Consider the following 144,179-nt stretch of genomic DNA (forward strand, 5'->3'; position numbering starts at 1 on the left):
CCAGGTATTGTTTTTACGTACTGTATGTGTATAGTTCTTCAAGTTCATCCGTCATTTTTGCATATTGTTCATTTGAAATAAAGCAGAAATTCAATTTTGTTATATGTATATCTGACTGTTTAACTGCCCAGTCATACAGTTCTCGAGGAATTGTGATTGTGTTTCCATAATCTCGAGCAAGACTTGCTCGTTTTGCCATTCGCTTGAGAGTACCTCCAACAGCGTCACATGGACCTTTGCCATGTGAAGTTGCGAAGAAGTGCCATTCTGCTTCCAATCCATAATTGGACCGAAAACTGCACAAACTGGCAAATTTTTTTTTTGTTCTTATAATGAGCTGCTGCTCCATCTGACATGAAAGTAATTTTTGAGAAATCAATCGAATGTTTAATGAAATCCAGCAGTTTTGATATAAATAACTGAACTGCTGTTGTATCGTGTGTAAGTACTTCAGATATTATTATAAAGCTCAAGTTTTCCAACTTATTTTCTTTTCTGTAGTACACTTCAAAGGGGTGAATGGTACCCGAGCAGAAGGGCATACCTTACAAATACCATGTGAAGACCAAGATGTGCTCTAATACCGAAAATTGTTATTGCTGCGTTATTCTACGAAATGTTATGAGAACATCACAATAACTCTTGGAGATATTTGAGCAGAGTCTGGTATTGATGTGGTATTTGTTGGTTTAGCAGTGAAAATAATCGAAGAACAAGATTTGCTATTACATCATGAAGTCATCGAACAAATGAAACATTTAATAACAAGAAATGTTATTAGTTTGTTATTCAATAGCTTTGGGATAACAAATACAGCGCTTGAAATTTCAGGTATGCATTTTTTATTGAAATAATAAAACTTGTTATTTTCTAGGTACTATTTATACTAAATTTTGGTATTCGTTTTTGTTATTTTGCCTCTTATTACCACCTAATGAAGGGCATATCAAGGTGTGGTAGTATTTAAGATAAATACCTTGATATGTTATTCACTTGTTATTTTCTTCTGCTCGGGTAGCTTGAAAATTATTCCAATGGTAACCTTGAGCTGAATTTTGAATGATAAATGAATAATTTTCTGAAAAGTCACAAATTGTTAATACTTCATCCTGTTTAAGAGATTCTTTTTTATCCCGCAAAAATGAGGATTGTTCTTTATAAATGAAATCATGAGTTATAAGCTTATCAACTTTTTCTACAAAATACGGAACAAACTCGTCTATAGTCTTAGTAATAGTTTCCAAATTGCATCGATCAGTGGTTAGCCATTGTTGAAATAAAACCGATTCTTTATCATTCGCTTCTCATAATGATGTTAGTTCACTGGTTCTAGGCACACAATAATACAATTTCAGCAAACAGAATGCTGTTTTAAGCATTCAGATATCAAAACAAGCAGAGAAACAGGTTCTATTCCAGTTGGGATGTAACGCCAAGAAAAAGAAGATACCCAATCAAACAAAGTTGTAATGCCCATTGAGTGTTATTAAATGGGTATAAGGATTCTTGATACATCCTGTACGAATTAATGCGCAACACGCTAAAAAAATAACATGAAAAAGTTTTTGTTAGAAAAACTTTTTTTCCTTAAAAGTGCCCATATTGTAATGTATGGAGGAAAGTTAGGCAACAATATTGACTTTCTTGGAAAAAAATTTCAAAACATAAAAAAGTGGGCATTTTCTGTAAATTGACTTTTAATTTTAAAAATATATTTTTTAGCGTGTAAAAATATATTTAGAATTTTTAAAATATTTTTTTCATGAAAGCTTGGACAATTCTCTAAAAGTCCCCCATACAATACTTTTCTATAGGTCTTGTCATTTTTGAGCTACATCGAATTTAAATTTTTTTTCGAAAATAATTTAGGCCCTCTTCAAATGTTACTCTTGAAAATTTTCGAGAAAATTTAAGTATGCAAAGTTGCTTATAAAAACCTAGTCTTTATGCCCACCAAGTTTCATTCGATTCTGAGACGGTGTTGCCAACCACTGCACAGTGGGAAAAATCGACCCAAAAAACGGATCCTTTAACGCCGCTAGTTTCGGTACATGAAGTTGACCATTTCTGACGTAAAAAAATACGAGAAATCGATTGGTGCTAAATTCATTCACCGCACGGTACGGGAAGTGGTCCGTTTTGCCCCATTTTGCCCTTTTTTCATACAATAAGAGAATCAAAATGTACTTTCAAACAACAAGCACGACTGTAGATCATTGAAAATAGCTGCAGGTGTAATTAGAGGTTCATAGCAATCATTAAAATACATGGAAGATCCTTTAAATTGCTTATTTTGCCCCATATGCCCCAACAACTGCCGAAAATTCACACTTTGACCTAATTATGAATGGATTTTTAATGTTACTGATTTGAAATTGATTTTTTTGACATAAACAAAATGCACTGAATCTATTATTACCAGAATTATCTTCGGGAGTTGTCCAATTTGCCCCATTTTGCCCTATTTTCAAAGAAAATAGAGATTTAAAATGCACTTATAAGAAACAGATACTGCTAAGGAACGTTGAAATTAGTTTTAGGTCCAATTGGAAGCTAACAGCTATCACGCGCATATTTGAAAGATATTTTCCCTATTTTACCCTACATGCCCCTAAAACTGCAGGATGATCACATTTTTTGTATTGTTTTGTAACATCACCCTACATCATGGTTGCAGCATGAAGTCATTGATCATTTTTGATACATACAAATACAGTTTATCGATTAGCTTTAGAATCATTCACGAGAAGGTACAAACAGATGTCCATTTTACCCCAATTTGTTCTGATTTTTTGTCGTCTCATGAATAAATTGATTTCTCGTGTTTGCTTATGTCCGAATTAATCGACTTCTGGTACTGAAACCAATGTAATCAAAAGGACAGGTAACATATTTTACTTTTTTCTAATTCTTGGTTTTGGTGGAAAATTGAGGGCATAATAAGCATTAATCTTAATCTTAATATGTGACAAAAATGCACAAAACTGATTAAATGTAGCATCTTTAATATATACATACATATTGGTACTTTAAGACGGCATATTTAATCAGTTTTGTTCATATTTGACACATTTTATCAAATGCTTATTTTACCTTTAATTCCCCATGAAAAGCTGAAGTTATACTAAAAGTCATATATGTATATGACTGTATTTTCGATTACATTGGTTTCAGCACCAATGAAAATAAGGGATAATAATTTATTTAATTATAAATTCATTACATAACAAAAGAAATCAGAACAAATTGGGTTAAAATGGACAGCTGTTTGTACCATTAACGGAATGATTTTAGTATTAAACGATAAACCGCATTTGTATATATAAAAAATTATCTCATTCATGTTTTGCAACCAGTGACATAACAAAACCATACAAAATATGTTATTGTTCAGCAGGTTTTGGGGCATGTAGGGTAAAATGGGGAAAAGATCTTTTATATACGCGCATAATTACTCTTAGCTGCCAATTGTTCCTTAACCTAATTTCAACATTCTCAACAATATCTGTTTTTATAAATACATTTTAAATATCCTTTTTATATTAAAATAGGGCAAAATGGGGCAAATTGGACAACTCCCAAAGATGATTCTGGTGATAATAGATTTAGCGCTTTTTGTTTATGCCCAAAAATCAACTTCAAATCAGTAACATTAAAAATCCATTCATAAATAGGTTAAAGTGTGAATTTTCGGCAGTTGTTGGGGTATATGGGGCAAAATAAGCAATTTAAAGGATCTTCCATGTATTTTAATGATTGCTATGAACCTCTAATTACACCTGCAGCTATTTTCAACGATCTACAGTCGTGCTTGTTGTTTGAAAGTACATTTTGATTCTCTTATTGTATGAAAAAAGGCCAAAATGGGGCAAAATGGACCACTTCCCGTGCCGTGCGGTGAATAAATTTAGCACCAATCGATTTCTCGTATTTTTTTACGTCAGAAATGGTCAACTTCATGTACCGAAACCAGCGGCGTTGAAAGATCCGTTTTTTGGGTCGATTTTTCCGAGTTGGCGCGAAATTCGTCAGTTGCTATGGGGTCAAATATATTCATCATGGGAGAAAAAAGTTATCTGACATTTTTTGAGGCGGATTATAGTTGTTTTTGTTGTAATTATTTGCATTATTTTTCACAGGCAATCAATCTCAAATAAACCAAATGTCTCATCAGTCAATGTTATACTCAATAATAAGTCATTCTTTTACAAAAAAGAAGATAATAATGATTCCAGGGACAGGCCAGCGCATAGAAAAAGTTGGGGTCTCTGCAAGTTTTTAGGAAAAAGTGGAGGGGCACGTAGTGTATTAATCTAGATATTAATATTATTATAGTGAAATGGGTATAACCATAGGTATTATACTTGAGAACCCTTCCCTTGAGCAAGTGCTTGTGCAATGTACAAATTATAATGTTGAAACACAGTGAAACATTAACATATAAGGGAAGTATGAAAAAAGTCGCTTTGATTAGAGTTAAGCTTTATCCGACCACCCAGGTTGTCACAAGAGTTGTGAGGCAAGAATGTACTGTCACCACTACTGTTCCTTATCGTGTAATCAACGAGATATTTGTGGTGGCATATGACCGTGCATCGAATTGTAGGATACATTAGCAGCCCATCACTATGGAGCATCTGAACGACTTCGATTTGGCTAATGATGTAGCCCTACTAGACCAATGGTGCTTTGTCAAGCAGAGTAAGCTCAATGACCTAGCCGAACGTTTCTTTGCGACAGGTCTTACTATCAATATCAGCAAGACCAAACCATTAGATGTCAACACGGACTACCCCTCCAACTTAACAGTAGCTGGAAAAGCAGTAGAGAAGGTCAAGAACTTTTAGTATCTTGGATATCTTAGAATCACGGAATAAATGATCGAAGTGGTGAAGAAGGTGCTCCATCGTTAACGAAGCCTGTGGTGGGGTACCTATGCACCCCTCACAGTAGTTTGTCGCTCACGCGTTAATGCATGGCGTGTAGACGTTTTCCACTGCTACTGAGAACAACAATAGGGGAACTGGGGGTAAGACGCCCACGTTAAGGAAGAGTCCAATTTTAATCATGAAACACTTTATAATACACATTTTTTTGGCACTAACATGATGCACCAACATGTTTCCTTCCAAATGGAAGAAACCATAAACCACTTTTATGTTTTACTACTGAAAAATTCAAATTTGAAAAAAAGTTTGATTTTCAGAATTTTAGTTTTAATGCGGGGTAAAACGCGCCACTAGCCACAGCTAACGCCAGGATGCCAAATTGTGTACATATACTTGCGCGCCTGGTTTATTGTCAACAGTTATTGCTCGTGAAGGGTATACAGTCATTACATAATTATGGATCACCTGTAATTATGGGTCAATTCCATGTAAACGTCATAGTGAGCTGTTTTATCAATAATTACTACAAAATGACGCATGGCTGCATGATTAGTGTACTTATTAATAGTAAAAATGCACTGTTGCTTGGTTCCAACTTGTGTTCTACATAATTTATGCCAAAATTTGGATATAAATGGCTATTTTAATGTAAATAACTAGGGGTGGGCATTTTACCCCACACATACCTCAGAAGTTTGGACCCTTGTAAAAATGTTGTAAGGGTCAAATTTGATAATTTTTCCGCTTGGTACACAAACAATGGGAGTGTACAAAACAGTTTGTGGGGATAGCGAGAAAAAAAAATCTTTTAAATGATGTAAAAAAGTGCAAACATTTGACAGGCTAAAATTACATCAAAAGTAACCAAAATCTTTATTCTAAGTTTTTGTACAATTTTTTTAGTAAAAATATGTAAACTCAAAAGTAAAAAAGCATTTTTATTCTTAGTTTAGCGATTGCAATTGAAAAAAGTACTGAAAATAACGTGGTTTGCCTAAAACAAGGGTGGCGCAACTTGCCCCCCTATGGGCGTTATGGCCGCAGTTCCCCACCAAAAATCAGTTAGTGGCGGTAGTGGCGAGTCCCAGACAACCAATTTGCACGTATAATTAAGTTTATGACCATGTTATAGCACTTTTATGCAGTTAAGTTACATCGTATACCATGCAACAATCAATCTTTTTCAAGGGTTCTATAATAGAATTAAACTTAGTTACATTAACGAAGATACACACAATTACATTGACTCACAAAAAAGTTTTGTTCTTCGTCTGGTGGTTTGTTTTTGTTAACTTTTGTCAAGCTTTTGGTTTTCATCAATTTCATAAAAAATAGTTTTCAAACATCTCACAATATACAAAATATAACATTCACTGACTCTTTTACTGGACAAAACGGAAAAACTAGGCAACGGTTCACTACTCAGTCTTGATACTAGCTATTCTGTGTCTTTCAATCGCTATTTTGTAGAATTATTCTATAGAAGTCGGTCTAATGTTGTATGCAAATCTTGTGGGTTAAAGGTCTATTGGGTGCCATTGTCGTTGTCAGTATTGTTCGTCTGATTATTACTTGTCTGTCTATCTACATGATTTGTTTTGATTTTGAAAATATGTTAAATCTTTCCCTATTTCCCATTTATCTATATTCATTATTTTACTTTAATTGAGATCTAGAGATTAAAAATTGATGGAGATAGTGCCCATTTTGCCGATGGGGTTTGGACATTCAGCAAGACCCTGCTAAGGGGGCATCAATTTAGTACGTCAAGCTAAATTTGACTCTAATGAAGGCTCGACTGTATCGTTTCAACTATCATTAAAAACAGCTACGCAGTCTTAAAATTAGCAAACTATGTTTATTACGTCTTCGATTTCAAATCGGCGTATGATACAATCGATCGAGAACAGCTATGGCAGATTATGCACGAATACGGATTCCCGGATAAACTGATACGGTTGATCAAGACGACGATGGATCGAGTGATGTGCGTAGTTCGAGTATCAGGGACACTCTCGAGTCCCTACGAATCTCAGAGGGTTACGGCAAGGTGATGGTCTTTCGTGCTTGCTGTTCAACATTGCTTTAGAGGGTGTAATTAGGAGAGCGGGGATAAACACGAGTGGAACGATTTTCACGAAGTTCGTTCAGCTGCTTGGTTTCGCTGATGATATTGATATTATTGCTCGTAAATTTGAGACAATGGCGGAAACGTACATCCGACTAAAGAGTGGAGCCAGACGAATCGGATTAGTGTGTCGAAGACAAAGTGAATGGGTGACAAAACGTCGAATGCCAAAACGTCGAATACCAGAACGTCGAATGCCAAAACGTCAAAAGGACAAAACGTCGAAGGGACAAAACGTCGAAAGGACAAAATGTCGAAAAGTGTGTATGTGTTCACAGTTCAGCGTGGATTTTTTTTTTGAAATTTTGTGTGAATTTAAATCGTTCCTGTTGGTAGCCTGAGAGGGGTGGTGATACGGTAGATCCACCAAGATGGCAGGATGACGAACTGATTAACGGGGACACACGAACATTGTCTCGTTATCCGGGGTCACTGTCCGAACGCTGAAGGCAGTGACTCATTTTGCACCCTATAATGCTTCATCTGAAACCACTAGCTGAGTAAAGATTATTGCGAGGATACTTAGCATTGTTGTACTAGTACTATATTCTGTGAATACCGGATGAATTGCGGAGAAGGACAGCTAGTCAAAATCCCGCTATTTCAAGTAGAACTCCGGTTCTGAATGAGGAAGACATTCCTTCCCACCCCTTACGGTGGGATGGAAAGTACCGGCAAGTCGTTCCGTAAACCAAACCAGACGCCCTTGAAGGAACAATGCAACCGATGATCGCCATCACAACCCTAAAGGTGCCAGAGATCCGGCAGACGATAGCTAGAGGCTACCATCGAAGCTACCCTGAAGGAAGCTTTGACGTAATGCTGAAAATTTGTGGAAGGAAATTTGTGACAGTGTGCCACTCGCAGTGTTGCATTTGAGCGCGATTAATTTGCGTTGAAGGTCAAAACCGGCACGCTGCGATCAAACATATTTGAACGTTGTTTAATTCAAAATTTGATCAAGAACTGCACCCGCAAAAACATGGCACCCTGGTACCTGGTAAACTTAAACGGTCATGTGTCTGCCATTTTTTCACAAATTTTAACAATCTTGGGTTGATTCGATTCAGAAAGTCACCCTCTAGTGAGAGGGGGAACCAGTTCGGTCACCGTGGATAACCGGAAAATCCGGATTTCGGTGCAGATTCTTAATGCCCGATGCCAAAATGTCCCATTTCATTGTGGCGTATATATTCGCGCAACAACGCATGTATGCAGATGCGTCACAAAGTCACGTCCTTGGACGTGATGTGAGTTTTTTTATATACGATAGTGCGAATATTCCCTACTCACGAAGAACTGGTCAAGGAACATGCCGACCCTAAGGTGTTGTTTCAGGGAGCCTCAGGAAGGCTTCCCTCTGAACTAGTTGGCAGATACAAGTGAAAGAATAAGTATCCTTTAAAAGAATAAAGAACTCACTATTTGCTGAGATTACTCGTTTTCGACGTTTTGTCCTTTCGACGTTTTGTCCCTTTCGACGTTTTGGCATTCGACCTTTTGGCATTCGACGTTTTGTCCCTAAGCCAGACAAAGTACATGGCTCCAGGGAGGAATCAGCGCGCCCGCCACCCCGAATTTATATCGACGGTGATGAAATCGAGGCGGTTGAAGAATTCGTGTACTTGGGCTCACTGGAGACCGCCGACAACGGCACCAGCAGAGAAATTCAGAGCCACATTGTGGCAGGAAATCGTGCTTACTTTGTACTCCGCAGAACTCTACGATCGAATAAAGTTCGCCGTAATACGAAGTAAACCATCTTCAAAACGCTGATTAGACCGGTCGTCCTCTATGGACACGAAACATGGACCCTACGTGCAGAGGACCAACGCGCCCTCGGAGTTTTCGAACGGAATGTGTTGCGTACCATCTACGGCGGAGTGCAGATGGAAGACGGGACTTGGAGAAGGCGAATGAACCACGAGCTGCATCAGCTGCTAAGAGAACCAACCATCGTCCATACCGCGAAAATCGGGAGGCTACGGTGGGCGGGTCACGTCATCAGGATGTCGGATAGCAACCCGAACCATTTTAGTCGAGAGCCATCCGACCGGTACAAGAAGACGTGGAGCGCAGCGAGCTAGGTGGGTCGACCAAATGGAGGACGATCTGCGGACCCTACGCAGAGTGCGGAACTGGAGACAAACTGCCATGGACCGAGTGGAATGAAGGCGGCTACTATGTACAGCAGAGGCCACCCCGGCCTTAGCCTGATCGGTAAGGTAAGTAATGTTTATTACGTTACGAGACGGGGTTAGTGACTTATTTGGTCGTTTTTGGTCTTGTGTTTCGTCTAACTGTAACTGTCCTGTCATTAGTTTGGTGATACGTGGCTTTTTATAACTTTCAATGGACTATTGGCAAGTTATGACTAAGCTATGTATCACCAAACTAATGCCCTGACAGTTGCAGTTAGACGAAACGCAAGACCAAAAACGACCAAATTAGTTCCCCCTGAAGAAGATACTAACCCCGTGTCGAAACGTTGGGCAAGTAATAAACATCGTTTGCTAATTTCAAGACTGCGTAGCCGTTTTTAATGATAGCTTAACGATTCTAGACCTCCCCTCTTCTCTACATACGGGGTTTCCTATAGTTAATACATTGCTTGTCACATTTTCGAGAACCCACTCCCCCTGTAAGCGTGACGTACTTCATGGATGCCCCATAAGTATGACGGATTAGATTCCCGATCGGTCCAAGAATTTTTTGTAATGGAAATTTCCTTAAATTCCTTGGGTATAGAGTTTCTTCGTGCCTGCCATACGATATACACGGGCAAAATGACTGAGGATGCTCTCTGTTAATAACTGTGAAAGTGCTTAAGTTGAGAAGCCTCTTTCTCGCTTTGTCCCAGTTGGGACGTTACGTCAAAGAGAAGTAAAGGGGATGGCTTCGATTGACCCCATACTTTTGATCTGGAGCGTTTATTGAAACTAAGTACATATTTCTTTTCCAGCTCTGACATATATGTTTCAAGTTTCCAAAATCGGATGCCCCATATTGACATGAACACTTGAAAATCATTACTCCCTACGCTTTTCCCAGCTTCGTCAATCTCTAAACGGTGGCCTAGCATAGCATTTCTCACTGCGGTACACACAGGTAGGTGGTGTCTGTACATTTTTAACGGCTCTAATTAGCATGTCGATTGCGCCACACCAAGTGTGATGCTAGATACTTTTGGTGCTAACAACAATATTGAAATACTCATTATCCAGCCGAAAAACTGCGGCATCACTGCCAACTACAGTGTGCGATAGAAATATGTGAAATATGTATGCTTGAACTTCATGCTAGTCCATGAAGGAAGCCAATGACAAATCAGAATTATTATGAATTATTGCAAACAAAAATAATGCATTTGGCTTTTCAATGAATAGAGCAAATGCATACAACAATTAAGAGCAACAAATCAAATTGTTTGAGCAACAAATTGTTTGGCTCCTAAATAGAAGCTGCAGTGAAAAATAAACTTAATAGGTTAATAGCAAAAACAAGGTCAAAAAATGATAGTTTAAAGGGGTCTAAGGCAACATGGTAAGAAGTCTTGTTGATCTTTTTTCTTAGTCTGCTCTACCCTAAACATCATTTTTGTAAACAAAATTGTTTTCAATTAATTTTTTAAATGGATACGTATGATATTTTAAAAATGAATCTCATTTTACCGCAATCTGTAAACCAACTGCTGGTACTTGTCGCTCTTCAAGGAGGCAACCGATGCTCGGGCTGGCAAGGCTTCGTTTCTGCACAGGTTAATATATAACTGATTCTCAAACTGCCAATTTCTTTTAGTTCAGATTTGATCGCGGTCCGGGTGTCCGGCAAAATGTTGGCACATAAGATCCTTGATTTCGCAGTGTTATTCGCGATAGTGATGACGGTGGCCAGCATCGTTGAAGGTGCAAGGATACTGGCGATATTTCCTTCACCTGCCAAAAGTCATCAGATTGTGTTTCAGGCGTTGATCAAAGGACTGCTCGAAAGGGGTCACTCCATGGTTGTGATGACGCCAGATCCTTTCGAAACGGATAATCCAAATATTACGCAAATCAACTGGAACTACGCGCACAAGATTATGGAAGAAAACTTTGATGTGGCAAAACTAAGGCAACAAAATTGTAATTCTTTGGACATTGCTACGGGGCTTTTGAAAGTGTCAGAACAGTTTATCAAGGCGGAAATAGCTCATCCGGAAGTGCAAGCGTTGATCCGGAATGCAAACGAGGAACATTTTGATGTGCTGATAGTGGAATATTTCCAGATGACACCGTTCTTCGCATTTGCCGAGTTGTTCGATGTGCCCATGATTGGGGTCACGTCAATTGATTCGATTTCAATGGCCCATCAAGTGATCGGAAACGTTATGAATGTGGTGGCCCATCAAGAGATGTATCACAAGTTTTCAACAAATCCTGACTTTTTCCAACGGATAGAGGCAGTTGTGGCAAATTTGATCCTAGACTACTACCTGATGCCTCGGGAGTTTGTGAAGTATGATAGAATCATTGAGCAAAATTTCGGAAGCAACATGTCCAAATCAATGGATCTGATGCATCGAATAGACTTCTTAATGACCAACGTGGACCCAACAATGGGATTTATTCGTCCGATCGTACCACAGGCAATACAGCTGGGATTCCTGCACGTCAAACCACCGAAACCACTACCTCAGGAGCTGCAGCAGTACTTGGATGCATCCCGACATGGCGTGATTTACTTCAGTCTTGGCACTCTGATACGCAGTGATTCAATAAATCAGAAGAATTTGAAGATTTTCGTAGATACATTCAAGTCACTCAAATACGACATTTTGTGGAAGTGCGACAGTGAAGTTAATCTCAACGATACGCGTAACATAAAAATTTCGAAGTGGTTTCCGCAACAGGATGTACTCGGTAAGATAGTTTGCTCGTTTTCCTAATAGAGTGCTGGGATCTTACTGAACTGCGATTTCTTGAATGAATGTAGATACAAGTGATTTACACCACACGCTAGAAAAGACAAACAGTAATTAGCACCTGTGCGAGTCAGAATGAAAATAGTATGACTTGGTGGGGAAGTCACAGCTCGTAGAAGGAGAGAATGTGTGAACAATTGATGTTTGTACTTTGTGATAACGGCGTAGTTTCCAATTGCAAGAAGTTTATGGAAATTCGACGGATGTGCCAGTTTGACGAAGTGTGTACATATTGCGCGTTTGCTATTTCCATTCTAACAAGAAAACTAAATATTATTTTGTGTTTGTGCCTACAGTCTGGTGAAAAAATGACTATGCACGCGCCAGTTTCCATTCAAAATTGCCAAATTTCATATTTTTTGCGCATGGATTTATTTTATAACTACATAGTGTGGATTCTACGCATCGTTAACATATTGCCTTTGGTTCAGTTTTTAACAACTTCAGTAAAGCTTAGACGAACATTGAAAATTTTTTATGGTTGCATTCATAGAGATACAGGGGATAGACAAAATGACCGGGACAGGCAAAATTTTCACTTTTTGCAAAATGGTAAAATAGCGGTAAATTTTGAGCGTTCATGGCTTATATAATAGGCTATCAAAAACTTTTACATAACCTAAAATTGTTAACACGGAAGAAAATTAGAGCGTTTAGATTGTTTGTCTGATATAACACAAAATTATCGAAATTTTTAACATCGCTTCAAAATTCGAGATGGTAGTTATAATTTATTTGAATTCCTTCTAATTGACTTCCATATGAATATGTTTTGACAGAAAGTAACAAAATAATCGGCAATAAATTGAAAAAGTAATGGGAAGCATATTAAAATTAGACTAATTTACTAAAAACTCATAAAATATATTAAATCGCTGTTACTTATTTTCTTATTAATAATTTCAAGTTAAGTCAATTTTTTTCAAAGCTCATTATATGAGTCATGAACGCTCAAAATTCCATTGCATTCGGTTCATTGAATCCAGAGATACAACAGTTCAAAGTTGGCTATCGGTTAATTTTGACTTTTTCTAGGATCCTTCTAACTTCATGTAGAATAGTCCAATCTTTCCCAAATTTTGACCATAGATACACAACTAGTTGATTCACTGAGCGACAGTAAAAATTGTAGATTTTTTGATGCACTTTTCAAAATAAAAAATACAGCTGTCTTACCATATTTTGAAAAGTGAATTTTTTGCCTGTCCCGATCGTTTTGTCTATCCCCTGTATTTCCCCTGCAATTGCTGGAAAAATAAAGGACTGAGCTGTTATCGGTACTCTTGTGGAATGTTTTGATGGATAATTTACCACTCACATTTCAGAAAAAACTTCTGACGAAAGTTTAAGAATGCTCCGAAGCAATCGGTAACTGCAAGAGATATTATAGTTACTGCAAGAATAACTGTAATACAGTCGACTCTCCAGGTCTCGATATTGAAGGGACCATCGAAATAGGGAGAGATCGAATTGAAGAAACAATTATTAATGCACACTAGATTGAAAAGAAAGCTCCGTAACTAGGAAAAAAACGACAACAAATAAATATCATTTCGCCTTCCCAGAAGGTTTTGCACCTAGGAAACGAGGTCTAGTAACCTATGAAAATGAGCATATCGGCATATAGAGAGAAAATCTAGAACAAAAACGAACGAGATCGCATCGAGATAGATACCCAAGAAACAGGAATAGCTGAACAACAGTTTCTTAAGCTGAAGTTTGCTTAAGAGTGGTTTGTTCCACTCTTATTCTACAAAAATGTGGGCTTCGTGGCGGTCCGGCTAGAGGCGTCAGTCATCTAGGCGTTTCGAAAGCCCTGGAGTGTGGGTTCGATTCCCGCTCCAGTCAGGGAAAACTTTTCGTTAAACGGAAAATTCTCCAGTGGGCCACAACACTTAGTCCGTTGTAATATGTTAGTGCTTGTTCAGTCTGTACAACCTCTGGTTGAAGACGGTGTAGTGTCGTTTAAATGTTTGTTGGGTAGATATCGAGATAAGAAGATATCGATATGTAGAGAGGAAAAATGTATGAAGACTGAAGGGACCGATCAAACCATCGAGATAGGGAGACATATCGAGATGTAGAACACGAGACATGGAGAGTCGACTGAATCTTAAAAAAAATCAACAGGAAGTAAAAAATGATGAAATTATAAGAGTTATATGGTGAAGTTTGAATGGTATTGTTCGGACACGGAATAAACGTACTAATTTTTGGAGCAGCGCGGGTTCAGTAATCAGCTCAAACTAGAAGAAAAATGTATTTCAGTGGGGTTTCATGGTACATAGTAATTCAATCTTACAGATTTAGTATCTTCCCGTATTTGCTGCTTGTGAAGTACAACTGGGGATCTCGCAACCTAGCCTAGAAATCTATTAATTTTGCCGGTTAATATTGCTAATAAGGCACTTATAATCGTCATTCTAGCTTACGTAGGAGTAACTATTTGCGATAGGAGTAAGAATTCGTCATACATAGGACGTTCTGAAGCGGACAAATGATAATATAACCTAAAATGTTCACCGTATTATGCAATTATGGCAATCAGTTTTAATTTACGTCACTCTTCATGTAATTCATTTACCATACAGCTCAATAAATATCACGAAGCGATCACTGTAGTTTACAGGCATTTAAAGGCGCACAAATTCAATAAATAATCGCCTAACATTTTTCCCGAAACCACGTTTGCGATATCGACCAGCTGCTATCATGGATTCTTTGATTCTGCTCACAATAGTAGCCTTATAATAGATGTAAAAAAAGACTCAACGTAGCCTACACCGCAGGTACGCGTGCATCGACGATCGATGGTAGTGGTTGTAACAGGTATTGTGTAAAATATTTTAAAATGCAAGATTTATAAAAACGAGGGAGCTTCAATGATAATTCCAGGATCCTGAGATTAGAATAATTAGCCACAGAAGTTAAATGTCGCGACTGTTCGTGTTATCTAGTTTGACGCTGTAAGTAGCGGTACTAGAAGTGTCAAATATATTTTGTTTACCAAAACAAAAGATCCTCTTCCAGGTGGACACTTAAAACAATTAATTATTACAAATAAAGTATCAAATCAAATTAAATAGGAAAAATGACTACAGCGCCATTGAAGTTCTACTGTATTTATATTATCCTGAGGCACTCAAAAAATCGTTGATGAAGTTAAGGCGAAACTATAAAAAAGTAGAAGACTAATGGACACTCTGGAAAAGGTTTTGGAATATTCCCATTAGACCTCAGAGATGAATCCCTAGAAAAAGCTTCATAAATCCCAAAAAAAAATCTTCGGAGAAATTCTTGGTGAGATTCCAGATGAAATATTTTGAAGACTCCCTGGCAAAAAACGTAAATAAATTGCGCAAGGAATTACATGGCGAAACCATACAGGAACTCTTGAAATATCCCAAATCCGAAGTAGAAATCTCTACAGTGGTTCGCGGATAAATTTTGTTTAGGAATCTCTATTGAAATCTTTGTAAGTATTTTTTAATCAATAATATCGAGATTTTTAGCCCTAGGCTAGTTTATCTCGGGACCCACGCTTTACTTCCCTTGTGAAGGATCGAGATTGAGATTCGATTCCAGGTCTTTGGTGTGATAGTCACGCGCTTCAACCAGGTCAGAGTTACGCAATATCAGCCTTGTCAAGTGACTACTGATATCAAACTGAAACTCAAACTTTTTTATAAAGAATATGCAAAACTTGGTACCACAGATAAAATATCATCTTGGTAAATCTTCATTTAGATTTTTAAACGAATTTTAAATATGGCCTATCAGTGATATCCCTGCACCATCACAGTCAGACCAGTTCTGATGATGGGGCTAAAAAAGTGACGATGACTCAATAGAGTGCACGCTGACTTGGATCGCAGTCGGCCTATCACAATCAGCGTGACAGTGACAGAGTGCAACTCTGAACCAGGTTCGATCCACATGTCAGGTTTCCAAATGAAATACCCAGAGAAATCCACAGACAAATTACTGAAAAAATCTTGGAGAATTTCTGGGGCAGTTCCTAGAGGAGTTCCTGGGGAAATGGCTAAAACAATCTAGCATGAATTCCAGAGAAAATCCCAGAAATTCTAGAAGTATCTGTGCCTAGATCTGTGCAGGATTTCGAAAAGAAATCACATGAGATTTAATCAATACAAAAACCACCAATCCTTCATTACACCAACACAGCAAGCCCTGAAAATGTTTGGTTTTAGTCAAGAGAATATTAAAATTACAAATCCTCTCCTTCTTGACGTAACGCCTCGACTAGAATAAAGCCCATTTCTGAGAAAGAATAATGATCTATGATCACTTCCACAGTTATTGACTGAGAGCTTTCTTTACCAATGACCATTCTGAAATCTATGTTGCGGGCAAAAAGAGCAAATCCGAGAAAATGTTCATCACAAAAAGTTCATTGACTGACCAGAATGAAACCAGTCACCCTCAGCACTTCTTCTTCTTTTATGGCTCGACGTCCTCACTGGGACTTGGCCTGCCTCGCTTCAACTTAGTGTTCTTTGAGCACTTCCACAGTTATTAATTGAAGGGCTTTCTTTGCCTGCCATTGCATGAATTTGTATGTATATTGTGAGGCAAGTACAATGATACACTATGCCCAGGGAATCGAGAAAATTTTCCCGACCGGAACGGGAATCGAACCCGCCGTCTCCGGATTGGCGATCCATAGCCTTAACCACTAGACTAACTGGAGACCCCTAGTCACCCTCAGCACGGTGTTTCTGAATTCCCGTGTGCTTACCGTTTTGGCTATATGAGTCACACAATTACACAAAATGTTAATGGTGCCCTGTGATTTTTGGCATTGTAGTTCCTGGAGGAATCGTAGCAATAATTTTCAGAGAAATCCCATCACGAATTACTAAATTCGGAGAGAAATCCCGAAAAAATATGGTGGAATCTCTGCAAGAATCTAGTCAACAACTTCTGAAGCAATCCCAGCAGAAAATCTCCAGCATAAATCTTAGCATTGCTGCAGCAATCCTAGCAAGGGACCGTTCATGAACCACTTAGACTAAATTTTGGTCATCTCTGACCCCATTTCTGATTCGTTTACTTTCGTTAATACACAAATTTGAAAATTTGATAAGAACGAAGACTTTGACCATGTTGTCCATCTTATTTCCCCAAAAATCTACGTGGTTTATAAATGGCCCTCAAATATTCTTGAACGAATCTCTGAAGGCATCTCTGGAAAAAAGAAGACATTTTGTTACATGTCCATATCGGAACGAGATTCAGGTGAACATACAGGGGATGGCCAAAATGTTTGGGATAGGCAACTTTTTTTCTCCCACAAAAAAATTCAACATGCTGTAACTTTTCATAGAGTGCATCAAAAAATCTCAAATTTAGACTGTTTGTCACCCTATTATATGTGCATCATTGGTACAAATTTGGGCTCGATTGATTAATTTTTCGCGAAGTTAGAACCGTTCGGGTAAAACACTATTTTTTAGACAACTAGTTTTTGAACTGTCATATCTCGGAAACCACTGAACCAAATTGAATGATTTTTTAAACGTTTATCAACAATATATTGATTCTTAATACGACGTTATAAAATGTAATATTTTTTCACGACGAATTAAGTCATACCGGGTTGAAATTTTTACCCATATAGAGGAAAATAAGTCAAATTTACAATACCACACAAAAATTATTAAATGTGTTCTTCCTTCAATCTAAATAGGCTCTAATATATCTGATTAGAGATAATTTGAGAACAGAAGTGGAAAATCTTTGGATATCCACACGAAAATTTATTGACATTGATGTAAAAAACCCAGATTAATCCACCTAGTGGTGATAGTGCCTTTCTCGTCGAATATGTACTCATAAACTTTTCTTAGACGTTAGACAAAAAGTTCCTGAATCCTGAAAACACTTTACATTAGCAACAATTTTAACAAAGTTATCATCGATTTTCGAAACTTATTGATGATACATATTCCGATGTTATGTTCAACAACAAAACAGAGCAGAAAAAGATCAGACCTGTCAGTTGACTGCTTGACCACCTTAACCCTAGTCGTGTATTGGGGTCACTGTGACCCCATTCCATCCACTACGGCAGCGGGGTGAGCGTCAGCTAATGCTTGAAGAAGGTTAATTTTATTCACAATCACAGATCACTTTGTGATCTTCGCCAATGTTTATTTCAGCACACTTTAGGCTATATTTTATTATCATTGGTAACACGATTCATGTAAAATTTGACCTTCCTACGAGGAAAATGCAGAAAATGTAGATTTTCCATTCAAATTTCAATCGCAATGAGAAGAGTGAGGGCTCAACCAGCCGCACATAAATTGTGAGCAGTAATTTTAGAAGCATAAGGAGATTGGAGATTGGAAAACTATATAAGATTGACGCGATTAAATTATATTTTCATATAAAACAGTGATCCATCCTACCATACATTTACACCGCAGGAATCTGAAATGGTGTGATTTGAAGAGATCGCTTTGGTCACGATTTCGTTCTCTCGCATATATGAAGACTTTGATCATTTCTTCATTTATAATCTTACCCAACGTTTACATCGGTGGTTCCCAAAGTGGGCGAAATCGCCCCCCAGGGGGCGAAAATCAGGCCGAAGGGAGCGAAAATTTGGAAAACCAAATTTAGGGGGCGAAAATACTAAAAAGGGGGGCGATTTTTCAAATGATTGAGAAATATCAAAAGTATTGAAATGTATTGTATTGAATGTCAACTGAATCATTACAACTCCCTGGCATTTCAAGATTTTTTTGTTTCTAGGATTATTGAAAATGTCTGTTTCGAGATAGACTAAATGTTACAGAATTTCTTATGTTTACGTGAATTTAATGGCAAAATTCCAAGAATAAAAACTGCTATATGTACTAATTTCCGAGAGAATTCTCAGTGATTCTGGAAATCTCTTTAATAAGAAACTTCTATGGCGAAAATTCATGATTGATTTTTTTCTAAATTATGAAAGGAACAGGGTTTTTTGCTTGATACGAAAGTTTTGTTTTTAATTTACATGCGGTTTGTTTTTCATGGAAATTTCAATCATAAACATGAAGTTTAAAATGAATCTAAGAACACTTTTCGGATGAAATTCATCAGACATTGTTTGAAAATATTTCAGAGAGGCTTTCTGGAGGAAATTCAAACGTTGCTTATTACTAGGGGCTATTTTGAAATTTTTCCACAAATTCAGCGTTGAATTCCCTTGAAACCGAGTAATGATTGGCGCATGTCTTCTTATTTGACAATATAAAGTTTTCCAATTCATAGAAACTTATCAATTCACAATACTGGCTTTTTAAATTTTCAATTAATGAGCAAAACTGACTTCATTTGGCAATACATCAATACATTCCATAGTTGTATTTTTGCATAAAAGATATTTTTGTAATTGTTTTTCAATTTCTTATTTGAGTACTTTTGGTGACCAAACATCTCGGGTGTTGAAGAACACTGGTAAAACATGTGGTTGAGAAAGACGAGTGATCGTAAATGTTCACTGTCCTATCTGTTTTGCTCGATTTTGTTCAAGAATATGTATAGCACAAACATATTGGTATTGGTATTGGTATTGGTTTTACATGCAATAATGCAGTTTTTTTTTAATGCAAACAATCAGTGCATTTGCAAAAAAAAACTCAACAAAAATAAGAGCGGTTCTAATTTAGATACACTAAATACCAGGTTTGCCATAGTAGTGTTGAATAGTGAGCTTTTAAAGACTACTAAGTAAATTTTCAGGAAAAATTAAATTTCACTTGACAATTCATTCACTTCACAATTTTTGAAAATGCCGTGATTTTATGTATCGCATGCATGGTTTTGGTTCACTTCTATCAAATCACACCCGCAACCGATTCCGAACTACTGTGGCCTGAGACTATTTTCTTGTTGACCGTTCATCAGATTATCAAAAATGCCGCTATGGTTTAGTTCCTTTCTATATTTTACCACTTCCGACGCGTTACTCGTCTTGTTACCAGTTCTGGAACACTACCGGTTCTCCAAAATATGGTCTGAGATTATTTGTTGGTTAACCGTTTATCTTGTTACTGAATAAGTCATCGATATGTCGCATGTATTGGTTCTCTTTTACATTTGATCATTTCTGGCGGGACACCCGTAATCAGTTCCGTAACACACTGATAGGGCTTGTGTCTATTTTCTTGCAACTGTTCATCATGTTACCTAAAAAGCCGTGATTTGAGGTATCGCATGCATGGGTTTGGTGTCACTTCCGGCCCGGAACCGGTTGCGAAACACTACCGATAGTCTCTTAAATAGTCTGAGCCTATTTGCTTGCTAAAGTTTATTAGGTAATCAAAAAAGCCATGGGTTTGGTTCAATTTTATATTTAGCCGCTTTCGGAGGGAACTAGTTTCGGCACTGACAGTCCATAATGTGGTCTAAGCCTACTTCCTCAATAACCGGTCATCAAGTGGTCGAAAAAGCCGTGATTTGATTTGCCGCATGCAAAAGTTTTGTCAACTTTTATATACGGCCACTTCCGGCGGAAAACCCGGAACCGGTTCTGAAACACTACCGGTTCATACAAGGTCTGACACTGTTTTCTTGCTAACTGCTCATCAGGTTATCGAAAATGCCGTAGTTTGATGTGCCGCATGCATGGGTTTGGATCACTTTTATATATGACCACTTCCAGCGGGACATCCGGAACCGGTTCCGATACACTGCCGGTTCATATATGGTCTGAGACTGTTTTCTTGCTAACTGCTCATCAGGTTATCAAAAAAGTCACGCTTTGATATATCGCAAGCATTGATTTGGTTCACTTTTATATTTGGTCACTTCCTGCGGGACTCCCGGAACCGGTTCCGGAACACTACCGGTTCATATATGGTCTGAGACTGTTTTCTTGCTAACTGCTCATCAGGTTATCCAAAATGCCGCAATTTGATGTGTCGCATGCATGGATTTGGTTCACTTCTATATTTGGCCACTTCCGGCGGGACTCCCGGAACCGGTTCCGGAACACTACCGGTTCAGATATGGTCTGAGACTGTTTTCTTGCTGACTGTTCATCAGGTTATCCAAAATGCCGCAATTTGATGTGTCGCATGCATGGATTTGGTTCACTTTTATATTTGGCCACTTCCGGCGGAACTCCCGGAACCGGTTCCGGAACACTACCGGTTCAGATATGGTCTGAGACTGTTTTCTTGCTGACTGTTCATCAGGTTATCCAAAATGCCGCAGTTTGATGTGTCGCATGTATGTGTTTGTTACATTTTTATGTATGTCCCCTTCCAAGGGTACTGGTCCGGAACACGTAAATGGCCATAACTCCGGAACGGCTGGACCGATCCGAACCATTTTCAATAGGAAACAATGGGACCAGATTCCGCGTCGAATGAACCGTCGGTCATTAAAATCGGTTGAGGTTTACTGCCAAAAAGTGATGTGAGTTTATTTGTACACACACATACACACACACACACATACACACACACACACATACACACACACAGACATCACCTCAATTCGTCGAGCTGAGTTGATTGGTATATGTGACTTGACCCTCCGAGCCTTCTATCAAAAAGTCGTTTTTGGAGTGAACATATAGCCTTTCCAGTACACTTAGTGTACGAGAAAGGCAAAAATTACATTTTTTCGAGAAAAATCCAAAAAGTATCAATCCATGATAACTTTGTTCAACGTTTGAAAAGTATCTATGTTTTAATAGTTTGTGAAGCATTTACATATTGTTAGTGTACGTTCAAAATTTCATTCAATTTGGTTCACTGGTTTCCGAGATATGACAGCTCGAAAATGAGTTGTCTAAAAAATAGTGTTTTACCCGAACGGTTCTAACTTTACGAAATATTGATCAATCAAGCCCAAATTTGTACCAATGATGCACATATAGTAGGTTGACAAACAGTCAAAATTTGAGATTTTTTGATGCGCTCTATAAAAAGTTATTGCATGTTGAACTTCTTTGTGAGAGAAAAAAAAGTTGCCTATCCTAAACATTTTGACCATCCCCTGTATAACGAAGCCACGTCTTGAATTTCCAGGAGTATAAATTTAACCTTTCAGGACACGCGCCATCGAGTAACCGAAACTGCACCGCGCTCGCGCTGCATACGACGAGCGAGGTTTTTTGGTAGTGTTGCAAATTGAAGGAACGGCTATAGGAAACCCCCTATCACCAATACTTGCTGATCTAGTCATGGGAATCCTACTAGATACCCAAGTAACACAACTTGTTATAATAATGTAAATATTACATGCTTCATACAAACGTCTATGTTTAGTTCTTAATATAGAAAACTTATTTTCGTACACTTATATCACCGAAAAAGCGCAAAAAATGGCGGCTTATAAAACATCTTTGATGTTACAAAAGGTGTTTTTCAATACATTATTATAACATAACATTAAGTATCGAATATGTTGTCAGCAACATCGTACATACATATTTCTTGAAAGCAGAAGCATCATGATTTATCAAACGAACACTGCAAATAAATGTGACTTCTTTCATGTGCTGGTTGATAATGGCTGAAAATAATGTTCAAGCCTAACATTTTATTTGAAATTAAACATCTCGATGTTTGGTCACTATGACTTAATTTCATGTGCCATTCAAAATTTATGGTGCAATAAACATATTCACTCATTATGAATTCATTGGCTTTCCATCAGATTGATGACAAGAAGGAAAGTTTTTGTCATTTCTCTAATTTTTGTGAGATTTTTGAACAAATTTCAAGACGTGCAACATGGTGGCTTCTTGACACAGTGCCGTCTGGAAGTTTTGGAATGCTATTTTTATTTAATGAACATAAGATGTGATTTTAGACTACAGAATTTGTATTCATTACAAAAAAGAAAATTAAGTTATTTCATTGAATTTCTTGACTACCCCAGGAAAATAATTATTCGGATAGAAATCTGTTAATGAACAAACGGCTAAACAGTTATTAGTGTAAACCTTTATAGCAGGCACTGTAATCTCCCTCACCTGAAAGGGAGGAATCCAGGATATTAGAATTACGTTTGAATAACATCGGTTGTACATCGCAATAACATGTTTGCCGAATAATACTTGAATCGATTGATATGCATTGAAATAACATCATAATAACGTATTTACAACATCCTTTTCAAAGTAGCATACAACTATGTGATTGATGTTTTTGATACCTGTTTTGAACATAAGTAAAACAATAACAAAATTGGAGTGCAGTTTCTGATTCCAATCTAAATAAGTTGATTTCTAATGTTTCGTAGAATTAAAAGTAGTGTTTCTAAGTCAGATTTAGCCCTCACGTAAGTATCCAAAGTGATTTTAGATGGCATTTATGGCCTGCCTGGTGTATTTCTTCTGTTGACCAATTAGGTCCAAAGTGACTACCACAATCGCAAGCATTATAATATTCATCCCGTTAAACAAATTCGGAGCCTAGACGACAACAAAATATTACATCTTGACCATAAACAATCGCAAAGCATGACATATTAGTGTTGGATTAGTTAGAAAGTTTTAAGAGTAAATGATATTTAATAGATAAAGTTCAAGTGAGTGAGAAGAGACAGCGAATTGATAAACATTTATACAAACGTGTTTAATACGTTAACTTAACGTATTCGTAACATACTTGAGCCCAACGGTTTTAACTATGTGCTGCTGATGTTTTTTATACCATCTCGAATGGGAGGAAGATAATGATACACAATTCTAGTGCAATCAACGTTAAATTTACGTTACTGTAACTTGTGGTGAGGTTGATAAGATTTTTCAGTGACTTGTTATTACCAAACATAGCTAAAACAGGATTCTAACATAAGATGTATTCAGATACGATTATAGCACTGTACAACAACATCTTTTTCGAAGTTAATGTTCAAAGATGTTTTCTGTGTTACTTGGGTACAGTTACAAGCAAAACTGATATCGTATTCACAGTATTGCGTAAATTTGTGGACGACTTGATACTTGTTATTCCAGCTGATAAGGTACAACAGGTCTTGGAGTTGTTCAACTCACACCACCCATACATTCAGTTCACATGTGAGATGGAAATAGATGGAAAACTCCCATACCTCGACATGGTCTTAGTCCGGCAGGCAGACGGCACGATCCGTACAGAATGGTACATGAAAACCATAGTGTCGGGTAGCATGCTGTATTTCTTTTCAATTCACCCACTAAACCAGAAGATCAACACTATAAGGAACATCATCGACCGAGTCAACAAACTCTCAACCAACTGGACAGAGAACGAGAAGAGAGAGACCATCACCCGTATTTTGCAGATTAACGACTATCCCCGAAACTTGATCAATCGATTCCTCAACCAAACAGACTGTACGCACACGTACAATGACGAACCCGAAGACTCCACGACCAACCCATCTCAGGAGCCCCAGGAGAAGATATATAGATCTCTTCCCTACATCCCATCACTTACACCAAAAATAATTCAACTCTTACGGCAGAATTATCCCACGCTGACTGTATGTACTCGGAGTGTCAGCACAGTGAGAGACCTCTACACACGCATCAAAGACCCGGTACCCATGGATCACCAACACAACGTAGTGTACCGAATACAATGCGGAAACTGTGAGAAATTCTACATTGGTTCATGTAGGCTGGTCATCAATCTTCTCACGAAGAGATTGTCTAGTCATCGCAGCAATCTAAATCAACTTGAGAACCTCTTAGGCTCGAGATTCACATACATCGATGAGCCAGTGAGAGCACTGAGAGAAAAAAACTGCTCTTCCAGCAATCTTCTCACGAAAAGATTGTCTGGTCATCGCAGCAATCTAAATCAACTTGAGAACCTCTTAGGCTCGGGATTCACATACATCGATGAGCCAGTGAGAGCACTGAGAGAAAAAAAACTGCTCTCCTGGCGCACTGTATCGATCACGGGCATAGGTTTAAATATGACTCCACGCGAATAGTTGACCAGACATACAAGAAGAATGTTTTACCGATACTTGAAATGATACACATTAGTAATGACAACAACACCATAAACAAACGCACAGATACGGATAGATTGAATGCCACCCTCTCTGGACTAATACACAAAATACACACGATTAGGACTAGGGATAGAAGTAGATACATCAACACAAACACAACCAGATTGTCCACCCCAGATTAGTCACTCTTAAAGAAAACTACACATCTATATCTATCTATATATATAAAAATGAGTTTGAAGCCTCTTTGAGGCAACAAAACTCACGAACCGGTGAACCAATCAGGATGACTTATGTAGGGTTTGATTCGTATTCATGGTGGCTGTGTTTATATGTAAAAAAAAGTTAGAAAAATGCAAGAAAATAGACAAAATGCTGATTTTTTATGACCTGGGAAGAAAATCAGCACGATGGAATTGAAACCAATCTAGAGTGCGGTGCGATTTTGAGCTCAACAGTTGTCAAACCACCACAAGACGGCAAGACAAAGTTTGCCGGGACAGCTAGTTAGTGCACCGAAGTAGTGCACCCTAATTTCAAACCATCAGTATGACAATTTATGAGATTCGTATTATTTATTACCTTTTATTTTGTTTTGTTTATATAGGGTCTTGTACCATTTGGGCAGGTGTACCTATTTTGGGCACTTGCTGCTATAACTAAGTCAATTTCAAACCGATTGATTTGAAATTTTGTACAGAGTTAGGCAAGTACAGTATCTAACTCTGTACAAAAATTCAAATCAATCGGTTTGAAATTGACTTAGTTATAGCGACAAGTGCCCAAAATAGGTACACCTGCCCAAATGGTACAATACCCTATGTTCTCTTGATCGTTGTCATAACAGTGATGCGTAAACAAAAAGTACGACAATTTAAAATTAGATCAAACTACCCCATGACAAAAAACAGAATTCTAGTAAGTAAATAACAAGCAACAGATATAACAAACAATTAATGTAACAAATTAAACATTTTAGTGATCCCAAGAAGAAGGCAAAATACATTGCGCCAAAACGTCGGAAAAATATAAAAACCAAAAATATTTCAATGCTTAATGGCTTGCTATAAAAAAACCCAAAAGCACATATTTTGCCCTATAAATTGAGATATAGTCCAAAATTGTGACGTGCTGGAGCAAATCTGAGCCCAGATTCGGATTGAGCGGCCCAAAATCTGTTGGAGACACATAAATTTGCTCTTGAGACAGATCAATAGTTAGTTTTTTGTTTCGCAGTAAAATCGGTTTCGAAACATCAATGTTGAGTGTTGAGTCGAAAAATCTGCTTTATATGCGCCGCGTTTTTGGACTTGGAATTTAATTCTACACTGAAAATTACCATCAACTCATCGAGTATCAATCGTGTAAAATGGTGTAGTAAATAAGAACCATGTGCAACATGAGAAACTTATTTTCGATCCGTAAATCAATTGTTAGGCTTTTTCCATCTTATGAAACTCCTACGGATCTATGGGAACGATTTACCTCTTGGCTTAAAATCAACGCCGCACTTGCGTACACTGTCCCCCGTTTGACTACTGTCGACTATTTGGCTAGGGATTTCTTGGTAGCGTGACTAAGAATATCTCCAATTAGACAAAATTTGCTAGACTACGACACCATCTACCAGGTCAAGGCTCCGTCGTCGGTGGATTGTGTTAGATCAGTTCAGTTGGCGTGCAACCCGTTGTTGTTGTATCAAACGCGAAGTTGACCGTTTATGGGTTCTTTATGGAGGCTGTTTCGCGTGCGCTCGATTTATTGCAAAGAGCATTAAGTTATAAATTTCTGTTTTGGGAATGTGAAAAATTTAACAAAACTTCGTGAAATGCACACATCTCGCCTTTGGAGAAGATCAAATCAATGATGTTCTTTTTACGAACTTGATCCTATTATGGCTGAGATATGCACGAAAATCAAGATTTGGTCTATGAATCAGTAACTTCACACTTGCGCACGCGAGGATGCAGTAGCAAAAGCAGTTGTTTATTAAACAGTAAGGGTATGTGTTAGTTCAACTGATTTCGTAAACTACGTCTCCAAATGAAATTCCTCGAAACTTTACAGAAATTAAATAGACGGCAGGCTGTTCAGAATGAACGAAACTTATCACATTTGCATAATATTAATAATATTCTGCGAAACGCTATTCCACGAAATGACTTGGACTCCATCAGAAAAACCTATCAATTTGGCACTCCCACTCGTGACGAGTCGATGGCATTTCGCACCACCGCCTCAGCATGATTTGGCGGTACTTTTGGTCTAGCAAACGTTTCCCACACTTGACCGCATCTCGCTTCTTGAGCACTGACTGCTGGCCTGAGAGCGATGTGAGAGATTTTCGGTGTTTATTTGTGGACATCAACTGAAATGTAAGCTACCCACCGAATGACATGACGATGGACGATTGTAGCAATGTCGCCGACCAGATAGATACATTGACACTTAACACTTGGAGGCGAAACAGTCGATGCGCTCGCTGACTGACGGACGAGGCTCGGTATTTCGCTACAACTGCAATATATAACTTAATCTCGACCCGCACGCATCTTTTAGTTTAGAGCTGGTCGCGGTCCGCGTGCTGCAAAATGTTGACCAAAAGGGTGCTCGGTTCCGTTGTGCTGTTCGTACTAGTGACGGTGGCCAGTGTCAGTGATGGGGCAAGGATATTGGCGATTTTTCCCGCGCCGGCGAAAAGTCATCAAATAGTGTTCCAATCGTTGATGAGGGGGTTGCTTGAGCGGGGTCATTCCATCGTCATGATGACGCCAGATCCTTTCGTAACGGATAATCCAAATATTACGCAAATCAATTGGAACTACGCGCACAAAATAGTGGAAGAAAACTTTGATGTGGCAAAGTTAAGACAACAAAATTGTAATTCTTTGGACATTGCTATGGGTCTTTTAAAAGTGACAGAACGGTTTATCAGAGCAGAACTAGCTCATCCGGAAGTGCAGGCATTGATTCGAAATGCCAACGACGAACACTTTGATGTTTTGATCGTGGAATATTTCCAAATGACACCGTTCTTCGCATTCGCCGAGTTGTTCAATGTGCCCATGATTGGAGTCACGTCGATCGATTCCATTTCGATGGCCCACCAAGTGATCGGAAACGTTATGAATGTGGTTGCCCACCAGGAAATGAATCACAAATTTTCATCAAATCCAAACTTTTTTCAAAGAATTGAAGCGGTTGTGACGAAAATATTCATCGATTACTATCTAATTCCTCGCGAGTTTGTGAAATATGATCGAATTATTGAGCAAAACTTTGGTGGAAACATGTCTAAATCCGTAGAGCTGATGCATCGGATAGACTTCTTGATGACCAACGTGGACCCAACAATGGGATTCATTCGTCCGATCGTGCCTCAAGCGATACAGTTGGGATTCCTACATGTCAAACCTCCGAAGCCGTTACCACAGGAGCTGCAGCAGTACATCGATGGATCCCGACATGGAGTGATTTACTTCAGTCTGGGCACTCTGATACGCAGTGATTCAATAAATCAGAAGAATTTGAAAATTTTCGTTGACACATTCAAATCACTCAAATACGACATTTTGTGGAAGTGCGACAGTGAAGTTGATCTCAACGGTACGAGTAACATTAGGATTTCGAAGTGGTTCCCACAACAGGATGTGCTCGGTAGGTCAAAACCCACATTGGAATTGGATGTTTTCTCAACAATCAGTTTCAACCGGTTCAAGAGGACCTACTTATTGAGAATATGAATTCACACGGGTCTGACAAAATTCAAGCAATTAACGCCTAAGCGGTTCATTTGGCCGAAAAAAAATGTAGAAATTTCAACGCGCGTGTATTTTTTTGTGAATGCGCGGTGCCCGGAGAAATTTACGCGATCATCCGGGAGCGACAAGAATGACTAACTGGTAACTGGTAATTTATTCATAAACTGATGAGCATAATGATGTGATTTGTTTTTCGCCAGTTCATCAAATGCAAAATGATTAGCGATCAAAAATAATGGGCAATGGATCCTCGAAGCAAAATACAGTTTTTAACAATCAAACTGCCAAGCTTCTCCCAAACAGTGGGAACGCTCATTTCAACTTGCTATAGTTCGGCCATTTTTCATCCGATTTGCAAATTATTTTGAACCGATTAATTTTCCCGTCCTAGAAAGTTAACTAAATATGAATATACCATGTTTAAAATAATGATTGGACTAAAATTTTACTTTCAAGTAGGGTATTGGTTCCCTTATTAAGCATGTGGCTCCCATTTTCATCCTACGAAAAATAAAGGATTGAAGCGCTGTTTGTTTTGTTTCTTATTTTTGTATTTTTTGTTAGAAGTGAGCACCCATGAAAACAAAAAGAACGGAGTCAATCGGTGCCGTAATCGCTTATTTTTGAATAGGATAAAAATGGGAGCATGAGATTACTGATGGCACACATACCCTACCTACTCAAAAACATGGCGCAAATAATTTGGATTTTTTGGAGTTACTTCATATGTTGAGTAGTTTTCGCAGAGGCTGGCGGCCGTAATGAATGGATGGAGAAGACTGACGATTGAAGATCTGCTGAGGCCTGCTTTGACGGGCATGAACAGATTTAGACGAACAAATATTTTGAAAATTTTTGTGAAATACGTCACCTTTGTTAACGAGTGTAACGGAAGAATCGATGTAGATGCTCTTAATTTTCATTTAAACCTAAATTTTAAATACTATTTGTAAAACACCCTGAATAGACAAATGAATGAAACCAAATTTTAAACCAAAAAAAAAAAAAATGTTGAATTGCTTATGTTGATCAAGCAAAAATATTTGCAATGAAATAACTGGAGATACTCAATCTTATGACTATGAAACTCACACAAATTATGTGTAACACAGGAAATTTCTAATTTAACGTTGAACTTCACGTTCATCGCGACAATCACTGTGTGTGCATTAGAATAATAGTGAGAAGTTTGAAAACTTGGAAGTATATAATCTTCACAAAAGTACGAATAATACGTGTATTTTCAGTTCAAATTATCAATAATCAAAAGTAAATAATCGTCGGGCCCAGTCAACCAGTGCTCGTATAATATGTAGCATAAATTGTTAAAGTGGAGGCGATATGCGTACATTTTACATGTGGAGATTTTTTTTAATTACCGTACGGGTTTGGGCCGAAAGGTCTCAGATTTTCATGAAACTTTTTCCACAGGCAGGGCACATGGATATATGAACAAGAAAAAAAAATTGAGGAAAATTCAGGGTCGCCTATTTTCCCGGAAAACTCAGGTGGAATTTTTTGTTTTCCTCTGACACTACTTACTTTGAACATAACTCAAGAACGAAGCATAGTAGAAACAAAGTTTTTTTTTTTACAAAATAAAAGCAAATTTTCTCAGAAATCCAAAAAAAAAATATGAACTGGAAAAAGTTTCCCACAAAAATTTCCACAGTTTCTCAAAAAATATTTTTAAGAAGGTAATTTCATAAGCTTTGATCGTTGAAATTTTTGGAACGCACTTAATTTCGTTGCTGAGTTATGGCAAATTTTGTGAAAAATGACCATACATGGTCATTTTCACATAATTGACCATAACTCAGTAACGAGAAAAAAGTACATTCCAAAAATTTCAGCGATCAAAGCTTATGAAATTACCTACATTACCAAAAATATTTTTTTGAAAATTTTTCACGAGTTTGGACATAGTTTTTCCGGTTTCTCTTCATGAATTTTCTCAACAATGGAAAATTTTGTGGAAATTTTTTTCAAGTTCATATTTTTTTTTTGGATTCCTGAGAAAATTTGCTTTCATTTTCATCAAAAAACTTTGTTTCTACGATGCTTCGTTCTTAAGTTATGATTTTTCATAGAAAAGGCTTTTATGGCACATTTGGACATTTTTCAACAAAATTGGCCATAACTCAAAAACGAAAAAAAAGTGCATTCCAAAAATGTCAGCGATTAAAGCTTATGAAATAACCTTCTCAAAAATATTGTTTCGAAAATTTTTCACGAGTTCGGGCATAGTTTTTCGGGCTTTTCTTTACGAATTTTCAAAACTTTGGAAAATTTTGTGGGAAACTTTTTCCAGTTCATATTTTTTTGGATTTCTGAGAAAATATGCTTTCATTTTCTAAAAAAAACTTTATTTCTACGATGCTTCGTTCTTGAGTTATGATTTTTCAAAGTAAGTAGTGCAATGCTTCGTTCTTGAGTTATGATTTTTCAAAGTAAGTAGTGTCAGGGGAAAACAAAAAAATTCCACCTGAGTTTTCTGGAAAAAATGGCGACCGTGAATTTACCTCAATTTTTATTTGTTCATATATCCATGAGCCCTGCTTGTGGAAAAAGTTTCATGAGAATCTTAAACCCTTCGTCCCAATTTGTACGATAATAAAAAAAATGCCTATGTGCCTAAATGGGGGTACAAAGCATAAGTGTGGTGCTGGTGACGGTGGTCAACCGTACAAGTACCGGAAGGAAAGGATAAGAATGCTTTTCCAGAACGATTGTGAGAAGGTTGACAAATTAGAACTACAAAATCGTCACAACACTGTGTACAGGAAATCTGTACCTATTTTTGGTGGGGACCCGATGTTCGTTTCGGCATCCTCTTTGTTTAAATATTTTGAATCAATCAAGAGAGTAAACTTCTACAGCAATGCATTTGAAATTTGTTTCTTTGAGAATTTTTGAAAATTCTTTGAAACTCCTTTGTCAGTTCTTTGGAAATTTCAAGTGTATTTGCATCGGCGATTTCTTTGAAAATTCTTTTGACATAGATATGGGAATTTCCTTGGTAGTTTCCCGAGCAGACGAAAATATCTAAATCATATCTCAAATCGAACAATTTTTACTGTCATCCCGAGTAGAAGTAAAAATCAGAACAATATCATCATTTGATATTCCTCAGTGAAGTACTCAAGATCATAATTAGTAGGCCTGTCCAGCTTTTCAAAAATGCTCTCTGATTCTCAAGTCCACCCCCATATTTTGATTGGCATCCTAAAAGAAGTAACTGGTCAAAATTTCAGCCAAATCCATTGAAATTAAGAGGTGCATCAAATCAATTTTGTGTTTTTCGACTATTTTTGAACTTCAAAAAATCATAACTACACTAAAACATGTCAAAACTTAATTCTTTCGGCAGAAATTGAAAGCTATACTTGTTTGCTACAACTTCTCCGAACAACGTGTGCCAATACAATTGAAGGAAACATGTGTAATTATTACTTCTGTAATCAGAAAACCCTTAAAAAGATGATTTTTTAATAGATTTTGTTCTGGAACACCCTAATATACGTAATAAGTTGGATTTTTCAAAACGGCATCATATTCTCCGATGTTTTTTGGTTATTTGCTTCTTTGGCACCAATGCTGTAGGAGTTGAGCAAAAATTACTAAAATTCGTGAAAGCCAAATGTGGCCTAAAAACTAGCTTTTCGGGTGCAATCACGCTTTGGCGCGCAAAAAGTGGCATCGCGTCAGCACTGATATGATAGCCAACACCTGTCATCGCGCTTGTTTGTTATCACCCGTGGTAGGGGGTAGCCAAGGCAAACTACAAGGAAGCAAAGCTACTACGTTCAGTACGATTTCGCGCCACAACGTGATTGCCTCCAAAAAGCTAGTTTTTAGGCCACATTTGGCTTTCATGAATTTTAGTAATTTTTGCTCAACTCCCACAGCATTGGTGTCAAAGAAGCAAATAACCAAAAAACATCGGAGAATATGATGCCGTTTTAAAAAATCCAACTAATTAAGTATATTAGGGTGTTCCAGAACGAAATCTATCAAAAATTCAACTTTTCAAGGTTTTTCCGATTACAAAAGTGATAATTACAAATGTTTCCTTCAATTTTATTGGCACACGTTGTTCGGAGAAGTTGTAGCAAACAAGTATAGCTTTCAATTTCTGCCGAAAGAATGAAGTTTTGACATGTTTTAGTGTAGTTATGATTTTTTGAAGTTCAAAAATAGTCGAAAAACACAAAATTGATTTGATGCACCTCTTAATTTCAATGGATTTGGCTGAAATTTTGACCAGATACTTCTTTTAGGATGCCAATCAAAATATGGGGGTGGACATGAGAATCAGAGAACATTTTTGAAAAGCTGGACAGGCCTAATAATTAGCTATTGGTTTGTTTGACATAAGAGATAAAAGATCAAAAATAAGATCAAAAATCAGTATGGGGAAGAACATAATAATATCTCATTTTGATGTTATAAGATCAGTCTAATATCTGGGGAGATCTGGGCTGTAGCACATCTAACCAATATCATAAAATGATCTGACAGATGGATTAGAGTAAAAGAAAAAAGAAAAATGGCCGCGACCAGAATCGAACTTGTGACCTTGTGATTTATGAGCAGTGACATTACCACTGCACTACGACTCATATCTGAAAATAGCACGTAACAAGAGCATCAAGTTCTACGTTTTCCAAGGTGTTTGCGAGTCATGGTAGTTGTGTTGGTTTGGTCCCGCCATGTTGTAGATGAATGTGTGAAAGAACTAATTATGATCTTGAATAGTAATTTTCAGATCTTTCGAATTCTGGATGTTTCAGATGGAAAAGTGAAGAGCTAATTTTGATCTTGAGCGGTATTTTTCAGATTTCTCAATGATAAATGTTCTATTGCAGAATATTAATACAATTTTCACCCAAAATTTGTAAACTGACGTAATGTTATGGAAAATAAAATTGAATTAAGGCTATTTTGCGTATTTTCCTAAACTAAGAGAGCACTTTTCTCTAGTCTAGATGGTTTCACATTTCTTGCTATTTCTCTGAATTGTTAACAAAGCTAGTGATCCAAACTTTAAAAACGACATGCGTAGAAACACGTTTGGTTTATTTTGCGCCTAAAACAGGACGAATTTCCACCAATAGGACGCAATCAGTGAAGTACTAGATTGTAGTAATGAGCTGATTTTTTGTATGGTGAAAAGGTAAATCTAGTATGTACTTCACTGAACGTGCTCTATTGTGAACTGTCGCCCAGAAAAGCTTTGGAAACATTTAGAAGAACGTAGTCGTCTGTTCGTATACCCCATGCAGAATCGCTACGCAATTCGTTGGTTGAAACTCAAAAAGCTTGTCGTCTGCTGCGGTATGTTTTGTTGAATCTAGAATCAAACGGTCCGTTTTTCGAAACGGGCGTATTTTGCTTAGCGGGCCGATAATGTTCCCAAAATGTCCGGTGATTCATTTATTGGATTCGTACCACAAATGCAAGCTCGACATCGAGGTCCAGCTCATGTTGTTATCGGACTAAATTGGAAAGCCTCTACTGGTTTACTCACAGTGAAATAAAATTATTATAATCTGGGATTAAGAAATCTATCAGATAGAATCAGTATATATTTGTATGCCTTTTTTAAAGGAAAGCAAATATCGATTATATGCAGAGTAATCGGCGCATACAATGTTTTTCTTCGTTCAATTGCCGCATCCATAAACCCGCTTATTGAAAATGAAGACCACTTCTACTTCCTTTTTGTCCCAGTGCTCGTTTGTAAAATTTGTGGTGTACATAAGGGAACATCTATTTATTATGTAACGCTAAATTCGATATTTTTGAACTCGTTGGTTGGTTCATTAGGATCTGGCGGAATCCATAATGTGCTTTTGTATGATAACTCCTACTGTTTTGTATGGGTCGTAACGCTAGGCTGTATTCCCTATTCCCCTGGAGCGCTACGGAATTTATTGAACCCCTATCTCCTGAAGCGTTACGTTATTTGGGGACGGCGCATAATGAAAGTTGAAAACTTAAAATAATTTTTATGCGCAATGTAGGGAAATTTCGACATTTATACAGCGGGTTGCACTAGGCTTTCCAAAGATCAAATTAAGTACTCATTTTGAAATCATATCACGATGAGATATGTAGCAGATATTTGGCAACTTTTTGAATATCTCATCAATATCATATTAAGATATGACATCAAAATTTGATCGTTTTATGATGTGATTATGATATTCACGTCTACCCGGGATAGCTCGATGTGATTTTGATGTGTTATTAAAAAAAATTCAAAAATATCGCACGAATAGCTCAAAGTGATATGATATCAGTTTTTGTTATAGTGTGAAGAATTAGCAATAAGTTGAAATTCACAAATACAAAGAAATTAAAAAAAAAAAAAAGTTTTTGTTATAATCGAAATATCAGAAAATTTCTACAAGAGAACAAATCTAAAGGGCGAACATGATGAAATTGTCACACAGAAAATATTGTATCACTTTTGATTGCGTTCGCCAAAATAGCTAATTTTTTTAACATGAATAGTATATTATGTGTAGCTAATACCATAAAATTTTCATTAAAATCGGTTGAGTATTGGCGGAGATATCGTTGAAACAAGGAAATTGCCACTTGAGAATCTTGTGCAAACAAACATTTTGGAAAATATCACTTTTTTGCCGTTTCAACGCTGGCGCCAAAAATACTGAACCGATTTCAATGAAAATTTTTATGTACTTTAAGTATGTATGTAGGAGTAGTTTGTCAAAATTTCATTCAATTTGATCATACCGTTAAAAAGTTATAGCCATATATGTCGCACTAAGTCACAATAAGCAGATGTGGTTTTTGGTATAGTGAAATTCAAACTGTTCTTACTTTGAAAGTACCGTCGTTCGGGGTGACATTGGGCCTAGAGGGTCACATTGGTCCATCGATCCCACGGACTCAATTTAAGTAAGATAATCCTGCGGTGGATACAAAGTATCTTAGAATTATGTATTCTACTAGTTTAGCACACAATATACATTCCCGTCGTACCCTAAACGTGCGGAATAGTGGCCCAATGTCACCCCGCTTTGGCCCAATGACACCCCGCACGACGGTACTCAACAAAAATGGCTGAAATTTTTACTGTAAACAGTTTTACACAACAATTTTACACTGTCAAGGTATTATAAAAATCGGCACAGTGTTACCAGTTCTACAGTCAAAATAGTGCACGCAGAACGAAAAATGGTCAAAAAGTACCTAAAATTTACCTTGAAGCGATTTGAGCTTTGGATATTTACTAGAAAAAGTACTGAACCGATTTCGATCAAATTTTTACCACTTAATTGATACTTTGTTAAGAATATCGTGTGAAATTTTCAAACGTTTTGATGAGGTAATAAAAAAGTTATAGCCTAAGTAATTTTTTGAAATGGGTGCACAAATTTTCTGAAATCTCATTTTATGATATCGACAATATATGCGCCAATACTGATATTCACAGCAATGAGCCACAGTTGAGTGGTGAACATCGCCGCCTGTGAATCCTAAGGTCGTAGGTTCGATGCCGGATGTTGGCATTTTTTTTTTCAAGAAAATGGTCGACAAATCTTGTCTGCTATTGTTTAAATCTTGTAATATCTTAACGAGCTATTATTGAGTAATTCATCATACTAGATTTTACCTATTATATCAATCAAACCAATAACAGTTTTTGTTCTACAGTAATTCACTCAGTAATAACTGAATATGCTATTAATCACCTGCTCCGGTTAATTGGAATTTGTTCCGCGTTTGCTTTGGGAATTTATTCCTTTGGATGTTTCTGTATGAAATATAAATTGAATAAATTCACAAAAAAAAACATGGAATTTTCAACTGCATTTTCTTTGATAACATTTTCAGCCATTCCATTGCAAAATCATGCGAAGCTTGTTTGGGAATTACTTTAACAACGCTATTGAGAATTCCTTTGACAATTTTATTCAAGCTCCTTTTGTAGTACCTTTATATTATATTATATCTATATGTATTCCTCCGAAAACTTATTCGGCAATTTTTTCAGGGATTTCTTTAGCAATTTTTTTTTGGAAATTTCTTCAACAATGTGTTTGCGAATTGCTTCAATAATTCTTATAACAATTACAGCCCTTGGGCAACTCATTTATAAATTCATAACTTTTTTTAAGAAAATTGTTCTGTAACTCCTTAAGACAACATTTTTTTTTTGAAATTTTTCAGGCAGCATCCACGGCAATGTAACTAGAAATTCTATCCGTCAACTATTATTATATTTTGCGCGTGTCTCTGTCATAACCCAGTTTATTTTAAAACTTATAAAAAAAAACAAAGTATTTCGGCTTAGTTATGCCCATGTGGCGCCCGAGCCTTCCAAATAAACGAATAAGTAAAAAAAAATGTTAAAAATAGACGGACTTATAACCAAAAATCGTTGCGATTAAAAAAAATGGGACGTTCTATTTTGGGAGTTTTCCACAATTGTTTTGCCATATTCTTTTGATATTTTTTTTTTTTTTTTTTTTTTTTTTTTTTTTTTTTTTTTTTTTTTCTTCAATAGGCATAAAACCCATTTGCTTTATTTTTTTTTCATACAAATTTACAATATTTTAACATTTTCCAGTGAGTTATACTCTTTTAAGGAATTTGTTAATTAACGCTATACATTATTTACATACAATATCAAACTTAACATTTAACATCTTGTATTCAATTATAACTTAAACAAACACTTATTTTGGACGTGTTGATGATGGAGCGACGAGTCGAGCGGCAACAGATGGATGGCGGTGCGTGGCAGGCGGTGGAATGCGGCGGTTTGATGGTGGGTGGCGTATGGTGGCGGGTGGTGGCGGGTGGTGTTGGTGGGTGGCAGGGCGGGTGGCAGGGCGGTTGGCAGGGCGGGTGGGCGGTCTAGCGGCGGTAGAAAGCAGAAAAAAGGAGGCGAGTGAATGACAAGCAAATTCAAACTAAATAGCGGAGGACATTCTGCTTTATGGACGTCCTTAACGAACGTTTGAAGCATTTCGTGTTTCCCGTTGTTTTAAGGGTTGGCGGTAAAGCATTGTAGAGTTTACTGGCAGCATACGTAAACTTTTTCTTTCCCATCTCAGTTCGGGGTCGGATTAGAAACAGGTTACCGGGTTGCCTGGACGAACGATTGTTGGCTACCCATCTTAATGGGATGTTGTGATGAATGTTGGATGTATTTGACACTATTTGGTTCATAAAAACCATAAGTTGCATCTCATACATTGCTCTTATAGGCAATATAGAGTTGTTAGGATCATTGTAAAGGGCAGCGGTTGGAAACAGATGAGGCTTTCTAAACACCACTTTCAGGCACCTATTTTGCGAAACTTGTAGCTCCTTCAACCGAGATTTACCAGCAGCACCCCAAACAGCTACCAGATATTGCAGTCGTGAATGAATTAGTGCAAAATACAGCTTTAATAGCCAGTTGCTGGGTATAAAAGATGAAATCCTTCTCAGCAAGCCGCACAATGAACTGATTTTTCCTTTTAGGTGGTTGATATGCGGAGACCAATTCATTTTTGAGTCAATGATCAGTCCCAAAAAGGGATACTCGAACACTTCTTCAATTGCATGACCATGTACTTCAAGAGGAACACGGGGTGGAAGTCTACGGTTAGGGGAATGCAGGAGCATGTACTTTGTCTTTCCCAAATTCAGCGACAGCAAATTCACGTTGAAATAATCTTCCAGCAGCAGAATGTCGTGTTTGATTTGATCTTGGACAACTTCTATGCTTACACCTTGGTATAACACGGACGTATCATCAGCGAAGAGCCGCAACTTTCCCTTCAGCGGTAGCATACATATATCGTTGATGAAGAGTAGGAATAGAATCGGCCCCAAATTGCTACCTTGTGGTACTCCAGTGATGATGGAACTAAGCCCGCTTTTGTGCTCTCCTATGGTGACGTATTGCCGGCGATTACTAAGATAGCTTTCAATAATAGTTTTTGAAATTCCTCGGATGCCAAGTAATTCTAACTTTTCCAGCAGTATGCTATGGTCGATAGTGTCGAAGGCTTTTTTTAAATCGATGAACAGCGCTCCAGCAATTTGTTTGTTGTCCAAGGAATCGTATATATCCTCCACAAGATCACATGCAGCACTGAGTGTGCTAGAGCCCTCGCGAAAGCCATATTGATGGGTATATAGCAGCTTAAAATGACTAACGTAATCGTTGATCCGTTGTACCAACAGCTTCTCAATTATCTTGTTCAACATCGACAAGCATGAGATTGGACGATAGTTGGCCAAAACCTTCGGGTCCCCGGACTTGAAGATCGGAACTACTCGAGCAACTTTCAGGCAATTTGGGTAATGTCCAGTTCGTATGATTTCATTAAATACATCGGTTAATAACAGTGCGAAGAACTGGTGATGATTCTTTAAAAACGAAGGGGCGATTTGATCCGGTCCACATGACTTTTTTGTATCCAGGTTGTTGATCAGAAGGATGGTTTCATTCACTGTTGCGGGGCGCATATACATGGAGGTCGGCTGGGCAGTTGCGGTTCCTAGTCGGTGGATGTTTCGATCGCCAGGAATCGATGAGGCTAGGTTGCGGCCAATGTGGCAAAAATGGTCGTTGAAAGCAGTACAGATTTCGTCCATGTCTGTTAGCGTCCGATCTCCATTATGGATGGTTATATTTGGATTTCTGCCGTGTTTTTCTCCCCGAATATTGTTGACAATTTTCCATGCATCTCTCTGACTGCTTCTAGCAAGGATATTTTGGTAGTAATCATGCTTTGCTTGCTTTTTCTTCCTGCACAATAAATTCGATACGTGTTCTAATAACGCTCTGGAGTTATTATCCCCGGGATTCTGTTTGCATTTTTTTATCTGTTTGTTTTTGATACGAATGAGCTTCCATACGTCCAAAGTCATCCAGGGGCAAAATCCTTTTACCTTGGCTTGCACGCTTACAGTTCTTGTGCACTGCGCAAGAATTGTTCTGTACAAATCTACCACGTGGAGCAATTTGTCACTAGCGGTCATGCTAACTGGCAACTCATTAACTGCAATCGAAAATCGTTCATTAAGACTTCTGTAATCAACAATAGTCTTATTCAAACTTCTTGTTTCAATTGAGCAACTTAGTTTGAATGTTGAAACGATTAGACAATGGTCACTAATATCGGTCTCAATTGTCTCATTCACAACAGTAGTTGCTAGATGTTCTGTGCATACAACATGATCTAGAATGTTGTTGCTAGTGGGTCTCGTTACATTAGTATTAGTGACAAACATATTGTAAGCTGCAAGTATTTGAAGGTATTCTGCAGCTATTGGATTCGATGGAGAGTTTACTGGAATGTTCATATCTCCTACAACTATACAATCATTCCCATTTCGAACATTTGAATACAGTTGATCTAACTGCCCAAGAAATCTTCTACAGTCAAAAGCCGGAGGTCTGTAGATCGCATGGAATTCTAACCATCTGCCTAGTAATTGAAGCCGCAGATGAATGTGGTGAAATCCGTCCATTTCGATTACCTTTTGAACATTCATTTTCAAATCATCACGAACAAAAACAGCCAAGCCTCCATGCGATTCGTTCCTACACGAGAACACGCCGCTATAACCATCAAGTGTGAACAATCCCTTTCGGTTAACTTTCACCCAAGTTTCGCACAACACAACTACATCGACCCGCATTCTCGACATGTATAGTGTCTCCCCAATCCAGTCAAATTTCGATACATCATTCATCCCTCTTATATTCAGTTGAATAACTTTGAGTGATTTTGAGTTCCCAACGGTATATTTATTTTCCAACCATTCTCCTACAGAATCATACATATAATTAGAGTACATGGACATTACGAATTATAGAACTAGATGACAATCTTAGTGTTGTTCTTATTGCCTACGCTTCAAGGAAGGTTCGCCGGTTGGTGATGATGAATCCGAGCCGCTTCTACTCGAACTATTCAATAACCTTTTTGAGCTAAGCTTCCCAAGCCTTTCGATATCCTTACGGCTGCGAATCACGTCGACTTTCGAACCTTCAGTTTTCTTGATGAGAATGGCGCCATTCCGGCCCGGCCAGACGAATTTGATGTCCGTAAGGTCCTTGAATTCTCGTACTTCCTTCAACAGCTCCATTCCGTATGGTGTGAGCTCATCACGCAAAACTATTTTTGCCGTAGATGAGTTGAAGGCAGAATCAACCGCAGATGCTAATAGAGGTCCATGGTTCTTCTTCTTGCTGAACAATTCTTCTTTGTACCGCTCCTCCGAAAAACAGACTTTAACTGGTGGCACTTTTGCGTCGTGTTGCTGATGATCCTTGCTGCTGAGTCGTTTTGCTTCCACTATAGCACCTTCGGGTAGCTGGTATCCAACAGCAGCGGCAACTTTGCGTACAGCGGTCTCCACAGATTCATTCCTTTTCATGGGTATTCCGAGCAGCACAGCATTTTTCGATATTGAGGCTCTGTTCAGGCGATCCACTTCTAGCTCAAGTTGGTTTACCGTGTCCGATGTCGCCTGCTGTTTCCCACGCAGATATTGGACGTCCTTCTTCATCATGTTTTGCTCTTCCTTCACCGATTTCAACTCGTCGAGTACAGAGTCCAGCTTTTCTGAGAGGAAGTTTTGGAATTTTTCTATGTCGCCAACAGTTGACTTAACGGTTTGCAGCTCGGCTCGCGTTTCACGTACCTCGACAAGAACATTCTGTAACTGTTTAAGCACTTCAGATTCCACAGCCAAATTTCGGGTCGACTGTTGGTAGATGTTATTGCACTCCAATGAACAGAAATAGGTTTTTTCGCGTAACTTGCGGACGGCGTTTCCGATCACATTTTTGCACTTAAAATGTTCATTCTTGTGGCAGTATGCACATTCAACAACTTTTCGCGGGTCCTTTTCTTCGAGGCCACAAATCACACAAACGATAGCTTCATCAGACATTTCTGTTTCGGACGATTAGTTTGTTGACTGTAGCAATGATGAGACAATGCAGCAAGACAGAATACAGATGTATGCATGTATTGAACGATGTACTTTAATTATCTCTATTGTTGCTCTTTGATTGCATATGGATGGATATAGTTACCAGATTGAGTGTGACAAATTTCAGTTATGTTTTCCACGGGACTTAGTACAGAATTGGACTTGATAACGATGTCGTCGGTTAAACTGCACTTGATGAGCACTTTCAGTATAATTTTTCCACAGGTTTTTCTGTATTTCCTTATCAAAGTTGATAAATTTCAGCGGCAGTTTTTTGATATTGTATGCAGCTCGCAGTGTTGCCAGATATTTCTTGGGAAGTTTCTATATGAATTCCTTTGGCCATTCCTTTAGATGTTTCTCATGTGATTACTTTGGAATTCAGCAATTTCCAACTAGAATAGCGTAAGGAAAGAAATAACAATTTTCAAAAGAATAGTCGAAGAAAAATGGAAATGGAATTGCCATATACATTTCCTGGTAATTCTTATAGAAATTGTCAAAGAAAAAAATTAAAAAAAAAACGGAGAACTGCCTTGGAAAGTTCCAATGCAATTGCTGAGGGAGTTTCCATAGAAGTTGCCGGAAAAATTTTCACAGATATTGCGGAAGGATTACCTTTGAAAGTTGCCGATGGAATTCCTAAAGGAAAATTGAAAAAAAAAAAGATTCCAATGGACTTGTCGAAGATATTCCAAACGAAATTTTCGTAAGCAAAGGAATTACCATAATTTAAATATGCTGAAAAAAATTCAAAAAGATTTCCCAAAATAATTATTTGACGAGTGTAAAAGTAATTTCCGGACGAATTTACAAAGATAATGACAGAGAAATTCCTTAAAAAAATGCTGAGAAACTCCCACACTGAAACAATTTTCGAGGTTTTTAAAGGAACATTTGGTGAATAAATTTTCATAACTACAAGTTTGCTAAGAAATTGTCAAAAAAAATCTTGAAAGAATTACCAAAGAGCTCCAAAAAAAAAACTAAATATTTTTTTCTGAAAAATATTGATATTGAAAAAAGTAAAAGAAAACGAAGTTCCTAAAGAAAGTTTCAAAACAAGTTCCCAAGGAATTTCCGTGGACGTCTTGAAAAAATAAAAACTGTCGCAGAATCTTCCAGAAGCATCACTGAAAAATTAACGAAGACATTGACTGATGAATTAATAAGAATTTCAGAAGAAATTTCCAAAGAAATTATATGAATTCCTTCGGAAGGGAATTTTTAAAGGGGTTACCCAAAGTGCCCATCAAACCAACAAAAATCAACCCGAAGTGCATAAAAAATTTGCTAACAGAATTCCAAAATTTTAAAAATGGGAAAGTGAAACAACTCCCAAAGGGTTTATAGAAAATACTCGAAAATATTGTTTCGAAAATTGCCAAGGAGTTGTCAAATAAATTGCCTAATAAATTTGAAAAGAAATATCCAAAAACATTGCCGAAATAATTACTGAAGGCATCACCAAAAGAATTCGCAATACGATTGCAAGGAAAATTCCAAAAATAATAATCCCAAAATAATTGCATGGCAAAGAAAATAACCAAAAGAACGGCTGAAGCAATACAAAAATGCTTGAAAAATTTTAAAAATGTTTTACAAATAACTCCCGTACGAACTTATGAAGGGATTACTGATGAAATTACCAAAAACCCGAATTAATCCACCTAGCGGTGATGGTGCCTTTCTCGTGCTTTAAAATATCCTTTCGACAAAACTTAAGCGACATGTAGATGACATTGACATAAATACAAAATGAAAACTGCTTAATCCACTCAATATGGATACATTTTATACTAGCATGACATCCGATACGCAAAGTGGGAAAAAATAGGTATAAAATGCAAATAAATTCGATATCTCTGCTCGGAGTGGATGGATTCGAATGAATTTCTGACACAAAGTGCAAAAATCTCTATAGTTTCAGATAAGGGGGGTGTCATTCGCCGCACGATGCTGGAAATCAGTGTATTAAGCTCGTTTTACCCCACCCTCTCTTTCTCTCACCTTTTTGAGAAAATCCTCATCTATTCCCGACTGGCGTGCAAAATAAATGACTCATTTAACTCGTATTTGTGCAAAAACTTGCATAGTATCGACCATTTGACATAAGGTTGGTCTTACTCTTATCGATTGCGTTCCACTCCTGGCAGAGATGCATGTGAAAGTTTTAAAAATAGGGGATATCGGAGTTATTTGAAGATTATTCAATTTTTAAGGCCGTGCGGTGAGCCAAACCAGCTCCATTCGATACTACGGAAGTTCTTATACAAACACAAATTAAATAAATCATTTATTTTGCACTTCAGGATTTTTCCAATTAGATGAAAACGAGAGATAGTGGGGTAAAACGGGCCCGATACACCGATTTCCAGCATCGTGCGGCGAATGACACCCCCCTTATCTAAAACTGTATAGATTTTTGCAGTTTGTGTCAAAAATTCATCTGAATCCACCCACTCCGAGCAGAGATATTGAATTTATTCGCGTTTTATACCTATTTTTCTCATTGTGCAACGATCCAAAATTCAAACCAAACAAGTGTCATGCAGCCGCAAAATTTTGAAGCGTCATTCTAGATTTTCAGGTCATTATTTATGAGAACTTAGACCTATTCGTCACTGTTCTTACCCAACGTTTATCAGGCCATCAAACAAAGCCACGATATGATTTATCACTTGAACGTTAGTTTTGCTACACAACAGTTAGTATATGTGATCTAAGGCTATTTTCTTGCTAACCGTTCATTAGGTTATCAAAAAATCTGCGATCTGATGTGTCGTATGGTATGGGTTTGGTTCATTTTTATATTTGGTAACTTCCGGTAGGATACCCGGAACTGATTCCATGACACTACCGGTTGTCCCAGATATGGTCTGAGATTAGTTTATTGCTAATTCTTCACCTATACCTAATCGCCGCGATTTGATATACATATCGCATGTATGGGTTAGATTCAAATTTACTGTTTAACCGCTTTCGAAGGCACACCCGAACCCGCAATAGTGCCGAGAAGTATCTAATGTGGTCTGGCCCTATTTTTCAATTGTGCATCGGATTGTCGATAAGTCGTGATTTGATGTACCGTCAGTAAAGGCGACATTAGGCCTGGGGGTAACTTTGGGCCAAAAATCAAGAAAGATGTTTCGTTCAAAAAACTAACATTTACCTAAGTGATTATCAAAAGTAGGTAGGATATTTTTTTTTTTTTCCTTCTAAACCATAGGGGGATAATCTGCTCAACAGACACCCTAACAGAAGGTTAGGGTAGTGTAGGTCTGACAGGCCGTCTTCTACAACAAAAGTAAAATCCAGGACTACTCTCTCCTCGTACCCACTAAACCATTCCTATGGTCGCCAAACCCTACGTCTCTCCGGATCAGTTAGTGGTAGTGCTGTTGGGTAGTGGACGCTCTCGGTAATGACCCACTTAAATTAATTTTATTTGGGTGTTATCGGATTAATTGCCCTTCAGGCAAATAATTAGAGAATGTGTATTACCACTGTGTTAATGGGAAAAGAATTGTGAAAGGATTCTGACCCATGAAAGGAAGAAATATAGTGAAAAATATTTCTTGATTATGAAGTGTTACTTCTATATGCGGAGCGGTGCAATGGCATCCCCCGTTGTTCAGTGTAGATAGTGCGGTATCATGAGAAACCACCTTTGTATGCGGGATTATCGCATCTTTTTTGTGTAGTGATTTTGTTTGCAATGGTGGTGAGTACTGACCTGCCGTTCAACGTACGATTGTCCTATGTTATATGGGAACCCCATATGTACATGGGACAATTATTTGATGAATGGCAGTGACTGAGTTATTCATATCCACTTGAAATGTGCGAGAATAACTCAATATATTCGGGCGTCCGTTATAGTCGCTGGTAAATAAACAAGTACTGCATGATTGTGCAACAGTGTTCTGTACCAGTTTGGCCGTGATGAGACCAATAATGAGATACTGCAATATGGTGTTAGACTGTGCGCTATCTCTAATACGTGTACCTACCGGCGGAGGAACACGCAGTTTGGGGTCTTTTGTATTGCAATACAATCGTGCGATCGATCGATTGAGTGTATGTATTGCAAATTATTTGGTCTCTGTATAGAGTCAAAAGGGTGAAATGCTTTTTGTGGACATTTGCTATGCAAGAGGTGTTTTCTGGGTGTATGGCATTAGTGCATCAGAAAATATATCTGTATTTCAAATTAACCACTATTTGGTATTTTTATCCTAAATATTGAACCATTGCCACAAGTGGCAGTGGATTCTTTTTATTGATTTGCAATATGAGCAGTGTTAGCTTGAATTGTTAAATAAATTTTCTTATATTACGATAATGAAAGAGTGAATACATTTGAGAACTTTTGCGTACATGGGGTATCTTATGGGTGTATGATAATATGTGCGCCACTGAAATATCCCTGTTATTGCAATTTGTTCATAATATTCTGGAGCTCGATTTGAATAGGTCGTATGTGATTTCGTCGATATAAAATTCGATCAGTTGGATTCGCTTCTTATGGCGAAAACTGTTAAAATTTAACAAAATTAATACATACAAGCGATTCCTTACACAACAGGCTTTCGGTTTTATCATTAAAAGCCACTGAAATATCATCCATATTTCTACTATTACTACAATAAACTGATCGAATTTTATATCGACGAAAGCACATACGACCTATTCAAATCGAGCTCCAGTATTGTATTAACTCATTTTTTGCTTTTGGTAGTCAAAAGCTAGTATGTTGGTCGGCCAACAATTACTATCAAACCTTACGGAGCGATTTGACTGGAATTGATCAATCTTGATCTAGGACGTCATTCGGTTCGGTCGGTTGGGGTTAGATTTTGTTTTCCTAGCTAAGCGGTTATTTTGTTTGGACACGATGACCGAATGTTAGGTCTCTCTAGTAGTTTTGCACAGCATTCGGGCAACTTCTGGAAAGCATTAACTGGACGTGCTAAAGGAGGAACCCTACGTGCTGGACAGAAACTACAGAGCTTGGAACCACTGGCAACAAATAGTGATGATTCTAGTTTTGCCGCCAAGGGCAAAAACTATGAAAAAAGAGAAAAAAAGCAAATCCGCAAAGCTGCTTTGACGGACCTGCCTACTTTTTCTGGGGAAGCGAGCACTTCAATATCCTCGTTGCGTTTGTAATTTAGGCTGAAAAAGGCTATTTTACGAATGCACTGACGGATGAACTGCTGAAGTGTTCAACAACCTTGTATCAAATGCCAGCCAATTCATTCATCCAAAACCTTGGTTCTGGACAGATATGGCAAAATCTGGTCTTCTCCGGAGAATCAGTACAGCCATAGCTGGCTGAACCAGTGTTTGTTAGTGATTAATGAGAAGGCGGTGGTTGATTTTAAGCTCGTATTAAGGCAACATAATCTCGACCAAAACATAATTTGTTTGTGCGTTCCACGGAATGCAGTTGAAGATTGTTATCAAAACGATGTTCTGAATCGATTAGTTTTTCAGAATACCAATATTCTGGCAAACTTTTAGAAGATCAACAAAGTCATACCAACTGAAAATGGACAATATTGGTTCTTTTTGAGTATTTTGTGATTTATTGATCTTTATTGATGAAGCTGATTCTCGTACTCAGAAAGGCGCGTCCTGTTCTACTGCTGTAAAACATGACATGCCAACAGAGTGTGAGAATTTGCTCATAAATCATTCTCAGTATCCCTTCGGGGGTGCAGAAATGAATTATTCTGTAGTAAAGATTCAATTAGAATTTCAACTTTGAATGTTCTGGTAGAATATTTCCTATGTGTGCGTACATTCTTTCTAACGAGCAATTCTTCGGAGGTGCTTGTATGAAATCAATCATCCCTTTCCAATTCCCCTTTCCCTTTTCCCATTCCCTCTTCCCTCAGGTAAGTGATGATTGGCTATGACGTGCGAGGCACAAATCTCCCATTCGATGGAGAACGTGCCGCCTGAGCCTATGTTCTGATACCTGATAGTGTAGGTCTGACAGGCCGTCTTCTACAACAAAAGTAAAATCCAGGACTACTCTCTCCTCGTACCCACTAAACCATTCCTATGGTCGCCAAACCCTACGTCTCTCCGGAACCACCAAGAAGGTATTGCTTCAGAGAGGGGCTAGTGCACATCGCACCCACAAGGTTAGCTGCGTAGCCTGCAGCAACGAACATCGATGACTCGCTTTGGAGAGTCCATCACGGTAGCATGCTGGCGCTTAGCCAGTTTCCCGAGTGGTCCTCGCCACTCCCTTTGTCCTCGGAAGGCGGGCAGGGTCAACCCCGCCCGCGCCCTACTGCTGAGCGGACATCAAGAACTGATGCCCACGTGCAACCCGATCTGACCTGCCCGCAAGGAAGGGTATCACTACCCTTCAGGCCCTATCAGATGCACCCGTAGGTTGCAGACAGCAGGATCTCACCTACCCCGACCCTTGCCGGGGACCCCTTTCCAACCGCGGGCTCGGATCCAACCCAGTAGACCGACGCCACGACAGCACCGCTACCGGGACTTCCTCTCCGCGGCCACTTAATCGTTGTAAGGGTCGATCTCGACCGCAGGGCACCGGTATGACCTACGAAGCCGACTCCGAACCCCTGGACCACCTCTTGTACTGCATCTGGACTAGCCATTCTCCGAGTCCACGCGCCACCTCCTCTGTAGCTCCCAGACGATGTGGGTAATAGCCGTTGAAACGGCGTTCCAGCCAAACTCATCCCTACACATCCTCTGGACCAAGTTGTCCGGAGTTGTGTCTTCCCCGCATGTGGCAAGCATGCGGTCACGCATTGTGCGAAAACGCGGGCACACGAACAAAACGTATTCCGCCGTTTCCTCTAAACCATTGCACACTGGGCATTCGGGAGAATCCGCATGCCCGAAACGGTGTATCGGGAAACTGTCGGAAGCAACCATGACTTGAAAGGACCTGTGTCAGGTGGAATGTAACTTCCCAATGCCACCTATTAATCCAACTATCTACCCTCGGTATCAACCTATAGGTCCACCTTCCTTTGGTGGAGCTGTCCCACGCGCGCTGCCATTTGACCATAGAGGCCATCCTGACAGTCCTGCGTATGCCTCCCCGGGTAGACGTGAATATCATAATCATATCTTGAAACGATCAAATTTTGATGTCATATCTTAATATGATATTGATGAGATATTCAAAAAGTTGCCAAATATCTACTCAATATCTCATCGTGATATGATTTCAAAATTAGTACTTAATTTGATTTTTGGAAAGCCTAGTGCAACCTGCTGTATAAATGTCGAAATTTCCCAACATTGCGCATAAAAACTATTTTAAGTTTTCAACTTTCATTATGCTCCGTCCTCAAATAACGTAACGCTTCAGGAGATAGGGGTTCAATAAATTCCGTAACGCTCCAGGGGAATAGGGAATACAGCCTAGCGTTACGACCCATACAAAACAGTTGGAGTTATCATACAAAAGCACATTATGGATTCTGCCAGTTCCTACTGAACCAACCACCGAGTTCAAAGATATCGAATTTAGCGTTACACAATAAATAGATGTTCCCTTATGTCCACAACAAATTTTACAAACGAGCACCTGGACAAAAAGGAAGTAGAAGTGCCCTTCATTTTCAATAAGCGGGTTTATGGATGCGGCAATTGAACAAAAAAACAGAGTATGTGCCGATTACTCTGCTTATAATCGATATTTGCTTTTCTTTAAAAAAAAAGGCATAAAAATATATCCTGATTTAATCTGATATATTTCATAATTATATCTTAATTTCTTAATTATTTTATTTCACTGTGAGTAAACCAACAGAGGCTTTCCAATTGAGTCCGATGACAACATGAGCTGGATCTCGATGTCGAGCTTGCATTTGTGGTACGAATCCAATAAATGAATCACCGGACAATTTGGGAACTTTATCGGCCCGCTAAGCAAAATACGTCCATTTCGAAAAACGGATCGTTTAATTCTAGATTCAACAAAACATACCGCTGCAGACGACAAGCTTTTTGAGTTTCAACCAACGAATTGCGTAGCGATTCTGCATGGGGTATACGAACAGACGACAGTCGTGACGTCTACGATCTTCTAAATGTTACCAAAGCTTTTCTGGGCGACAGTTCACAATAGAGCATGTTCAGTGAAGTACATACTAGATTTACCTTCTCACCATACAAAAATTCAGTTCATTACTACAATCTAGTACTTCACTGATTGCGTCCTATTGGTGGAAATTCGTCCTGTTTTAGGCGCAAAATAAACCAAACATGTTTCTACGCATGTCGTTTTTAAAGTTTGGATCACCAGCTTTGTTAACAATTCAGAGAAAGAGCATGATATGTGAAATCATCTAGAGAAAAGTGCTCTCTTAGTTTAGGAAAATATGCAAAATAGCCTTAATTCATTTTTATTTTCCATACCATCACGTCAGTTTACAAATTTTGGGTGAAAACTGTATTAATATTCTGCAATAGAACATTTATCATTAAGAAATCTGAAAAATACTGCTCAAGATCAAAATTAGCTCTTCACATTTCCATCTGGAACATCCAGAATTCGAAAGATCTGAAAATTACTGCTCAAGATCAAAATCAGTTCTTTGACACATTCATCTATAACATCCGAAAATTGTAAGATCTGAAAACTACTATTCAAGATCATAATAAGTTCTTTCACACACTCATCTACAACATGGCGGGACCAAACCAACACAACTACCATGACTCGCAAACACCTTGGAAAACGTAGAACTTGATGCTCTTGTTACCTTCTATTTTCAGATATGAGTCGTAGTGCGGTGGTAATGTCACTGCTCATAAATCACAAGGTCATAAGTTCGATTCTGGTCGCGGCCATTTTTCTTTTTTTTACTCTAATCCATCTGTCAGATCATTTTATGATATTGGTTAGATGTGCTACAGCCCAGATCTCCCCAGATATTAGTCTGATCTTATAACATCAAAATGAGATATTATTATGTTCTTCCCCATACTAATTTTTGATCTTATTTTTGATCTTTTATCTCTTATGTCAAACAAACCAATAGCTAATTATGATCTTGAGTACTTCACTGAGGAATATCAAATGATGATATTGTTCTGATTTTTACTTCTACTCGGGTCTTGTGCCGCGCATTTCGAAGCACTCCATGTCCTCACTGATAAGAATGCTGATAGGCACCATACCAGTAATGACGCAGAGAGCGTCGTGTGACACGGTACGGTACGCGCTCGCAACCCTCAGGCACATAAGCCTGTAAGTACTTTCCAGCTTCCGTCGGTAGCATTTAGTACTTAGCGCGGTGCCCCACGCCGGGCCGCCATACCTAAGTATGGATGTAGCAACATTAGCCAGAAGCTTGCGCTTACTGGCGTACACCGCAGAGCTATTGGACATCATCCGGGACAGTGCCGCAATAGCTGTGGAGGCTCTTTTACAGGCATAATCGACGTGGCTACCGAAAGTAAGCTTATCGTCGATCATCACGCCCAAGTGTTTGACGGAGCGCTTTGACAGGATAGTACAGTCTCCTACACTGATCTCCGTCTGCTGCTCCGACTTCAGGTTGTTAACAACCGTCACCTCTGTCTTGTGGTGAGCCAGCTCCAGTTTCCTGGACCGCATCCACGCCTCCACAACCTTGATCGAGTGGTTGGTAGTCAACTTTACCTCCTCGATCGTTTCACCGTAGACTTCGAGCGTAATGTCGTCGGCAAATCCGACAATCACCACTCCCACTGGATACTCTAACCTCAACACCTCGTCGTACATGACATTCCATAACACCGGACCCAGGATGGAACCTTGCGGGACTCCTGAGGTTATGTGAAAGCACTTCCGACCCACCTCCGTGTCGTAGACTAGTACACGATTCTGAAAGTAACTTCCGAGAATCTTGTACAGGTACTCCGGTATCCCCAGACGCAAGAGCGCATCGGCAATAGCAGACCAGCTGGCGCTATTAAACGCATTCCTTACATCCAGAGTCACTACCGCGCAAAAGCGAATTCCCCTCCTCTTAGGCTCGAGTGCTTTCTCGGCGGTTTTTGTAACCGACAAGATAGCGTCTACGGTGGACCTCCCCTTCCGGAAGCCGTACTGGTTACTCGAAAGACCATTTTCGCCCTCGGTGAACCGCAACATTCTATTGAGGATGATCTTTTCGAGCACCTTCCCCGCCGTGTCAATCAAGCATATTGGTCTATATGCCGACGGGTCTCCGGGTGGTTTCCCCGCCTTTGGCAATAGTACCAGGCTCTGCCTCTTCCAAGCTTCTGGGAAAACTCCCTCGTCCAGGCATTTCTGCATAGCAGACCTGAACATCTCGGGAGCTTCTGCAATAGCTACTTTTAAGGCCAGGTTCGGAACTCCGTCCGGACCTGGGGCCTTACCTACGCTAAGGGACTTAGCTATCCCCGCAAGTTCCACATCGGTGACCCTCTCCTCATCGCCAGCCCCAGTCCCCGGCTGTCCTACGAAAGGAGGCCAAGGACTAGGATCATGACGCGGAAAAAGTCCTCCAATGATCCCCTCCAACATCTCTGGAGATTGCTCTGTAGGAGCCATCACACCTCTCGTCTTGGCCATAACGATCCTGTAGGCGTCACCCCACGGGTTCGTATTGGCACTCTGACAGAGACCCTCAAAGCAGGCCTTTTTGCTTGCTCTTATCTCGGTCTTAAGCGCGGCTTTTGCAGCGGCGAACACCACCCGCCGTTCGTTTCGCTCTTCCTCTGATCGTGCTCGCTGCATCCGCCGCCTAGCCCGTAGGCAGGCGCGGCGCAGGTCCGCAATCGCGTCGGTCCACCAGTAAGCCGGTGGCCTCCCATTTCTAGGGTGGACTCGCCTAGGCATGGTCGCATCACACGCACGTGAGAGCACCGCTACCAGCTCGTCGCCGTCTAAACCGATTAAGTTTCGCTCACGGCGGAGCGCCTCCCTAAATACCCCTTCGTCGAAGTATGATGTCTTCCACCTGCGAGGGCTTGGCCTTGGCCTAGCCGCCTCTTCTTCTATCCGCTGTTTGCTGTTATTGTAGTCGATACTGTAGCGAACCGCCAGGTGGTCGCTGTGAGTGTAGCCATCATCTACTCTCCAGTTCGAACTACTTGTTAGGCCAGGACTGCAAAAGGTCACGTCAATAATTGACTCCGCTCCATTCCGACTAAAGGTACTCTTGGTACCGACATTAGCCAAGTCGACATCTAAGATGGCCAGTGTTTCTAGCAGGATCTGACCCCGCTGGTTCGTGAAACGGCTTCCCCATTCCACGGCCCAGGCATTAAAGTCGCCCGCTATTACCACCGGCCTTCGCCCTGTTAGCACGGTCGTTAAGCGGTCCAGCATTTGCGTGAACTGCTCGATCGGCCACCGTGGAGGCGCATAACAGCTACAGAAGAAGACCCCGTTTACTTTGGCGACCACGAAGCCCTCATAGGTAGTAGACACCAACTCCTGCACGGGGTATTTACCCGTCGTCCATATCGCCGCCATTTTTCTGGTCCCATCCGCGACCCAGTTGCCGTTGCCGGCGGGTACTCGGTATGGGTCCGATATGATGGCGATATCCGTCTCCCACTCAGAAACTGCCTGACAAAGCAGTTGCTGAGCCGCATCACAGTGGTTCAGGTTCAGCTGCGTTACCTGCACTGTGATTTGTTGTTCACTGCGGCTTTCTTGAAGGCCGGGCACCTTGGACCACCCATCGGATGTCTGTTGTTCGAGGATTTCCCGGTACAGATCATGCAGATGGGCGGACTCGTGCAGCTTTGGGCCTTATGACCTTCAGCGCCGCATCGCCTGCACAGTTTGCGCCTGTCGGGGCCTTTGCAGTCCCACGACTTGTGTCCTGGTTCCAGACACCTGAAGCAAACCTCAGGTGGCTCGTGGAATGTCAGGTGACAAACACACCAGCCCACCTTAATACTCCCTACTTTAACGGACTTTTTAACATCCGCCACAGGTAGCTGAACCAGAGCTATCTGTGTCCCTGCTGGCCCCTTCCGCAGCCTGACGGCTGTGGCGGCCACCTGAACATCGAACTGTTGCCGCAGTGCCGTGACGAGCTCTTCCGCTTCGGTGATCTCGTCTAGGTCTTTGACCTTCAGAGTCGCCTCATGCGTAAGAGCCCTCACCTCCACTCCATCTCCAAGGACCTCTTCTGCCAGCCTCTTGTAGGCGGCGCCCTTGTGATCCTTCTGGCGCTTAAGCTCCAGGATCATTTCGCCCGTACGAGTACGTCTGATACTGCGTACGTCGGCTCCAAGACCCTCGAGCTTGGCGTCGCACCTCATCGCCTTCAAGACGTCCGAGTATTTCGACTGTTCGGTCTTGATGACGATAGCGTCACCTTTTTCGCGCCTGGCACCTGCCTTCCTACGCCTTGGCTTGGCGACCTGCACTTCTACCTGCGGATTCCCCTTCTTCTTCCTCTTCCGCTCTACCTTTGTCCAAGGAGGGTCCTCTCCTTGGATCGCCCTGCTCTGTGGCTGCTGAGGGCCCACCATTGGTCGCAACCCCTTGTTCCCATCATTCCGGGACGGGCCGGCCTTTTCAGGCCCACCCTTCCCAGCTTTCCGGGAACCCTGGCTGGGGTCCGACTTTCCAGCGTTACCACCGGCTTTCGGGGTTATTATACGCCTGGCCTTGCGGGCGCCGCCAGACAGCTCCTCACCTGACGGCTGCCTCGCCCGCTTCTGCGAATGCTTGTCGCTTTTGTCGCGAGCATTCGCTTCCACTCTCTTCGGACTACCCGCGAAGGAGAAGGCCTCCGTTTGTGTAAACTTAGACGCTTTCTCCTTTGCGGGTTCCGCCGCTGCTGCAGCCAGCAACGCAACCGCGTGCTCCTGCTTGGCATTATCGACAGACGCCCTAAGCCGAAGCAAGGCCGTTTTCAGGTCCTTGCTTATATTCGACTTAGTTGTCGCAAAGTCGATAATTTTGCCGAGCTGCTGCTCAGCTACCTCAAATGCGGGCCGTCCTTTTTCTGCAACTTGGCTGATGGCCCTCAGCAACCATGCTCCGTCCATGACCTCCGCCGGCTGGCTTGCCGTGGAGTGGACAGGAGCTCCCACGCTTGAGCTGCGTAAGCAGCTTCCAGCACCTGACTCCTCGCTTCTCCTTGTAGGAGACCTCATCAACCCGCTTCTTGCGAAGGGGTTGATCGCACCGCTACTTCCACCTGTATTTTGATTTTTAAGATTTTTACTCATATTTGATTCCCACGAGTTGCACGAGAAATAATGTCCACCACGCCAGAGCTCTGCATTAACGCGGTAAGGGACAGCATACTGTGGGGGGTGCCCAGGTACCCCACAGGCTCCGTTAAAGATCGAGCATCTTTTTCACCCCCTCGATCACTCATTCCTCGGCACGGGTCGCTTGACACCTTGAATTGGGGTTAGTAGTCCTATTCTTAGCCGGCAACTACGCGGCTGACTCGCAAGCGGGGGGGTGCGTCAGGCCCCAGGACATCCGTCCCTGCTGCCCCAGGTAGGATATGATAGATATAACTTGCGTCAACCATCTGGTGTAGAAAAAAAAGTGATCTTTAGTTAATTTTTTAATTAAGAAACAGTGATGTGAATTTTATTGTTAGACATACTACACAAAATCGTTGTTTTAAAATATCCTTTAGAAAACAGAAGAACACCCGGTATGCAGGGATGGGAACACTCACTTGCAAAGAGTTATACTCACTTGATATTATCTCTGCTCAGAAGCATGCTATCAAAAAATAGTGTATGGAGCACTTTTAGCTTATAATTTTATCTAAAAGTTTGCCGAATAATGTGAGGGTCGCACATGCATAATAAAGCCGCGACAGAGCTATGAAGACAACTCTCCACGTGGAGAGTCGCTTTCGCAGCTTTGTCGAAGATTTGCTAAGCGTGTGCGACCCTTACACTGTTCGTCAAACTTTCAGATAAAACTACAAGGTAAAAGTGCTCCATACATTGTTTTTTATAGCATGCTTCTGAGCTTAGATAATATCAAGTGAATGTATCTGTATGTCAAGTGAGTGTTCCCATCCGTGCCGGTATGTAATGCGTTGCTGATTCCAGGGTGTATTGAGCACTTATTCTGAAAAGTAATATAAGTTGTATTGGTTTTGTTTGCTATTTTGTACAGAAAATTTATCAATACGAGCTGTTGTGCAAATCCAGCTTTTTGGGGGTGACTGGGCCATGCAGTTGCAAGGAAATAGGCTTGAGAACCCTACAAATTTGAATTAAAACACCTGTAAGCGAGCGTTCTGCGAAAAAATTCAGAGATTATTGTAAGATTTAGTCAAAATCCAAAGGCACGCTCAAGCTTACGTACCTAAAAAATTTTAGCATTTAATGAAGAATACTTCTATCTTTTATTGAGGATGCTAGTTGAATATATTTAAGTGACAACGGATGATTTCTATTGTATCGTTGATGGATGACAATCAATGTGGTTCAATTTTTACGTTTATTTGTCTGTGAGCTATTTTAAACGGATTTAACACTAATCAGTTGTGCGTAAGTATCAATATATTCAATATTTTTGATAAGCCATCAATATTTTGTGAAATTGAACAATTTTGGTTGATTTTTAATGTTTGGACCAATGTCACTCCCTAGAAGGGGTTACATTGGGCCAATTTTAATTAAGCTACAACATCGCCAAAAAAAATTTAGAGCAATTATATCTACACTAGTCCTGAGTTATACCTAAATGAACGAGTATACGAAATTTCAAGTTAATTTAGAGCTAAAATATTGTTGTAACGACTTATAAAAGGAAGGACTATGCAATTTTGGCCCATTGAAACCCCCACTGACGGCACCACATCCATGGGTTAGGTTAAAATTTACATTTTACTACCCGGTTCCGGTTCCAAGTAACTACCGGTTGTACTAAATATGGTCTGACACTATTTTCTTGTTAACTGTTCATCGGGTTACCAAAAACGCTACAAAATTATGTGTCGCATGCATGGTATGACAATTCCGGCGGGACACTCGGAACCGGTTTTGGAACACTACCAGTTATTTCTAATGTGATCTAAGGCTACTTTCTTGCTAACCATTCATCAGGTTATCTTAAAAGCTACGATTTGATGTGTCACATGCCTGGATTTGGATCACTTTTACATATGGCCACTTCCGGCCACTCAAAACCGATTCCGAAATATTTGCTGGCCGTTCATTAGGTAATCGAAAAAGCCGCTCTTTGATGTGACGCATGTATGGGTTTGACCATTTCGGCAGGATACTTGGATCCGGTTCCGGAACATTACCGGTTCAGATATGGTCTGAGACTATTTTCCTGCTTATTGTTCATCAGGTTATCGAAAATGCCGTGGTTTGATGTGTCGCATGCATGAGTTTGAATCACTTTTATATTTGGCCTCTTCCGGCGGGACACACAGAACCGGTTCCGGAACACTACCGGTTCAGATATAGTCTGAAACTATTTTCCTGCTTACCGCTCATCAGATTATCGAAAATTCCGATGTGTCGCATGCATGGGTTTGATTCACTTTTATATTTGGCCACTTCCGGCGGGACGTTCGGAACCGGTTCCGGAACACTACCAGTTCAGATATGGTCTGAGACAATTTTCCTGCTTACCGCTCATCGGGTTATCGAAAATGCCGTGGTTTGATGTGTCGCATGCATAAGTTTGGTTCATTTTTATATTTGGCCACTTCCGGCGGGACACACAGAACCGGTTCCGGAACACTACCGGTTCACATATGGTCTGAGACTATTAACCTGCTTACCGTTCATCAGATTATCGAAAATGTCGTGGTTTGATGTGTCGCATGCATGTGTTTGTTCCACTTTTATATTTGGCCACTTCCGGCGGGATGTCCGGAACCGGTTCCGGAACATTACTGGTTCGGCTATGGTATTAGACTATTTTTCTGCTTACCGTTCATCAGATTATTGAAAATTCCATGGTTTGATGTGTCGCATGCATGGGTTTGTTTCATTTTTTTATTTGGCCACTTCCGGCGGGATGTCCGGAACCGGTTCTGGAACACTACCGGTTCATATATGATCAGAGACAATTTTCCTGCTTACCGTTCATCAGGTTATCGAAAATGCCGCGGTTTGATGTGTCGCATGCATGTGTTTGTTTCACTTTTATATTTGGCCACTTCCGGCGGGATGTCCGGAACCGGTTCCGGAACATTACCGGTTCAGAAATGGTCAGAGACAATTTTCCTGCTTACCACTCATCAGGTTATCGAAAATTCCGTGGTTTAATGTGTCGCATGCATGGGTTTGTTGCATTTTCATATCTGGCCGCTTACTGGGGTACCGTTCCGGAACACCTAAATGGCCATTAGTATGGGACAAATATCAAATTCTCGCTCCAGTCGACTTTTTTGATTCCATTTAGGTCCCATATGAACTGTGCAACATTTCAGCGCAATCGGTGAAACTATAATTTAGCGCAAGCGGTCCAAAGTTTTCATAGGATTTACTATGGAAAAAGTTACACTTTCAGATAAAAAATCCCAGAGGTCGTCCCTTGTCTCCTTAATTCAAATCGATCAATGCTTCTTGTAGAAAAATCATTTATGAAACTTTCCTTCGAAGACCGCAAAACGATTGGATGCCTGTGGAAAAAGTTATTGATGTATTACCAATTAGTAATCCAACGAACAGCTGTTTGTTTTGTTTTATTAGCAGCACTGTAGCTGCCGCCTTGGCTGCTGCTGTTTCTGGGGGTGGTGATGCCTCCCGCCACCCCATGCAACAACGGCAGCAGCAGTGCTGCTGATAAAACAAAACAAAAAGCCGTTCATTGGATCACTAATCGGTAATAAATCAATAACTTTTTCCACAAGCATCCAATCGTTTTGCGGTCTTTGAAGGAAAGTTTCATAAATGATTTTTCTACAAGAAGCATTGATCGATTTGAATTAAGGAGACAAAGGGTGACCTCTAGGATTTTTTGTTTGAAAGTGTAACTTTTCCCATAGTAAATCCTATGAAAACTTTGAACCGCTTGCGCTAAATTATAGTTTCCTCGATTGCTCTGAAATTTTGGACAGTTCATATGGGACCTAAATGGGATCTAAAAAGTCGACTGGAGCGAAGATTCACTTTTCCCATACAAGCGTGTCCCATACTAATGGCCATATCTCCGGAACGGCTTGACCGATCCGAACCATTTTCAATAGGAAACAATGGGACCAGATTCCCCGTCGAATGAACCATCGGTCATTGAAATCGGTTGAGGTTTACTGCCAAAAAGTGATGTGAGTTTTTTTTGTCCACACACACACATACGCACACACATACACACATACACACACACACACACATACACACACACAGACATCATCTCAATTCGTCGAGCTGAGTTGATTGGTATATGTAACTTGACCCTCCGGGCCTTCTATCAAAAAGTCATTTTTGGAGTGAACATATAGCCTTTCCGGTACACTTGGTGTACGAGAAAGGCAAAAAATGCCAAGTTCACTCCTAGAAGAATTGTCCAACAGTTTTCAAATGAATTAACGAAGATATTTTTAAAGGATGTTCCGAAATATTATTTGAAGAAGAAACATATGTCCGAAAAAATGTTGAAAGGGGAAGTCGTTTTTTAAATTCTTGTTTCTTTTAAATACAGGGGATAGACAAAATGATCGGGACAGGCAAAATTTTCTCTTCTCAAAAAATATTCAAATAGCTGTAACTTTTCGAAAAGTGCATCAAAAATTTTCAAATTTTTACTGTAAGTGGATCAACTAGTTGTGTATCAGTGGACAAAATTTGAAAAACATCGGGCTATTCTGCACAAAGTTGTAAAGATTCTAGAAAAAAGGTATTTTTATCCGATAGCCAACTTTGAGCTGTTATATCTCCGGATTTAATGAACCGAATGCAATGAAATTTTGACCATTTACGACTTATATAATGAGCTCTGTAAAACGTTTGACTCAACTTGAAATTATTTACAAGAGAAAAAGTTATAGCGATTTCATTTATTTTATGATTTTTTAGTAAATTGATCTATTTTTAATATGCATCCCATTAATTTTTCAATGAATTGCCAGCTATGTTGTTACTTTCTTTCAAAACATATTTATATTAAAGACAATTAGAGGGAATATAAATGAACTATAAATAGCATCTTGAATTTTGAAACGATGTTGAAATTTAAGAAAATTTTGTGTTTTATTAGAAAAATAATCTCATCGTTATAATTTTCTTCTGTGTTGAGAATTATAAGTTAAGTCAAAAGTTTTTCAAAGCTCATTATGTAAGTCATAAATGGTCAAAATTTCATTGCATTCAGTTCATTGAATCCGGAGATATAACAGCTCAAAGTTGGCTATCGGATAAATATACCTTTTTCTAGAATCTTTATAACTTCGTGCAGAATAGCCCGATCTTTTCCGAATTTTGTCCACTGATACACAACTAGTTGATCCAATTACAGTAAAAATTTTAGAATATTTGATGCACTTTTCGAAAAGTTACAGCTATTTGAATATTTTTTGAGAAGAGAAAATTTTGCCTGTCCCGATCATTTTGTCTATCCCCTGTACTCTTATACATCATGCAATTGTATATGCGATTGATAGTAGTCTATCAAATATAGCAGTTACCATGACGGCTGTTGATTTCGATTCAGTGTGAATACTTTCTCCTCTGTTTGTGCAGTTAGACCAGGTAGATCATCTTTACGTACTGGCAGCTCTAATCCTAAAATATATAATTTCCTGAATTGAACGTAATTTTGCTCCTTGCAGCTATCGTTGAGAATTATGAACTTGTTCATGCGATTGTTTCCAGGCGCAATAAAATGCATGAGGTGTCGCGGTAAATACACATTCGTTTTTAAGTACTCAAAACTAAAGGAGTTGTCGTGATGAATGTTGAGTTCAAAACAAAAATCCTGATAAAGAAATAATTTTGAGAAGATTTCCAATTTTATCAATTTTTTAGAAATTCTTCTAGAAGTACCCCGAGAAATTTCTTAAAGGTATCATATCAATAACTTTCAAGGATTTAAACGACGGAACTTTCACGAATTTCTTCAGAAATTTCACCAGCTTTAGTTTCTCAGAAAATTAGAAATTTAGAATTTCTTCAAAAATTTCCCCAGGGCTTCCTTAATCATCATTCAATAAGAAATTCCATAAAACTTTTCTACGATAATTCTGAGGATTTTATTAGAAATTCCTCCAGGGATTTAGAAAAAATGTTCTGAAATACAGAGTACAGGTAATATTAAGTCAATGCCTATCATTGTCTGTCATTGTCGTCTTGATATTGATCGTCCTACAGTAATAGTGACGGTGGTGCAAAGTCAGTAGTCAACTGACATGACTGATATTGTGCAGCGCTGGTAATGTCTTAAAGATTTTCTCCACAGTTTCTCTTATAATTTCATTTAATGATTCCAGCAGAAATTCCTCAAGGGATTTCTATAGGAATTCATGGAAGTTCAATCAATAATTTCTTCAGTTATTGTTGTATTTTCTCATAAATTTCTTCAGGGTTTCCTGCTAGGTTACTGCTAGGAGTTCCTTTTCGGATTTTTCCTGAAATTAAATTCAGAAAAAATTTCTCACATGGATTTTAATACAATTTTCTTAAGCAATTTTTCTGGAGATATTTGCATTCTCATTTTTCTGCAGAAAATCGTCCTTTAATTTCTTCACAAACTTCGTATGGATTCAACCAAATTTTTTTTCAAGAATTCCTTTAGATATTTTAACAGATCCTCTCCTCTTCTCCTCTTCTTGGCGTAACGTCCTCACTGGGACAAAGCCTGCTTCTCAGCTTAGTGTTCTATGAGCACTTCCACAGTTATTAACTGAGAGCTTCCTCTGCCAATGACCATTTTGCATGTGTATATCGTGTGGCAGGCACGAAGATACTCTATGCCCAAGGAAGTCAAGGAAATTTCCTTTACGAAAAGATCCTGGACCGACCGGGAATCGAACCCGTCACCCTCAGCATGGTCATGCTGAATACCCGTGCGTTTACCGCCTCGGCTATATGGGCCCTATATATATGGGCTATATTTTAACAGATATCAACACGAATTCTACTAGCAGTTTTTTTTAAATCCTTAAGGATTTCATTTTATAAACCCTTTAGGGAAGCCCCCAGAAATTTCTCCGGGAATCTTTGGAGATTCCTCCTGAAATTCTTAAATATATTCATCCGAGGATTTTCTTAAAGATCTTTCAGAAGAATTTGTTTGTTGAGTGCAGTTTATTAATTAGATACTGTTTCTCGATTTTTCAAAAACAGAGAAAATTGTCGCAAGAAGATTGATGGTATATCAATGTTTTTTTAATTACTACATATATAAAATTCCCAGGTGACTAGAAAACGGGCATTTAGTCAGTTGAAAATAAACTTTTTTGTAATAAGTATAAAGCTATCCCAAGTAACATTTTAAGTTTTGTTCGGTTCAACAAGAGGTCTTCATGACGAATTTTATAAAACTCGCAATAAAACTGATTTATACATCAAAACCTCTTGATTACCTCTTTAAGAGTATCTTCCGGCTAAGTGGACCACTCTCGGAGAGGTTTTGCAAACCGCATTAAGTGTAGCAATAAAACCGTTTTAAAACCTAGTAGAAACATTTCCCATTCTCGATTGTGTTGTTTTTTTTTTACCACAAAAACTATGACAGCTCAAGATGCAGAGAAGCTTCTTCGATGGCACGTAAAGTTCAGGACGAGACATCATTCGTAAGTAGAAGCGGTCATTTCAAAGTAATATTTTAGTTGTTATTGTGTTGGTAGGCTTATGCGCATTCAATTTTACCGTGAATATTGGGATGGCAGATTCATAAAATTAATGCGCTTCAAAAAGAGTGTATAATATCATCTTGGAATGAAATAAACCAATTTGTTTATTCAGTAAAACTACCTCGAACCACAAGAGAGAGTTTATTTATATGAGCATGCTATGGAAATGGTGACAAACTATCAATTTATTGCTAATTTGACCAAAATTAACTATTTTTCACTCACATTAGTCAATACTTCAATATGCCGACGACCATAATCAGCGAAAATAAAACGAAAGCAAGTTTACTTTTATGATCACCGCAATAAACCTAGAAATCTCGTAGTTCTGCTTTACCACCAACAGATGTCGTTACTAATCGAACGGATCGCCATCTGTTTAGAGTTTTAACAGTTTTATTGTGGTAATAATGATTGCCAGAAGGTTTACATATCGGAAAGTTTTGTTTACTCTCAAAATCTGTCTTTATGGATATCTTCAAGTATACTATAAAACATTTTATCAATGGTTTTCATAAAAGCAGTCATAAAACTGCGAGTTTTAATTATTGCTGTAATATAACCCTAATAAAAATCAAACAAAACCAATCAACAATGAAATTGTTACTTGGGTATGACCTATTGTACTACATTCAAAAATCATAAAATATAAAAAAATCACTAGTGTGAAATAAGTAAATATGGTGCTTTTTTTAGTTGCTTTCGAAATTTTTGAAAATCACTCAAATAATCTGCATGAAGTGTACTTTGCTAGTGCATACCACCATAGGGGCACTGAAATAGTTTTACAAAACTATATCAGGTAGGAAACTTAAGAATAATTTCCAAAATTTGATTGCTTATTTCTGGTATTTCAACAGCTCGATAAGAGGACACCATACTTCTTCTTCTTCTTGCTCTTCTATGTTCGCAGTCACCAGCTATCAGTCGCTGTGTGTATTTTTTTATTATTTTTTTAACTTGCTGTAATTTTGTAGTAAAAAAGACTATGTTTATTTTTTTTAATAGGAGCTGGCTGGTTTAAAACGACAAAAAAATAGAGCAAAAATAGTTATATTTAAGCATTTGACCATCCTGCACTACATGGTAAATTTTGAGGCTTGAAGTCAGCTAATAATAGAACAACCTAGGAGTCATGTTTTTGAAAATACTCATGCAAAATAGTTATTGACTGAGGAAGCTCTCAGTTAATAAATGTGGAAGTGCTTCTAGTACACTAAGCTTAAAAGCAGACTTTGCCCCAGTTGGGATATTACATCTACATCATGTGGAAGAAGAACATTTTCATCTTAGAGAACAATATCTTTTGCAGAATGCTTTGCGTCCGACTTTGAAGCAATTAGTTTGATCGAGATAATATTAATTAACCCTCTAATACCCAAATTTTTGATTTTGATCTAAATATCATTTTTCGTAATCTAAAATCGATTTAAGCATGTTTTGGAAGATGATTCTTTTTAATTTTCGATTTCGCGAATTTCAGTTTTTGATTTTTCTAATTTTTATTTTTGAACATCCCCAAAGTTTTATATTTTTTCTGAAAGCCTATTTTGGGTACGGATTTTTTGAGATGAAATTTTTTTGAGATATTATGATCGTTGTTGAAATATTTTTATTTTAAATTTTTTTCATAGAAAATTTTATTTTCCGTGTAATTTTAAGGAAAATAATTTTAGAGTGTATTCGATTCCCTTATAAACTATAAAACTAGGATACAATGATTTGGGAAAAAATTAAAATATGTGAATTGCAGTGATTAAATGCAAAATAAACAATGACTTCTAGAAGGTGACTAAAACATCAATTTTTCAATGATTTTCAAAAAATGTAAATGCACTTTAAAATACACCAAAAACCATTTTGAGATATACAAAACAGTCCTAAATATCAGCCAAAAATAAAAAAAATGCTCAAACTATACCCCGTCTAAAGGCGGTATTGGGTATTAGAGGGTTAATATGAGTGCAAAATCTTTAATTATGCCACTTACCATAAAATAAAAAAACTGAGTGTTTTTTTTTTTACTTACGTAATATATTATTACTAGCAAGAATTAAAAGACACTGCACTTTTAATATTCGCTAGATGATGTTCTCGTACTACAACACCGAAAAAAAAAACACGATGACCTTAGTGCCCGTTTAATTGCTTGCCGGTGGACGCACTCATCACACGATTTACTATGTTTTTCCTACACGCATAAAATGTCTCAACTTTAATGTCGACGAGTTGATTCAAACACACATCTTAGTTAAAAAAGCCGCAAAACTGTATGTGAGTTTTTTTTTTCTTCATTTGAGTTAACGGACAGGGGGCAGTGGCTTCCCCGTACCTACCTACTTGACTTGCCTAACTCATTTCCGAATTCAGCAGACAAGTGATAATGACCGACTGGGCTGCGGTTTTCCACCAACTCTTCTTTTACAACAACCAACGTTAGATATGCTGAAATGTACGCGCCGTTGAGCATGATGCCTTGGAGCGCCAGTTGATGATTTTGTCATATGGGTTACAGGGTGAGTGTTAATTATTTGAGATTTTGTGTCATATACTGATCGTCATAATCGAACATGTAACTATTTGAGACGTTATGTGTCTAAACCGGTTGATGAGGGGATATTTTGGTGAATTTGTTTACAAATCGTTGACATAATGTTTAATTATGCTTGCTTTGCTTTTGAACGTTGATCGATTTGTCACCCGATATTGGGTGGGTAGGTTGTTGACGTTAAGCAGGCCCGTGTACAGAAGTGGCGCCAAGAGAGGGGTTTTCCTAATTTCGGAAAAAGGTGGAGGGGCGCCTAGTGTATGAAGTGTCAGTTATGTGGGAGGTAACAAACACCCCCCCCCCCTCGTTTGTGCACGGGCTAAGCAACAAAATTGATGAAAATAAAAATCCTAGAAGATTTGATCAAGTATGATATAAGCTACATGGCACATCTGCCCGATTTGTTACAAATAGAGATATAGCACAACTTTATTTTTATTGTGACGTGAGTTTACACTGGAAATTTGTTGAATATTTTAACCGACTTTCTCCGTCTGGGGAAATTCAAAACGACTAGTTTTGTATTGCCCGACGTTTCCGCCTTGTGTATTTTACCTTTTTTCAAGGGTAAAACTGTCTTGAAAAAGGCCAAATACACAAGGCCGAAACTTTGGGCAATACAAAACTAGTCGTTTTGAATTTTCGCAGACTAAGAAAGCCATTTAGTTTATTTTTATTGATATGTGCAAATCGAGAACAGTATGCTGTCAGAGTGAACGAAACGATCGATGTCAAAAGATTTCAAAAACAATATTTACTGTAGGAACCCAATATTTCTCATAGTATGGGGGAGTAAGGAAAGTAACGGAAGAACACGGCGGATATAAGTATAAGCAAACGAGCGATAAGAGAAATTGAGCAGAAGTTTAAATTAACAGAGGGCTATTGTGTGATAAAACCCTCGTATTAAAATCTAATTGGTATAATAAAACTGTAGTTCAATGAAAATCATTACGGCCCAATAGGAGCACTTGAGACGATGCGCGAAAAATTCAAACAAGTAAACGTGACTTTCGTATGAATCTCCAAAAATGTACCACCGACGGAGATCAGAAATCAATGCCACACAACATAAAGCAGGTCACGACCACGATTTTTGTCTATCTAGTTCAGTGATCCTCAGGCCCATTTTCACAACTGCTCGTATTGCAACACCTAGATCGATTTGAGAATCATCCCGGGTAGACGGGAATATCTAAATCATATCTTCGAATCGAACAATTTTTGCTGTCATAGCTCGATGTGACTTTGATGTGTTATTCAAAAATCTAATGAATATCGCACGAATAGCTCAAAGTGATATGATATCAGTTTTTGTTCCTGTCGAAATAGCTGAAAATTTCTACAAAAGAACAAGTTTAGCTCTTCTGCACGAAATGGAACACATACACCCATAGAGATGACTCAATGTTATTGAAATGTCATTGCCCCTTTTTGAGCTGTGGAAACGAAGAAACTCATGCTTTAATTACCATGTCATTTACAACAGCGAGCCACAATTGAGTGGTAAGCATCACTGCCTGGGAATCCTAAGGTCGTAGGTTCGACGCTGGATGTTGGCATTTTTTTAATTGTTTTTTCAAGAAAAAAAATACGACAAATCTTGTCTGCTATTGTTATGATCTTGTAATATCCTAACGAGCTATTATTGAGTAGTTCCCCATATTAGATTTTGCTATTATGTCTGATCTTTTACCTCTTAGGGGCTGTCCATAAACCACGTGGTCATGAGGGGGGGGTTCGACCAATGAGCATTTTGTATGGACGAATAAAAAATTTTGTTGGACTAATGACCACGCGAAGGGGGGGGGGGGGGCTTGAGAAGTCCCAAAAAAATGACCACGTGGTTTATGGACAGCCCCTTATTTCAATCAAACCAATATCAGTTTTTGCTCTTCAGTAATTCATTAAATAATTAATCAGATTATTCCACCTACTAGGGATTCAACACGTTATTCTTGATTATTTCGGGAGTAGAACTACTTCGATAAGAAACATATCAAGGAATTTTATGATAACACAGAGAACTGGATATCACATGCGGCCCGCGAGCCGCACTTTGGTGACCGCCGATCTAGTTAGTGGTATTCATTTGATTATACTATTCCCTAGCCGATCAAGACTAGGACGTTAGGCAAGAAGATCGTCGTTGTGATGTTCAATGATGTTCCTCAGTTAATATAATTTTCTTAACTGCTCTTATCGCTCGTTTGCGTATTCAACCCATCCCCCGTGTTCTTTCAATGCTATCCTTACTTCCGAAAGTATTAGAGAGCTTTCTTGACAGCTTCAGGGGGTTGCAAAGTCATTTGCAGGCGTTTCAGTGCAAATCAAGGAGTTCTTGGGCTTTCACGGAGATTGTATAAAGTTTAAGGAAAGATTACTGGGGTTTTATTGGGAGTTTCTGAGATATTTATAAGAGTACCCCTTTGAGATATATCAGGAGGCTTCCAGTGACGCTTTAGTAATATTTAAAGGTAGTCCACGTGGGTTTTCTTGGAGTGTTCAAGACGCTTTAATGAATTTCGAGGGCTTTCAGGGGAATTCAGTGGAAATCAACGGGGGTTTCAGAAAGACTTATAGAGGTTCTAGGTATTTCAATGAACTTCAGGGGGTTTCTTAGAGCTCACGGGATTTCAGATATTTTTTTTTTTTCGAGCGGTTGAATGCGTTTCAAGGCACTTTTATGGTCTCCAGGGGGGCTCCAGTAGAGCAGTGGTCACCAAACTGCGGCCCGCGGCTCAATATTATTCACCCTCGAGCGATCGCGCTGTTATATTTTGTACAACACGTTGAAAAAATCTCGCTTTTTGCACTCAGCTTTAGCGTGGTGCTGGCAGTGGTGGCCAACCACGCGAGTTACGGAAGGTTAATACCAATAACTTCAAAACCTAAATATCACGCTACATCGCTTGAAACTCCTGTTTTAAACTCTTTAACCTTCCGTAACTCGCGCGGTTGACTACCTGCGTCAGCACCACGCTAATGCTGAGTACAAAAAGCGAGATTTTTTCAACGTGTTGTACAAAATACAACAGCGCGATCGCTCGAGGGTTAAATCTCCTGATAACTCCAGGTTGTTGAGGCTCATGTTTAATATTTTCAAAAAAAAAACATAGATTGAGTTGATTTTTTTTTTATAATAAACTCTTGAATGGCTTGCGGCCCGCAGTCTCTTTTCAATATTCAATTTTGGCCCGCAAAGACAGTAAGGCTGAGGATCACTGCAGTAGAGCTTTACGGAAATATGAAGGATGTTAAGGCTTTTCAAAGCAGTAGATTTCAGGGGATTTCAGGAGCCACAATGGAGGAAATCATTTGTTAATCTCAAAAAGTTTTTTATGAGTTTTCGCGATTGGAGGGATTTAAGGGAGTTTCATTAGAGTTTAAGGAGAGCCTACGGTATTTTCTGGGATTTGAAGTATATTTTTAGGAAGATTCACAGCAAAAAAATCTTGTATTATCACATCATTTTCGCTGCATATCAGTCGCGTTGTAAAAGTGATGTAAACAATTACATCATTTTCATGCAACACATTAGCCGCCGCAGCTTGAAAGTGGGTCTAGCAATCGCTAGAACCGGATCTATAGTTGAATCATATATGAGTAAAATATTGGCATGGATTCGTACACTGATTCGTTGATTGTGAGGCATATTACTTACCTCTCGGCTATTTCACCAAGCTAGAAGGATGGTGATAAATATGATACTGCTTCTAGGTATCTGCTGGAATGGGTTTGTTGATACTTACCGATGCCAACCAGGGTGTTCATGGTGAGTGGGATATTTGTCGAAAAACGTGTAACCGAGTGAAATTACGTTCAAAATTAAATACATCACCAGAAATTACGCGCCTGGATATTACAAAACTATTTGCTGTGTTTTCAGAAGTTTGAGAAATTTTAGGAAGCTCCAGTAGAGCGTAAGGGAAGCCTATGGGGTTCCAGGTGGTTTTTGAAGAGTTTCAAGCCGTTTCAAAGCGCTTCAAGAGGATTCATGGAATTCAAGAGATAGAATAATTCAAAGCATTTTCCCCATACTTTGAACGTCACTTCTAATACCTCAAAACTCATCTCATTATATGAGTCGAATTCATGCAACCTACAACGATCCGTAGACAGCGGTATTGAATATGCTGAAGCTTTAGGGCGTGAGTTGTAGAGGTGGATTGAAAGCTTTATAAAATCTTCCGGGTAGGTGGGTCTGCAGTAAGCCTAGTGGTAAGGCTTTGGATCACCAATTCAGATACAGCAGGTTCGATTTTTTTTCCAAGTCCCAGTTGGAACGTCGAGTCATAAATAAGAAGAAGAAGATGTTCCGGTAAAAAAAAAAATGAACAGCTGGGGTTTTCGATACTCCAGGAAGTGACAAAAGTCTCCAGCTGAAAATCCGAAACTTGGAGGAGGGCCTTTTTTGACATTCGCCACTTCTTGATTTTTTCAGAGGTGGGAAGGGCACCTGTTACATTGAACACACTTAGAAGCTTGCGGGCGTTGCGAGAACCGTTCAATAGCCCGCTTCATCGTGGTTTTTGTGTTCAAGACAGTGTAGGGTACACAGGTATAATAAGCCCCCGTCTCCTCAGCAAAAATGGAAATATCTATGTACTCATCGCTCCTTTTTTTTCTCAACAATTGTATTGAAAGAATGAGCAAAGTGTTTGCTTTTATTGAATAATTTGTTTTTCCATGAAAGTGTAGCTTTCATTCCATGAAAATGTTTTGTTTTCCAAAATCAACGAAATCATAGACTCATAAATGTACCGGGGTATAATACCCCAGCTGTGGTATAACATTCTCCACAATATAGGGCTAATACATGTCACAAAAGTTCAGCTTATTGGACGCAGTGGCTTAATTTCCCCAAAAGGGGAAGAAATAAAAAAGGGTTAATATGCCCCGGAGTAGCAGGGCAGCATGCCCCAAAACAACGAGGCTATATGTCCCTACCGAGTAAATCCGAGCCGAATAATGTCAGAAATTCGAACAGAAATCAGCTGTTGCTACAGTGCAGTGTTGCGTAGTTTCAATATCAACCAACAGGTTTAAAGATTTGTTCGTCAAACCTGACATAAACTTTTCACTGACCTGTTTTTGTATTTGGGTCACCAAACTCGACATGGCCCTAACAGTAATTCGATGTTGGTTAAACAGTGATCCAACATTCGATCAAAAATGACCCGACTTCAACCCGACATCTGATATTTTTTCAGTCTGGTTGAATTTTCTTTTTTTTTGTGTTTCATTGTTGAGCGACTATTAAAATGCTAGTTAATTAAGGTATTTTGTTATACTATTATAATTTTTACTGCAGAAGTGTGGAATTATATCTCATAGCTCAGTACCCATTTGCTGATATCGATGGTTCAACCGCTTTGCGCTTGCTAATGCTTAAATTGAACAAGTCGACAATTAAAACAAATGAATTTTTGCCTGTATTTAAATTTTAAAGTGCACAACAACTATAAAATCTACTAAGTGGACTGATCCTATGAGTTAGAAGCCTCATTGGGCTTTTTAGCTTTTTAACGCGTCAACTATATCAAATTGCTTGGAAATTGAAGGGGGCGTTTTGCCCCATTGAGGCGCATTATAACTATTTACCCTAATTGAATGCTGTTTTTCCATACAAAATGCTGTAGTTCAGAACCTGTGTGAAGTGTAGAGTGATTGTAGATGTTATTTGGAAATCGTGGAAAGAAATCAGCTAAATTGGATCACTGTAGTAATTTGAGATACAAGGTTCCAAACTTGGGCATTTTGTATGGAAAAACAGCATACGATTACTTAAACTTTTGTCACCGAGTGTATAATGTTGAAATTGTGGAAGTTTAGTTCATCTTCAGAAGAAAGCCATGTTTCACAAAGTGCAAAATTATCACAATCAGTGTTGTGAGCATGAGCATTAGAGTGGGTCATCCGTTATATGTAAAAACGGGAAATTTGATGGCATCTCATCAGATCAAAGTTTTTAGTTCCCATTTTAGGACCCAAATAACTGTGCAAAATTTGAATGATCGGTTATGTAGGGTATTGTACCATTTGGGCAGGTGTACCTATTTTGGGCACTTATCGCTATGTATAACTAAGTCAATTTCAAACCGATTGATTTGAGTTTTTGTACAGAGTTAGACACTGTACGTGCCTAACTCTGGAAAAATATTTAAATCAATCGGTTTGAAATTGACTTAGTTATAGCGGCAAGTGCCCAAAATAGGTACACCTGCCCAAATGGTACAATACCCTATATGTTTTGCGCATAGCGTTTTAAGTTTTATGCGAAACATACGTTTTCGCATTTCTCTCATGAGAAGTTCGAATTTTCCTAAAACCATGTAACCGATAATGTGTCCTGAAAAACTTTGTCGGAGACCACGAAGTAATCTGATATCTATTAAACAAGCTACAGCGTTCGCATTGCTTGCCGAAACAGTATGACATTGTTGTTATTGTTATTCATTTAAGTGGTAAAACTTAAACACATGCATGCGGTTTGTTGAGTATAACTTTATTTACAAGCATCGGATCACTTTGTGATCCTCGACAAAAATTTTCAGAACATCCTAGGCTATTATTTGACATCATTGGTAAAAAGTTTCAGACAAACTTGTTCAACTTATGATTAAAATACAAAAAAGTATGTTTTCCCATGCAAAATCCTATACAAATTTCAATTGCAATGCGCAAAATGTAGACGCAGCCGATCGTGCTCAAATTTTGCACAGATACTCAGAACCCGAAATGAAACCAAAAAAAAGCCAAAAAAGAAATCGCTTATGACCATGAGCGTTGATGACCGCACAATTCGAAATTACACAAAGAACCAATGAATAGGGCTAACGACTAGTTTACCATTCTCAATGTACACAGTTTGAGAGCTCTCAACTTTAGTAAGGTCAATAACGGCGCCGGCCACGTCCTCAGGGTCATCGAGGATGGGAGGGAATGTTAGTGAGACAAACGTTGTTATACAGACTTCGAATCGCTGTTAACAACAAGTTCACGCAATAAAAGCACAAAACATAAAATTTTCAAAATAAACGCTGCTCAAAAATGACTTGAAGAACATTTCTAAATTTTTGATACGTTATGTAAAAATAGGTGAACATTCTTGTACCGACTTTTCGAACCCTCTAAGCAGAATACCCTCTTCGAATGAGTGTAATCAGTTTCGTACATTTTAATTCCGCCATATGTTGCTTATCCTTTGAAAGATACGCGTATTTCGACTACCACTTGTAATCTTCCTCAGTATCAGTTATTCACTCCTGGATTCACTGAGTGGATAACTGACACTGAGGAAGATTACAATTAGTAGTCGAAATACACGTATCTGTCTAAGGATAAGCAACATAGGGCGGAATTAAAAGGTACGAAACTGATTACACTTATTCGAAGGTCAACATTCGTTAAAAAGTATAGAAATGTATATTAATTGGAAGCAATCGGTGAAGTATTAGATTGAAAGTGGTCAGCTGAATTTGTGTATGGTGAGATGATCAGTTCTCAATTTCTGCAAATTGAGCAAAAATTTGGGTAAATTTGTTGGTGAAGTTGCAAGAAATAAATAATACAACAACACAGTTACCTAAGCTTTTGCTCAAACAACATCAAAATAGGCAAGTATAGGAATTCCCCAAAACAGTGAAAGAGTTTCAAATGGAATTGTACAATAACTTTCAGAACAAATCGTACAACGAATTGCGGAATGAAAAGTGATATTTTTGATGAATGTCAAAAGGAATTATTATGCATTTATAAAAAAACAGTCTGAAAGAAATCACATGAAAAATTCAAAGATTTTTTTTTAATAAATATTTAGCTAACTTCACTTGAATTGTCCAAAATCTGAAATTGAAGGAACAGGACCCGGACATGGAAGAAGCCGTATGACTAATATGAGATTTTAAATAATTACCTCCTGGACCTGTACCACTAAAAACCTGGTAAAATGTGTATAAGTATCACTCAGTGCCAGTGAATCAAAATTCAACCATCGCGCAACAAAAATGACAATGTCGCAACCTGTATTTGTTGCGACATTCCACCCAATGCGACATAAGATTGTCCCAACTTGAAAATAATAGGATAAACATCGTACACCAAGAGTTTAGAGATTTTTCAGCCTTGTGTTGCGATTTTCAAACGGTAACTTCGAGTAGGTGACAGTGAAGAGAATTGTCAGACAAAAGAAGCACAAAACAAGCAACAAAGAAGGTGCGACGATTAGTCTTTATCCCTACTGGTGATAGATAATGACATGATCTCGAAATTTTTTGTTGCAGACAAAACGGAAGCTGAATTTGTTGCGTATTTTTCAACTCGTGAATAATCAATTATTACTAACCCAAAGTCGAAACTGTTTGATGATAGAGCTTCACCAGAGTTGCAGTGTTTACCGACTCAAAGTTACCGTTCGAAAATCGCAATGCAAGGCTTAAAAATCTCTAAACTCGTGGTGTACGATGTTAATCCCATTATTTTCAAGTTGGGACAAACTTATGTCGCATGGGTTGTTTTGTCACAACAAATACAGGTTGCGACATTGTCATTATTGTTGCGCGATGGTTGAATTTTGATTCACTGGTAGGTGATCATTGCAACTCTGCTGAAGATCTATCATCAAACAGTTTCGACTTTGGGTTTGTAATAATTGATTATTCACGAGTTGAAAAATACGCAACAAATTCAGCTTCCGTTTTGTCTGCAACAAAAAATTTCGAGATCATGTCATTATCTATCACCAGTAGGGATAAAGACTAATCGTCGCACCTTCTTTGTTGCTTGTTTTGGGGCTGTCCATAAACCACGTGGTCATGAGGGGGGGGGGGGGGGGTTTGGCCAATGACCATTTTGTATGAACAAATAAAAAAATTTGTATGGACTAATGACCACGCGGGAGGGGGGGGGGGGGCGGTGAAAAGTAAAAAAAAAGAAACCACGTGGTTTATGGACAGCCCCTTTGTGCTTTTTTTGTCTGACAATTCTCTTCACTTCTCAGTGCAAAAAACCCAACCATGTGTTTTTTTTTATTCTTCAATCACTTAACCTAGTTTACAGCTCTTTTGTCCACTAGAGCACTGCGTGAGTGATTCCAATTGGAAGCTGTACTTACACTTTGTACAGCGCCTAAATTTATTCTATTCTTATTCTTCTATGTCGAACTTGCTGCCGTTGCACTGCTTTCACTTTCTACCCTATCATGGTAGAACGATGAACACTAGGATAAATGACTGTTAGTCCGATTGGGGGTCCATTATGAGCTGCCGTTCACCGATGTTCATATATCCGGGTTCGTTTGAGCCATGGGATCAGAAGAGGGTCAGTGTCAGCTGCTCTCAGGGAGAAAGAGCAACTGACGGAAGGGTCGGGGCTGGGATCGAACCCATGACCATCTGCTTATGAAGCAAACGTGTGACCAATTGCGCCACGGGCCCTGACGCCAACCATGTTGTGTTTCCAAAACTCCGTCGTGTTCAATCTTTAATTTTAAATTAATAGAAATAATATATTTTGAATTATAAAAACTTTTATGTGCAAAAAGTCTTTTATACACATACTACTATCAAAAATACCTGGTTAAACACTGTCACTGCCATGCTTCCCAAACAGTATGAACGGTAATTTAAAATTGCTATAACTAGGCTACTGTTTATCCTATTTGAAAAATGTTTGAACCAATCAATTTTCTCAGCCTTTAAGATGAACATAACGTGTTTGAAATATAGATTTGGACCAAAGTTGTAATTTTGAGGGACGATGATGATTATTGTGTACCCATTATCAGCGCAAGGATTTCCGATGGACGCAGAGTCATACCGGAACTAAATGATCTGCCTGTAGCAGGGTAAGCTTAATTCACTGCAGATACTCGGAAAACAACATGATGGTTGTTTTTTCGTGAAAAAAGCCTGGCCATCCCACGAACATTTGCCCGGAAACCAGTTCATTTAGCTTCCTTAGGCTATTGCTTTGAAATCCCATGCCTATGTCACGTCAAGTATAAAAAGGAAAAAAAGAAACGAACTCACCGGGTAATTCTGTTCAACACATGTTTGATAAACCACATTACTTACGCTTTTACCGCTTCTATTCAATTTGCACACTTACATCGTCAGAACGGTTCCATTGTAAATATTCGAATTGGGCGTCACACTTTGTATATACCGAACCCACATTTTAGCCGGCATAACCGACAGTTGACTATTTCCACCCCACGCTGTAAAATATTGAACCATTTTCTCATTAGTAAGTCAACTAGGGTCAGCTCATAATATCGGCGGAAGAAAATGCGGGCTCCGAAAATGTCGTCCAAAACCTATGCGTTTTCTGACGCCTGCCACTACCAGGGTCACGGCATTGATTTTGAGTAACCAACCAACAACGTCAGCATCGACTGACGTACAACCACACACAGGGTCACATTCGGCTAATCATGGTCACGGTTCGTTGAAGTTTAGTTGCTTGACATAGGCCTGCGTACAATGCGAGAGATTGTTGATTAGATTTCTTCCGAGAACTTCTGTTCGAGTAAATTATATGTTTCCAATGTTAATTATGTCACATTTATTTTGTAATTCCTATCCACAGCCCATCCGAACGTTAAACTGTTCGTGACCCAGGGAGGACAGCAGTCAATGGAGGAAGCCGTGGATCGGCAAGTGCCCATGGTGGTGATACCGTTTAATTTCGATCAGTTCGGGAACGGAGACAAGATCGTCGAACGAGGCATAGGCAAATCAATCTGGATGGAAAACTTGTCGACGGATAGTCTCCTATCGGCAATCGTGGAAGTGATAGGAAACAAAAAGTAAGTTGGGTTTGATAGTGTGTCGGTTTTGAGCAGGAATTAAACCGCCACATCAAATTTTACTACACTAAATTTGTAACTTAATAATACTACTCTCAACTCCCCCGCAGATACAAACGCAACATCGAACGTCTATCCAAGCTGGTGCGAGACCAACCGATGCAACCGCTGGATAAAGCCATCTGGTGGACAGAGTACATCATACGGAACAAGGGAGCGTCCCACCTGCGGTACAAACAGGCCCGAATGCCAGCCTGGCAGTATCACTATTACGATGTGGTGGCCACACTGCTAGCCGCAGCCCTGGTCATCGTTGCCCTGATTGCCTATGTCGTCAAGCGTTTGCTGAGCTACCTGCTATTACGGGGACCGTGGTTGGCCGCCCTGAGGGTGAAGCAGAAAGCACTGTAGAAGACCGTGCTGGAGACAGGCTGGGAAAGAAAAGAATGAATGCTAATATGAATGGACGAAGGTGAATGAATGAAAAGAGATGTGTGTGACAAATGATCGTCGTCGACAAACAGAGAAAAGAACTCGCGCCCGTCATTTGCTTTTGATGTGCGGCGATTGTTAGCGCTTTTTGGTGCTTTTCGGCTGGATATGTCGGTCGCATAACCTTGCACGAAAACGCGTTGCCCTAACGAGCTTTGTTGACACATGTCCATGTGCAAAAGTCAACAGATGGAGGCTGTTAAGGTTTAACCCGAAAACGAGGTGCGCTTGACGTAATTCCCAATTTAGGTTAACGGCACCCAATACTAGTTAGGTGTTTATTTAAATGGTTAGCACTATCGAAATATGGTAACCGATAGCTGGTACGCTACTTACAATTCAATGATCAACCATTGATGGTGAAAAGAGTAGGAATGATCTGAAGGTTTATCTTATTAGATAGTTGGTTATAATTGTAGGTTCTTTCATCGATTTTACTGTAAATAGTAAGTAGATTGGAATATATTTTATTGAAATATATGATTTACGTTTTTACCTATTATATAATTTACCCAGACGACAATTCCATTTGAACAGCAATTAATTCAAATCCAGACAGTGCCTGGGCGCTTTTCTTTCTCGGCCGTTAGACGTAAGATGTACGATTTTCCCAGAATTATTAAATTATCCTCCTGCCTAGAACAAATTTTATGTTAATTTTATTTGACCGCAATGATGAATAAATCGTAAGTAGTCATTGAGTACACAGAAACTTTTTGTTAATTGTATTTATGCAGCAGTCGTGGTCGTGAAGCATCAACGATTTTGGATATGAAGATTTATTAAAATTTCAATCTCCATGAGAGATATTCAATTATAAACTACGTGATGGATTACATCTATTAACCGTATTCCTGGTTGTACTTGTACTTGGACTGTAATGTACTTATAACTGAACACGATATAAGTATGAGTTTTCGAGAAAAAAAAACCAAAGAGATTTTTTTTCTAGAAATGAATGTTTCTTCTTTCAGTAGTTAATTGAGCTTTTTCAGGATTATCCCCAGGAACTTTATGAGTTTTATCAGAAAGCAGGGACGCATGTTCAATTATTTTTCTATAATTTTCTAAACAACATTACGGACCGCCTATTTCGTGGTGTAATGCGGCTATATGCTTACCGTGCCAAGAGGGTCTAGTAAAAATCCAACCGCTAACGCAGCTTGTGGAGTACAAGGGCACAAAGTTTTGCCCATTCTACGCTAACCGAATTAATGGTACAGTGGACCTTGTGTTTCTCCGAGACAATCAGCTGCCCTTGTTTAGCAGAATTATGAAGACGTTGACTTTATTGGCTTTAGTACAAGAACCTTGCTATCGCAAGAGGAAATTCTATCTAGGAAATCTTGTGAACCCGGTGTTTGCTACTTTCAGTAAAAATGAAATGGCAAACTCGCGTGTCATTCCTCGAGCATGTGTGATTGTCAACAACGCAATCGTTGCTACACTCGTTTATGAATTAACCACCAGATATATGTGTTGTCACAATTGATGTATCTGTTGAAAACCTCAACAGGGAATTCATCTACTGTTCGGTTTATTTACCGCATGATGAACCGTCCCCTACGGATGCATTCAAGCAAGTTATTACATACTGCACTTCAAAAGGCCTTCCGCTAATTGTTGGTAGTGATGCTAATGCTCACCATATAATCTGGGGCAGCTCAGACATCAATTTGAGAGGTTCCAGTTTGATGGAATACTTAAGTAGTACAGATTTTGGACTACTTAACATAGGCAACCGCCCAACCTTCATGGTATCTGGTAGAAAGGCAGTGTTAGACATAACGCTTTGCTCTAGCAGAATTAGTCATGAGCTGACCAATTGGCATGTGTCAGATGAAGAATCTATATCTGACCATCGCTACATCTTGTTTGAACATGTGAATGTTACTTCACAAACTTTGCGTTTCAGGAACCCCCGGTCAACCAACTGGGATCTCTTTACCGATTTGGTTGCAACCAAATTTCATGGATACTCACCATCAATTGACACTCCAAGTGATTTAGATGATGCCGTCGATACTACAACGGCCTTCATCATGGAAGATTTTGAAGAAGCTTGCCCTCTGCGGTCTGTGAAGACCACAAGAGGAACCCCTTGGTGGAACTCCGATCTGGCGAAGCTCAGGAAACAATGTAGAAAGAGTTGGAACAGACGACGTTCGGCTGGATCGGAGGCTTTCAGGTCGGCTCGCAAGGCCTACCAGAAAGCTCTTCGGTCTGCTGAACGATCCGGCAGGAAAAACATTTGTACAAATGTTTCCAGTCTGAGTGAAGCCAGTCGATTGAACAAAATCCTTGCAAAATCTAAGGATTTTCAAGTGAACGAACTTCGTTTGCCAAATGGTGATTTCACTTCCTCTGATGAGGAAGTTTTGGAATGTTTATTCAGTACACACTTCCCCGGATGTGTGGATATTGCATCTTCGGATGAACCTGATGTCTTTTCTTGGAGTTATGATTCTTTAGCTTCGGCTTGGAGTATCATAACTTTAGAATCGATTGAATGGGCACTTAATAGCTTTGCTCCTTTCAAATCTCCTGGGGCAGATGGGATTTATGCTATTTTGCTTCAGAAGGGATTTGATCATTTCAAACATGTTTTGAAACAACTACTTGTTTGCAGTTTTGCTACAGGGTATATTCCCAAATCCTGGCGGGATATTACTGTGAAGTTTATTCCGAATGTGGGTCGCGCGTCGTATGAAGAAGCAAAGTGCTTCAGACCTATCAGTTTGACCTCTTTTCTTCTGAAATGCTTAGAACGCATAGTCGATCATCACATTCGTGATGTTCATCTGGCCAATGTGCCTCTTCATGTGAACCAACATGCTTACCAATCTGGAAAGTCCACTGTGACTCTTTTACACAAAGTTGTTTACGATATCGAGAAGGCATTCGCTGAAAAGCAATCATGCTTGGGTGTTTTCATAGACATCGATGGGCAAAATAGTTCTTTTAAGGGAATCGTTCTCAATTGAACAGTTCTTTAGAAAGAACTAGTTCTCGTGAACCGTTCTATCGTTCAGTAGTTTTTATCCTTGTTTTGTAAATCTGGTGTTGAACTAGTACTAAGGTACCTTACCAAAATGTTACAGACCTACTCTCGTCAAGTTATTTTACGTGATATTTACAAAATTAGAGGAACATTTTAATGTTTGCAAATTATTTCTCAATTGCCGTTCTCGGACTAGCTGTCCGAGCTGTTATCGGATAATTAATTTGCGAGATGGTTTGGTAGAGCATTGACAACATTCACTCTCTAAGAACAAACATCATCTTTGAAAAATATTAATGAACGGTTCTGAGGGACATTCAGTTTTCCTGTTTTTGAGAGAACGGAGAACTATCGTTCTTTTCAAACGAACAACAGTTCATCCATTCATGCCAAAGAACTAGTTCTTTTGAACCGTTCGCGAACGGTTCGGCCATCTCTAATCGAGGGTGCCTTTGACAACGTGCCTTTCGATGCCATATTGGAAGCCGCACGGGGTCATGGCATATCTCCAATGATTTCCAATTGGATTCACCAAATGCTCAAAAACCGACATCTCTTCGCGACATTGCATCAAGCGGCGATTAGGAAATTGAGTGTTTGTGGATGCCCCCAAGGGAGAGTCTTATCACCACTTTTGTGGAATCTGGTAGCAGATACGCTATTGAGGAAACTCAATAATAGCGGGTTTCCTACTTATGGTTTTGCCGACGACTACCTAACATTGTTAGTCGGTATGTGCATCAGCACCCTTTTCGACCTGATGCAAAACGCTCTTCAGGTAGTTGAGGGTTGGTGTCGCCTATATGCCTTTCGGTAAATCCGAGTAAAACATCTATTGTTCTTTTCACGGAAAAGCGAAACCGTAATGGTGTTCGACCTTTACGTCTCTTTGATTCTGAAATCAATGTGACTGAACAGGTAAAGTACGTTGGAGTCATTCTTGATTCCAAGCTTTCCTGGACACCTTACATTGAGTTCAGAATCAAGAAAGCTTGTATGGCCTTCGGGCAATGCCGGCGAACCTTTGCTACAACTTGGGTTCCAAAACTCAAGTATATCAAATGGATTTACACAACTGTTGTTCGTCCAATATTGGTCTATGGATGTCTTGTGTGGTGGCAAAAGGGCAAAACGAGAACGGTCCAATCAAAGTTAGGCCATCTCCAAAGGATGTGCCTAATGGCGGTGTCTGGAGCGTTCTCTTCAACTCCCACGGCAGCGCTCGAAGTTCTCTTTGACGTTGCCCCACTGCCTTCATCTCAAACAAGAAGCACTTTCTTTCACTTACCGCCGATGGGTACTCGGTTTACTAGAGGAAACTTTCGTGAACCGCAGTTCAACACACACCTCGTTGTTTCCACTTTTGGTGAAGTCCCAAGTTGTCCTTGCTCCAAGTGATCTTATAATTGCTTGTAATTTTCCATAGAGGACATTTCCACGGGAATTCCCGGGAAGAGTGGACATCTGGTTATCTGGAAAGAAGTATTTCAGAAGGCATCGTATGTTACACTGATGGCTCCCTTCTCGAAGGTCGAGCAGGTGCTGGTGTCTATTCTCGTGAGCTAAGGCTGCATCAGTCTTACTCACTTGGTAGACACTGCACCGTTTTTCAGGCCGAAATCTTTGCTCTTATGTGCGGAGTGTAATCAGCACTTCAGCAGCACGTAATGGGCAAAGTAATATACTTCTGTTCAGATAGCCAGGCTGCTATTAAAGCACTTGCGTCGGCCAACTCTAGGTCGAAGGTAGTTATCGCTTGTCGAACTCAAATCGAGGAGCTGAATTCAGCAAACGCTGTTCACCTTGTATGGGTGCCTGGGCATTCTTCCATCGCTGTAAAGGAATTGGCTGATGAGTTAGATCGCACTGGAGCATCACATGACTTCATTGGCCCTGAGCTAGCTATTCCGGTATCCAAGTGTTGGGTAAAGCTTCAGATTGACACCTTGGCTGCCACTCAGCAAAACAATACTGGAATAGTTTGGAGTCATGTCGTCAAACAAAATTGTATTGCACTGAGCCATCTCTAGGGGTGGCGAAGTATCTAACAAATCTGTCAAAGCAGAATTGCAGCATACTGGTCAAAGCAAAGACTGGCCGTTGCCGACTCAGCTATCACATGGCGAATATTCAGCAAGCTGATTCATTTGTATGTGATAGACAGAGATGGAAATACTCTCATCGTGAATCAACTCGCGAGTGTAAAAGCAACAAACGGTTTACTCACGATGCCAAGAGTAAGCCGTGTGTGAGTTTATTCGCACCCGCTTGCTTCACGAGTATAAAGCAAAACAAAAACAAAAACACTCATGAATTTTTATTCGCGAAGATCAAGTGGAGATGCGGGAATTGCATTTTAGTGCGATTTTAATAGCAAAACAAGTAATTATCCATCAGATAGTAGTGTTTTGTGCTTTATTGTTCCTGAAAAGTTAATCTGTCGGCCGTATAAATTTGTTTTTTCACAAAATTGAAAAATGTTCAGAGCTGCTTCGCGAATCAATCACGAGTGCGACCAGCTTCGTTAGCTCGCGAGTGAAGGAAGTGCGAATATATTCTGGCTTCTGTTGTTCACGAGTAGGATAGCTTTGCGTTTGTGTCTACTCAGCTGCATTCCTCACTGTTTTCCATCACTGGTGATAGATGTGAATCCGATTATGGATTTTCGTTTCATTTGATATGTAACTGTCCGGTTTTTGCGCAATTACGTTTCCAAGTACTCGGTGAATACTTATTAAGTAAAACTGACTTCAGAAACCTAAATCTTCAGGACGTTCTGTTGTTCTTGGCCCGCTGTGGTAAAAAGTTATAGGCTCTCTTTACGCTGTATGCGTTATTACATTGCTCTTTCAGGTCGCTGTTTGAACCCATTGTGGTACGCTTATGCATGTATGCCGATCCCATCCCCTTACCTGTCCTTTCCCCTGTCCCATCCTTTTTTTCCTTCCCTTCTCCCTCAGGTAAATGATGAAAAGGCTCGTGTTCATGGCGATGGCACAAATTTCCCAAGTGGAGGAGAACGTGCCTCTGGAGCCGACCTACTGATACCTGATACCAGCTGGTCGGGGTTCTGCTAAACCGAACCAAAGACCATTTTTTTAAAAATTGAGGTTTCTTAACCATTAGATGAAGAATATGATGATCTTCTTTTCGTGTAAAAATCCAGTAATTCTAACAGCTCTCCGTGGAGTAAATTCAAAATTTCTGTTTGGCAGAACATACAAAAAATAAAATTGCATCCAACCAGAGTGAACTGTAAACCATTCCATAGAATCAGCGAAATATTTTAGTTTTGGTTCAAATGATGAACATTTTAAGTTTTCCTCATCGCTGTCAGATTTCTAACTTCTAACCGACTCAAAGTAACAATCTGTGAGAGAATTTAACAGGTAATCAAAAATACGGGTGTTGGAGGATCGACTTGGATTTCGATGGCGTTGATCGCCATTTTTCCAAATCACAGTCAGCCAGACCGAACCAAATCCACTGCATTTAAAAATCAATTTATTCTCAACAATACAAAGATGAACTGGCTTTGAATACATGCGTTATGTTGATACACCTCATACTGATTATTTAACCCAGGAGTCGTCATTGAACAACAAGGCTAATAAGAATAATAAAGCTTGAAAAAAATAAAACACTTGGTTCATTCTGGCTGATCGAAAAATGGCGTTTTCACGAAAACCATGCTAGAGAAGAATGTTTAGAACTTGATTCAGACTTAACAACTGACCTTCAGCTAAGTAAAATGACCTAGAGGTAACGTGCTTGGTTATCACTTAAAGGACCCAAGTTCGAATCTCTCTAATATTTTCGAAATTTTTTTTGTCTTAGTTCGCTTTGGCAGATCATTTTCATGGTTTTCTTCGACCAGTATAAATTTGAAGTACACAAATTGCTCCATTTTCACATCTCAGGACCTCAGGACATGCAAAGACATTATTTGACATAATCACTCTTGTTCTGTGCCTGCACATGCACCGCCTATAAAAAAAACATAGATGGGAAGGGCTGAGCTGGGAGGGCTTCCGCCGTTTACATTTCACACTATTTTGAGACCTTTGTGCTACCATACTACGCGTCCTCTCTGATTCATGTAAAGGATTGTGAGTGATATCGATTTCAACTTCATAGACACTGAAAAATCGAGATTTTTTTATCACATTCCGATTGGTTTTCTCTGAAACAAAGAAACACAGTCAGCCACACTGAACTATAAACCATATTCCAATGTTTTTGTTCAGCCAGAGTGAACTGAGTGCAAAGTACTGAGAAATTAAATAGTATTATATGAATGATTTTAAATAATTTACATGTTTACTTCATCTCTGATGGTTAATAAAGGCTTGTAAGTTACATGTGTGCGAAAAAGTTTCAAATAATCTTAGCTGTTGTTTATTTCTGAGTGGTTGAACTTGAAGCTTAATTATCTCGGAATAAACTTTTTGGCGCTTAGTTCGGTTTAGCAGAACCCCGGCCAGCTATCACATGACGAACACTCAGCAAGCTGAATCACTCGTATGTGACAGCTGTGAATCTGTCCAGTTTTTGCGCAACTGCGTTTCCGAGTATTCGGTAAGCTCAATAACTGACTTCAAGTGGAAGTTACAACGTTTGATTGACAGCCATACACGCAACAGAAACACGAGTTTAATGAACGAATTAAGGTTTGAATTATACGAAAATACGTCACATTCGCAGGTGGGAATCGAACCCACGACTCCCCGATAGTGCCCGAAGCTCACGATAATTCGTAAATAGTTCCTCTCCCGCTCTGACATTCATGCACATTGCACACAACAGACCCGTGTAGATGTTCATCTAGTTCCATCCGAAGGAGATTTGGATTGTGAAAAGGAACAAACCATGTGCGTTAACGGAATCGAGCTCAGTTCTGTGCCTTCAGGGGACGGAGATGATCAAGTGGCACCGTAGCTTGGAGGAAAGAAGCGTTCATCTAGCGAATTGAGAGGCGTGGGTTCGATTCCCACCGGAGAGCACGTGGATTTCTTTTCGTTATTCAAATCTCAATTTGTTCATCAAACACGTGTTTCGGTTGCATGTATGAATGTCAGAGCATTCAAACGGAGCTTCTGGAGCCAGCATTATGATACCTGATACCTCATGTTGGGAAATATCTTAAGCAAAATTTCTTGAGATCAAAAGCAAAGGTTCTTAAATAATTTTTATAATATTTTTGTAAAATTTTAAGAAGCAATGTCAAGAGATACATTCTATTCATTTTATTGACAAAATATTGACAAAGTCTTTTAAATAATTGGGTTGTTCGAAAATTTACATGTCATAAAAAAATATTCTTTTCTGAATTTTCATATTTTGTACATCAATTTCTCGTACGTTTTAAATCACACTCAAACCAAAATAAATTCCAAAAACAGAGCTTGTTTGTCGAAATTCCATCTTGAACTAAGTAGCCGAAAGTGTAAATAATTAACATATAGAGGCGAAATGGACGCACGCACTCGACCCGAATTTAATTAACTTTTCTGCATTGACTGCACCGGGACACAAATTGATTTTGTTTGTAATTAGTGGATACTCGGAATGTAACTGAAACACTTCAATCAGCGACTTAATGGTAGATTAATGAGGTAATATTGTGTGCCTGGGCGCAATGAAATGGGATTATTGGCCCGCGTTTGTCAAGGGTGACGAGTGGGCCGGCGTCCGGTGCAAATTTGATGTCATTTTTAATTGTGTGTGTATATTTATTTCATTTGGCCACAATTTCATAGCCCAGCGGATCAATAGCAAAAGCAGCTTGATGACATCAAAAATCAATATCAAGTGCAATTGTTTATCCAGATGGATTAATAACAATGACTGACATATTTGCACATTGAATAGTATTTTTTTTTCTGCCCATCACACTGTGGAACAAAGTTCTTAAATATCTGAAAGCATGCAGCATATATCAGATAAATTACTCACTCGTCAATCTTCTAATACTTCATGGAAGCAAAATACGTTGAATATGGTTTATTATTTGATTGAATTAAAAAAACTGCACAACAGTGTGTCATTCTCATCCCTTCATTAGTTTTTTATACCTATCTGCCTTTATCAGTTGTATTCATCATAGATATCTGTTATGAAATCCACATTTTCAATTATGTACGTTCAATTGGTAACTGACACTGATATTATGGGGATAAAATGCTATTCAACTACCACTTTACAGATCCACCAGTTCGATCTACCGAAGAAAACTCCAGATAATCAATAGTAGAGTGAAGCACCGATTCCACTCACGTTTGGTATTTTCCACTAACGATGTCATTGTGTTCATGAAAAACAACCAAATGAGCGAGAAGAAAAGGTGAAACTAAACTGATGACCATGCCTTGCACGTGAGTTATATCCTACCTAGACAGCTGCGATAATTGTGCCCTCTACGGAAAGGGAACCCCTCAACAAGCCGATCCAGCAATGCCTCCATCCTTAGCAGTGAAGACAAGCTTACACATTGAGACATTCCGAAAAAAAAGCAAATTATGGAAAAAGGAAGAAAAAATCATCGAGCTATTGACGTTGGCAGGATTTTTTTCCTCAAACCACGCCGGGAAAAGCTCCTTCAAATTCGGAGACACAAACACACCTACACGTGTTCCCATCCAACGGTAGGTATTTCCGCCCAGTTGCCAAGAGCCGGACAAACTGCTACTGCCTAATGGCACTCCTTCTCAACGCCTTGCTTGGCTTGGCAGTGACATTAAATGCAACCCGTTATTTGCGCTCTCCGCTGCCGTAGTGTGTGTTGGCTGCCGCATCTTTAATGTCGTCATAAAATACATTCCATGTCATTGCGATGGCGTTCGAGTTCGAGAGCTGCCCGTCGATATGGCTCTCTTGGATTGCCTGACGATGGCTGTCATTGCCAGTGCGGCGTAATGTAGGGCTGAAAGTCGGAAAAGTATTGAACATTGGCTGAAAGTGTTTGGGAAAAGTAGGGTTTTTTCAAGACGTAGACTCTGGCGCTTGAGTCTAGCTATTTATCACTGTAGTTGGAGGAAATGGCAATGCAGAACCCGCAGCTTCTGGAAAGGTAAGGCCAGCTCCCTGGGTTAGTGGGTCGGTGTCAGGCCCTGCAAGGCAGCCGTAAAAAGACTAGCACCGAAAAATCGACAGGAAAAGAATGCGAACCGATACCAATGGCGACGACCATAGCGACGAAAAGGGACTTGTGATTGGAAGCTCGGTACGTGGAACTGCAAATCTCTCAACTTCATCGAAGGCACCCGCATACTCGCCGATATACTGAAAGATCGCGGATTTTGAATCATAGCGCTGCAGGAGGTGTGTTGAACAGAATCCACGGTGCGAACGTTTAGAGGTAATCATACCATCAACCAGAGCTGCGGCAACACACGTGAGCTAGGAATAGCTTTTATAGTGATGGGCGACATGCAGAGGCGCGTGATCGGTTGGTGGCCGATCGACGAAAAAAATGTGCAGGTTGATGATCAAGGGCCGATTCTTCCAAATCAGCATGATAAACCTGCAGAGCACTCACTCCGGAAGCACTGATGATGACAAAGACGCATTTTACGCGCAGCTCGAACGCGAGTACGACCGCTGCCCAAACCACGACGTCAAGAGACCTTAAACGCTTAGGTAGGCCAGGAGGAGGAATTCAAACCGACGATTCGAAAGTTCAGTGCCCACCAGTTGACGAACTATTTCGCCGCCTCCAAGAATATGGCCATTCATAGCACCTTATTCCAGGCTCCCGTATCGTTACACCTACAGATCACCACAACAAACGGAATCACAAATCGACGACGTTCTGATTGATGGACAGCACTTCCTTGACATTATCGACGTTAGGACTTATCGTGGCGCCATCATTGGCACTGATCATGACCTGGTGATGGTAAAACTGCGTCCGAAACTCTCCATTATTAACAATATACAGTACCGGGTGGTGCTCGCCCCCGTACGATCTAGAGCGACTGAAGCAACAGGACGCAATGGCGGTTGAAGAGAATAAAGGGAAAAGGGATCAAGGCAGCCGAAGAAATGACTATTATGGTGCAGCAGAGGGCGGGAACTAACCAACTCCCACACTTAGGAAAATTATGGATGCCATCCACCAGCTCAAAAACAACAAAGTGACTAATAAGGACGATATCGCAGCAGAACTCATCAAGATGGGCCCGGAAAAGATGGCAATCAATCTGCACCTTTTAGTAGTCAAGACCTAGGAAACCGAACAGCTACCGGAGAGGGAAGGAAAGAATAATCCGTCCCATCCACAAGAAAGGCAACAAGTTAATGTGTGGGAACTTTCGAGCGATCACCCTTTTTAATGCTGCCTACAAAATGCTATCGTCATCTGTCATCTAAAGCAAATGAGTTCGTAGGATGTTACCAAGCCGGTTTCATCGATGGCCGGTCGACAACGGACCAGATCTTCATCGTACGGAAAATGCTTCAGAAATGCCGTGAATACCAGGCCCCAACGCACCATGGACTTCAAGGCGGCATACGAAAGTATCAACCGCACAGAGTTATGGAAAATCATGGACAAGAACAGATTTCCCGGGAAGCTTACCAGACTGATAAAATAAATGATGGAAGGTAAACAGAACAGCGTAAGGATTTCGAACCATCCAATTCATTCGAATCTCGCCGGAGACTGCGACAAGGTGATGGACTTTCCTGCCTACTGTTCAACATCGCGCTGAAGGTGTTGTGCGACGAGCCGGGCTCAACAACCGGGGTACGATCTTCACGAAATCCAGTCAATTTTTCTATTTTGTGGATGACATTGATATTATTGTTAGAACAAATGAAACGGTGGCAGAACTGTACAACAGCCTGAAACGAAGAGCAGCAAAGGTGAAGCATGGGCGTAGCAAGAGGAGGGCAGGGGGGGGGCGTTGAAAGGCATGTGGAGAAAATTTTACCTATTCTGTGGTGGAGGTTAATAAAGATACAAGTTTTTGCAAGCTCGGGAAAAAATATAAAAAACTACCTAGATTATGTTACCTGTTATTTTACTTAAGATGCATAAACGTATAAGAATTCTCAAGGAAATCCTTAAAAAATTCTTCCAGGATTTTCTCTGAGAATACGTTCTAGATTTTTTTTTCAGGAATTCCTTCGAGAATTCTTCCAGGTTTCCTCCAGGAATTGCTGCAAGGATTTCTCTAGGAATTCTGCTTAAAATTCCTCCAGGAACTTCTTCATGGATTTCCAGGGATTTCTCCACGAAGTTCTCCAAGGATTCATCCAGGGGTTCCCAGAGAAATTTCTCTAGAAATTCCTCCAGGAATTTCTCAGGGTTTTTTTTTCAGAAATTCATCCAAGAATTGCTCGGGAACATTTTTCAGACATTGTGTCAGCAATTTCTCCAGGAATTTTTCCAGAACATTTTCTGGGGATTTTTTCAGGAATTCGCCAAGGAAATTCTCTAAAAATGTATCCAATAACTTTTTCAAGAATTCCTCTGAAGATTCCTCCAGGAATTTCACCATGGCTTCCTCCAGCAATTCCCACAGGAGTACCTCTAGAAATTCATCTAGTTATTCCTCCAGGATTTATCCAGGAATTTCTACATATTTTTTTAAGGATTCCCCCAGAGATTTATCCCGGATTTTTTCCAGGAATTCCGCTAGCAATTCCTCCAGAAACTTCTCAACGGATTCTTTCAAAAATATTTAAATAAATCTCTCAGAATTTCTCTGGAGATTCCTCCAGTAATTCTTTCAAGTATGCCTCTAGCAATTCCCACAGATATACCTCTAGGCATTCCTCCAGGATTTTATCCAGAATTTTCTCCATTAACTTCTCCAGGAAGTCTTCCAGGAAATATCCCAGGATTTCTTTTTTCAGGAATTCGTCCAGTAATTTCTCCAGGAATTGCTCCTGGATATCTTTCAAAAACTATGTCAACAATTCCTCCAGCAATTTCTTTAGAAAATCCTCTAGGGATTTATTGAGAGATTCTTCCAAGAAATTCTCCAGGAATACTTTCAGGAATTTTTCAGGGACTCCTCCATGCATTCGTCCAGGAATTCCATCAGAGATTCACTCAGGAATCACCTCCCATTTATACAGGAATTCCTCTAGGTAGACTTTCAGAAAATTTTCCAGGGATTCCTCTGGGAATTCCTCTAGGGATTCTACAGGACTTCCTCCAAGGGGAATGTCATATCCTTTTCTAACCGGAAAATCCGCTTCTAACCGTCGCTAACCGCTGCTAACTAAGCAGCAATTAGACACGGTTAACGACGGTTAGCAACGGATAAATGCGGATTTTTCCGGTTAGCAAAGGAAGTGTCGTTCCCCCTGGCTTCCTCCAGGCATTCCTGTAGGAGTTGCTCCGGGGATTCATCCAGGTGTTTATTCAGGGATTTGTCCGGGAAATTTTCCAGGTATTGATCCAGGAATTTCTGAAATGATTTCTTCAGAAATACCTCTCAGGTTCCCTTCAAAAATTCATTCAGGAGTTCCTTCGGGAATTTCAGAAATCCTTCAATCTTCTTTTCAGGCATGTATCCAAGAACTTCTCCAGGATTACCTGATGCTTTTTTGAATTATTTCAAACAGTTCTGAAGGAATTCCTCCAGCAAATAGTATTAAAAGATAATTTAAAAACGACTCATACAGGAACCAGAATATTCTAGATTAGTGCTCAAAAGAGTTTGTAATTTCTAAATGAGTTCAGCTATATTTTTTTATTAATGGTTTGTAGACATTAGGCCGATGCAAATATTATTTTTCTTTTTTGTCCGAGACCTCTCATCGGGTGCGAGGGGGGGGGGGACAAAAATAAATAAGGAACAAACGAAAAAAAAAACTATTGAAAAATTACAAATTTTACCAACTATTGAAAAAAATATTTTTCAACTATTGAAAAATAGTTGCTTGTAAAAAAAATTCTATTGAAAATGAAGTCATGGGACGCCATGTTTTTTTTTCGTACCTTCAATATTTTGGGATTTTTGAAGGGGGGGGGGGGGGGTGACATAAAACAAATTAAATATTTGCATCGGCCTTATCAAAAAAAAAAAAAAACAGAGCAAAATAATACATGAGTAAGTAAAGATCCATAATCTTCCAGAAATTGGTCACTGCTACCAGCACCACGTTGATTTATGTGGATCAGGCGAGTTTTTTTTTAATGTATTGTACAAAATATAAATAATATTGTAAAAATATGTAACTGTGGCGAGCGTATCACTAATATGTAGCTTATTTGACGTACGATGTTGATATCATTTTATATTTCAAATTACCAACCGAAGAATCTAGTAATTCAACCAAATGCCATCAAGATGACGAGCAAACCAGGATGAATTGGTCAGACAACTGATTCGAAGCGGTCTAACAATGGTGTGCCTGAACGTTGACCAAACGTATCCTACCCTTCCACTAACAACACACAAATTCCCGTGGCACCTAGGCCTGAGAGATCGTAGAGCTGTCTACATTTTTCATAGGTATCCAAAACTAACCATCCTTTCCCATCCCTCAGCAGTCGCAAGGACGTGGCCAGGACAGTACTCCACCATTGCGTCAGTCTTGTCTAAGAGTCAGAGGTTAGTCTCAAATATTTGTGCTTTGGTTCGAACGGGAAGGAGGCAACCCTCATAACAGCGGTCTAGGACTGTACTGCCCCCACTCGCATAAAAGTCCCATATAAATAGGAAATCCAGCAAAGATGGGACGAGTGGGGGCAGTGTACCACGTACGAATTTGTGCGACTCACTTAATGCTAATGCTACTGCTAATTGTACAAAATACAACAGCGTGACTGCTGATCGGTTCAATAATGCTTTTAGAATATAATGTTATAATATTCAATTTCATCGTATTGCGTTTAGTTGTTAAAGCTAGTAGGTACAAATTTGTTAAGCAGGATACGCCCTTGGACTGGTGGTAAATGCGGTCAAAACAAAGTACATGCTGGTAGGTGGGACTGAGCGACACAGGCTGCAATGTTACGATAGACGGGGGTACTTTCGAGGTGTTGGAAGAATTCGGTTCATTGCTAACGACTGACAATAACGTGAGCAGTGAAGTACGAAGGCGCTTCATCAGTGAAAGTCGTGCCTACTACGGGCTCCAAAAGTAACTGCGGTCAAAAAAGATTCATCCCCGCACCAAATGTACCATGTACAAGACGCTAATAAGACCCCGGTGGTCCTCTATAGACACGAAAAATTGACCATGCTTGAGGCGGATCTTCAAGCACTCGAAGTTTTCGAGCGACGCGTGCTAAGGATGATCTTCGGCGGTGTGCAGGAAAACGGTGTATGGCGGAGAAGGATGAACCACGAACTCACTGCACTCTACGGTGAACCCGACATCCTGAAAAAAAAAAAAAAAACTGGACGGATACTGTGGGCAGGGCATGTTGCAAAAATGCCGGACAACAACCCTGCAACGTTGGTGTGTGCTAACCATCCGGTTGGTACATGAAGACGTGGAGATCAAAGAGCACGATGGGCGGACCAGGTGGAGAGTGATCTGGCGAGCGTTGGGCGTGACTTGGACGTTGGAAACTGCAAATCGAGTATTATGGAGGAAAATTGCTGATTCTGTGTTATCATGAATTTGATGTTGAACTTAGTAAATGAAAAGAATGTTTTCTTTGTTTGGCGGGAACATTTAAATCAGATCATCTTTTGAAACATTTTTAGAGACAATGTGTAAATAGTGGGCCGGTCTCAGCAAAAATTACTAATTTTCATACATCGTCCAATAATTTAAACTACACGTCAAAAACGTTGCGTTCACACTCCAAGGTGCATTCTCTTCACTTCTTTCAATAGCCAGACAAATCCCAATGTTGACACTAAGCAGATTTTCGTCGTTCCGTTCCGAACGCGGTGCTCCACATCGCAATGTCGGCAATGGCTGATGGTGTCTGATTGCGAAAAATTCCACCATTTCCAGCTTCTAGCTTCCAGAAGGTACGTCTGGCAAACGGTTCCATACCTAGTCGGGAGATTGAAATGCGCAGTCAGGAACCACTAGAACTAGACGAAGCAAAATATACAAACAAACCGTTCAGGATTCTTTTCCGGTTCGCACTGCTAGCAGACTTGGGAAGGCTGGGCTGTAAAAATTATCGATAACTCCTAACGGCTTTCAGACGTTTTGCGCGTCTTCCAGAAGAACCAGAAAATGCATCAACGGGAGGTACTCTGGCCATTGCTTCTGTCCTGGCGGTACTGTTTGCATGAGGAAAAAAGTCAAAGCGCAATGCAGATGGTGATAAAATTTAAATTTCGATCGTTTCTGGCAGAATGTGAATTATAAACTGAGCGGTAAACAAGAACGAAACGAGATTTTTTCAGACTCCAAGGGAAACGAAGTAATTCTTGATTTTTGTTTTATCAGGAAACAATATTACGCTGCTCGAGTATTTGGTGATTCGTCTTTTATTTTCAAATGAAATGTTATTGTTAAAGAGAAAATATGAGATTTGAATACCGCTTCCAACCCAATATATTTTAAACCACTCGACTCCCTTGAGGATCCGGATCTGATGACATAATCGAAACCATTCTCATAATGAATCGTAATTATGAAGTGAGATTCACGGCTTCTTGATAAGTTTTGCCCATTCTCGTTGGTTTCATCGTCTCTCCTGCCGCCTGATTATGACAACATCCATCTCGATAATGCACATATATTGGGTACACAAAGAGGAATAATCATTAAAATAATTCCCTTCACTGATAGATGAAATCCACCTACATTCTTCATACGTAGAAACGTGAGCCAGCCAGCATCCTCGCTGACGCTGAATAGACTTCGCAAGTATAGAAAGGCAGACGGGAATGCAGACAGCGAGCGGCTGACGACGACAGCGACGACACATCCTGGCATATCCTGTTGTGAAAACATTATCATTATTATAACAATAAACAAGAATCAATTTTGCATCGTGAATGCTTTGGCGGAAGAGTATCTACACATTCAGCTCAGTCTGTGCATTTGGAGAAATTTCTCTACGGTCGCACGGATTGTAGCAATGCCGTAGAAGCATCTTGGGGCCTTCTCTGTTCATGGGGATGAAGACGAAGACGATGACGACGATGATGTTGCCTTTGCACCGTGAAGGAATGCATTCGCCGTTTGTTACAATTGCACTGCATTCACCCACTCGACCAGCCGGTGTTGTGGATTGCGATCCAGGTGGTTTTAGCCTTAGCTTTATGGCTAAGATGGATTTTCCGGCAAACCGACTATGCCTGCTTTTGCCTGTGAAGATGACAGCTGTAGCAGCAACCGACCGATAGATAGGACCGATATAGACTCGGATTGGCTTGAAATGGTAGTACCCGAGAGACAGTTTAACTGAAGATCAGTGCCGTTCTGGTGGGTTTTGGAGGACGTGGTTTTATGTGATTCTAGTGAAGTGTCTCAATCCCAAGTGACACAGAAAACATCTTTTAAAATCAACAATTTAAAAGATGTATTATAAATGTCGTATATATGTATTAGATAACATCTTGTGTTAAAATTAGGCTCCAATTATGTTTGTCAATTACAAACAACGCCATTACAATTTGTTTTGATCATCCACTTCATTATGTATAAAATATAGCGAATTTACTTGTAAATAACATTACTAGAACACAAACAAATCGCGATAGAAAAAAATCAACTTTCAACTAGAAAAACTTCAGTTGCGCTCGAGCGCATCAGCGCCCTGCTCCAACTGAAAGGCCTGAACGGCAGCAGAATCCAATCGCCGATCCACCTGCGTCAAGTAGAGTTTTACGCACTACAACAAAACTTTTTGACAGAAATGCTCTGTCAGTAATGCTCTTTTTCTCCCTTCAGCATTTTATCAGCACCGATAATAGCTGCTGGTTACCGATTGCTGTATAGAATCATCCGCGAGTGGGCAGTGCACTGGGGTTTTGTGACAGAGGTCCGATGTACTCAATCGTGTATTCTCGTGCTGCTAGCCAATTGGAAAATAATTTCATCACTCGCGAATTATTCTGCACGCGTTGGCGCATGCGCTGATCAAGTTTATCGTCGACGATTATGCTAAAAATCACGGGAAAACTAAAAATTGACGACGTTGTTCAACAACAAATTAAATATCACGATGCTTCACAATAATATTTTGACATTTGGCAGCACCCTAACCTCACTAAAGAATAAGTTGTAATTTGGTTATTTCTATGTTGGAATGACTGTCCCAAAACAAAACTAGTATTTTGATATGCGCGTGTTGAATTAACGCTATCAAAACGTAATACAAAAGTTGATGACACATACCTCCACAATCCATTTTTGGATTGCTATCATAACGCAATTTCAACGTTGTTTCAACTTAATAATGATAATGAAAATTTGTAAAAATGAAAAAGTTTTGCAGCAACAGTATCAAAAACAAGTTTACATGTTCATAACTTTAAAAAAATGTGAAACAAAATAAGCCTTATTATGTTTGCGAATAAAACTGTTATCAATTCTATTTTAAAATTTTGATAATGGCATTTCATTTGAGGCATTGTCTGTGATAACCATTGTAATTCAGATTGTTGGTTTTAACAAAATTGTGATTGTGATAGTTTATAGTATTTTGGACGGCACTGTAGGTCTTTTGAAAAATCTGCCATATTGCTTCTACGTGTGGATTCACAATTAATCTTGAAAAATCAGTATTATTTGGTTGGGACATGTTACGTTTTCAGCTCTATTCAGTGGCGCATAATTTACGGGCGACTAAAATCAATGATTTCACGATAAATCTTGAATCGCACGAAAAAATATCTGTGTTACCATTGCGTAATGCCCATTTCAGAATTTGTTATCTGAAGAGCCAATGAATCCATCACTTAGAATTTGTTTTGAGGTTGAAGAAATTAAATGAATTCATAATCGTTTATTTTTCTGATGTGTTCTACATTTAACATTGATGATCTTCTTGATTGGTTATAATTGTAAGTAATATAACTTAGAAAAAGCTAAGCCTCAACATCTGCATATGGTATGTAATATAAGTGTATTTTCTAAGTTATATCACTTGAATGCTGCTCATTTTCAACTACTAAATATTATTGTATTATGATCGTATTTTACAAGTTTGCATTGTAGACAAATAACTAAATTACAACTAATAATTTTTCAAGCGTTTATTTGAACGTACTGCAGACGTCACTTTTAGTACTACAAGTGTATTCGAATACATATTACACAACTTGTGAGATGTTTTATAAGCCGCCATTTTTTGCGCTGTTTTGATGATATAAGTGTTCGGATTAAAGTCAATATAACAAGAATAATACTCCTGAATAAGCATTATAAGTGAATTTTCAACTATTATAAAACAAGTTGTGTTACTTGGGATGTGTAGGCGTTATATTAAAGTTAACGTTTTCTAACATCGTTATATAAAGTCCGGAGGGAATAGTATCGACTGAGGGAATCTGGCAATGATATGTTGGCAGCGTAGCAATCTTTTCACAAATCAAAAACTAATTTGTTTCTATGTCCGACGTTTCGATATATTTAACATCTTTTTCAAGGATTAGAAACTTTAGCTTTTTTTTCAGGTGGCTCTAGTTGCTGAGCAGTAGTCACAGAACATTCAAACATCCGAACAAAAAACTTCCGACACAAAGCACTTAATTAAAAAACACGTATTTTACTATTATCTTTTTTGTCGCAGTAATAATACAAAAAACCCAGATTAATCCACCTAGTGGTGATAGTGCCTTTCTCGTCGAATATGTACTCATTAACTTTTCTTCGACGTTAGCCAAAATGTTCCTGAATCCTGAAAACACTTTACACTAGCAACAATTTCAACAAAGCCATCATCGATTTTCGAAACTTATTGATGATACATATTCCGATGTTATGTTCAACAACAAAACAGAGCAGAAAAAGATCAGACCTCTCAGTTGACTGTTTGACCACCTTAACCCTAGTCGTGTATTGGGGTCTTTGTGACCCCATTCCATCCACTACGGCAGCGAGGCGAGCGTCAGCTAATGCTTGAAGAAGGTTAACTTTATTCACAATCACAGATCACTTTGTGATCTTCGCCAATGTTTATTTCAGCACACTTTAGGCTATATTTTATTATCATTGGTAACACGATTCATGTAAAATTTGATCTTCCTACGAGGAAAATGCAGAAAATGTAAATTTTCCATTCAAATTTCAATCGCAATGAGAAGAGTGAGGGCTCAACCAGCCGCACCCAAATTGTGAGCAGTAATTTTAGAAGCATAAGGAAATTGGAGATTGAAAAACTGTATAAGGTTGACGTGATTGAATTATATTTTTATATAAAACGTTGATCCATCCTACTATACATTTACAGCGCAGGAATCTGAAATGGTGTGGTTTGAAGAGATCGCTTTGGTCACGATTTCGTTCTCTCGCATATATGAAGACTTTGATCATTTCTTCATTTATAATCTTACCCAACGTTTACATGCTATCAAAAAAGCCACAATTTGATTTATCGCTTTGACATTTATTTTGTAAACCTTTATAATTCCGCTATTTGATGTGCAGCTTGCATGGGTTTGGTTAAATTTTACGTTTGACTACTTCCGGCGGGACACCTGGAACTGATTCCGGTTGTCTCAAATATGGTCTTAGACTATGTTTTTGTCAACTGTTCATCACGTGACCTGAAAAGCTGGAAATTGATGTGATTTGAGGCTATTTTCTTGCAAACCGTTCGGCAAATTTTTGAAAATGCCGCGATTTTATGTATCGCATGCATGGTTTTGGTTCACTTCTATCAAATCACACCCGCAACCGATTCCGAACTACAGTGGCCTGAGACTATTTTCTTGTTGACTGTTCATCAGGGGCTGTCCATAAACCACGTGGTCATTTTTTTGGGACTTTCCAACCACCCCCCCCCCCCCCCGTGGTCATTAGTCCATACTATTTTTTAATTTGTCCATACAAAATGGTCATTGGCCGAACCCCCCCCCCACCCCCCCTTCCCCCCCATCATGACCACGTGGTTTATGGACAGCCCCTCAGATTATCAAAAACGCCGCTATGGTTTAGTTCCTTTCTATATTTTACCACTTCCGACGCGTTACTCGTCTTGTCACCAGTTCTGGAACACTACCGGTTCTCCCAAATATGGTCTGAGATTATTTGTTGGTTAACCGTTTATCTTGCTACTGAATAAGTCATCGATATGTCGCATGTATTGGTTCTCTTTTACATTTGATCATTTCTGGCGGGACACCCGTAATCAGTTCCGTAACACACTGAAAGGGCTTGCGTCTATTTTCTTGAAACTGTGCATCATGTTGAGCATGAGCATGAGCATGATTGACCGCCCGCGGTTGCTCCTCTGTTATTGCAAGGACAACTGCATTTACACAATGAACCAAAAGATGATGCTTGGGACTAGCATTCTCCTCATTGTGTAAATGCTGGAATCCCAATACTTTTCAATAAGCAATACCAGCGCCGGCCGCGTCCGAATGCAGGTCAATTGAGGATAGGGAAGGAAGTGATGACGTGAATCTCGCTTAGGCCAATAACCGAGGAATTCTCTGCGTTACTACGAGAAATCACTAGGAGCTTGGACATGGGAAGGGAAGATGTATTAGAGATTTTGTTTTGGTAAACAAATTGCTACAACTACCGGACCGATTCTTGTTTTGTTTTGCGATAACGATGCACACGCAAAAAATTCCCCGTTGAAATCGTTCTCACATTCGCGTCATTTTCAGGGAATATTAACAGTGTTAAAGGGAACTTCCATAAATTACGAAACGCTTTAAGGGGGGAAGAGGTGGCTTTGACAACCCATAAAAAATTTCTGAGGTCTCATACAAAAAGTGTGACATATGGGGGGGGGGGGGGCCGGCCGATGTGTGAATGCTGCAGCAATACCGGTCGTGCCGACCTCTCCACGAGCCTCTACAGTCGCCGGTCATCCCGGCCGCCTCCCGATCACCTCGTTCGCCGGCCGTTCCGGCCGTTTCGCAGACATGTGCGATCATCAGCCATTCCGGCGGCCCCTACCGGCCACTCGTCGATCCGTCCACAACAATTTCGCTATACCCTACGACCGCGGCGGCCCAGGTGGCCGCTTCTCTAAGTAACGACAGTTTTCATCCTAGCACCCAATAAACCGTTAATTAAGGTACCTCAATTCATTCTCGTAGGTTATTTAGGACAACCCCACCGAAAACTCCCCCTGCCAATACGCCCTGGGACCCGGGAGGCAGAAGATGGCCTTGAGTACCCACCCCGGAAGCGGCCGCTGGCTCAGACCAGCCGCTTGGGGCTTTGGCCGGTCCCCGTCTGGGATCGAGCAGGAACTCCCGGGGACAAAAGTTGTTTCAACTTTCATATTTGGCCACTTCCGGTGGGACTCCCGGAACCGGTTCCGGAACACTACCGGTTCAGATATGGTCTGAGACTGTTTTCTTGCTGACTGTTCTTCAGGTTATCCAAAATGCCACAGTTTGATGTGTAGCATGTATGTGTTTGTTACATTTTTATGTATGGCCCCTTCAAAGGGTACTGGTCCGGAACACGTAAATGGCCATACCTCCGGAACGGCTGGACCGATCCGAACCATTTTCAATAGGAAATAATGGGACCAGCGAATGAACCGTCGGTCATTAAAATCGGTTGAGGTTTACTGCCAAAAAAGTGATGTGAGTTTATTTGTACACACACATACACACACACACATACACACACAGACATCACCTCAATTCGTCGAGCTGAGTTGATTGGTATATGTGACTTGACCCTCCGAGCCTTCTATCAAAAAGTCGTTTTTGGAGTGAACATATAGGGGTAACTCTCGCTGAGACCGGCCCACTATTTACACCTTGTCTTCAAAAATGTTTAAGGTGCCGATTTTCTGAAAGCCCTCGCTTAAAAAGTAAGAAACATGCATTTGGTTACTCAAATTTATGGACCCCCGTTAATGGAAATGTATGGAGAAAACTTGGCTTAATTTACAAAACGGCAGATGACTTTTGAAAGAAGAAAAAGACATCTCTAATTTTTTGATATGTTATGTATAAATGTCTCAGCTCTCAATTGATGCAAAAATTTTGAAAATCGGTGGTTGCCCTCAAGGTGAAAAAAATGTTTTGGTATAAAAATCCAAGATGGCGGCCAAAATCAATATGGCCGACCCAAATTTTTATTATTGTAAATAGTAGCTCTACCTTTCCTCTTTTCAACAAAAAATCGTTTTGAAGTGGTTTTTGGAGAAACTTTCGAGTTATAACGGTTTAAGTGAGCCACCATTTGACCAAAATCGAGGGGTCTGCAAAAATTGTTGTGGCTCTAACTAACGGGGGGTCCATCAATTTGAGTAACCAAATGCATTTTTCTTACTTTTTTAGCGAGGGCTTTCAGAAAATCGGCACCTTAAACATTTTCGAAGACAAGGTGTAAATAGTGGGCCGGTCTCAGCGAGAATTACCCATAGCCTTTCCAGTACTTAGTGTACGAGAAAGGCAAAAAATTGTAAAAGTTTCATCGAGTACATACTGAGATATAATGTTTTAAATGTGTTCAAAAATCTTATAAGTTTTACAAAAAGTTCTATAACTTTCCGAAAACTTATCCGATCTCGCTCAAAATTTTACTAATGGAGCTTTAATATATGATTCATGTTTGGTCAAAATTTCAGCGTTTTTGATTAACGTATAAAAAAGGTATGAATATTTGAATAAAAAATTATTTTGACCAAAACATTGCTGTACGGACAATTGTTTGATACACTGTAAGTTTGAATTGATTGCACAAGATGTCAACAAACCTATCTGACCAGGTAGGTAGAAACAGTTTCACACTTATCAACCTCTGAAACACTTCCGTTAACCCCAAAACCCTCTGAAATGATCCTGAATCTCATTTAAACGCTCCAGAATCATACGCAGCACACAAAGAGTTTCGTGGGTTCCTGATGGTAATTCAGTGGGGCTCAGGGATTTCCAGGAAGCTCTAGAAGAGTTGCCGGAGGTTTAATGTGACTTGAAAGGCTTTCAAGATTTTAATTGGTTTCAAGGAAATTAAAAGGGCCTTATTTAAGGTAAGTCCTCCGAAAAGTTCGGGTGGGTTTCAGATGGGTTTGGGGCCGTCCATAAGCCAGAGGTATTTTAGGGGATCTCAGGGGTGTCTCAGTGGGTCTCAGAGAGCTCCAGTGGGCCATATGTTTGGGGATGGCAGGAGGAGCCAGTAGATCTTTCGAGGTCCCTGGAGATCTTTCGGGAGTTCCCGGAAGTCTTCCAGGGGCCAGCGGGTTTTTCGACGCTTCAGAGCGTCCGAGGGGCGTTCCGGATGATAGGGCGTTTTATGGGCTCTAGGAGCTCTCGAAGGAGTACCTGGATGCCTCAGGAGTGTTTCACGGGTACTCAAGGGATTTCAGAGGACCACAAAGGGTTCCATGTGGTCGCAGAGGCGTTTCAGTGGCTCTCAGAGTTTCAGGAAATCTTAGGGGCATTTTAGGGGTTATTAGGAGCGTTTCACGGAACCCCAGGGATTTTAAGGAAGTACCTGGAGGTTTCAGGGTCGTTTAAGGCGGTTTCATATACTATTAAGTTTCAGGATCGGTTCAGAGGGGCTCAAGGGCGGTTTCAGGGGTCTCAGGGAGATTCAGAGGGTTCCAGGAGGTATGAAGAAATTGCAGGCGGTTTCAGGGTGTCTCAGGGAGTTCCAAGGGATGTATCAGTGGCTCCCAGGGAGTTGTAAGGGATTACTTGGAAGGTTTAAGGGGCTCTCTGGGAGTACCTGAATGTGTTGGACACTTTTTAGGTTTGAAACCTGAATCCCATTGAAACTCACCTAAAACTTTCGTAATTTATTTGAAATGCCTCTAAACCCTCTATAAACGCTCTTGAAATGTTGCTGAAAACCCCTTGAAGCGCCTACGAAATGGTATCACACGCATCTGAAACCTCCCGGATCGTCCTTGAAACTTTCCTAAGAGCCGTAGACTTTTTGTGGGGTTAACGTTTTTGTTTGGATAGATGTAAGAAGGAGATTGTGGTCCAAGACGTTATTAAATTTCCCGGTGCCTTGCCACCAAACCAGGCTAAAAAATCACAGAAACCCGTCATTCCGTCCGCTTGGAATTCATCATCAAGTTAGATTACAAGAAATACCCCTTGTTAACAGAAATTCCTAACATTGGGCTTTAACATCAGTAATTTAACCAAAATAATGAAAAAATAAAAATAAAATACAAATACTGCATTCTTTCCGCTGAATCGCACCCAAAAAGCATTAAACATGTCTTTGTTGTCCTCGTTATCTAGCAGACAACAGTGACAATCCGTAATTCCAAAACTCTCACAATCCCGAGAACTTCCCAAACAATAGTCGCCTTGCCTGCCGTGTTGCGTTGTCTGCCGGAGCGTGCTGCCGCTGATCAAAGGATTGCGAGCCACAACTCGTTGCGCTCGATGTCGATATTCACCCCGGAATTCCAACAAGCCCCCGTCCCTCCCCCACCCATGTACGGTGTGATCAACCAAAGTAAGTTCCGAAGTGGAAAACTAATTATAAAACGGAAATTAAAAATGAATGGAAATGGCGCTGTATCTGCTGTAGCACCACAGTCAACTCCGTCCCCAGATTCAGAGAGAGGGAGAGAGAGAGCGGGCGAGCTTGTGGTCAATCATGCGGAAGCCGGCAGTAATCGAGTGAAGACGATGAATTGGATTTGCAGTTTTCGCCGAGCGGAAAATGGAAAAGTTGCGCCGCGCGCACCAATGTGATCAACGAGGAAAGTGTGGGAAGAAAGCTTCGGTTCAATGTTAATCCTGTTGTTTGGTGAATGTAGTAAGCGACACATGTACAGAGATGTTTTCCCGGTTTGAACAACGATCAAAAATCAACAGTAAATCCGAAACGCGAAACTGAAAGCATTTCCTGATCTTTTTGATTTCATAGAAAATTTCCGAAGAATTTCATGGAGAATGCCTAGAGGAATTCCTTAAGAATTCCTTGAGGAATTTCCGGAGATTTCCTGATGGATTTCATGGATAATTCCTGCAGGATGTTTTTCAAATTCGTGGAAAATGCTTGGAAAACATTCAGGAGAATTCCTAGAGGAATGCGTAGAAAATTCCTTGATGAATTTAGGGGAAATTCCTGGATGAATTTGTGGGGAATTCCGGAAAATTTCCGGAAACATTTGCGGAGAATTACTGAACGAATTCGTGGGAAATTCCCAGAGAAATTTGTGGAGATTGCCTGGAGATTTCCTAGAGGAATTCGTGGAAAATTTCTGGAGGAATTCGGACAGAATTCCAGGAAGAATTCGAAGAAAAATGTATGAATTCGTCTAAATTTCTCGATGAGTAGTTAGTGGAGAAATCCTGCAAAAATTCGTGGAAAATTCCTGGAGGTATTCGTGAAAATTCCTTGGAGGAATCCGTATAAGAATCCTTCAGAATACATGGAGGAATTCGTGAAAAAATTATGATTCATAGATAATTCTTGGAGGAATAAAGGGGCCATCCATAAACCAAGTGATCATGTTTAGTAGAGAATTCCTTCAGGAATTTGTGGAGAATTCCTGGAGGAATTCGTGTAGACTTCCTGGAGGAATTCGTGGAGAATTCCTGGAGGAATTCGTGGAGAATTCCTGGAGGAATTCGTGGAGAATTCCTGGAGGAATTCGTGGAGAATTCCTGGAGGAATTCGTGGAGAATTCCTGGAGGAATTCGTGGAGAATTCCTGGAGGAATTCGTGGAGAATTCCTGGAGGAATTCGTGGAGAATTCCTGGAGGAATTCGTGGAGAATTCCTGGAGGAATTCGTGGAGAATTCCTGGAGGAATTCGTGGAGAATTCCTGGAGGAATTCGTGGAGAATTCCTGGAGGAATTCGTGGAGAATTCCTGGAGGAATTCGTGGAGAATTCCTGGAGGAATTCGTGGAGAATTCCTGGAGGAATTCGTGGAGAATTCCTGGATGAATTCGTGGAGAATTCCTGGAGGAATTCGTGGAGAATTCCTGGAGGAATTCGTGGAGAATTCCTGGAGGAATTCGTGGAGAATTCCTGGAGGAATTCGTGGAGAATTCCTGGAGGAATTCGTGGAGAATTCCTGGAGGAATTCGAGGAGAATTCCTGGAGGAATTCGTGGAGAATTCCTGGAGGAATTCGTGGAGAATTCCTGGAGGAATTCGTGGAGAATTCCTGGAGGAATTCGTGGAGAACTCCTGGAGGAATTCGTGGAGAATTCCTGGAGGAATTCATGGAGAATTCCTGGAGGAATTCGTGGAGAATTCCTGGAGGAATTCGTGGAGAATTCCTGGAGGAATTCGTGGAGAATTCCTGGAGGAATTCGTGGAGAATTCCTGGAGGAATTCATGGAGAATTCCTGGAGGAATTCGTGGAGAATTCCTGGAGGAATTCGTGGAGAATTCCTGGAGGAATTCGTGGAGAATTCCTGGAGGAATTCGTGGAGAATTCCTGGAGGAATTCTTGGAGAATTCCTGGAGGAATTCGTGGAGAATTCCTGGAGGAATTCGTGGAGAATTCCTGGAGGAATTCGTGGAGAATTCCTGGAGGAATTCGTGGAGAATTCCTGGAGGAATTCGTGGAGAATTCCTGGAGGAATTCGTGGAGAATTCCTGGAGGAATTCGTGGAGAATTCCTGGAGGAATTCGTGGAGAATTCCTGGAGGAATTCGTGGAGAATTCCTGGAGGAATTCGTGGAGAATTCCTGGAGGAATTCGTGGAGAATTCCTGGAGGAATTCGTGGAGAATTCCTGGAGAAATTCGTGGAGAATTCCTGGAGGAATTCGTGGAGAATTCCTGGAGGAATACGTGGAGAATTCCTGGAGGAATACGTGGAGAATTCCTGGAGGAATTCGTGGAGAATTCCTGGAGGAATTCGTGGAGAATTCCTGGAGGAATTCGTGGAGAATTCCTGGAGGAATTCGTGGAAAATTCCTGGAGGAATTCGTGGAGAATTCCTGGAGGAATTCGTGGAGAATTCCTGGAGGAATTCGTGGAGAATTCCTGGAGGAATTCGTGGAGAATTCCTGGAGGAATTCGTGGAGAATTCCTGGAGGAATTCGTGGAGAATTCCTGGAGGAATTCGTGGAGAATTCCTGGAGGAATTCGTGGAGAATTCCTGGAGGAATTCGTGGAGAATTCCTGGAGGAATTCGTGGAGAATTCCTGGAGGAATTCGTGGAGAATTCCTGGAGGAATTCGTGGAGAATTCCTGGAGGAATTCGTGGAGAATTCCTGGAGGAATTCGTGGAGAATTCCTGGAGGAATTCGTGGAGAATTCCTGGAGGAATTCGTGGAGAATTCCTGGAGGAATTCGTGGAGAATTCCTGGAGGAATCCGTGGAGAATTCCTGGAGGAATCCGTGGAGAATTCCTGGAGGAATCCGTGGAGAATTCCTGGAGGAATTCGTGGAGAATTCCTGGAGGAATTCGTGGAGAATTCCTGGAGGAATTCGTGGAGAATTCCTGGAGGAATTCGTGGAGAATTCCTGGAGGAATTCGTGGAGAATTCCTGGAGGAATTCGTGGAGAATTCCTGGAGGAATTCGTGGAGAATTCCTGGAGGAATTCGTGGAGAATTCCTGGAGGAATTCGTGGAGAATTCCTGGAGGAATTCGTGGAGAATTCCTGGAGGAATTCGTGGAGAATTCCTGGAGGAATTCGTGGAGAATTCCAGGAGGAATTCGTGGAGAATTCCTGGAGGAATTCGTGGAGAATTCCTGGAGGAATTCGTGGAGAATTCCTGGAGAAATTCGTGGAGAATTCGTGGAGAAATTCGTGGAGAATTCCTGGAGAAATTCGTGGAGAATTCCTGGAGAAATTCGTGGAGAATTCCTGGAGAAATTCGTGGAGAATTCGTGGAGAAATTCGTGGAGAACTCCTGGAGGAATTCGTGGAGAATTCCTGGAGGAATTCGTGGAGAATTCCTGGAGGAATTCGTGGAGAATTCCTGGAGGAATTCGTGGAGAATTCCTGGAGGAATTCGTGGAGAATTCCTGGAGGAATTCGTGGAGAATTCCTGGAGGAATTCGTGGAGAATTCCTGGAGGAATTCGTGGAGAATTCCTGGAGGAATTCGTGGAGAATTCCTGGAGGAATTCGTGGAGAATTCCTGGAGGAATTCGTGGAGAATTCCTGGAGGAATTCGTGGAGAATTCCTGGAGGAATTCGTGGAGAATTCCTGGAGGAATTCGTGGAGAATTCCTGGAGGAATTCGTGGAGAATTCCTGGAGGAATTCGTGGAGAATTCCTGGAGGAATTCGTAGAGAATTCCTGGAGGAATTCGTGGAGAATTCCTGGAGGAATTCGTGGAGAATTCCTGGAGGAATTCGTGGAGAATTCCTGGAGGAATTCGTGGAGAATTCCTGGAGGAATTCGTGGAGAATTCCTGGAGGAATTCGTGGAGAATTCCTGGAGGAATTCGTGGAGAATTCCGGGAGGAATTCGTGGAGAATTCCGGGAGGAATTCGTGGAGAATTCCTGGAGGAATTCGTGGAGAATTCCGGGAGGAATTCGTGGAGAATTCCTGGAGGAATTCGTGGAGAATTCCTGGAGGAATTCGTGGAGAATTCCTGGATTAATTCGTGGAGAATTCCTGGAGGAATTCGTGGAGAATTCCTGGAGGAATTCGTGGAGAATTCCTGGAGGAATTCGTGGAGAATTCCTGGAGGAATTCGTGGAGAATTCCTGGAGGAATTCGTGGAGAATTCCTGGAGGAATTCGTGGAGAATTCCTGGAGGAATTCGTGGAGAATTCCTGGAGGAATTCGTGGAGAATTCCTGGAGGAATTCGTGGAGAATTCCTGGAGGAATTCGTGGAGAATTCCTGGAGGAATTCGTGGAGAATTCCTGGAGGAATTCGTGGAGAATTCCTGGAGGAATTCGTGGAGAATTCCTGGAGGAATTCGTGGAGAATTCCTGGAGGAATTCGTGGAGAATTCCTGGAGGAATTCGTGGAGAATTCCTGGAGGAATTCGTGGAGAATGCCTGGAGGAATTCGTGGAGAATTCCTGGAGGAATTCGTGGAGAATTCCTGGAGGAATTCGTGGAGAATTCCTGGAGGAATTCGTGGAGAATTCATGGAGAATTACTGGAGGAATTCGTGGAGAATTCCTGGAGGAATTCGTGGAGAATTCCTGGAGGAATTCCTGGAGGAATTCCTGGAGGAATTCGAGTAGAATTCCTGGAGGAATTCGAGGAGAATTTCTGGAGGAATTCGTGGAGAATTCGTGGAGGAATTCATGGCGAAATCCTGGAGGAATTCGTGGAGAATTCCTGGAGGAATTCGTGGAGAACTCCTGGAGGAATTCGTGGAGAATTCCTGGAGGGATTCGTGTACAATTCCTGGGGGATTCGTGTACAATTCCTGGGGGATTCGTGTACAATTCCTGGGGACTTCGTGGAGAATTCCTGGAGGAATTCGTGGAGAATTCCTGGAGGAATTCGTGCAGAATTCCTGGAGGAATTCGTGTAGAATTCCTGGAGGAATTCGTGTAGAATTCCTGGAGGAATTCGTGTAGAATTCCTGGAGGAATTCGTGTAGAATTCCTGGAGGAATTCGTGTAGAATTCCTGGAGGAATTCGTGTAGAATTCCTGGAGGAATTCGTGTAGAATTCCTGGAGGAATTCGTGTAGAATTCCTGGAGGAATTCGTGTAGAATTCCTAGAGGAATTCGTGTAGAATTCCTGGAGGAATTCGTGTAGAATTCCTGGAGGAATTCGTAGAGAATTCCTGAAGGAATTCGTGTACAATTCCTGGAGGAATTCGTGTACAATTCCTGGAGGAATTCGTGTACAATTCCTGGAGGAATTCGTGTACAATTCCTGGAGGAATTCATGTACAATTCCTGGAGGAATTCGTGTAGATTTCCTGGAGGAATTCGTGTACAATTCCTGGAGGAATTCGTGTACAATTCCTGGAGGAATTCGTGTACAATTCCTGGAGGAATTCGTGTAGAATTCCTGGAGAAATTCGTGTACAATTCTTGGAGTAATTCGTGTACAATTCCTGGAGGAATTCGTGTACAATTCCTGGAAGAATTCGTGTACAATTCCTGGAGGAATTGGTGCACAAGTCGTGGAGGAATTCGTGTACAATTCCTGGAGGAATTCGTGTACAATTCCTGGAGTAATTCGTGTACAATTCCTGGAGGAATTCGTGTACAATTCCTGGAAGAATTCGTGTACAATTCCTGGAGGAATTAGTGCACAAGTCCTGGAGGAATTCGTGTAAAATTCCTGGAGGAATTCGTGTACAATTCCTGGAAGAATTCGTGTACAATTCCTGGAGTAATTCGTGTACAATTCCTGGAAGAATTCGTGTACAATTCCTGGAGTAATTCGTGTACAATTCCTGGAGGAATTCGTGTACAATTCCTGGAAGAATTCGTGTACAATTCCTGGAGGAATTTGTGCACAATTCCTGGAGGAATTCGTGTAGAATTCCTGGAGGAATTCGTGTACAATTCCTGGAAGAATTCGTGTACAATTCCTGGAGGAATTGGTGCACAAGTCCTGGAGGAATTCGTGTAAAATTCCTGGAGGAATTCATGTACAATTCCTGGAGTAATTCGTGTACAATTCCTGGAGGAATTCGTGTACAATTCCTGGAAGAATTCGTGTACAATTCCTGGAGTAATTCGTGTACAATTCCTGGAGGAATTCGTGTACAATTCCTGGAAGAATTCGTGTACAATTCCTGGAGGAATTGGTGCACAAGTCCTGGAGGAATTCGTGTAAAATTCCTGGAGGAATTCGTGTACAATTCCTGGAGTAATTCGTGTACAATTCCTGGAGGAATTCGTGTACAATTCCTGGAAGAATTCGTGTACAATTCCTGGAGGAATTTGTGCACAATTCCTGAAGGAATTCGTGTAGAATTCCTGGAGAAATTCGTGTACAATTCCTGGAGGAATTCGTGTACAATTCCTGGAAGAATTCGTGTACAATTCCTGGAAGAATTTGTGCACAATTCCTGGAGGAATTTGTGTAGAATTCCTGGAGAAATTCGTGTACAATTCCTGGAGGAATTCGTGTACAATTCCTGGAAGAATTCGTGTACAATTCCTGGAGGAATTGGTGCACAAGTCCTGGAGGAATTCGTGTAAAATTCCTGGAGGAATTCGTGTACAATTCCTGGAGTAATTCGTGTACAATTCCTGGAGGAATTCGTGTACAATTCCTGGAAGAATTCGTGTACAATTCCTGGAGTAATTCGTGTACAATTCCTGGAGGAATTCGTGTACAATTCCTGGAAGAATTCGTGTACAATTCCTGGAGGAATTTGTGCACAATTCCTGGAGGAATTCGTGTAGAATTCCTGGAGAAATTCGTGTACAATTCCTGGAAGAATTCGTGTACAATTCCTGGAGGAATTTGTGCACAATTCCTGGAGGAATTCGTGTAGAATTCCTGGAGAAATTCGTGTACAATTCCTGGAGGAATTCGTGTACAATTCCTGGAGGAATTCGTGTACAATTCCTGGAGGAATTCGTTTACAATTCCTGGAGGAATTCGTGTACAATTCCTGGAGGAATTCGTGTACAAATCCTGGAGGAATTCGTGTACAAATCCTGGAGGAATTCGTGTACAATTCCTGGAGGAATTCGTGTAGAATTCCTGGAGGAATTCGTGTAGAATTCCTGGAGGAATTCGTTTAAAATTCCTGGAGGAATTCGTGTAAAATTCCTGGAGGAATTCGTGTAGAATTCCTGGAGGAATTCGTGGAGATTTCCTGGAGGAATTCGTGTACAATTCCTGGAGGAATTCGTGTACAATTCCTGGAGGAATTCGTTTACAATTCCTGAAGGAATTCGTGTAGATTTCCTGGAGGAATTCGTGTACAATTCCTGGAGGAATTCGTGTACAGTTCCTGGAGGAATTCGTTTACAATTCCTGGAGGAATTCGTGTACAGTTCCTGGAGGAATTCGTGGAGAATTCCTGGAGGAATTCGTGTAGAATTCCTAGAGGGATTCGTGTAGAATTCCTGGAGGAATTCGTGTAGAATTCCTAGAGGGATTCCTGTAGAATTCCTGGAGGAATTCGTGTACAATTCCTGGAGGAACTCGTGTAGAATTCCTGGAGGAATTCGTGTAGAATTCCTGGAGGAATTCGTGTAGAATTCCTGGAGGAATTCGTGTAAAATTCCTGGAAAAAATGAAAAAAAAAATTATAATTTCTTGATAATTTGAAAAGAAAGCTAGAGTAATTTTTGGATATTTATTTGTGGAATACCTGAAACTTGTTTAGAGGAAATGTTGCATAATCCTTCGAGATTTGTAGAACAAGTTCTGATGGTGCATTCATTTCATTCCATTTCATTTATTTAGTTAACATCAAATTCATGATAATACTGAATCAACAATTTGCCGCCATAATACTCGATTTGTAGCTGCAGCTCTCCAACGTCGGTCACGCCCAACACTCGCCAGATCACGCTCCACCTGGTCCGCCCATCGTGCTCTCTGCGCTCCACGCCTTCTTGTACCAACCGGATGGTTAGCAAACACCAACTTTGCAGGGTTGATGTCCGGCATTCTTGCAACATGCCCTGCCCACCGTATCCTTCCGGCTTTGGCTACCTTCTGGATGCTGGGTTCGCCATAAAGTGCAGCGAACTCGTGGTTCATCCTTCTCCGCCACACACCGTTCTCCTGCACGCCGCCGAAGATCGTCCTTAGCACCCGTCGCTCGAAAACTCCGAGTGCTTGCATGTCCTCCACGAGCATCGTCCACGTCTCGTGCCCGTAGAGAACCACCGGTCTTATTAACGTCTTGTACATGGTACATTTGGTGCGGGGGTGAATCTTTTTTGACCGCAGTTTCTTCTGGAGCCCATAATAGGCATGACTTCCACTGATGATGCGCCTTCGTATTTCACGGCTCACGTTATTGTCAGCCGTTAGCAAGGAACCGAGGTAGACGAATTCTTCTACCACCTCGAAAGTATCCCCGTCTATCGTAACATTGCTGCCAAGGCTTGTCCTGTCTCGCTCAGTCCCACCTACCAGCATGTACTTTGTCTTAGCCGCATTCACCACCAGTCCGACCTTTGCTGCTTCACGTTTCAGGCGGGTGTACTGTTCTGCCACCGTTCCAAATGTCCTAGCAATAATATCCATGTCATCCGCAAAACATACAAATTGGCTGGATTTCGTGAAGATCGTACCCCGGCTGTTGAGCCCGGCTCGTCGCATAACACCTTCCAGGGCGATGTTGAATAGTAGGCAGGAAAGTCCATCACCTTGTCGTAGTCCCCGTCGAGATTCAAATGAACTGGATAGTTCACCCGAAATCCTTACGCTGTTCTGCACACCGTCCATCGTTGCTCTTATCAGTCTAGTCAGCTTCCCGGGAAAGCTGTTCTCGTCCATAATTTTCCATAGCTCTGTGCGGTCGATACTGTCGTATGCCGCTTTGAAGTCGATGAACAGGTGATGCGTTGGGACCTGGTATTCACGGCATTTCTGGAGGATTTGCCGTACGGTGAAGATCTGGTCCGTTGTCGACCGGCCGTCGATGAAACCGGCTTGGTAACTTCCCACGAACTCATTTACTTTAGGTGAAAGACGACGGAAGATGATCTGGGATAGCACTTTGTAGGCGGCATTCAAAATGGTGATCGCTCGAAAGTTCTCACACATTAACTTGTCGCCTTTCTTGTGGATGGGACAGATTATCCCTTCCTTCCACTCCTCCGGTAGCTGTTCGGTTTCCCAGATCTTGACAACTAACTGGTGCAGATAGGTGGCCAACTTTTCCGGGCCCATCTTGATGAGTTCCGCTGCGATACCGTCCTTACCAGCCGCTTTGTTGTTTTTGAGCTGATGGATGGCATCCTTAACTTCCCTCAGCGTGGGAGTTGGTTCGTTCCCGTCCTCTGCTGCACCAACATAGTCATTTCCTCCGCTGCCTTGGTCCTCCGTGCCTACATTCTCTTCGCCTTCAGGTGCTCGTCGAAGTGCTGCTTCCACCTTTCGATCACCTCACGTTTGTCCGTCAGGAGGCTCCCGTCCTTATCCCTGCAGATTTCGGCTTGCGGCACGTAGCCTTTGCGGGATGCGTTGCGCTTCTGGTAGAACTTGCGTGTTTCCTGTGAACGGCACAGCAGTTCCATTTCCTCGCACTCCGCTTCTTCCAGGCGGCGCTTTTTCTCCCGGAAGAGACGGGTCTGCTGCTTCCGCTTCTGTCTGTATCGCTCCACATTCTGTCGGGTTCCATGCTGCAGCATTACCGCCTGATGGTGCCTACCTGATAATATCTTGTCTTGATCGAAAGAAACTAAAGCTAAAGGTATCTTCACTGATTCAAAATTTCATATTATCTAATATTTAAAATTTTTATACTCATCAACATTAGTACTCTTCCTCGTGTATCTTGGTCTTTGGATCGTTGGTTGCATATCTCTCATGCATGAAAGACGATTTAAATATGACTCACATGGTATCGCATTTAAAACAATTCAACATCATTTGATTTTTGCGTGCTCTTCCATATGATCTCTCAGAGAGCCTCCGTCAGCGAACATCCAAAGCTTCAACGCTTGAGCTGAGGTGGAAGAATTCATTGGCTGCAGCACACGAAAACGTCGGAAAGTTCACCACATGAGCTGATAAGTCAGTTTGATATCTAAATTTAGGCGTAATAAGATCGAGTATGGCATTGGCACGTGTTTAAGTAGATTAGGTGGGTAAGTCGAACATGTACGTTGGTCGTTTCGACCGATTCACACATAATTATAAATTTCTTTTGTACATATTGTTGGGCCAAAGATCACTATATCAGATCGATAAATTAGAGCGGGAGATATGATTGCACACCAAAATTCTCAGTAATAATGAATCTCGTGTATAACTTCTATAAATACGTATTCTACAAATCTCTTCATCCATGCTGAACAAACAAATCATGCAATGAGCAACGATCTCCTGCAAAATTTGATACTGCTGCAGCCAAAATCTGGCAGAACTGACTAAACTAGCTAGCTGAAACTGAAATCTCACACCGTCTGTAATTGTGGAATGGAACGGATATAAATTCACCGGATGTGCACAAAACGCTTGTCTGACTGCCTGCTTTCCTCACCCTCGTCCCTTTCTGCACCCAAACACACCTACATAGTTGACGATAAAAACTAAGCTCGTAAAACACAAATCTCAAAATGCAAACATATCCCATTCCAGAGCGCATCCACCATCCATGATTGCAGCGACACAGCATTAGCAGCCCCCGCCGTGAGGTGGGACTGGGAATGCGTTTCTGCACACAGGGCGGCGCAGGCAGCAGTCACTGTGCAGTATTACAATTAGATGCAAAACATGAGCGAGATAATTTTATTTATCTTTCATTTAGATCAAAATTACAAAGTACGGTTACTGTTGCTGTGATTTCTCCCCGGCAGCAGCTTATTCTCCTGCTGGCTGGCGCGCACAACCACACGCTCATACAAATTTCAAAACAGCAGTTGCGTCGTCGTCACTGACTGTTCTGTGTTTTGGGATGTGCTACTACCTTGCTTTTGGGGCTTCCTGACGGGCTGCTGCCGCCACCACCAGCAGCATCGGCCTCTCTCTGAACTCCAGCAGCATTGCCGGGGCGAACCGATACAGCAGAACCATTTTGCTGGCAAACCGACACTGTGGAGTCAAAAGGCATTTCATAACACCATAATCAGTTTTATGCTTATTTCTAATGTGTTCTGTGAGTTGCACTGTGAAAAAGGTCACAGAACCTTGCCGTAACCCTCTGCGAGATTCCAACCCGGGTAGAGGAAAAGAACTCGATAATAGCATATAGGGGCCATCCATAAACCACGTGGTCATGTGGGGGAGGGGGGATTCGGTCAAAGACCACGGTCCATACAACTTTAAAAAAATGTATGAACGAAAGACCACGCGTGGGGGGGCCTTCGGAATCTCCTATAAAAAGACCACGTGGTTTATGATCATTTATCAATTAAACCAATATCACGTTTTGATCATCAGTACTTCACTTCTACCCGGGAAGGGACTCGAGAGTGACCCTGATACTCGAACTACGCACATCACTCGATCCTTCGTCGCCTTGATCAATCGTATCAGTTTATCCGAGAACCCGTATTCGTGCCTAATCTGCCATAGCTGATCTTGATCGATTGTATTATACGACGATTTGAAATCGATGAACAAGTGATGTGTGGGCACGTTGTATTCGCGGCATTTCTGCAACACTTGACGGATGGCGAAAATCTGATCCGTTGTAGCGCGTTCACCCATGAATCCAGTCTCTTATTGCCCCACGAACTGTCTTGCAATCGGTGATAGGTTTATAAGCTCCACCTGTAATTTCTACAAGAGTTTTCTACGGGACTTCCCAAAGAGTTTGATTGAATTTTTCCAGAAGTTGCACCAAAGATTTTTCCAAGTGTCCAACATAAGATTCCTCCAAAAGTTCCACCTAAGATTTATCCAAAAGTTTTACCTGGAATTTCTCCGGTAGTTTAACCTGGGATATCCCCGATTATATGTTCATCTTAGGATTTCTCCAGAAGTTTAGCCTGTATTTTTTCCAGCAAAGCCAACTTGGATTGTCCCATGATTTCCACTTGGGATTTTCCCTGGAGCTACACCTGTGTTTTTTTTTTCAGGAACTCCACCTGGGATTTGTACAGGAGTTCCATCTGAGACTCATTCAGAAGTTCCCTCAAGATTTTCTCCAGGAGTTCCATCTGTAGCTTTGTTTTTTATGAGTTCCCTCTGAAATCCCTCTATCAGTTCCATCTTGGATACCACCAGAGACTCCTCCATTATATTTTCTCCAGGAAGTCCATCTGTATTTTTTTTTTCCATTATTTCCACCAGCGTGCCTTGAGTTGCACCAAAGATTCTCGCAGGTGTTCCACATTAGGAGTTCATCTAGAATGTTTCCAGGAATTCCATGTTGGATTTTTTCAAAAATTATAATCCTGATTACCTCCAATAGTTTCTCCAGGCATTTCTCCAGCTTTTCCTCAGAGAATGTCTCCGGGAGTTTATCCGGTAGCTCTTTTACGCAGCTTTTTTTAATCAAAGTATTCAGGAGTTCCACTAGGAGTTGCTTTGAGTTTTTTTTTTCATGATTTCTTCTGAGAATTGAGCATGAACATGAGCATAGATGACCGTACCATTCGTAGTTACTACTCCGTGATTGAAGAGAACAAGCGAAATTGCACAAGGACTCGCTCTAATGCGTAGTGTACAGCCGCCGATTCTGCGACATATACTGAGCAAGGACTTTAACCTTTTGGAGCCGATTTTTTTCGCAGCTGTCGACGCAACCTCGCTGGTGTCGAACACGTTTGTTATGCTCGGTTTCATCGCCGGGTTCATAGGGTTAAAGCTTATTTCTCGACGCTATGAAGCTCATTAAATACACCACATCCAGCGGAATCATTTGATGTTGACACGTCAGTGAAGAATCTTATGTCGCAATTGACGTGACGATACTTGCTTGCAAAAATAACACAAAAAAATACTTCAAGGGGGACTTCCCGTCATGTTCCGATAAATATACGCATGAAGTTGAATCGTTGTTGGCTCTTCTTCAGATAATGTACTTTCCAAGGTTCCTTTAGGGTCGATCCAGACCCCTACATACATATATGTATACTGAGTTACTTTATTTTTCTAGGAAGCGTAATCCAGCCGATGTACAGCTCCAATCGCTTTAGCTGCTTAAAATACTGAAAGAGTCGAAAACATCCAAAAATCAACAATAATAGCCGAAAGTATTCATCAAATTCTTTCATATATATGTGGCCATTCGCTCTCTTTCTTTTTTCAACGATGCCAGAAGAAGGTCGCATTAAAAAACGAGGTAGTTTGTGCAAAAGTGGCAGCAAGTGGCTTTACCGATTTATAGATACTGAAGATATGGCTCATAGACTCCAAATATGGCTTTTTGTATGAAAATCAGCAAATGTTAAGTTTTTATTTTTTTGCTCTAAATCTCGCATGGTGTAGTTGTAATTGCAACATTTTATTGTTGTGCTATTGATGATCAAATAATGGTGCACTCTCAATAATACAATAATAACAGAACTTGTTCTACAACAAAACATCTTATTAAAATGTTATTTAAAGAAAATATACCAATAGCAGGATCATAACAAAATTAGATTGCCCGAAAAACCTGTTTTGGAAAAGTTATGCCTCAATAAGTTAATAATAACAAACTAAGATATAAAAACAGGTTTTGTGATTCAGTTGGTATTATTTTGATATTCTCCTCTGCTCGGGCTACTGAAGTAATTATAAGAGAAAAACAGCTAAAATAATTCGGAGGTAAAAATCCACAGGAACTTCGGGAAAAATCAGAAGATGCTTTTTAAAGATGTTTTGGTGTAGTTATTGTAGGGATTTCCGAAGTAACACAACCCCTACATGAGTATCCGATGGATTTTCTGTAAGAATTCCGGGAAGAAGTTATAATATTGCGAGGTACGGACACTCTACTTAATATTTAAAGAAGGAACTTTTGGAAAAATTCTCAGACAAATTCCGGTTGAAACTATGTGAAACTTCTGCAACCAAGAAGAAATTCGTGAAGAATTCCTGGAGGAATTTGTTAAGCGTTCTAGAAGAATTTCCTGGAGGAATTCGTGAAGAACTCCTGGAGGATTTTGTAAAAGAAATCTTTGAGGAATTCGTGAAAAATTTCCGGAGAAATTCGAGAAGAATTTCTGGAGGAATTCATGTAGAGTTCTGGGAAAATTCGTGACGAATTCCTAAAGGAATTCGTGAAAAATTCCTGGAGAACTTTGTGAAAAATTCCTGGAGCAATTCAAGAGGAATTCCTGGGGTAATTCGTAAAAAAAATCCTGGAAGAATTCGTGGAGAATTCTCGGAGGAATTCATGGAGAATTCCTGGAGAAATTCGTTGAGGAGGAATAAGTGGACGTGGAGGATTCGCGAAGGAATTTCTGGAGGAATCCGTGAAGAATTCCTGGGGAAACTCTTGGAGGATTCCTGAAGGAATAAAAGGACAATACCTGGAGGAATTCGTGGAGAAATTGTCGAAAAATTTGTTGAGAGGGATTTTTGGAGAATTCGCGAAGGAATTTCTGGAGGAATTCGTGAAATAAATAAATCATCTCTTAAAGGAATTCGTAAAGAATTCCTGGAGGAATGCTTAATAAATTCCAGAAAGAATTCATGGGGATCTTCTGGAGGAATTCGTAGAGAATTTTTGGAGGAAATCGTGGAGAATTTCTAGAGGAACTCGTGGAGAATTCTTGCAGGAATTCGTGGAGAATTTTTGGAGGCATTCCTGAAGAATTCTTAGAGGATTTCGTGAAGAATTCCCGGAGAAATTCGCGAAGAATTTGGGGGAATTTGTGGAAAATTCTTGAAGGAGTTCATGAAAAATTCGTGAAGAGTTCCTGGAGGAATTAGTGAAAAATTCCTGGAGGATTTCATAAAGAATTTTCCGAGGAATTCGTGAAGAATTTCTGGAGGAATGCGTGGAAAAAAAATTCTAGATTTTTTTTTTTTTTGAGAAACTTCCAAGCAAATGTTGATAGGATTTTTGTAGGAAATTTTAAAAAGATTTTGACAGAAAAATCAGTAGTTGAAAAGTTTTAAAAACAAAGAAGGAATTCTCGAAAGAACTGCTTCAGAAGGTTATTGATGAACTGATGCCATATTTTTCAGAGGAACTTCTACTAAACATACGGAGAATCTTCTTGGAAGGATTCCTAGACGATCTCCTATAACGATTCCTGATGAAGCTCCTGGTGGAATATCCGGTGGAAAAACGTGGAATTTCGCACTGGCACTATCAGAAAACGTGCGAAATCTAACTCGGTATCGCAAAACCTCTGTGCTTCAGAATCAGTCAACTCGATCATCCATAGTCGTTTGCCATCTCGCAGTCCATCGCTCGCAATTCTCTCTGAGTCTCCCTTTATTATCCGTGATTTCGCACACATCTCCGTCAACCCAGGCGGTTGATGAAACTCACCATCCTTTCTGCGAGTATTAACGCACAGTTTCGCGCGTTGGGCTGACATACACGACGTCCACCTATTTAAAATAATTGTTGACTGGCTTTAGATTTTTTCCTTACAGTTCCCTGCCATCAATTATAACAAAAGTTACCATTTGATATTAAATTATTCACAAAGGATCTTATGGATTCTTGGGGGAGCTTGTGGCATCCTTTAGAGAATTCTCTGTTCCCTGAAGTAGTCGCCCAAAAATCCCTGGAGATAAAAAACCCAGTGGATGTTCTTGAAGAATTTCCTGTGGAATTTGTAAAAGTTGTTTAAAAAATAAGGAAGCTTCGCTAGAAGAATTCTCATAAGAAAACAAGGTAAATATAAAGAAGGTTTTTTTCTGAAACAAACCTAGGAAACACTCGTAAAATAATTAATGAGTGCGAAAGGCGACATATAATAATCTAATAATATCTTTGCCAACTTCACCATAACTTTTTACAGTGCACCCATGCGAGTGATCATCCTTCACCTTCGCCATCCGACCAAGTCCGCCGCCGGAAGCGTTGTGCTTTTATTCGGAGCTCTGATTCATCAACCAGCTGGAAAACTACCTACCAACCTATCTGTTGGGGTAAAAGGAACCCTCGCTGGTAGGGCGGGAAGTGGAACCGGAGCAGTTGTGATGTTGTATGTCGCACATTAGCAATTGCAACGCTGTTGTTCCTGGTCGCTGTAGCTGCTGCTGCTGCTACGCTTTTGCCTCTCCCTTGGTGATAAAGTGTATGACAAACAAATTATTTTAATTTGAATATAATTTAAACTTAATTTCAGTTGCCGGAATATTGGGACAGTTGCCGTGATGCGGACGCAACTTTGTGGGGATGATACACGTGAGGAGGGGGTGCGGTGTCCGAGTGTGCGGATTTGCAATTTTTGTATCCCCTTACAGCGAACCGTAGGATGGAATGTGTTTCGTACTGTTACGAATAATTTCCTGGATTTATACTCAATAGCCCATATAGCCACAGCTGTAAAGGCCACAGCTGTAAAGGCGTGGGTGTACCATGGTAAAAGTGATGGGTTCGATTCCCTGTCGGCCCGGCAGCTTTTCGTAATGAAAATTTCCTTGACTTCCTTGGACATAAAGTTTCCACTTGCTTGCCACACGATATGTTCATGCAAAATGGTCATTGGCAGAGGAAGCTCTCAGTTGGTAACTGCAAAGACATGGTCATAGAACACAAAGCTAAGAACAGGGTTGGTCTCATTTGGGACGTTATGCCAATTAGAAAAAGATTGACTGAATTTATCTCTCCTCAAATCAAAAGTACCCTATTTCACGGTAACTCAGAAACTACCTGGTGAAACAGTGCTAAAGGTTAAACGCGCGCTGGATTCGTAAATGGTGTTTTGCATTCGCACCGGTTTTCATGCTGTGTGGGAGTTTAAAATTAAACTGTTACAAATTTGGCAAACTGTTTTAACCTAGCTACGCCTGGGAAACGGCGAATTTTTGTGGACTAATATAGTATAATAGAAGTTTTATTTTCTCTTAGAAAGCGGCTACGCAGTCTATTAACATTGAAACGATGTTTATAAACTGCCCAACGTTTTGACACGGGATAAGTGGCACAGTAAAGGCTGGGTATGCTGCGCAATTCAGATCCCATTGTGATCCACTAGCCTCTGCCCAGCAACTCCTATCTCTACCTCCACGCGGTACTGGCCGGAAACTATGAGCAACCTTAGGGAAGATCGGGTAACCAACCACGGTGGGAACTTTGGTCGTAGGCTGACAGGGAAGGGGGGGTTTGCTTCGGTAAACCTGAGCGTCTGTTCTCCAGGAGGAGCGCCTCACAACAGCGTCTGATCCCCATGTTAGGGGCGGCTGATCTACGTCCGAGTGCCAGGGAAGGACTCTAAGCTCAACTGCGGCTCAACTGTGCACTATGGTCCTCCGGAAAGTAGGGGGTTGGTGTCAGGCCCTACGAGGTAGCTGTAAAAAACCATTGTAACGGAAAATCAGCAACAGAATAATACGAACCGAGACCAACGGCAACGACCCCAGCGAACAAAAAGGACTTGCGATTGGAAATTCGGAACGTGGAACTGCCGATCTCTCAAATTCATTGGGAGCACCCGCATACTCGCCGATCTACTGAAGGACCGCGGGTTCGGCATCGTAGCGCTGCAGGAGGTGTGTTGGATAGGATCCATGGTGCGAACGTTTAGAGGTAATCATACCATCTACCAGAGCTGCGGCAACACACGCGAGCTGGGAAAAGCTTTAATCGTGATGGGTGATATGCAGAGGCACGTGATCGGTTGGTGGCCGATCGACGAAAGAATGTGCAGGTTGAGGATCAAGGGCCGATTCTTCAACTTCAGCATAATAAACGTGCACAGCCCACACTCCGGAAGTACTGATGATGACAAGGACGCATTTTACGCGCAACTCGAACGCGAGTACGATAGCTGCCCAAGCCACGACGTCAAGATCATCATAGGTGATTTGAACGCTCAGGTAGGACAGGAGGAGAAATTCAGACCGACGATTGGTAAGTTCAGCGCCCACCAACAGACGAACGAAAACGGCCTACGACTCATTGATTTCGCCGCCTCCAAAAATATGGCCATACGTAGCACCTTTTTCCAACACAACCTTCCTTATCGTTACACCTGGAGATCACCACAGCAGACGGAATCTCAAATCGACCACGTTCTGATTGACGGACGGCACTTCTCCGACATTATCGACGTCAGGACCGTGGCGCCAACATCGACTCCGACCACTCTCTGGTGATGGTCAAACTGCGCCCAAAACTTTCCGTCATCAACAATGTACGATACCGGCGACCGCCACGGTACAACCTAGAGTGACTGAAGCAATCGGATGTCGCCTCAGCATACGCGCAGAATCTCGAGGCCGCGTTGCCAGACGAGGGCAAGCTCGATGAGGCCCCTCTAGAGGACTGCTGGAGTTCAGTGAAAGCAGCCATCAACGATGCAGCCGAGAGCACCATCGGGTACGTGGAAAGGAATCGACCGAACGAATGGTTCAACGAAGAGTGCAGAACGGTTTTGAAGGAGAAGAATGCAGCGAGGGCGGTAATGCTGCAGCAAGGGACTCGACAGAACGTGGAACGTTATAAACAGAAGCGGAAACAGCAGACCCGCCTCTTTCGGGAGAAAAAGCTCTGCCTGGAATAAGCGGAGTGTGAAGAAATGGAACTGCTGTGCCGTTCCCAAGAAACACGGAAAGTTCTATCAGAAGCTCAACGCATCCCGCAACGGCTTCGTGCCTCGAGCCGAAATATGCAGGGATAAAGACGGAGGCCTCTTGACGGACGGACGTGAGGTGATCGAAAGGTGGAAGCAGCACTTCGATCAGCACCTGAACGGCGTGGAGAATGTAGCACGGGAGCCCAAGGCAACGGAGGAAACGACGACGATCACTATTTTGAATGCTGCCTATAAAGTGCCATCCCAGATCATCTTCCGTCGTCTGTCACCTAAAACAAATGAGTTCGTGGGAAGTTATCAAGCCGGCTTCGTCGACGGCCGGTCGACAACGGACCAGATCTTTACCGTACGGCAAATCCTCCAGAAATGCCGTGAATACCAGGTCCCAACGCACCACCTGTTCATCGACTTCAAAGCGGCATACGACAGTATCGACCGCGTAGAGCTATGGAGAATCATGGACGAGAACGGCTTTCCTGGGAAGCTGACTAGACTGATTAAAGCAACGATGGACGGTGTGCAAAACTGCGTAAGGGTTTCGGGTGAACTATCTAGATCATTCGAATCTCGCCGGGGACTGCGACAAGGTGATGGACTCTCATGCCTACTCTTCAACATCGCTCTGGAAGGTGTGATGCGACGAGCCGGGCTCAACAGCCGGGGTACGATTTTCACAAAATCCGAACAATTTGTGTGCTTTGCGGACGACATGGACATAATTGCAAGAACATTTGGAACGGTGGCAGAACTGTACACCCGCCTGAAACGCGAAGCAGCAAAGGTCGGACTGATGGTGAATGCCTCAAAAACAAAGTACATGCTGGTAGGCGGAACCGAACGCGGTCGGATCCGTCTGGGTAGTAAAGTTACGATAGACGGGGATACTTTCGAGGTGGTAGAGGAATTCGTCTACCTCGGATCTTTACTGACGGCTGACAACAACGTGAGCCGTGAAATTCGGAGGCACATCATCAGCGGAAGTCGGGCCTACTACGGGCTCCAGAAGAAACTGCGGTCGAAAAAGATTCACCCACGCACCAAATGCACCATGTACAAAACGCTAATAAGACCGGCAATCCTCTACGGGCACGAGACATGGACCATGCTTGAGGAGGACCTGCAAGCACTCGGAGTTTTCGAGCGACGCGTGCTAAGGACGATCTTCGGCGGTGTGCAGGAGAACGGTGTGTGGCGGAGAAGGATGAACCACGAGCTCGCTGCACTTTACGGCGAACCCAGCATCCAGAAGGTGGCCAAAGTCGGAAGGATACGGTGGTCAGGGCATGTTGCAAGAATGCCGGACAACAACCCTGCAAAGCTGGTGTTTGCAACTGATCCGGTTGGCACAAGAAGGCGTGGAGCGCAGAGAGCACGATGGGCGGGCCAGGTGGAGCGTGACTTGGCGTGCATCGGGCGCGACCGAGGATGGAAACCGGCAGCCACGAACCGTGTATTATGGAGAAATATTGTTGATTCAGTTTTATCTTGAATTTGATGTAATACTAAATAAATGAAATGAAGTGTCTTCCTAATCTTACGTCGAAACGCTGGGCAGTTAATGAAAACGTACCATACTTTATAAAAAATGTACCGGTAAAACATAATATTTTCTCATTAAAAGTGAAACTTTGCACCAATAAATAATACTGAAATGCTTCATAATAAAATACAAATGCTCCATACAAAAATCCAAATGCCCCATAAAAAATTAAAATTGTACCCATAGAAAATTGAATATTGCTCCCTAATTACTTTTCATGGAGCAATTCATGTTTTCTATGGTGCAGTTTGATAATACTTATGGAGAATTTTTTTATTTTCTATGGTGCAATTTCATTTTTTATGGTGTAATTTAATTTTTCTATGGAGCAATATACAATTTTCTATGGGTACAGTTTTAATTATTTATGGAGCATTTACATTTTTCTATGGAGCATTTGTTCTTTATTATGGAGCATTTCAGTATTATTTATTGGTGTAAAATTTCACGTTTAATGAGAAAATTTTATGTTTTACCGGTACATTTTTTATAAAGTATGGAACGTTTTCAATAAATTATGGGTAACATTGCACATTTTCATGGAACATATGTTCATTCTTTATGGAGCGCTTTTTGATTTTCTTTGGAGCGTTTCTATTGTTTAATGGGTGCAAGAAATAGGCTGCCGTTAATGAACATCGTTTTACTGTTAAAAGACTGCAACGCCGTTTCTAAGACAAAGTGGAAAACCTATAGTCGAGCCTCCAATAGCGAGTAGTTTCAATATTTTGTTTTCATTTACTTAGGTGAAATCCACGCAGCCCACAAAGCAATCCCACGCTGAATACACTGTATGGTAATATCTGACTGAGCATCGCTTCCATCGCTGAAGCTAGAAACGGATTGAAGAAGTAGTTTCGCTTCCTTCCAACTTTAACTTGGGGATAATTGATTTCACATATCGACTTCGGTCTAAAATAAATCAATATGTACAATATATCAAGTATACAATCAGCAATTCACGCACCAAACGTGAACCTCTGTTAAGCACATAACTCCAAAAAACTCCAGTACTCCTAATGAACTTCCGCAGATGCTACTGTCTAAAGGGGGCAAGCGATTGCGTCATCAACTTCGCCTACAACGAACAGAATCAGCAACACATTTACACTGATGGTTCTTGCTCTAGTCTCAAGTAGTTATCTCATTGGTCCTTTGTGTAAGTGTAGTTGATACTTGCTGGACGATACTTACTCAGCTCAATATTGCGCAGCACAATGCATAAATGATCAATTTGCAAACGTTGCATTCAAACCACATTGAAATCCGTCATTCTAGTGTGTGGTTTGCTTGTCGCGCCATTGGTTAACCAAAACAAAACAAAAATACCGAAAGTGCTTCTCCTTCCAAAGCATTGTATTTTATGATCGTCCATCATTCTAACCGTGGTCAGTGCTGTTTCCGGCGTAGAACACAGATAATTCAATAAAATTTTATTTGACATTTTATGCCACCCAATACGAAGAGGGGAAAAAATGCACTGAGCTTCATCCTTCATGCGCCCTGCCTCCTCTCTAAATGGTCACGAACTTTCCAACACTCAAATCAAATTCCAGTGTTCCAATCGATTGTCGTTCGCGATGTCTGTGCAGGTAAATTTGATTTGGACCTGAATGGGTCCTCCGTTTTTTTTATTTTTTTGCGTTTTCACAGTCCCATAAATGTCCATTATGTTGCCCAACTGAGGCGCTTTGTGTCGGGGTCGGATGTCACCTGTTTTCCACGGAGAAACGAGACATTTAAAAATTTAGCAGTAGAAAAGGGAAATGTCTGCTGCTGGGTGGCACGATGACAGTCAGTGGTCGAATTGAACCTCAGTGTGCTGACCCAGGAAGGATAAATCTCAGTTCTATTGAATTGTTTGAGGGACGCTTTATGCAATATTTTTTTACCGTTTTTTTTTTAGAAATTCGCCTATCCCGGGAGAAAAATGCTTATGGAAAATATATGTATATTTTCGTATACGATTCCCTGGGTAGAACAGAATCGAAACTTGAGTTTCTATATCTTTCTTTTGTTGAATGGATTGTAGCAGAAGTTAAACGAGAGAAAAAGCAGGCAGAAATCGGATCAGTTCAGATGAAAACTAACGAAATAAGAGTGACGATAACGACGCAAAGGGTGATAGGTACCGTTTAATGACGCAATGATTGATTCAACGACCGTACCAACGAGAGACGTGAAAAATTGTAATATGGCATCACTCCACCTTACCCTATAAGAAGAATGCCATAGGAATTCGAATGCGAATAGTAGTTACTTGGTGCAACAGAGATGGATGCAGAGTATCAAGAGCAGGAAAGAAACGTATGTACCGCAGCAAAAAAGACAACACCTAGATAGCTTGTTTGCTCAAGCGCAAAAAAAGCATGGATCGGAACGATATGCGGAGACTGCGTATAAAATATGCTGATAGAAGCATCGAGGTGTAAGTACCAATTGAAAGATTTTTTTAATGGATTTCTAAAGACGATACATTGAAAAGAAATAAGATAATGACATAAGATGGTTTTTTGGCGAAACTAGTTAGATAACGCTGATATGGAAGAACGTACAACGTTTGATGGGCTCCTCAGTCATGCGGGCGATTTTGATCTCAAGCTCTTGCTTTTTCTGAAGGGGAAGACAGTGAAGATAGACTTGATAATGAACTCTACCAAGCCAACGAAGTACATGATAGCGGGTAGAGACAGACACAAGCCTAGAATTTTTGGTTTGTGCTGAGGTAGTTAGAGGTTTGAAGTTGTTGGAAAAATTGCGTATCGCGGGACACTTGTGGAACATGACAATAAGTTTCCCGCGAAGTAGAAAGTGTTTTTTTTATTTCTTTTTATTCGTTAATTTTAACTTAAGCTAATTCTTCACACAAAGTAGAAAAGCGTATTGTAGATACGAAAAGCTAAAAATTCAAACAAAAATCAAAATCTACTTCGAAGCTAGAAGAAAAATTTTAAAGTAAAGACGCCAATCCAAGAAACCACAAACTAGAAACTATCGTAGAAGAAAAGTGGGAGCAAAAAGCCAGAGGACGTAAGCCGTAAATTAGGAAACGAACAGATAAGCAAGTAGCCAGAAGCTGTAAGCTATAATTTAATGTAGAAACCAGTGTCTTGAGGTGTAGTTGTAGGAGGATTTAGCAGACAGGTTCGGAGGTGAGGGTGTTTCAGACGAGCTTAAGTGAATCGTAACTCTCGTAACTGGGGACCTGTAATATGGCTAAGGGTATTAAATATTCCTTTGAGTATAGAGCTAAATGCATCTTGCAAGAAAAATTCCATCGGGGGTTCCACCAGGAGGAGTTCCTTCGATATCTTTTTTTTTAGTTGTAGACTGTTTTCAAGAAGAATTACTCTTTATATAATTATACCTTGTAAAGGAAAATCAACGGATTTCTCTTAGTGGACTTTTATTCACAGATTTCGGAAAAAGGAATTACTTCCGAGAATCTTCCAAAAAAGAAATGGCCTCCGTGGCCGTGCTCTTAGGAAAAAAAAAATCGTCCGACCGGTGTAGTGTCTTTTTAAATTCCTGCAGATATTCGAACAATAGATTTTTTTGCAAGAAGAGATTATTTTGACAGTTTTTTTTTTCAATTTTGTTGTAAACACTCCTCCATAATTTTTGGAGACTGCTTTGGAAGGTATTCCTCGGAAGATTCTTGTAGAACAAATATCTACAGGATTTCTTATAGAATGATTCTTCCTGAAATTACTCCAAGAAGAATACCATTGCTGATTTCTACAAGAGAATTTTCTTCCGGAAATTATTCATAGAAAAATATCTTGCGTGAATTATCTGAAGGAAGTTTAGAGAAACTTTCTTAAATAACTTCTTCGGAAAATGTCACAAAATAAGGAATGCCTTTCAAACTAGGATGAAGTAGGATGGCTTCGTTGATGGAACCACAATACCACGCCAAGACAGGCAAAAGATTTAGGCACCTGATTGCCTATGTATTGTACTATTCTATCGGTTGAAAACTATCTTCGAGAGGAATTTTTCGAAAAATAAGGTACCCCGGGGCAAGTGGGACCTAAAAAATTGCTAATTTGGTTTTGTCATGCCAAAAATTTCAGAACACAATTTTTTAAATAATTCCAATGAACCCAAAAGACGTTGTTGGTATATTTGTACTTATTAACGTCCATTAAAACTGTTTCAAAATATTTACATTCCATATATTATGCATATAATGAAAAGTGTAGCAGATCTTCATTTACAGCGTTTCACAGGGCAAGTGAGACCTATTCAGAGTTTTTGTTCAAAGGGCTTTATATAAGTTGCAACAAATAAGGTAACATAAATCTTAAATCTCTTATATGAATGACTATGTTTAAAGATTAAAGTAAGAAGAGGTTTACGGTATCGTGCATAAATTACGTAACATATAAAAAATCGCTGAAAAAAAAAACTTGCATCAACTCTAGCAGCTCATGCAAAATAAATTGATTTTTTTATACAAAAAGCGCCGTAAAGTGAAGAGACAAAAGATTTCGAAACTTGGTCTTCATATTAAATAGTTGATGAATCTCGCCAAAAGTAAATCTGGGGTTTCGAAATTTTCAGTAATATCTTCTCCCTTACATAATCTTACGATCATTAAATAATGTTTTTATTAAATCATGAATTTTGAAAAAGTCGATTCCCTATTTTTTTGACGGTTCCTTATGCAGCGTTAAGTGAAACAATAATGGAAGATATTTAGAGAAAATCATAAAAAACATACTTTTGTTTTTTTTTTGTTTTACCCAAGGTTTTAGCATTTTTAACAAGAATTTTACCATCTAAATAGAGGTAATTAAGTATAATTTAATAGTAGATTACTTATCGCGTCAATTTTTATTGCCTTTCGTGTTAATTTCATCTTTTGCTAGACAAGGCGAGATGAACCCATAAAATTGTGTTTGTTTATTCTCATAGGTCCCACTTACCCCAGATAGCGAAATGCACTGGGGCAAGTGAGAGCAGTAACCCAAAGGTAATAAATAAAAATAAAATACAGCTTTTTCGCTTGAAATCATTTGCAAGAACTCCAAATACTATCCTGAAACCAAAAAAGTATTTGTAGAATGACAAATCTATTTTTAAATGACGAATGTAGTAGAGCACGTCAATCTCACCTAGTGAATTGAAAATTACATATGAACAACAATAACGTATATGGTCTCTTTATGGTTGAAACAATAACTTTTTTTGTATTCAAAGTATCCGTAGGTGTGATACCTATGTTTTCCATGAAGAATGTTAGTCTTAAAAATAAATATTATAAAAATACTAGCTATAGGTCTCACTTGCCCCCGATTCTCACTTGCCCCGGGGTACCTTATATTAAACGATTGTTTTTGGATGTTTTTTTAGAAGGATCCCTTTAACAATTTCTTTATTATTTATTTTAATTTAAAGAAATTTCTTTAAAAAATACTGCAATAAATTGCTTTGGTGTTACCCAAACAGGAAATCTGTCCGAGAAACATTTAAAACAATATTTTGGCAAAATATCCCAACGAAGGAATGTTTCTGAGATTCATCTAGAAGAAATTTTCCAAAAAATCCTTCAAAAGATTTTGTGTGGAGTGAGAAATGCTTGTGGGAATTCATCCAAAAGGACCTTCGGAAATTTCTCCAGCTTAACTGAGAGCTTATAAAGCCCCCTAAAACTTCCGTTAATGACCTGAAACGCACTGAAATCTATATAGGTAGAAAAATGTAAATGGTAATAAACTAAACTCCTTAAATGTGGGTTCTAGTATTTGTTCTTAGATAATCTTCCAAGATCAATTATTGGAAATGTTATCAAAATAATTACACCGCTGATAGAAATCCTTTTAAATATTGTTTCAAATGCAAGTTTCACAAAGATTGTACGAGTTTTTTTTGTTGAAAAATCTTCCAAGACGAGTTAAATTCTTTGGAGGTTCTTGTAAGAGGCGTTCCTTCTCCAAGTGAAATTTCTCTCGTTTTGTTTCTCTAAGGAAAAATCCTACAATTATTTCTTCATGTGTGTTTCCTAGAAAGATTTCTGTATCCGCAATAATCTGGACACTGGAATGTTGCTGTAACAAAACAAATCGGAAAGAGTTCGAAGGCTGGAAAAGGAAACTACTTTGTAAGTAACACAACACAACAAAGTATAACAAACCAATCAAAATGAAATTATTGTAGTTGAGCTGACCAAAACCAAGGGTCTGCTTGAGAACCAGTTCCTCAAATCCGAACACAGTCATTTTTAATTAATTGACTTGATTTTATGGAGTTGAAAACCCATTCATCAAAAATCTGTATCAATACAGATTTTTCTGTATCGCCGTGTTTGAGGGTATAGCAGATACCGGGAGTCCTAGATTTCAATAGAAACTATCAAAAATGTACTACTTTTTAATTTTTACTGGTATTTATTTTTACAAAACATGTGTGAAAATGTATAAATTTTCATAAATTATTTAAAGGTTATGCAGAAATTTTCAAAGTTTTCATTGAATTCATTGAAAATTACTTCAAATTTTATGTTTTCTGTAGAAATCTGTATCACATTTCAAAAATCTGTATTTTTCTGTATTCTGTATCTTGTCTGTATGGAAGGTCAAAAACTGTATAATACATAAAAATCTGTATATCTGGCATCCCTGCTTGGGATCAACACTACTACAACCTAGCAAAATGGTATGTTAGACATACGTGGACAAATTTCAAAAAAAAATCAACGTAGTTCTGGTGGGGTTTGAACCCACGTCTGTCTCCTCAAGTTCGCTAGACAGGGCGCGTTAACCAACTCTGCCACAGAACAAGTAACGATTCTGTGCAGTAGAAAGCCAACCTAAACCCCACGCCCACCTCACCCTACGTTCTTCCCTCGCAATTTACCATCTCCTTCGGTACCTTAGATACCCACTTCCAACTCTCTCTGAGTTTGGTAGAAATAAATTGGTTTAAAATTTACTGTGTTATAGCAGCAAGTGTCCAAAATAGGTCCCCCTTCCTAAACCCTAGTAACATTTTGTAGTCAAATAAACTAGAAGAGGTTATTAGAACCATCATAAAACTAAAATAAAAGTTTTAAGTTTTTATTACGGTTATAAAAACCACTACAAGACTAAATGGCCATCAAAATGTTACTTGGGAATGATCCCACACTATTTTTTTTTTCTTTACCTGCTTCAATATAAACATAATTTGAATCAACCATGGTTCATGTAAAGCACGGTTTTGAGCATGTGTATCCTATTTAAGCGGTACAAATCTGGCCAACCTACCCTGAAGCCCCCGAAATCCTCTGAAACACCTCCAAAACTGCAACATATTTTTTTCTTTAAAAATCAAAACAATCCTGGAGCCTCTCTGAAACATCCTACATCCTACATCGCACTAAAGCCCCTGAAATGACTCAAAAATCCCATTGAGCTTCTCCGAAAGCCCACTGAACCACCCTCCCCTTAATTCCTTCTTAGAGCACTTAAAATCAGAATCCAAAACTAGTAGTCAGGAATCAGAAGTTGAAAGCAATTAACAATCATCAAAAGCTGGAAACTAGAAGCTAGAAGCAATAAGCAATAAACTAGTAGCAAAGTTTGAAAGTGAAAATCCAGAAACTATAAGCTAGAAGCCTGAAATCAGGAACTAGAATTCATAAGCTTGAAACTACGAGTTGGTGTTATTTGATGTAAGTCAACAACTAAAAACTAGAAGTGGAAGCCAAAAGTAAGAGCCAGAAATTATAAGTTTGAAAGCACTTACTACGAACTGATGTCTTTGTTTACGTTTGAGGTTTCATCGGTGATCACAGTAAGAGTAGTGCTTAACTTATTATTCCTGTAATTTTTCAGGGGTCTAAACATATTTTCCAGTCATTGTGACAAATCAGCACGAAAGCGTTTGCATCATAATTAACATCATAATCGAATATAGTTTCATTTATGTGATAGTGGAATACATCATTTGATTCGATTAGGATTGATTTTTTATTAGTGTTTGAGAACAACCAGTAGGTATTAAGAAGCAAAATACAGGAATCCGAAGCTAAAATTTAGGAGTAAGAAGCTAGAAGTTAATAATCGGAAGACAAAAACAAGATGCCAAACAACCAAGCACTAGAGACCATTAGCTACATGTTAGCATGAGCATCAGAAGGCCACACAATTTGTAGTGCTACTCCGTGATTGACCAGAGCAGTCGAAATTGCACAAGGATCCAATGAATAGGGCTTGGGACTGGCTTACTATTGTCAACGTGCACAGTTCGAGAACTCACAATTTTAGTAATGTCAATAACGGTGCTAGACATGTCCTTACAGTCATCGAGTAGGGAAGGGAATGTTAGTAAGACAACCGTTGTTGTAAAGACCACCAAACACTAGAGACCATTAGCTACAATCGAGAAACTAGAAACCATAAACCATAGAGGCTAGAGAGTAGAAGATAGAATTCATAAACAAGAAGCTATTATAAGTAACTAACAGACAGAATCTACAATTCATTAGAGAGAAGTTCAAGTTTAGAGCAAAGAAATCGAAACGAAAAGCAAAAAAAAAACACAGGATTTGACTACATAGAATAGAATAGAATAGAAACCAAATCAAAATTTGCAAGTGGGTGCCCTATACCTCAAATTAAATACACCTGGACCCGCAAGAAGAGTGTTATTACATCATGTTGGTTCTATTTTATTTAATGTTTCGCGGAAGTTTGATTTATTTTGTTACCCTCCGCGTAGTCATACAGAGGACGTCATGCGGCAACCAACGAACGGTAAGGATTGTTGAGTAAATAGGTAGATGTGTAATAATAATTCTAGTCAGTTTTCTATTTTTTCTGCGCTTTCGTCGCCCGTGTAACGAAAGCTGCCTCCAAGTGCGGAGAACTGGCAGAAAGCGATGCAGACAGGAGAAATCATCGAGCAAATGAAGCAGAAGCCAGGCAAAATATGTTCGTCCCATTTTGCACAATTCAAAAGACCTCACATAGTTCATATGTTGGCGTGGCGTGTCCTCGTGCTCTTCCTATGGAAAACCGAGATGAGGTGTCCACCACTGCACTGTTACAGGCGCGGGGTGGCTCACTACTAGAACAATAATGTGTCCATTCTACTCTGGTGCATTCTGAGGTCTGCCTTTTTTCTCCCTGCGCGATAGTTGGTAGTCCTGCACGTACCTACCTAGATGTACGACAAGTGCAACTTTTATTGGGAATCTACTACTAAATGGTGTGTGCGGTGGCGGCGGCGGCGGCGGCTTGGTGCTTGCTGCTATGGAACCGAACCGGCAAGTAAACCGGACAACAACGATTCGATGGTAGCATTGTGGAACTGTGCCGCCGTTTCCTCGCTAGGTACGACGTACGACATGTAGGTTGGTACATGCAGCATACATTGGGTCCTACAAGAGGACACGACCGGACGTTGCTTCCTTTCACCATCCGGAGGGACCCAGTAGCAGCAGCAGCAGCGTAAGAAGTGAAATTATGAACAGCAAAAATATGCTCATCCACGCGAAGAAAATCCCTTTCATAAATAAATAAAATGACTTGTAACGAGCACTTCGGTTCGCTTTTCGCTGAGTTTCGACTGCTTTGACTAGTTTCGGAACGGTAGGGGTGTCTAGTTTTGTGAGGTGAAGATTTAACGAAGTCATACCTCAATTTTTTAAGGGCCAAACCTGAAGGATCAATTTAATACCTGAATAATAGATTAGTTTTTTTCTCTATTCGGAACATAAACCACTGTGAGCAATATTTGATCCATTGTCGAATATTCCGTGTCCTTTGTATGAATATATTAGTTACTAACTGTTCTAAAATCTATTTGTGGAGTCAATCGGCAGGTTCAACATATGCATTTTCACATATAGTCTCAGCATGGCATACAGAGTCTTCAACTATCCGCAAGGCAAATAAATCCAATTCTATATGAATCCTTATTGGATGTAGATAATGAATCATTGTTGCTTCCTATCATCGGTGATAACGAAACATTGCAGCTTATTTTTGACAAAACCAGTCTACTTGGGTTAAATCAAGTTAATCACGTGTGTAATGAACTTAATATTTACTTAGATCTATTATTTACCAGCTGCACAGAGAACTTTCATGTAGACAAAGCCCTTTATCCCTTATGGAAAAATGAGAAACACCATATCGCTATAGAATATTCATTGTTGAATCATCCTGTCTCCACACGACCAATTGACTGCGGATTTGAATGAGCTTTCGATTTTAAAAATTGTGACTTCAATAGCATTCAAAACAAACTCAATGAAACGGATTGGCAAACTTTATTGAAAAACAATATGAATATGAGTTGTAGTGTGAACATATTTAACAAAAAGTTATTCGCCATATTGGATGAAATAGTACCGAAGAAACGTAAAAAGATGACGATCAACTCTAAAAACCCCGTTTGGTTCACGAGAGACATAAACAAGTTAAGAAACCGAAAACAAAAAATGCACAAAGCTTATAAAAGAAATCGTTCCGCGGAGAATCTAGAGCAATATATTAACATTTGTGAGTTGCTTGATACTGAAATTAAAAACGCATACGAGAGTTACAATACGAAAATCGAAAATGACGTGAAGAATGACCCAAAAGGTTTCTTTAGTTTTGCCAATAGTAAAATGAAAACTAATAACTTTCCGTCGTGCATGGTGTTTGAAGAGGTTGTTAGTAGTGATAGTCAAGAAATCTGCAATAATTTTGCCGTTTTTTCAAGGTAACTATATCGCATTTAATGATTCTTTCGATCGCGAATACTTCGACTATTTGCCAGAACATACAAGTAATATTTCAGTCAGCTCTATCACAGTGCAGGAGATCTTAACTGCATTAGAAGGGTTGGATTCTTCAAAAGGACCAGGGCCGGATGGAATACCTCCTTTTCTTTTGAAGAAGCTCGCTACCTCTTTCGTTAATCCCTTGTTTTGGCTTTTCAATAACTCTCTTGCTAGTGGTGTATTTCCATCGCAATGGAAGCAATCGTTTCTAATACCAATCTTTAAATCCGGTAAGCGTTCCGAAATCAAAAATTATCGTGGAATTGCAATTATCTCATGCATTCCAAAGTTATTCGAAGCCATTGTAAATAAAAAAAATATTTAATCAGGTCAAAAATGGTATTACAAATAGTCAACATGGCTTCTTTAAATCTAGATCCACAACTACTAATTTGCTTGAGTTCGTGAATTTCACTTTTGCTGCTATGGACCGTGGAAACTATGTCGAGGCGTTATACACTGATTTTACCAAAGCATTCGATAGAGTTGACATCAAACTATTGCTTTTCAAACTACAACGCGCGGGATTTTCAAGTAAACTTCTGACATGGATTGAATCATATTTATCAAACAGAATACAGTCAGTTCAGTTTAAAGGAAAGATATCTAATCACGTCCATGCAACATCTGGTGTTCCACAAGGCTCACATTTAGGGCCTTTACTTTTCATTTTATTTGTTAATGATGTAACTCTCATATTAAAACGACTAAGAGTTCTGATTTATGCTGACGATATGAAGTTATATATGGAAATAATGAACAAGGCAGATTTGGCAGAATTTCAACGCGAGGTTGATGTTTTTCATAATTGGTGTCTTAAAAGTCTGCTTGATATAAATGTCAAAAAGTGTTACATAATATCCTTTACAAGGAAGCGCGAGCCATCCAATTTCAACTGCTTGCTGGGCAATGAACAAGTGGTAAGACAAACCAAAGTAAGAGATTTAGGTGTATTACTAGACTCTAAGCTTTCCTTTGTTGATCATTACAATTCAGTTATTCATAAATCTCAAAGTATGCTTGGCTTTATTAAAAGATTCAGCTATCATTTCAAAGATCCTTACACAATAAAGACTCTATATGTGTCATATGTGAGATCAATACTAGAATATTGTAGCGTTGTTTGGTCTCCATATCAAGATGTTCATTCAAATCGTATTGAATCTGTACAAAAACAATTTTTACTGTTTGCTCTAAGAAAACTAGGATGGGCATCCTATCCTCTTCCGTCGTATGAATCCCGGTGCTTGCTTATCAATTTAGAAACTCTTAAGAAAAGAAGGGAAATTGCATGTATAGCTTTTATAAACGATCTCATCTCACAACGCACTCAATCGGAAGATTTATTAGCGAGCCTAAATTTTTATGCTCCATTTCGCTCTTTAAGATCACGTAACATACCTATTTCAGCTCAAACCGCTACGAACATCATATGCAATAAACGGACCAATGAGCTCATTAATGAATATCTATAACAAATACTGCGAATTAATCGATTTAACTATGTCAAGACCACTGCTAAGGAAAGTCCTAAATGGTAGATCTAATGACACATAAAATGTTATATAAGTATCAATATCTGTAAATTTATACATTAAGCTTGTAGTCTACAATGATTGACGAAATAAATAAATAAATAAATTGAAATCGGTTGAGGTTTAGTTCAAAAAAGTGATGTGAGATTATTTTGACGACACACATACACACATACATTCACACACACACAGACATCACCTCAACTCGTCGAGCTAAGTTGATTGGTATATGTGAGTCGACCCTCCGGGCCTCCTATCAAAACGTCATTTTTGGAGTGAACATATAGCCTTTCCAGTACACTTAGTGTACGGGAAAGGCAAAAATCAGGAGATACCTTGATCCATACTCTACATGTGTACAAAAACCGATTTTGAAAATATTGCTTCGTTATTTTATTAAAAATCAAAAACCGAAAAAAATGAGGAGTGAACCTGGTGTGGTGGTTAGAACATTTGACTATCACGCCGAGGACCTGGGATCGAATCCCACTCCCGAAATACTCACAAAATGTGGGTTCTTCCTTCGGAAGGGAAGTAAAACGTGGGTCCCGAGATGAACTAGCCTAGGGTTAAAAATCTTGTTAATACAGACAAAGAAAAGCCAGAGCCCGTGGCGCAATTGGTTACACGCTTCATAAGCATATGGTCATGGGTTCGATCCCAGCCCCGGCACTTTCGTCAGTTGCTTTTTCCCCCTGAGAGCAGCTGGCATTGACCCTCTTCTGAGCCTATGGCTCAAATGGACCCGGATACTTGGACATCGGCGAACGGCAACCCATTATGGACCCCCAATCGGACTGGAAAAGGAACAACCAACAGCCACAAATCAACATCCTCGTGCTCATCATTCTACCATGGCATGAACGGGGTAGAAAGTGAAAACAGCGCAACGGTAACCAGTTCAATTTAGTACAATTAGAATAGAATACATTTAGGCACTGTACAAAATGTAAGTACAGCTTCCAATTGGAATCGCTCACGCAGTGCCCTAGTGGACAATAGAGCTGTTAATTAGGCTAAGTGATTGAAAAATAAAAAAAAAACGAAAAGTGAGGAAACGAATCCAGTTTCGCCTTAAGAATACCTCCAATAATTTCTCCACGGATTCTTTAAGAAATTTACTCAAAAATATTCCCTTGGAATTTCTACGGAAATTCCTTCAGAAATATCTCAATAGTTTTTTATTCAGAAATCTGTTCCCATGTTTCTCCAGGTATTCCGGATTTTTCAGATTTTTTCCAAATAATATTTCAGAATACTTTCAAAAAATCTTTGAAGTGTTTTGTTGAAGAATTTATCCAGGAATTCACCTATTAATTACAAAATATTTTTTTCTAGGAATTCAACCAAAGGTTTCCCGAAAAGTTTCTACAGGTATTTCTCTAGAAAGTCCTTGAGAAATTCCACCTGGGGTTAATTCAAAAGTTTCCCTGGGATTTCTTCGGATATTTCTCCAAAGATTCATAAAAAAAAACTACTACATAAGATTTCTACTGTGATTCTACCGAAGATTTGTTCAGAAATTTATTCAGGTTCCTTTCGGAAATCCATGTTGTGATTCCTTCTGAAATTCTTTTGAGGAGATATACTTTTATCTCCAGAGGCTTCTTCCAAATTTTGGGGATTGCTTCAGGAATTTTAAAATGAGATTTTTCCTTGGATTTTTCCGAAAGTTCACCATATACTTTTTAAGAAACGCTTCTAAAACATTTTCTAAAAATCCTGCAGGGATGACTTCGAATCATACTTCTGAAGATTTCTTCAAGAAATATTGAGAAATTCCTTCAGTGATTTTTGCAGAATTTGCTTTTGTGGTTGCATCAGAAATTCCTCCATGGGTTTTTCAGAAGTTCTTCGAGAAATTCCATAAAAAATACTAAATAATACTTTAAGGAATTCCTAAAAAAAGAATATCTGGTCGATAATTTCAAGAAAACCTTACAAAGCAAAAACAACACACAGAAGATCCTAGTAAAAATTATTGAAAAATTTTTGAAAGAAACTTCTGGACAAAAAATCCTGAAGTTCTGATTTCTGAAGTTTTCCTGAGCAATTCTTGGATGAACACCTAGGTTAATACATAGGAAAATGTCTGAAGAAACACTCTTAAGTACCGCCTTATTCTCAGGAAAAAAAAATCATGAGAGACTTATTGGGGGACTCTGCAGTAATTCGTGAAAGAATTTGTGAAATATTCTCTTTAAACATGTCTGCACCAATCGCAGACATAAGTATTGGTGGAATGTTTGAAGAAATTTCTCAAAACATTTCTGAAGGATCCCTAGAGGATTTTATGAGATGTATTGCTAGAGATACATCTAAATAGCTGTAAGTCTGCATAATAATGTAAGCGAGGCAAATTTTCGAATATTACGCATCAAGCTCTTGGTTGTTTTCCAAATTTTCAGAAAATAGCTATTACGAAATCCCGAAAGAATTGTTTGTATTATCATTGTAAAAATAAAAAACCCTAATTAATCCACCTAGCGGTGATGATGCCTTTCTCGTGCATTAAAATATTTTTTCAACAAAACTCTAGCGACGTGTTGATGACACCATCTTGGATGTTCTGGTATTCATTTTTGGACTCTGCACCTAAAATTACTTAAAATAGCCACCGTATTGAATTTTGGCATGTCGTTTATGATTTTCTGGTTACCAGTTTTGAACGAAGACCGGCATCATTAGACCATTCAAACTATAGTCATATTGCAGACCTTGTGAAACAGCGCACAGCTTGGGTTTTCTGATTACAAATTTTGAATTCTGGACGTATTTCCATACAAAATATGCCCATAATGCAAGAATTTAAAATCCTATCAAATAGGCGCTAACTTGAATACTGGGCCATTATCTTGGATTTTGGACTGCTATCTTGGATACTCTGGTGGACTCCGAACATATTCCCCATACCAAATACACTTATTTTACATACAGAGCTCAAAATTGATTAAAACAGCCGCCATTTTCTGTTGACGGTATCAAATTCTTATATTTCCATTCAACGTTGACCCATCCTGCTATAAATTTACACCTTAGGAATCTGGAATGGTACGATTTGATGAGATCGCTTTAGTTTTGTCTATATTTTGTTCTCTTTCATATATGAGAAATTAGACCTATTCGTCACTGTTGTACATACCTTACGTTTATCAGGCCATTAATCAAAGCCACGATTTAATTTTTCACATGAACGTTGGTTCTGCTACACAACAGCTAGTCTATAATGTGATCTAAGGATATTTTCTTGCTAACCGTTCATAAGATTATCAAAAAAATCTGCGATCTGATCTGTCGTATGTATGGGTTTAGTTCATTTTTATATTTGGTAATTTCCGGTGGTATACCCGGATCTGATTCCATGACACTACCGGTTGTCCCAATTATGGTCTGAGATTATTTTATTGCTTATTCTTCACCTTACCCTAATCACCGCGATTTGATATATCGCATGTATGGGTTTGATTCACTGTTACTTTCAGCTACTTTCGAAGCCACAACTGAACCCGAAAAACTACCGGGAATCTAATGGGGTCTGACCCTATTTTTCCATCAGGTTGTCGATAAGTCTTGATCAGTCTTGTTAGAGATCACAGTCATTTGAACCTTTTCGTCGATATTCGGCCTCCTTTATCTCCGACATTCGCAACACAAGCAATCAAACTACTGTTCGAAACAAAAATGTCAAACGCATGCACTTCACGACGATAGCTATGGTCTATCGACCATAGATAGATATAGCTATAGATATGGTCTGAGACTAATTTCCTGCTTACCGCTCATAAGGTTATCGAAAATGCCGTGGTTTGATGTGTCGCATGCATGGGTTTGGTTCAATTGTATGTTTTGCCACTTCTAGCGGGACGCCTAGAACCGGTTCCGGACACTACTGGTTCAGATATGGTCTGAGATGGTTTTCCTGCTCATTGTCCATCGGGTCATCGAAAATGCCGTGGTTTGATGTGTCGCATGTATGGGTTTGGTTCAATTGTTTATTTGGCCACTTCCAGCGGGACGCCTAGAACCGATTCCGGAACACTACTGGTTCAGATATGGTCTGAGACTATTTTCCTGCTTACCGCTCATCAGGTTATCGAAAATGCCGGGGTTTGACGTGTCGCATGCATGGGTTTGGTTCAATTGTATTTTTGGCTACTTCCAGTGGAACGCCTAGAACCGATTCCGGAACACTACCGGTTCAGATATGGTCTGAGATGATTTTCCTGCTCATTGCCCATCGGGTCATCGAAAATTTCGTGGTTTGATGTGTCGCATGCATGGGTTTGGTTCAATTGTATATTTGGCCACTTGCTGCGGGACACCCAGAACCGGTTCGAGAACACTACCGGTTCAGATATGGTCTGAAACTATTTTCCTGCTTACCGCTCATCAGGTTATCGAAAATGCCGTGGTTTGATATGTTTCATGCTCTATCATGTTCTATCAAAAAGTCATTTTTGGAGTGAACATATAGCCTTTCCAGTACACTTAGTGTACGAGAAAGGCAAAAAGAGTTTTTGAAATCCTATGCCGGTATTTAAAGAATAATTTCTAGAAATTTTTTAAATGATTCAGGAGTAATTTCTGCAGGAATTGCTGAGATAATCTTTGGAAATCTGGAAGAATCCCTGAAGGAAGTTCCAAATAAATCCAAAACTATGCCTGAAGAAACACATGAAGAATCCACTTACGAAATTCAAGCAACAATTTCTGCAAAAAATACCGAATTTCTGCAGGAATCTCCGAATCTATGTTAAAAAATCTCCTGAAATTGCATCTTTTTTCTTGGTGAAACTCCTGGAGAAATTTCTATAATAATGTCTAAGAGAATTTTCACGTAAATCTCAATGAAAATCTCCTGTAAAAATTCTGACAATATTTCTGGAAGAATTCCTTCAGATCAGTGAATCAAAATTCAACCATCGCGCAACAATAATGACAATGTCGCAACCTGTATTTGTTGCGACAAACAAACCCATGCGACATAAGTTTGTCCCAACTTGAAAATAATGGGATTAACATCGTACACCACGAGTTTAGAGATTTTTAAGCCTTGCATTGCGATTTTCGAACGGTAACTTCGAGCCGGTAAACACTGCAACTCTGGTGAAGCTCTATCATCAAACAGTTTCGACTTTGGGTTAGCAATAATTGATTATTCACGAGTTGAAAAGTACGCAACAAATTCAGCTTCCGTTTTGTCTGCAACAAAAAATTTCGAGATCATGTCATTATCTGTTACCAGTAGGGATAAAGAGTAATCGTCGCACCTTCTTTGTTGCTTGTTTTGTGTCTCTTTTGTCTGACAATTCTCTTCACTGCTTCAGATATATCGGAATACAAGCAAGAACTTATGTAGCAATCCTTGAAAAAAAAAATCTATAAAACCCCTCAACCCTTTGGAGACGCAATGTTCACCTTTCTGGATGCAACCTCGCTGGTCTAGAACACGTTTGTGTTGGTCGATTTTCTAGGCAAATGGGACGGATGCGTCCCAAAGGGTTGAGGAATCCCGGAGGAATTTCGGAAGAAATATCTGAGAAAATCCGAGGATCAGCGAAATTTGAGAAATTTCTTAAGATACTCCTGCAGAAGTTACAAGAGAAAATCCTGGGGTAGTTCCTGAAACAATCTCTGGAGGATTCCCTGGAAGAATTTTCACAAAAATGCATGGGCAAGAATGCATTTTTTGGAAATTCTTGCTAAAATCATTTTAAGAAATCCTGTGAGAATCTTCTTTCTGTAAATTCCAGAAAATGTTCCATTAATCATCTAATAATGCCTTGGGGGAATTCCGGGCGGTGCTGGGGTGGGGATTCCAGTAAGAATTTCCCTTCCGCGATATTACAAATTCGGAAACCTTGAGTAACCAGCTCTGATTTTACCATGGCAGTACTTTCCGGGAATCGATCCCGTTACCCTCTTCATGGTCTTGCAGTCCGTGGCCATAAATTCTCAGATCTTTATTGTAGTAGGTTAGTCACTGTGATATACTGAGAATTCCTTCAGGAGATCCATTAAAAATTCCTCCAAGATTTCCACTGAGGATTTCCCTAAGAGTTACAGTAGAAGTTCTTCTAGGAAGTTTCATTGATACTTTCCCTATGAGTTTCACTGATTTATTCCTAGAAATTCTTCTGGGGAGTTCGGCAGAAGTTCCACCAGGAAATTTTGTGGGAGTTCTACTGGGAATTCTGTTTGAAAATTTCTTAAGGAGTTCCAAAAAAGAACTTTTGCAAGAATTCCTCAAATGGTTTGTTTATTAGTTCCATACAGAAATCCTCTGAGCGTTTCACCGTGTATTTCCCTAGACAATCCAACGAGAAATCCATCAGGAGTTTCACTAGAAATTCCTTTGAAAGATTCACTGGGGATTATTCTCGAAGTTTCAATTCATTGCAAATTTATCTTGGAGATCCACCGAAAATTCCTGTTGTAGAACAACTTTGTATCGTGAATTTCTCAATGAGTTCCACCGAGCACTTCTCTAGAAGTTCCACAGGTGCTTTCTCTAGCAGTACCACCGGAAATTCCTTTAAGGATTCCGTAGAGAATTTCTCTAGCAACTCTACCTAGGAGTGTCTCTAGAAGATCCACTGAAAATTCCAGCAGAAGAACCGACGAGAGGTCTCTACAGACTTTTCTTATGTCGTAATTAATCTTCCATTTCCATCACTCAGCTGTCGCAAGGACGTGGCCAGGACAGCTTTTGATCGTTGGAGGATTGTGTCAATCTTTTCTTTGAGTCAGTGATTAACCCCATACCATTATGTTTTGGTAAAGCACGGGAAGGAGACAATTCACATAACAGGGATGATATGTGGAACGGACCTGGTGTGGTAGTTAGAACACTTGACTATCACGCCGAGGACCTGGGATCGAATCCCACTCCCGACATACTCACAAAATGTGGGTTTTTCCTTCGGAAGGGAAGTAAAACGTGGGTCCCGAGATGAACTAGCCTAGGGTTAAAAATCTCGTTAATACAGACAAAAAAAAAAAAAAAAAAAACAGGGATGATACACAAATTATGTCACGTAATTTGTGTACGGCCCCACAGCGGTATGGAACTGTATGAACAACTTTGTCGAAGACGCGAATTCTGTAGGACGTTAGATTATGGCGCCAGCTATGCGGATAAGTTGCGAACTACTACACTCTTGATATGATCATCACAAAAAAGTTTGTCGAAGGCACCATGTGTCGGAAATTTTTCGATTCTGAATAATTAATCCTGTCATTCCTGAGAAAAATTATTTCTGCGAAAAATTTTAAGAAAATTGTAAAAAAAATCAGATTCCTACGAAATTCTAAACAAAAACTACAGAGAATATACATACATTTGAAAAAGGTCAAAAAGACCCCGAGGTCTTACTTGCCTATCTTATCGTACTCGACAAGTAACGCAGCACAAATTGACCATCCCAATCAAATTGCTACGACAACGACGGTAGCCAGCCACCCATCATCGTTTCCCAACGAGTTTCAATCCAATCCCCTTGGCAGGAGTAGCAACAGCAGGCAACATCGCGAACCCAATACTCCACCCGGGCAACAACACCGAGCAAAGTAACGAGCGCGCGTTCAATCCAAGGCCTCCGTTTTCCGGCTAAAGCTATCGAGAACATGTGTACAGAAATACATCGCATCGGGTTCCCAGAAGCTGGAACAGCAGCACTCAGCTCAGCAGCGCCAGCAAGTCAAGCCAAGCGAGCACACGAAGTCCATAACGTCGACGTTCCACGCAGAAGAATGCAAGCGGAATGCTGGAAAACATGAAGCCGGAGATATTTGCATGCTCACAACTAACTGTATTTATGGTATAGGATATTCGCATATATTTTGCATTTTTTCCCTTTCTTGCTGTAGTTCATAACCACTGGTATTGCTTTTCCGGAATTGTTGTATGTCTGTAATTCCGAAAGTGAAGAAAAGCTTCGATTTGCTGTTGCAGAATACGATCAGTTATTAGTCTGTTTACAGTTTTACTTTTCTGGTTCTAATATTTGAAACGACAGAACACTAAATGCAATCTCTTCTTAATTCCAGACCCAGCTTCAATAAGCTTTCATATTCGCCTGCATGATTCGCAGTATGATAATGACCTGTTGAGTGAAACTGACGGTTCAAATCAATTGCTTTGGTTCTCCCGCGCAGCGTGTAATGAAAGCGTAATAGAACCCTCTAATCACAATATACGTTTCGAGGAAGAACATCAATGCAAACACATCCAGCGACACTGACACTATCAAAGCATTAAACTTCAGGTTGTTGACAAGACCGCGAGCTGTATGCTTATGTCACCACTTGCCTTTCAGCGCTAGTCCCAGAACGTTGGCCTATGACCGACCGACCAACCGTTCGTCCGTCCGTCCGACGAACACCTTGCCCAGCAGGAGGACACCAACCCGGGCAGTCAATGGTGGGACGGGTTCATTTTGCTGCAAGTATGTAATTAACGTAAGTATTGAGATTCAATTACTCGTAGGTATAAGGATGATACGGGCAAACAACAATCATGGTGCCTGCCTAGTGCAATAATGGCACAAACGTGGCTCGCTCGAGCAAAGGGCAATGTCATCACGCTTGATAATAAACGGTGTAGGTGCTTCGGTGGGTGATGCCTTTATTGGCGGTTTGCCGCCCACTGTGGATGTGGACAGTTTGAACAGTCAGTGAACTTTCATAATTGATTCAAAATTAGTTTACCCTTGAATCTGCCTACAGGATAGTCTGATGTTTGCTGTTTTTAGATTGAAGCAGATGTACATTTTAATACCGATCAAAATATTTTGCCAAAAGTATCAAGTTTATTAGCACATCAGACAAATTGACTGAGTCTCTTGAAAATCGTGAGGCCTCTCTGCAGGAGTTAAAAACAGCCATCAACGACGTAGCCGAGAGCACCATCTGGTACATGCAAAGGAGTCGACTTTTAAGGAAAAGAACACAACGCGCAGACAGTAGTCCTGCAGCAAAAATCCCATGGTCGTGGAGCGTGGAAAGTTACAAACAGAAGTGGAAACAGCAGTCGGCGGTACGAGCCCCTATGAAGATGAGCATCAATATTAACTTCTTTTCTCGATAAGCCTAGATAGATGTGTAGTTTCGGTAGCAATTTTTTGAATTGGCTAAGTATTGCATATTGCCGGCTAAGTATAAGTATATTGGCTACGGACCGCCTGTTCCGGTGGTAAGAGTCCACCAAACATGTGACCCCTAATCTAGCCCGCAATTCATGGTGTGATGCTGCTTTATGCTTACCGTGCCTAGGAATGAATGGCTAGGGAGGTCGAATAAAAAACCTAACCGCTAACCATGGTGGAGTACCATGGCACCCTCCGCAGTATTTTTCTCTTTCAATCGTAAAAATGTGAGACTTTGCATGAAGTACGTTGAACGTGGAATTACTAACGCTACTTTGGGCCCATTGGGCCAAAATTCCTCTGGTGAGTTCTACTACGGCAACTCCATATCCGGGGCGTAAGCGAGGAGGTTTCACAGAAGAACTTAGCTGGAATCGGGAACCACAGAAAGAGCTTGTAATATGCTGAATCAAGTTTCAGGAGATAGAAAGTACAGTACAGAATGTTACTGAGGATTTGCCTCCAAACTGCTAGTCGTCCTTGCTGCATCTGTGAAACCGTACCAAGTTATTTAAAAAAAATGTGACATCAGAAGATACGCCGCGGTTAAAGACTATGCATGAGAGAATTTTGAATTACCAGAAGCGCAATCTAGAAGACATTGATCTGAGGAACCTGTTCACCGAGCTGATACCGGCCCTGAGTAATCAAATAACGGTGGGTGACCGGTAACCGTAGAAGAAGATGTTCTAGGTTCGTTG

General features: G+C 40.0%; 1 protein-coding gene across 2 annotated transcripts; it reads left to right on the top strand.

Annotated features, from left to right (window-relative positions):
* The first annotated feature begins 10,799 nt into the window (after window positions 1-10,799).
* Window positions 10,800-76,798, top strand: LOC109430774 (UDP-glucosyltransferase 2). 2 transcript variants are annotated; one of them, XM_029873365.2, is made up of 3 exons: window positions 10,800-11,918; window positions 75,607-75,826; window positions 75,937-76,798. In XM_029873365.2, the coding sequence occupies exons 1-3, from the start codon at window positions 10,850-10,852 to the stop codon at window positions 76,235-76,237; spliced, it is 1,590 nt and encodes a 529-aa protein (XP_029729225.1). In that variant the 5' UTR covers window positions 10,800-10,849; the 3' UTR covers window positions 76,238-76,798. The 2 variants fall into 2 exon arrangements, with proteins under 2 accessions (XP_029729225.1, XP_019562391.3); XM_019706846.3 differs by lacking the exon at window positions 10,800-11,918 and adding an exon at window positions 27,398-28,615.
* Window positions 76,799-144,179: the final 67,381 nt, after the last annotated feature.

The sequence above is a fragment of the Aedes albopictus genome, chromosome 2, assembly GCF_035046485.1.
Source record: "Aedes albopictus strain Foshan chromosome 2, AalbF5, whole genome shotgun sequence".
In the NCBI taxonomy this organism is placed as follows: domain Eukaryota; kingdom Metazoa; phylum Arthropoda; class Insecta; order Diptera; family Culicidae; genus Aedes; species Aedes albopictus.

Excerpts from the sequence above, each read along its gene's own strand:
- LOC109430774 (XM_029873365.2), top strand. The coding sequence starts at position 10,850 with ATGTTGGCACATAAGATCCTTGATTTCGCAGTGTTATTCGCGATAGTG. Across the intron at positions 11,919-75,606 it reads TCCGCAACAGGATGTACTCG|CCCATCCGAACGTTAAACTG; the intron begins GTAAGATAGTTT and ends TCCTATCCACAG. Across the intron at positions 75,827-75,936 it reads GAAGTGATAGGAAACAAAAA|ATACAAACGCAACATCGAAC; the intron begins GTAAGTTGGGTT and ends ACTCCCCCGCAG.